At 41.1% G+C, this 131,255-nt stretch overlaps 3 protein-coding genes across 12 annotated transcripts; all 3 read right to left on the reverse strand.

The window, feature by feature from the left end:
• Window positions 1-5,097: 5,097 nt before the first annotated feature.
• Window positions 5,098-75,389, reverse strand: FAM53A (family with sequence similarity 53 member A). 6 transcript variants are annotated; one of them, XM_029960663.1, is made up of 5 exons: window positions 75,303-75,389; window positions 54,148-54,394; window positions 47,335-47,389; window positions 42,385-43,187; window positions 5,098-6,297 (listed from the first exon to the last, which is right to left on the reverse strand). In XM_029960663.1, exons 2-5 carry the CDS (start codon window positions 54,223-54,225, stop codon window positions 5,971-5,973), a joined length of 1,263 nt encoding a protein of 420 aa, XP_029816523.1. In that variant the 5' UTR covers window positions 54,226-54,394; window positions 75,303-75,389; the 3' UTR covers window positions 5,098-5,970. The 6 variants fall into 6 exon arrangements, with proteins under 6 accessions (XP_029816523.1, XP_029816516.1, XP_029816532.1 ...); XM_029960656.1 differs by having other exon boundaries at window positions 75,289-75,381; XM_029960672.1 differs by lacking the exon at window positions 75,303-75,389 and adding an exon at window positions 75,274-75,295.
• Window positions 75,390-109,072: 33,683 nt separating this feature from the next.
• LOC103755081 (histone RNA hairpin-binding protein) lies at window positions 109,073-116,288 on the reverse strand. The gene is given in 9 exon segments (XM_029961390.1): window positions 109,073-109,815; window positions 110,561-110,642; window positions 111,650-111,799; window positions 112,372-112,503; window positions 112,757-112,816; window positions 113,341-113,445; window positions 115,876-116,007; window positions 116,244-116,269; window positions 116,271-116,288. Coding segments are annotated over 9 exon segments (822 nt in total). The 3' UTR covers window positions 109,073-109,698.
• Window positions 116,289-119,611: 3,323 nt separating this feature from the next.
• Window positions 119,612-129,862, reverse strand: LOC108644276. 5 transcript variants are annotated; one of them, XM_018088613.3, is made up of 11 exons: window positions 129,655-129,862; window positions 127,776-127,880; window positions 127,293-127,412; window positions 126,109-126,258; window positions 125,345-125,482; window positions 124,553-124,669; window positions 123,538-123,645; window positions 123,006-123,119; window positions 122,572-122,685; window positions 121,633-121,776; window positions 119,612-120,922 (listed from the first exon to the last, which is right to left on the reverse strand). In XM_018088613.3, the coding sequence occupies exons 2-9, from the start codon at window positions 127,802-127,804 to the stop codon at window positions 122,580-122,582; spliced, it is 882 nt and encodes a 293-aa protein (XP_017944102.1). In that variant the 5' UTR covers window positions 127,805-127,880; window positions 129,655-129,862; the 3' UTR covers window positions 119,612-120,922; window positions 121,633-121,776; window positions 122,572-122,579. The 5 variants fall into 5 exon arrangements, with proteins under 5 accessions (XP_017944102.1, XP_017944095.1, XP_017944107.1 ...); XM_018088606.2 differs by having other exon boundaries at window positions 121,633-121,808; XM_018088618.2 differs by having other exon boundaries at window positions 121,633-121,825; window positions 125,345-125,479; window positions 129,655-129,857.
• Between the last annotated feature and the right edge of the window lie 1,393 nt (window positions 129,863-131,255).

Genomic DNA, 131,255 nt, shown 5'->3' on the forward strand with positions numbered 1-131,255 from the left:
TTCTTTCAGTGGAGGATTTATGGCACAGAAGGTTTTTAGAGCTGTGTGCTAGAGGGAGATGAAAATTGCAAAGTCCCTCAGAATTAGCAAACAGCAGATGCAAGGCTGTCTGCAGACTGACAGCTCGCTCTCATGCACCTTTCTGCGTTATGCAAGATCCTCCATTCATGCAAGGACATGCTCCATCTTCCACAGGAACACATCCCATTCAGTGCATGGGAAGAGCCACTGGAAGGATGACGCAGGGTCACGCAGAAAAATCAGGTTGTTGAATGCTGGACTGAAACCTCATTAGCTGCAAAAAAAGCAAGAGCTGCAGACAGTACACAGCCACCCTCTGCCTCTCTTTTCTAAAATCTCCCTCTTCTTCTGCCTGGGGTTTATAGGAGAATGAATTTTGAGGGATGTCTGCTTCCCTGAGATGTGAGCAGCCCTGTATTTTGATGAGCAACCTCACTGCTACCACACATGTCACAAGCAAGGGCTACAGCACTGGCCTTCCCCTTGCTGTAGCTACCTTGTCATGAACCACAGATCTGACACTTCCAGAATCCTGTTCAGACAGTGTCTCAAAGCCCCACCTGATGCAGAGTAGCCATAAGATGAAGCAAGGAAGAACAAAGAAGTAAAAAATCAGCTGAACATCACCCCAGTCCACAGCTGAGAGCTCTGGGAATATGTCCTCACTCCACGCTGCTGCAGGGAGGAGTTCAGCCAAGTCTGTTTTGGAAAGTGGGACACAAGTTCTGAGTACTCTACAGAATAGCCCTCACTTCCAATTCACATCACTGCTCACATCAGACAAGCTTACCTGAATCAGGAGACCGCAGCTCTTTGTCCAAACTGAGGCATCATGAAACATTTAAACTTATGGTTTGGCTTTTAAAGAGTTTAAGAAGTGAAATGCTGCTCTAAGGAAGTTTTAAACTTGTTTCCATAGAGTTCATGCCATATTTCTCTGGCTCAGATCACTCACAGAACAGATCTCAAAAGCACTTTACGATAGCAAAAAAACCATAAAAGCAGTACTGCTGATGGGTCCAAGAAGCTGCAGATAGTGAAAGCAGCCTCATTTTCCCCTAGTAAATACCCAGCACTTCAGCATGCCAGTGAGTATTGTGATGACCAGATGGTGGTGGGAGCAGTAACTTGGATGATGTTAATTACACACAAACTCCAAAACAACTGATGTCAAAACTCACTTTGAAAACACACCAGAATGGGCTGCTCAGCATATGGCAGCAACGCTCCAGTAAAACTGCATTTTGTGTCCATTAAACAACTAACAAGCTCCACCAAGGGGTCCAAGGACAAGCAGCCACAGCAGCAGGGCCCCAGATCCTGACCTTTTGATGCTCCATCCCTTTAAAATGTTGATGAAAAGGTACAGAGGTGTGGTGGAAGTGGCAGCTCCTGGATCGGGTCCTTTGCAGGGTGAGCACATGCAACACGTGCCACCAGCACGGCTGTGTCACCTCTTTCAATGACAAGACCTCAAAGGAAACATCCCAGGTTATCTGCTGAGCAGCACTGGATCACTCCTAACGAGAGGATGAGCCCTGCTGTGAGAGCCCACTGTGCAAGCACACAGATCTATACTCTGGTACTTTTAAAAACAAACAATGTGTAGTTTGCAAAATAAACACAGTGAACAGATTTAGAAAAAATTATCCTGGCATCTGCCAACCACCAAGAGCTTTCCAACAAATGTGTGTTTGCAGAGGTACTGCAGAGGCCAGCTGTACACCAAGGGGTGAGCAGCATCCTGACCTGTGATTTGAAAATAAAGGTAAATTCACTAAGCACCACCCGCCCCAGAACGGACCTGGATACAGACAAATACATATTTATGTTTTTCTGAGACATGATTTAGCCCAAACTTACACCATAGGGGCCTATATTCTAAGAAATGTCAGCTCTGAGCAGGAGCTACAGATCACAGTTGAACCCTGCACTGGAAGCTCCTACCTCTGCTCTAGAGTGCTCTCCTCGCCACCTCAGCTCCTCTTCCTCCAACAATTATCTACCTTGAAACATTTAGGTTTGCCCATAGATGCAAGGTGCACAGATCCAGAGGAAAATGGGACAGGAAAGGACTGTGGAAATTCAGCCAGCCTTCTCCCCTGCCCCAAAGCAAGCTGAAAAGCAGCTATTGCTCCTGAGAGATGCTTGCTCTTAACAGATCTCCATTTGTGGAACAGTTACTACCAGCTCCCCACGCATCTGTACAGTGACTCCCTATCCTAATTTTTTTTGGTACTTGGCCTTAGAAGAAACTATCACTCATTCTAGCTACAATTTAAGCCCCATCTAGCACATGGTTTCAAGCTCAGTTCTTCCAGTCCATCCTCACAAGTACCTTTTCCCACATATTCAAGGTATCAGTCATGTCCCTGCCTATTGCACTCTCCTGTCCTGTACAGTGTCTCAAGTTCCATATTTACAGGTGCTCCTGTGAAGCACGGGATTACCTTCAGTCTCACCAAACCATTTGTGAACCCCAGACTGAAGCTTTTCTACCACCAGCAGGACAAGCTGCCAGAGCCTTTATCTGAAACAGTGCTCACTAGTTGGCACCCCTCTGAATTTGTACATTTGTTTTCCCCTACCTAAATTTAGTGCCTTGATAAAAAGGATCTTGTCTTTCCCCACCATCTCCTCCCTGCTGCAACCATTTCTGCAAGTTGCCAAGACTATTTTGAATTCTAATGCTATCTTATCTTCCACATCTGTCCAGCTTCCTGTTGACTGCAGATTTAACGTGCATACTACTTTGTTATCCAGGTTGTAATAAAAATGAAAGATAAGTGACCCAGAGCAACTCCCACAGCCCCGTGCAACATGGCCTTCCGTTCTGACACTGGGTGCAAGGTGGAAGGAAACCACTCCCAGAGCAAGAGCTGCTTTCAGCCTCGCTCAGCCCGCTTCCAAACACAATCCAATCTCTGAAACTACGCTTTCCCTTCTTGCAAACCACCTTCTGTATTTGCCCAACAGCCACTACACTATCCTATAAGCAAATGCAAAGGTACCAAACTCATCATCTGTTGTTTTCTTTTAGAGCAGGACTTCAGATCTTGCTGGGGATGCAAAGTCCCATCTGAAGGAAATTTTAACCAACCACTCCTTTTGTCATTGTGGGGGATTACACTGGCATCTGCAGACAAAGTGCACAGATTCCTTCCAGCAGATTTCCTCATTTGCCAGTGTCACTGCACAGCTGCTCAACTGCTTATTTTCTTGTCACTGACTAATACAAGTCTAAACTAGATAATTACTACTTCCTACTGTCATGAAACTTGTTCTTCAGTATCCAAACCCACTCCTTTTGTGTGTTTCCATGAAAGGGCTATTTAGAGTTTTAACAGCTGGCTTAGCAGGAGACTGAGTCCTGTGTAACCATAAGCAAATGTATCTGTACCTTCCCTTGGGAAACCCCTTCCTACCCTAAGGATCTGGGTAGGAATGTGGCTTTGTGCTGACTGAAAACAGCACACCTACTAAAGGTAAGTGTAGAACCTTACCCTTGAGGCTAGAGAAGTCAATTCATTGAGACCACAGCCAGACCATATTTCAGAGCTAGAACAAATATTAGCTGGTTCTCTACTCTTGCCTTTGCTTTATCACTATCTACTTATTTATAACTTCAGCTCTTGTTATTTTTTCACTGACACTGCACATCTCAACCTCCTTCTACTCATGTCCTCTGAGGTGTTTTCTTCTTTTACTTCTTCCAGGAGCTTGCCTTCCTTGGGGGAGGAAGAGCTAAATGGATTGCCACATTAGCTTTCTCATTCCATGCCATTACACTTTTAACTAGTCCTTTCAAATAGGTAAATTAGTTTTTAAGTGATCCCAGTTGTACTATTGGCCTCTGCTACAATCCTGCATTAAAGCTGATTCAATTTTACTTACCTCTATTGCTCAATTAAGAAGAATACACAATGAGAAAGTACTTCTGCAACCAGTAATTGCAGTCCAGAAGTGAGCTGGGTTGTTCCATTGCCCACAGTGTGTGATCATCACACTATTGCACATTTCCCATGTACCCAAGAGGGGAATTGGCTGTACCTCACTTGCTGCTTCTTGAGGAAGTGCCAAGAATAGTGATCCTCTGTCACATAAGGTTATTCCAAATAGCTGTATGGATGTGCACGTGTGCTCTGTGCATCTGTGTGCTCTGTGCTAACCCAGAGCAAGTACCTGTGGGGTGAGACACTGTTAATAGGAGCTTCTGAATTTTTGCTCCAAAATCAACTCCTTTATTAACTCATCTAGAAAAAGGAGAATGATTTTTGTCAACAGTGAGCAGCTTCGCTTCTTCCACAAAATATACAATAACACATCAAGAACCCAACAAGTCTCTGCAGTGTTCTTGCATCTTACTACACAACATATACCAGTATCACACATCACTGCCACTCACAGTTGCATATGCAATAGGAGCTATAAGAGTAAGAAAAAAGTTTAGAGCATCTTACTGACTACCCTGACTTTTAAAATTTTGTATAGATCTTGAGTTATGAACACTGGTTCAGTAACTAAAGGCAGCCCTAATCACAGGGCTGGATCCTGTCCATATCTTGCCACAGCCTTTGGTACATGTTTTAAGATTTTTTTTTCTCATTTTAATCACATTCCATTAGCTGACCTAAAGTAAGTTGCTGTATTTTGGTTTTATGGCACAAGTTACAGTAGGAATTGGCTCACTTAAGCAAACTAACAAAATGCACTCAAATCCCATAATCTAAGCTTCCCCTTTTTTATACAATTTAAAACCATTTCGAGATCCATTTCTCCATTGTTGAGGAAACTCCTTGTTGCAGCTGAACTAACAAAATAAGTGTGTGTTGCAATAGTCTGCAATGAATGCAGTATTACATTTGAAATTATTCCAGTGTATGTAATCACTGAGACACTTTTGGGATCCAGCATGAGTTGTTCCCCATCTCTCCAGACAAACCTGATGTCACTTTTGTTTCAGACGACCAGAAATCTGCCTTTCCACTCCACCCAATCCTACACATAAGAACCACATCACAGAATCTGCCACAGACTACACATTTCCCACTAGTAAAAGTCATAAGCAGACACAAGTGCAAAGCAAAATGTCATTTTATTTAATTCAAGGACTATTTTCCTTCTAGTATTGCTGAAGGGATCACCTCCTGGGGAATTGATCATTACAAAGTCCCTGTCTAAAAGTTCAAGTGCTCTTGTTGTACATTCTTTTGAACCACAGAAAACATAATGACCAAGTAGGTGGGCAGCTACTTGCAAGTTTTAGCCCACCTAAATTAGCATTGCTTCAGGCTAGAAAACAATTCAAGTAGTAAAATAATGGAAAATGTTAACCTTTAAGGTCACTACCATATTTTGATCAAAAAGTCCTGAATGTATGAAAAAAACACTTGTACATGTTATGAAGTTGTTTTTTAACCAGACACTGTCAAAGATGGCAGTTAAGTATTTTGGACCAGTTGTCAACCAGATATTTAAGAGTTCTATCTGAAGGTTTATTACCAATTTCATTATGCAATTCACTTTTCACATTAAGCTCTTTAACAAAAGCAACATAGACCCGCACCAGAATCACTGTAGACAGATTTAGTTTTATAGAATGCCCTTCTGAAAATTCGTTTCAAAATAGAGATGCTTTTTCTCCAGAACTGTAAAAGCCATAAAAATGCAAAATATCTGTTAGGAAATTTTTAATCAAAATTATTCCTTAATGTTCAAAATAACATTTAACCTCCTACTTTTTTTACTTTGTTGTCATCCACGTATTGACCAATAGACTAAACAGGTAACAATGGTTCACGTTTTTCCCCCACACCTGAAACATTTCTTCTAACACAGCCCAAGATAGGCAATACAGAGATTCAGGGACATGGATTATGCATGGCAAAGGTAATCCTCTATCACTTTAATTTAGAACAATTCTGATTCTAGCACACAACTTGGGAGTCCTCAGTTGTTTTCAATCTGCTCTAGGTCCAGGTCCCCACAGTCTAGAGGAAAGATTCCTTCTTCGGTGCTCTCACAATCACTCGTGTCCTCGTCGCTTTCACACACTGCGGCTGCTTTCTTATAATCCCTCGTTTTGAAGCCACCTTGGCATGACCCGTGATGCCTGACTTCATCCAGCTGCTGTTCTTTCATCGGGCTGGAGCCAGGGGTGATGATGTTCATAAGATCATTTGAGTCACATGGCGATGACACAATTGTCTTCATTTGTGTGTCATCATCGTCATCTTCATAGTCAAGGGAGCAAAGACTTTTGGAATTTTTTAAAGTCTGCAATAAAAAAAAAAGAAAAAAGAGAAGCAATGAATATATTAACCACGACTGTACAGGAGGAGCAGAATAAATTCCTTAAATTCCTGAATGGTTTGAGAGTATGTACTCAAGAGTGTCATGTGTTCAAAGTAATCCTGGAAACGAGAGGCATGAAGAAAAAGGAAGAATAGTGTTAACTTACTACAGTCTGGTTTTGCACAGATATTTTGCCCATGTAGTTTCCCATTTGTGAGAAAAACAGTCCCTTTTTTTTATGCAGAAATATCCCAAAACCTAACTTTGGTCAACTACCACGAGGAAGTGCACACGCCCAACCAGCTCGCTGTATTAGGTTTCTGGCAAATCCAGAGCAGAGCATTTGGTAACATCAGCATTTGGGTCAGACAGCTGCACTGCAGCCTGGTCAACAATTAATTTCTCATGCAGACAATGAGCCCTTAGGCGTCACCTCAGCCACAGTCGGCAAAGCAACTGGCACATTTGGGTAAACTCTAAACAGAAGGAACCCAAGCTTTTACTGGGAACATCTTGCTCCAGAGTCAGCTTAGCTTGTCTTTTCAGTTGGGTACTGTCTGAACAAGAGCTCAGGAACTGGAGCAATTCTTTTTAAATTCAAAGTATATTAAAAACCAGAGAGGTACTCGCCTTTATTTAGACAAAAGAAAGAAGAAAAGAAACCCCTAGTAAATGTGCTACCTCTGTCCCACAGATAAAAGAATAAAATGCCTAAGTTCCTTATGTAACTGTAAGGGAACTTTGACTAATCCAGAAGCAGCATTTAAGAACCAACAGAAATATACAGACAGCAGAACTTAGATTTTAACAAGTGGGAAACTTCTAAATTCTGCCTCATACAAGCACACAGTGAGAGGAAGGTGAAAGAGCCAGGGGTGTTTCAGAGGTGGTGTGAGACAGGAGAATGACATTATACTAATTTTCAGTATCTTACTGGTTAAGTGACTCCAGTCTCACACACGGCAGTCATTTTATTACAAGTAGATCCGCAGGGAAAAAGACCAACTTTCACACCCATTTCCAGCTTCCTCCCCCAATTTGTCATTTCTTAAGTATTTTATATTTGTTTATTTGAAATAGGGAACATTGCAACATTCCTTGTATGTTGTATTCCAGATGCTCTTCCAGAGCACTGAGTAATGTTCCCGTTTCACCATAACACATCAGCACCCACTTAAGCATCTTACCAGTATCTCCGGGTACTTTTTAAACAAATCTTAACAAATTCAGAAGAAATTTGATTTAGTCAGCCTTGCTTGTATACAACTGCATAAAAGAGAAAACCTCACTATGGTGAAGTTTTGGTATAATATACATTCCTGTTTTCAAAACACTTCTATATATCTCATTTATCGCTTATTCAAATACAAACATTTAAGAACATTTGAGTTTCTTTCTATGACTAAGAGGTATGAATTTCTCTCATAAAGCAAACCAGTATATTTTTAGAATTAAAATATACTGTGACATTTTTTACTTTAAGTCTATCTCATTGCTTTTAAAAAGAACACATCCTATTGTGTATCTCCATACAGGGGACAATATTTTCAGTTCTTTAAATCTTATAGCAGGCACTGGGAAGGAAAGGGGCCAAATAAAGAAAAGCTTTGAAAATTCTGCTTTCAATGTTTCAGAAAGGAATTCCCGAGTCCCCCTTCAAAATATCTTTTATTCAATTTACTGCTAGAAATTAATCCAACCACACAGCTGTCTTTCTAGAAGGTTTGTGTACATAAATGGAAAATTGCCTGTTAGCTGTACTGTGCTGAAACCACTTGAATGGGAACTTTTAGCCGGTTTCAACACAACAGCAAGTGCATTCAACTGGTTCTTTGTTCACCCACTTGTCACAACCTCACCCAACTAAAAATAGGTGGATTTATTATCTCGCAGCACAATCCCGCTCCTTTCACAAAGCAAAAGGTAGAAATTGCAATGCATTCAGGGCCTCTGAACTGCAGCTTTCCATGTTACACTGGTACAGTACCACACCTTTCAAGCACAATTGTGCTCAGTGGGGAGCCTGCGAGTACTTGCTCAATGGTCCTCATTTTATAAAGGATGCTGGACTGGCAAGACAAAAGAGTCCACAGTTGGCAATGGATAGAACTCAATCAGCTAAAAGTATTCTTTTGTGTGACGGAAAAAAGAAAAAAAAAAAAGAACCTCAGAGTTTTAAAAGAAGTGAGGCGATAAAATGTCTGAATATTAAGAAAAAACCCCAACTTTGTACCAAAAACAATGGTGGGGAAGGAAATAAAAGAAATCTCTCTAGACCCTTGCCATACAAAGCAAACAAGAAAGGCCCAGAGCAGCCTGAAAGGAAGCTAATGTCTGTACTCTTTACTAAACCTTCACTTCAGAAACCCGTAATACATCACTTTCCAAATATAAGAAGCAATATAAAGGTTGTTTTTGTTTTACTAACAAAACTAGAGCATTTGCTACAGTAGTCAAAGGGAAAAAAAATAAGACAGTTATGTGCATGAAAACCTAGTGTGTAATGGGAGCAGCAGTTCTCATGCTTCTCCCCCATATCCCCATCATACTCCAAGTTCACCCCTCGGGTTTGAGTGGGGGTGGAAGATCCAGCTGCTCTCAGGAGGTGCAGCTGCAGCAGCTGCACATAGTGAGGAGCAGAGGAAGCCTGAAACCACCAGAAGCCCTGAGCCCATCCTACTGATTCTCAGCACCAATTATCATGACAGGATGGGCTACACCCTCAAGTCCACAGGCTTAAGGAAGAGATGGAGTTCACCAAACTGATTAGACTCGTTATCTGGCTTGCCTTCTGTCCCATCCTGAGACTTTTGCCTGTGATGGCACAACACAGGAGATGTTGCTTTAAGATATACTGGCACACAGGATTTCTTCACTGTTAAAGTCTCTCTGCCAGGAACATGAAAAGATGTGAATGGTGCAATGGTCCTCATGACTGGGAGATCCTGGAATTTCCTGGAGTATCAGCATCCAATCCAAGAGTAAAACAAAATGGCAGAGCCCAAGCATGGAGCAATATGTGGCTTTTTTTGTTGCTTCCCTGTACCCAGCCAGTCGGAGATGGAGCAAGTCAGATGGGCTGCACTTCTCCCTTCAAGGGCTTCACGGTCCTTGCTTCACTTCCTTGACTTACGTTTCCTACAGATTAGTCAGACTGGCTCAAAACCAAATGCCTTTACTGATGGCAACTCAGTTAAGCTTCAGACCAGCAGCACCACAAACAGCACGACACATTCACGTCTCAGGCACTGGCCTGCCCGCAAAGAGGTCACAGTTAAGTCTCAGCAACAACAAAGTCCAACCAGGGTATAAATTCATTATTTGAGGAGGCTTCATTGAATGAAACTAAGAGGGAGGCTTAAGGGAGGACTCCAAATTATAAGAACTGTCACAAAAGACAGTTGTGTTGAGAACTGCCCTTGAACAAGTCATCCCCAGACATCACATCTGACCACAAATAGATGTGAAGAGTCCCTCCCTGTAAACTGAATTTTCACTTCATGTATCTAATTACTCACATTAGTATCTTCACCTGTGAAAACTCAAGCTGGAGATATGTACAGTGTTTACTGTAAATTATTAGAAATGTCAGCTAGTTGTATAGATTAAAAAAAAAAAATCCCATCACAGTCCCTAATCCTGGAATCTTCTACTATGCAGGAAGTGAGAAATAGTAATAAAAATGCTGTGTTGATGTAACAAACTATTAATCTTCTGTAGAGTAAATCTCTTAACATTTGACTCTGACTTTTCTGTCTTGAATTGCACTGAGCATTTTGTGAACACTTCAGTGTTCCCAGATAACCTTCGCTTTCAAGACACTTGCAGCTGAGAAGAAATACTGCTTCATGGGTACAAAGGGGTGCTGACAGGAGGAAAACAACATAGTATTCTCCATAATGTTATATGCTTGAGGCTTACTAATGCACTAAAAGTTAAAAATCAAAGGTTAAGTGGGAAAGAATTTCTCCCCGTTCAAATGAGAAATTAAAGGTGTAGGAATACATTAAGGTTTTTTTTTTAATTCAAGTGCCTAAGAAAATACGTCAGGTCAAAAACCATTGCAGATTTTTAAGCTATGCATTTGAAGTAAATCAAAAGAAAAGTAATTATTTTTCTTGCACTGAGTTTGAAAAGTACTGAACAAAACCATTTCTATTTATGTATTATGTAGAAACACAATCAAATCCCTAGAAAAACCTTCATGGGCAAAATTGAATCTCTGATCAAAATCATTTGGGAACCAAACGTGGTGTTCACGTTTTGTCGCTCTGCAGTTATCCCTCGTTTTCCTGGAAATTTGAAATGTACTTCTATACATTAAAAATGCAATGTTATTTCATCATCTATAGCTGGAAAGAAGAAAAAATTACAGAATACTGGATATGAATGAGAGAGAGCAAACAACCTCCAGCATTCTGCCACGTAATTAGACACTGAACTAGAATAACCATTCCTTCCCCCAGAGAAAGAATTACTGCTGCAGTTCCTCTAGTCAAATAAGGTAAATCCTGTTTGGAATGCCAAAGACCCAGTTAAAAATCAATACAAGCTGACACACAGCAATATGGTTACGACTTGAAATGAAAATTGTTCAGTGCTTTGTCTCTGCTGTATCTTCAAAGATTATTTTAATTTTTTAGATGTAGGTGCCCAGGAAGGGAAGGAAACTGCCATCAACTCATTTCACATCAGATGCTAAACAACATCATGATGTAACAGACTTTCATCTCCCACTAGCCAGACTGTTCTAGATTTAAGCATGCAAGTTTTCTGGCGTAGTCTACCATGAAAGTTGATCTATTTATTGGCCTAGATATTTATGCTTATATTCTAAATTCTGCCACAGTATTCTTACAAGTTTTGTTTATAAGCTGCAAGAACCTGTGATTTAATTTGGCTTTTTATTTAGTACTATTAGTTGAAAAAATACTATGACTTAATGAAATAGAAGTATTTAAGTGAAATGCAGAATTTGTCTAATTATACTCAGATATGCGAGTTTACAAGGCCGCTCATTGTATGAATAACAGATAAACTACCAGAATAGTTAAAGTCTGTAAGTGAGAAAAACAAAGTGCACAAAGACTTGGGGGGATTTGAGGTCCAGTTCTCTGACTGAGCACCACTGCAGTCCACACATGGCCACCTGCACTGGTCAGGAGATTTCAGGAGTTCATGCACTGAAGTCTTCAGACCTGTAAAGCAGCCTACTCATTTAGCTAGGAAACTTCTAGGACCCAGCTAACATCATTGCTATCACATCAAATTCCAAACAGCCACGTGCAAAGTCGGAGGCGGATCCCAAATACATCAGGAATTACAACCACCATGGATTAAGTTCAACTGGAATGCCTCTTTCCTCCTTGCCCCAAACTCAGACATAAAACTTACACGTGGTAGGCACTCCACATATGATATTAAATTACCCAAGCTAAATATCTTTTCCTTTCAGTGGTTTTTGCAAAGATCTTCTAAACAACTGAGAACATACTCAGCCCCTCAGAACTATCAGCTCACCTCTTTATGTGCTTGCAGTGCACATGCACTCAATGAAGTTCCAACGTCAAGTAAAATAAACTAAGGAATTTAGGCAGATTAAAGAAAAGTCTGTCAGTCTAAAAGTGTTGGAACTGAAATTAAGCAGCCAAACCACTACTGACATTTTGTATTTATTCCTTTGTAAATTAAATTTTGATAGGGGCAGTTTAGTGTGGGGAAACTCAGGTGCTGGGGTTTAGCAGTTTCTAAAATCCAGGACCATTCATCACAGGGGTTAACTTTTGTTTGCTTTTAAAGATAAATTGGAGGCTGAGTTAATACAGTACTTAATGTAATGCAGTCAACAATATGATTCAACACTAACACTAACATGAAGAGGGTGACCATATACAGCAATTTTCTCCTTTTATAAAATCCAGACCAACATTAAACTGCATTTTAAAAAGTTTACAATATTGAATTTTTAATTAAGATGATGGTCTCTCAGATTTTCTAATTCAGTGGATTTGTGAACTGCAACCTTTTACCTTCCCTGTTTGAGCAAGTATAAATCATGCAAGCTTTTATTGTAAGAATGTGGAATTACACTCTACAAACATCAGGGCCTACCTATTTCACCTGCATGTAATTAAGCAGAAAAACGTTTCAGCTATTCTTAGTACCAAGTCCAGCACAAATACCTACAGATGCTATGAATTATGCCATTAACTAAAACAGAGGAGGCTCACACAGTGGATTTAACTCTCCTGAAGGGGCTCCTAATCAATACAGTGTCAAAGTGGAACACAGTGACAGTGCTTTGTTCAGCTGCATAATAACAGTGCAAGACTTGGGCCAGGGAGAAGGAAGATTAAGCCAAACAAGACAATTACTAGATAAGAGCAGCAGTGTTCATCTCAAACGCACTGATGCATTAATACAGAGCTTTCCACAAGAAAGGACCACAGAAAAAAGGACTCAAAAGGGCACTGAAAGAGCAAGAAGAGTGGTCTGGGACATGGTTCTTGCTCTGTTCTTGCTTCAGCAGCAGTTGCAGTCTGGGGTCTCTGCAGCACCAAAGAAATTTCTCTGCCTTAAGGGAAACAAACACCTTTGTCTAGATATTTTCCTACTCCCTACTAGACCCTATGCACATCTCTAATATGGATAGTGAATTTATTTACTTTATGGACAGACTGAAGGGCTGGACAATGTGGAATTGGGCCACTACTGTGCTTGAGCTGCACAAGCTCGAGAGGCTTCAGTCTGGCAAACCCAATCAGCCAACAGCACTAATGAGCAATGGTGTGATGAACAAACAGCTGCACCGTTTGTGTGCATACAGGGATGACAAACATCTGGTTTTGTAGTAGAAGGACACAGAGGGAAACAATGTAAGCACATGCTCTCTCCCAACAAAAGTGATTCATGTTTTGCCAGAGTTGTTTCCTCTTTTCCGACTCAAGAACTATTACCTTTCCTTTCAGAAAACGAACACAGGCTCTGGAAGCAAGAAACAACTCAAAATGCATATTACCCTCTTAGTAATATGACAAAATTATCTCTTAAAGACTTAATTTAAATCATACCTAATTCATACAGATGAAAGATATATGTAGTTTTCTGCATTTTAAACTGGGAAATAAGAAAGCACGCACGCGTCGTTAGCATGAGCTACACACACATCCCTGCACGTAAACATATGCTCAAAAGGAGCAGTGCAAGAAAACTGCTTAACAAGACTATGACTGCTTGCAGCACCATCTCCCAGTGTTCAGCATTCAGGATCCAAAAACAAAGACCACCCTGGGTAGTCAAAGCCTTCTGATGTATTATTCTTCTGACAGAGGAATTAACAATCAGCTCTGAAATAACAAACAAAGAAGTTACCTCCAACCCCAGGAGTTTTACTAGGTTTCTCAATTTCTAACTAGATACATTTAAACAAGAAGAGAAAAAGCTGTAGCTGTGTTTCCACAAAATTCCCAATAATCAGTGACATTTCAAAGTTTGCTTTAACATGCCAAACTCTGTTCTCAAGTAACAGGGTTTAAGTTGACTGATTATGCACCAGAGTAACACAGGACAGGATTTGACCCTTATGGCTTCAAAACATGACCATATTGGCTTCATTTCCTGCCATTTATGTGTCATCTATTTTTATAGAGAACTTCTATTCCTGAGCAGTTTAGCCAAGGTCTCATTCCTTCATGACTTTGCTATGAGCTGCAAACAATTACTTTCATAACTGAATCACATATGCACAGACTGTTAGAATGCATCCATGTAACCAACTTCTCTTAAAATTCTTGCATGTTTGGTTATTTTATCCTCAGGTCCAATATTATTAAGTTGATATGATGGGTCAAATTTAGGAGAAATTAGAGAAGTAAACTCCAAATCCTGATTCTAAGGCTGCCCTCATTAGTTACTGACAGATGTCAGCCTCACCTATATTATTGGGTTATGCTGGAACTCCATCATAACTAGCATTTTAAGGGATTCTATAATTGGGCCATAAAGTTCCCTTCTGCCAGGGAAGGGGGATGGGAGAGAAAGGGAAACAACCTCATCAGCTTGGGAACAGTTCCCCCCTTCTTCAGACCAATTTTCCACTGCAGAAATGCTTGTCCAAAACAAAGCCTTAAGATCTTGTTATACAAGTGCACACAGGCACGCATGGGTTGTACACACACACAGACAAAACACCAGTGCTGTTACAGATCTCTTGCTCAACTCAATGCAAATCCCACAATTTAACAGTAAATTCTTCCAGGAGCATTTAATTCAAACTGTAGGTGGACCCTTGCCACTAATTATTTCCAGGGACAAGTTGCACAACACATTTGCTTAGAAAGAACAGAATCAGTTTTGGAGACTGAGGGTGTACAGTGCATGCTACTGCATTTTTCTAGCTTGGTACTTGATTTTGGACCATTCTGAACATTTCTGAAACGACGGGGCTTGGGAGATGTTCCTGACATCAAGGGGCAAGACTGCTGCATATTTTTAATACCAAGTCAACTTGTGCTAAAGTTTCTGTTTGATAAATACAATTCAGACAAGTTGGTTTATTGGATCAAATACCAAAGCTGACAATGTGTCAGCAGTTGATGCTCAGTATGTTTTTTTAAAAAAGTCAGGAAACCATATATGTGGTCCTTTATCCTTCAGTTGCACATTGTACCAAATCAGAAGAGAAGTATACACAAGTCATGTGTAAGACAGTCAACCTTCAAATGCCTAAAACACACACTGAGGTAACACTAAAACTGAGCCCAACTTCTCACTGTATGGCTTTGGTTTTCATCTATTTTATAATAAAATCAGAGTTTGCCCAAAAAAGTTGCAACATTTAAAAAGCTGTATATTCAACTATTACATATACTTTGTTTTAAACTCTGATTTGTTTATGTTACCCCAGCTTGCAAGCCTCCTAGCATACCATCAAAGCCTTTTGAGTTTTAGTCATATGGTTACTGCAATAATGAAAACTGAAATCTGGAAACTCGTCAGAAGTCTCATTTATTCAAAATTCCAGTTCTGGTAATACCTAAGTTTTATTGCAAAGCACGTGTCATTGTCAGCATATAAAGAATTGAGTACTTCCAAGTATAGGAACAGGTGAGATGTTTGATTATCTGCAGCTCACCTTAACACTGAACCATGCCCTCCCAGATCACTTACCTCCTTATTGACTGGACTCAACTAAAAGTTGCATCTAACAGCAACTTAAAAAAAAAACCCAACAACAAACCAAAATGAAGACAAATTTCTCTTCAGTTTGTATATACTTGAAAAAGTATGTAAACAAGTCAATATTTCCCATTCTAATGGAAGAATTGACATCACTAAGTGATGTAGAGAAATTCCAATCGGTTCATTTTCACAGGCTTGCGACACATATTCTGCCTTTATCCCACTTATGCACCAGTATTTACATGCAGCAGGAACTGATGTATGTAATGCAAGACTAACAAAAGACAAAGTGACAGTTAAACTTAGGACTTTTCAAAGTGGTTTTTTAATAAACCTCTCTGCAGAGAAAAGCCTCTGGTGAATCAGTTCGGTTTAGGTCTCTTTTAGAAAATGATGCAGCAAGTCAGAAAGTGACTGTCAAAAAGCAAGGGAACTTTCACAACAGACAATATTCAGAGTATGGAAGACCAAAGTCTAATTTCAGAGTTAAGAGTCGTTGCATTCAGGTGCCATAAAAATGCCTTAATCTATTAATTTTATTAGCATGTTATTACAAGAATAGCAAATATTTAAAGCACACTCTCCCAAAATTACCCTGAGTTAAATTCAAACAGGTATAACTCATTTTTCTAATATATTTTAAAAGATTACATTGGGATTTCCTTTTTTGCCAAGAAATCTGGAAAAAGTTCCCATATCAATGATGAAACACTACTCAACACTTCTGCTAGCCACCATCTCTTACAACTTAGAGCAGGGGAAAAAAAAAATAACTTAATCTCCTGCCACCTGCCAAAACCCAGATGGTAAAACCCGAGAAAAGTGCTCTCACCTCTCTTTAAACCCTCTGGTGCAGCTTAGGCACGTTAACTGTAAGTACCCTATATATAACACTGAACCATAGCTCTTAACTCAATATTGTATTGTATTGCAAACAACATCACCAATAATTTTAGCATAATCCAATTTTCTGACAGGATAAGTAATAATTAAAATAGAAAATATCCACAGCTGGCTGAAAACTGGCTTATAAGTCCATAGATGGCCCCTTTCTTTTCTCATAATGTCAAATGCAGCTGGTCTGGTACTCATTAGCTCTTTCAGCAATGAATACTTATTGTACATACAGGAACTTGCCAGAAAGGAAAAGCAACTCTGCTGCAGATATTAAGCTGCCTCCTCCTCGTATTAGCACATTGCTTACAGAAAAGTACAGCAGACATACCAAGCCAACTCCAGGTATGGCAAAGGAACAGTGCTGAACAGCTCTGGAAAGCTCTGGGTATCTGCAAGACATTTGTTACAGAATCCATTTACAAAAGAGGGGGGGAACCTCCATCCCTAATGAGATTTCTTTTCCTTCACTCTCCTCAAGGCTTACACTGCCTTGCTGTCAGAGCACAGGGAACCTCCAAGCACAAGGGCTCACTTCATTAAATGCCCTTTCGGGCCTGATTTCACATTGTGCTCCGCTCTGCCGACGCAAAGAAAGCAAAACGCCAGATGCTCCCTGCGCCTGCCACCTCAGCAGTGTTCCATTCACCAGCCCAAAAAACTTCCAGGCATCCATTCAAAACCAAGTACCCCCAGCCTGGTCTGTCCTGTCACAGGACAAAGTGCTGGCTTGTCTTCAGCTCACTTTTGATGCTTGCCCATCATCTCCCAGCCCGGCCTACTCCTACCTCCTTTCCTTCTTCCCAAGCCTGCTGGAATTTGAACTTTAAATGGATGCCCTCCATGGCAACAATAGATAAAAAAGGAGCCTTTGATTGTTCATGCATTGCAGGAAAGAAAGGAGGAGATTCATCCTGGCTGCGACCTAGCAGGAACTCATCAAGCACGGCTCCCCTTCCATTGCAGTGGGATGCCTTTGCCTGTGGCTACTCATTCAAGCTCCCTGCATCTATGTTTCCATTCAAAGAGGATGAATTCTTCAGGTTTCCCCTGTTAAGGAATTAAATGTTGATCCTATGAATGAAGGGCAACACCAAGCTTGGAAAGCTGCCAAAAGGGTTCCGTAACACTCAGCAGTTTGGAGTTAATTCAATACTTATTGATACCTAGCAGGATTTATAGCTGCATTATTTATAAGGCGGGGGGGGGAAAAATCACAGAGCCATATTTAGACCCTAGTAATAAATTATTTTTAGCACCATCTGTTTTTCTAGTTTGTTCCCTTGCTTAGGCAAGAGTATACTTTTACCCAGTTCCCTCTTCCTTGCCCATTTAAAAGAATGCACAGAGCCTAAACTGAAGCACAAGATTAGGATCACACGGAATATTTATTGTGCAGCAATCCTCCTAATCACATTCTGGAAATCAAACCTGCTGACTAAGGACAGTCTTGGGCTGATGTAACACTATATGTTGTCTTCACAGAACTGAGCAGATTTTTTTAACACGAGGGGCAATGTGCTTCACACAAAGGAGGTTACTATCTGGAAAGAAACAAGTGATCATTAACTGCATGAAGCCATCTGAAAAGTGTTCACACTCCTGGCAGTGCTTTTCTGGGCCATAGTTGCCAAGTTTCACCCTCATTAAACCCATAGATATTTTGTCACCAGTACATTCTGCCAGGCCAGGCTGCTGTTAAGAGGGGGAGACACAAATCATAAGCAGCTGCTGCAGGCACCTTGCCTCAGAGATGAGGAGTTTCAAGCTGCAGCTGCCACCCACTCAAAAGCTCCCCCAAACCTCAAATTACCTCTTCAAGCTTGCATTAATATTCTGCTTTTAGTATGTGACACAACACTGGTGGCCTCTGCAGCGTGACAAGAGGGACTGAGTGAAGGGGTTGCCAGTTCCTTGAACTCCAAGGGAAGCAAGGCTTTGGATACTTGCATGCTGATTAAGTTCTCAGAAACACACTTGATAGCAGCAATATATTCATCTTATCCTCCTGGCTCACAGAAGTTTCCTTTTTACCCAAAATAGTAGCACAAATATTCAAAAGCTTTACTGTTAACTGTGTCAGATTAAGAAATTTTACTTTGAGCAAGGCAGGAAATTCATCCAAAATATGAGCTTGTGGAGTTCTTACTCGTTGCAAAGGGCAGCAGCAATAAGGGTTGCAAACTGGTTTACTAGACCTTGCAGCACAAGTCAAGCATTCCTGGGAAGTAGACTGCATGCAGCAAAAAAACCAAAATAAATCCCAGCATGTAGCACATAGATCAAAGTTAAATTCTGCAAATACACAACAGACAAACATACAGCCATTAGAATGGGTTCTAACAGAGTCCTGAGGGCTTTGAAACTATCAAGCAATCTATATTATTGATTAATGTAACATTCATTTGGCACTGGTATTATGCAACAATAATTTCAGACTGTGAAGGAAATACAACAGTGATGCCCATCCAGCAGTCCTCAGGATGTTTCCTTCCAGCTCACCACTTCTTTTGGTGGAGGAAAGAGGGAACAGCACTTCTAACAGCAAGTACAACAAACTGCCAGGTAGATGGAAGGGCTCCTTGGCAGCATGGTACAGAGCCAGGCCATTCCCAGGATCAGAGCCAGGATGCTCAAAGTCTGCTCCTGGTGAGAACCATCTCCACACGTCCCAGCAGCAATCATTGCACCCCATCTGCCCAAGGCTCAGGACCTGCTTCCAACTGATGTGCCAAGTGGTCTGTCCCTCTCAAGGGAAAAAAAAAAAGCTCCAAACCTGTGCTGCTTTGACAGGACACCTTTCAAAGGACAATCTTGACTCAACTGAGGGTTGAATAAAAGCTGTTCAAAGGAGAGAATCGGTCTGCAGTACTTTCAGTGGCCACATAAAGCACATGGACAAAAGCCAACATATACAGTAACTGTCGCAATAAATTTAGGAGTTACTGCCAAGTATGTTTAAGAGTAAAAACTAAGCTTACAACTTGTACTTCAATTCCCTAAGGCTGTTGCATAACCTGAAAATACATTACAACATGAGAACAAACTAATACTGGTGATTAACCAGGAACATAATCACAGGATCTGGAAGTCTTCAAAAATGTGGTTTGTTGCAAGCCTTGTACCAAAGCATCCAACTTTCCTGTAGGCAAGCATCTCACTTGTCTGCACGTAGTATCAGTCTTGCACATAGCCATGCACTTTTATGTAGATTTGGAAGGTGTAACCTACCTGACTCCTTTTGTAAAGCTGCCACTTTATTAGCTAGCACATATGCATACTTACTATGATTATGCATTAAGACAGGACTATGGGGACAGATGAATTACAGTCTCAGAAAACAACTGACTGGAGAAGATGGCAAAAAGAGCCAGGATAAGGCTTGCCCATCCACCCTTCTCTTACACACCAGATGGCCATGAAAAAACAACAGTTATCTGTCCTCAAAAATCAGTGATCACAAAGAAAGGACTTTGTGATTAACTCTCAAGTCTATACCCATTTGAGAGATGGCTGGGTGCCAGTGAAAGGAACTGTGGCAAGTCAGAAGAGTCTGTACAAGCTCCATTTATATCCTAATCCTTTCAGAGATCTCTCTCCTCCAGCCCAGTGTCTGAAAGGGGTCTAAGCAATTGTGATCCACAACTTCAACACTGAAACCTTCTCAGTCAGTATTCTTACATAGCAAGCCTGTGTTAAAAGTGATCTACAACTGTTTCTAACTGTACCAAATCATATATTGGCAAAAATCAGGAACCACTAGGAGATTTGCAATTTATCCTAGTTAAGTAGCTAATAATCCATAAGTGAAGTCTGAGTTTATCCTGAACCTCCAATTTTAAAATTAATGCTCCAAAAGCATCGGGGTAGTTTGAACAAAGAATGTGACTTTAAAAGAAAAGGGTCATACAACAGAAGTATTTGTTTAACCTCAATAAGGTTGTTACCACTACTTAGCACTTTGAGCAGTATTACTTCAGTCCTCATGATGATCATTATTCAGAAACGTGTTTCCATGGCAAGGCCTCCAGTCTCCAGAAGCAGAGCACAGGGAACAAGGTACAGAAAACTCTTTATATAAATATATATATAAATTGTATATGTGCTCTTTAAGCAGCCACAAACAAATCCCTGTCTCCTGATGCTAGTTAGAATAAACACAGTGATACTAGCCTACATGAACACTTACATTAACTTACTCAGTGTCGACTCCTCTGATTTGGAGTGGTATCACCCGTGCTCCTAACACAAGGATTTTATTATGACACGTACACAGATTTCCTTGGCCATTTCCAATAGTTCACCATTTTCTACAACTGCTGTATTTTCACAAGCACATGCTGGCTTACATCCACTACAAATGTCTGGAGGCCATTTGAACGAGTCTGTATTATACTTTACTCAAGCTAAAAGTGAGGATGCAAGTATTTAGCTGACAAGATTTAAGAAGTAGATGCATACTTCAGGTATTGCAAGTATGCATTCACAAAAGGATTCCTCCTACCTTCATTAAACAGTGAAGAACAACACACTAGACTTAAATGTATCCTAAAGTTTAATCAAATTGGTTTTGTATCAGACTGTATCACTGCAAGATGCAGCAAAAACATTACCCTTGACATCCAGGTGCCCTGTTGACTTGAAGAGCTCATTTTTACCTTAAAACTGAATTCTTTCTGCTGTCCACTCTTCCAGGGAAAGGACACCTCCTGCAGAGCTCAACCACCACAGAAAAGAGGTAAGGTAACCTGAATTTAGAACAAGTTTTTTTCCACGAGATAAGGTACCAACCAGACAGTTTGGATCTCAATGAAGAATGCAACAGCTGCTCAAAAGATGGGAATCAATTAAGTTCTTTCCAGTATACTGAAGCCACTTAAGATCATTTATCACTACTAAGGACCTATGCTTTCTACAGTTGAAGTAGCTTAGGCTCAGTACCAGAGAAGAGAGAAAATTCTTACTTCTTCATATGGTTATTTGAACTTTCTAGGAGGTATGTCCTCTCCCTAGGAGAAGGAACAACAGGAGGAATTCAGTTATTTTAGAACATGAATAGCAGAAAATAGTATTTTTCAACATAGAGTATATATATTCTTTAGTTACAAATCTGAGGTGAGTCTGGAAATTAAACACTGCAAAGTTAAGTATTTCTGTTCATTTTACATTATTCCATTCCTACTCACCTGACCACATACTTCAATTTAACAAGCTTAAGAGCCATTTACCAGCCCAACTGCACACTTGCATGCCCTGAGAACACACCTTATTGTGCCAACTATGAGAGTTTCACAAAATTTTTAAAAGCAAGTTTTTTGCTCTGGGACATGCAATTTTAACAAGCTTTGGAAATTCAACTTAAAGGAATTTTTGGTTCTATAGTAATGCATGCTCAAGTTACAAGGGCTACCTGATCCAAATAACATTAAATGTTAAACACAATGGCCACTGTGCATGGAGCACTTCAGGAGCATACCATCACCTGGTAACACTGAAGTCCATATTTTGATTCGGGTAAGTATCCTTTAAACAAGTATGATGAATAACATTCTTAAAAAAACCCCTGCAAGGCAAGCTATTATGCAAAAGTAAACAATTTAAAAGCTGAAAAGAGAGAAGGGGAAAACCAACACACTATGTTTACATTTTAAGGATTTAGAGCACATCAGGAGTCTCGGCCTCTGGATCAGTTTTATTATTGTGCACTAAGGAAGAATTTCACAGAGGCTCTGTGTTGACTGTGCTTCAAGCACATCTGATTTCTGCCACTCTAAGCACACACTACAGCAGTTAAAGTAACCTTGAAGCTCTACAAAATAGGACATGACAGTTAAGCCACAAGCACCTGTCACATGCATTTTAAGATCCTATTTAAGATCTTTCATGTTACTTGTACATCACAACACTACTTCATATCATTTATTTTAACCTACAATTGCAGTCTAAATACCCTTATAACATTTATATTTTAAAAAGGACAAGTTATAAACTAGCTGAAATAAGGTTGCCCAGCATTAGCTGAAGTTCAGAAAATTTTTACTCCTACTGAGCAATTTATACCACAGTATTCTTGTCTGAATGCTGCAAAGACCACCAAGTTCTCCTGCTCCTTACTCTGCATTTATAAAACCTATAAGTGTAATTGGTGGCCCAAGCAATCATAAATGGAATTTCTGAGTTGTGACAAACTTGTCTACCTCTTGCATGAGAAAAGGGACCACATGGGCTATGTGACTTCTACTTTTACTGTTCAGGCTAGGCTGAGGGAAGGGAGTTTCTTTAGCAGGAGGACAGAAATATTACTAAGTGTGGTATTGCAGCCTCCTGCTACATGCATCCCTCCTGGGTAAGGACAAGGTGGAAGGAGAAGAGGCTCAAGACCCACCCAGGCACCAGTGACCCCAGTGAAGCACTAGTGCATCCAGAAGGGGCACACTGAGCCAGGTTCTGATGCAACTTGAGTGTCTACCCAAGTGTGAAATCTACCATTCCTCATCCCCCTTACACCAATGTGCACAGTGTGTTCTCTTCCTACTGCACTGAAGCATTATGTCCTTTCAAAAAGGAAATAAAAGCTACCTCATTTTACACTTATATATAGTTACATACAAAAAATTCTGCACGTAAAATTTCAACACTTTGATATTTCTGATCAAGGCAGAGTGTATAGTGATGCCAGTGGTCCTGGAATGCTAGGCTACTGAAAATGCAAATACTGAAAGTTAAACATGAGGTCCCCATTTATGCAAACCCCAAGATGCCAAAACATCCCCCTTCTCCCTTTTTAGAGGAAAACAGACATAATTAAAGGCTTGCACTTACAGAGAAAGAACTGGAAAGAGGCACTAAGACAAAAGTGCCTGCATTTAGCTGTTCTACAATAGTCACTGTCCTACAAAGCTCACACCCTTCTCACTTGATAACTGTGCTACATAGACAAGCCTCAACTCACTCATACATACTTGGGGCCTTGCTACAACTTATCCACTCAAAATAACAAGTTGACAAACCAGCAGTCTGATTGGGGGGGGGGGAAATAAAATTCTTAAATTCCAGGCTTCCTTTGGCAATTCATGTCAAAGAATGTTTGTGCTGTGTTCAAATTAAAACCAGAGGGTGCTTCCCTACTACAGGAGAAACATGTTTGACAATCTAAAGATATCCATTGTCAAATCATCCTGTATACCTTGCATTAATTAAGCAGAATTCAATTAAACACAAATTCAGTTCAGATGAGTTCACTGACTTTCATGCAGCTGGAAGCAATGCTCCAAGGTTGAACAAAGAAGTTTATTCAAACAGCTGCAAAAAAGTTAAATCCTCTCTCCTATCCCAGTTTCCAAAGCATTCTGCATTTTTGCTTCCCCTGTGATCCTTCTTTATAATGACCAGAAGACAGGATTTTTGCACCAAAAAAAAAAAAAAAACTGCCAAGATTAGCTCCAAAATGTTTTAGTTACACTTAAAATAGTTGTTGAAATTATGTTTTAGTTTACATCAGTTTATCATTTTTTGTATCATTTGAGCACTTGAGTGCTTAGTCACTTGGTTGAAGTTTACAAGGTTGCCACATAAATAATGGAGTTATCAGCACACAGAACCCCTGTGCTGGCTGCTCAGCACACAGTGAGAGCAAGCAGGAACAGTTCCACTTAAGAAATGAGGATACATTTGCTATTTTCTCAGAGCTATATGAAGACAGTTAAAAAAATCAAAGTACTATTAAGCAAACATTTAGATCAATGGAACAGTCATTTCACAGAGCTCTGAATGAACCAAGTTCATTTTTTTAATTACTGCAAGTTCAAGACTCCTACAAAAGGCTAAATAGGTGGATAAAGTGTGTCATATCAGTATTGCAACTTAAAAAAAAAAAACCCAAACAATAAATGGAAAGCCACCAGGGCTTCTGCTTCACACAGGGTGCTGCAGCTGAGACAAGCTCTTCACATTTTTTGCAGTTTTACTGTTAAAAAGCCAAAGTACCAGTTTAGCCATTACAGGTTTATCAAAAACACACTGTCAGCAAGACACATGCTTTGACAGCAAAATTAAGTTTAACACAGAGAGACCTATCTATTACTTATCCTGTTGATGACTTGTACTATAAATTGTATTTCATCTCTGACTACCTTCTACTGCACTTCAGAGTTAAGAACTCCTGTTCAGGAGCTGCATTTTGTTCTCCATCACTTCATTATTACAACAGACCTAATCTCCAAGGTACCACCTTATTTGCTAGCTAATGCTAATATTTACTTGAACTATTTAATTGCATATTTAAACCAGACAGGTGATGCCTGATCAAAGTATTTTCCTTAAAGTCAGATACACAACACTGCAGATGTGTTCACATGGCAAAGGAATCTCAAAAATCTATGGTGGGATCTCCAACACGGGGAACAGTGCAGAGAAGCTATAACCATGACAACAGTGAGTCGCCAAGAAAAAGAGACTTCGACACCTCCTGGTATCAAAACAACAAGTCTTAACTTCATCCTGTGTTGCCCAAATACAAACAGTATTTTTCACTCCAAACTGACACTTTCAATCTTGATCACTGAAGAGCAAATTTGAAACCAGCTCCTTCTGCTACACATACGTAAAAATGACTCAGATTAGAAAATTATTCAAGAACTAAGAAAACCAAAGACTCCAAGACCCAAAGAAAAGCATGTTAAAATAATTATTTCTTTTGGTCTCTGCTTGCACAGAAAGGTGGACAACTCCAAACATCTAGATACGAAGAAAGTAGTAAGATCTGAAAGAACTTTAGTCTCATTTACTCCTCATTTTCTTTAAACAGGCTTTCCTGAAAGTGGCCATATTAATTTCTGCCATAGACAACTTTTTTCATTTAACAAAAAATTCTTTAATCCTTTGCTTCAAAATGCACAGTAAAAAACTCATTCATCTGATCACTGAATCCTGGTAAAGTCCCACATGGATTCCAGAAACAGTCAACATCCAAACCAACGTACTGCCCATCAGCACTGGGTGTCCTTCCTGCTCTTCTCTCCCTTCCACAATAAAGTCCCCAGACTGGAGAGGTTTCTTGACACTGTCGATTCCCAGATAACTCTTCTAAAATAGGGAAGATTCCTCTTGCTTTTTGCAAACTTAAATCATTCCCATTTCAAAACAGAAATTCCCCTCTACACATATACACAAGTCTTCACCCTTGTAATTTTTACGACAAAAGCTCATTTCATCTCAGGATTGCAGCTGCATTTGCTATAAGCCAATTTTATTCCTTCACCCAAAATCCCCAGCAGTCATCATACTAAAAGTATTCTTATGGATACAAGTTTGAAGCAAGTTATTTTCTCTAATATGTATATATACCACACTGAATTCAAAAAGTCTTTCTGAACATCAGAAACCCCACAAAAGATGAGTTTTCTGCATTAATCCAGCTTAAACCTGGTACCTCCTTATCTTCTTCCTGTGTGTACTGATCTCACAGGAAGTTTCTTGGGTGGAGACTTGAGAAAGTTTTAAAGATCCTCTGAACTGTATCTGAATTACTAGTTTGGTTCTCTTTCACATGCCCATTTTTACTGTCCAAAGAAACAGCCCTAAACCAGACTATAGTTCCAGAGAAAAACCTCAGCCCTGGCACACCTTCATCTCCTTAGAGCTGGAGAGTTCACACACCTCACTTAGCACAGCAATTAATTGCAACTCCTAACATACTCTACTTACCCTTATTGACATAATCAAACCAAGTTAAAAGACTCCCATAACTGAGATAGGCAAGGCGGCTGAGTGACCAGACTCCAGTCCAAGGGGGCCAATAACAGCAGCATGACACAACTAGTCTTGGAAGTTACTCCTTATCCCAAAAGGAAAAGGGTTAGTTATTTAAAACCACACTATGACATAGTGGCTTGGCACAAAAAGTCAAGATATAGTCTGCATTAAAAGCCCTCATAGCAACGAACTTGCACTGTCTACAAAAAATAAACTAAGCGCTGAACCTCGAGTCCTCACTCCAATGAAGAATGCAGAAAAACAAGTCCAGAAGAGAATAATTGTTTCTTAAATAGTCTCCTGAACATCCACCCAGTGATCATCGTGATCAAACATTTTCTCAGAACTATATCTCTTCTAGTTTCATGTACTTAACAGCACTGGCATGTCTACTTCAAGTGTGGCACACAAACCTGATCCCAGCTCTGATGCTATCTACCTCCAGCCACATCATCATTTTTGAGTTCTGCCAGACTCAGTGCATCAATATTGAGACCCTCATATAGAGAAGAGACCTAATCAATACAAAACAACTGCACAAAGATGGAGCTGGCCATCTACAGGCAATGCATCTGAGAACTGGTGAAAAGGAAGGGAAAATATGCCCAAAAGAGTACATGATATTAACACACTTCACTAGTTGAGGCTGAGTGGCATGAGCCACATAAGGGAAGGCTGGAATATTCATGAACTTGATTGAAATGATATCATGGGCACATTTATAGAAAAGCACAAGGTCACACTATCAAACTGCATCACGAGGAACTCATCAGTTGGAAGGGTCAGAGCAGGACAAGAAAAACAAGTGACTGCAGTCACCAACACAATACAGCCATAAAAGGAGAGAGAATAAAAGCAAAGAGAAAAAAATAATGTAGTGTATTAAGAAAAGAGTTGGAGGTAGGAAAGGTTCAGCTGGTTTATTTAGCATAGGGAAAAGGACAGTCAGCAATACCTTTCTCTAAATGTGCACACTGTAGAGGGGTCAACTGGAAGGAAGAGCTAAAGAACCAGCTCCAGAGAACACACAATTTGGACAAGTGATATAATCAGCCTGAATAAGTTTAAGAAATCACTCACAACCTTATTCTTCACGGCAGTTTTCTGACATAAACCAACCATTTTGGGAATGAATAATAAAATCCAGTTCCAATTAAAACCCACATTAACTGGTGCTCACATATTAATCTTAACAGAAACCAAAACACATTAATTCTGTTTTATTCATTTGCCTTCTGCAGTAGATTGAAGCCTGGGAACCTATGCAATCTCTTTTAACAAGAGACTTCAGCTTGGCTATACATCTGACAGCTATCACTTCTTGGAAATTGATGTTTCTACAGTATTTAAGTCTAACCAAGAAGGCTGAGGAATAGAAACTAGTAGGGTGGGGAGCGTTGCACAAGAACAAACTTGTCAAAAATCTCAGAACATATTTAAATAGATCACACAAAAAATATTTTGACCACAAGCTGGTCAGTGAAGGGTGAAAGCAGCCTTACTCTGTGTACACAAAGCCTTTTCTGATGGAGAAAAAAAAAATCAAAGTAGGTATGAGTCACATTAAGGAACTGAAATATGACTGATCTGGAATTGACATGTGGAAGGGGAAGGAGCTTAAATGCAGAGGGAGTTAACAGCAGTGCTCATAGTTCACTAACAGTTCCACTGAGGTTTGTTCTTACAGATTAGAGGTTATTACAAATACGACTGTTCACTGAAAATGCGTTTCAACATCCTGCCCCTCCTCTTCATTTCCTTCTCTGTAATCCCTTGGTTTACAGTTTCCAAGCATGAACTTCAAGGACCAAGTTATTTCTGCTGTAACCCAAAGGTAAGACTACTAATATGCATTTCAAACTATATGATCATTACAAAACTGGACTTGACCCTCACCCTGAATGACTATAAATCAAATGATCCCCCATAGAAAGAACGATTCAGTCCATTTCACAACAAAGGAAGGACTTCACCACTACAGAAGGGAAGAAAAAACAACAAAAACACCCCAGTATGACAGCAGCTAAAGCAGCCAAGCAGTACTGCTTGCCATACCTCCTGTAAGATATCAAAGCAAAAAAAAAAGGTTGCATTGGGTTTGGTTGGGTTTTTTTTTTTAGATAAACAGAGAAGAAATTCAAAGTGTCCCAAACCTGTCACTTGTTACACTCTGCAGACAATATGTTGTAGCACTAGTCTGGATCTCTTTCCTATTTAGGTCACAGTTCCCGCTACTCCCACAAGTTACTGCAGGACAGAAAAACACCTCACATTGCCACTATTAGTTGCAATGAACGCAGCAGGATATTGATTTTTGTTTTGTATGACTGGCAGCTGGTTTCGTCACTATTTAGAACAAGAGTCTGAACTGAAGTTATTTCACAGGTGCATGAGAAACTCCCAAAGTAGAAGATCCAGCATGTATCAACAGACTCACACCTGAAGAAAAAAACCAGCATTTATGCCTAAAAAGATATTTGAAACCAAAGGCCATCTCAAGAACATCAACCTTACAAACAGTGCTGCTCAGGGAAATAATAATTGGAAGAGACAGGCATTGAGAGCTATTCATAGACCTAGAGCATACACTAAAAAGGTTGCAGAGGACATTCCCTCCTTCCCCCTCCAATGCTGGCACCCCCTCCTGAAGTACAATAGCATGCTTTTTTTAACCCATAGCTTTAAGGCACTAACTTCCAGACTATCAAACTGCTGACAGTGGTAAAGGAAGAAAAGAAATAGCCCTAAATTCTGCTTGGGAATAGACCTCTTGGGCAGTTTTTACCCTTTTTGTCACCATCATCTACCTGCTGACTGTGCCACACACCCTACTTGTGAGACTTGTCTCATGGCTCCTCAGAGGTCTTCATATTTTTCACAATATGTACTAAGACAGAAAAAGCCAGAACCATGCTAAGTGGATTAAAATTTAACACAGTAACATTAAACTCTCAGAACCACAGTCTGCAGAAACAGACTCACTAGAAAAATACAAGTACAAGCCATAACAAGTGCTGCTTCAGTAAGTGCTGATCCCGTTTCAGTCAAGAAGATCCCATTTGAGCCAGTTTGGGTAGTGGAATGGTCCTTTTTGTTACAACAGTGGTGACCGGGAGCAAATAGTGGGCAGGGAGATGTTGAGGGAGTTCACATGAGAACACAGATGCTGGATACTCTCAGGCCTGGCCCTCAAACATGCTATGGCTACAACTGAGCCATCCAGCAAATGTCAGGGTCACTAGATCCACTGGAACTTTCTGGTGGAAGGCAGAGAATATTTCTCACTGCCACAGTGAAAACAGAGCAGGACTTACCCACGCTCAGCACCAGAAAGGTTTTCTGGACAGTTAATTCTCTACAAGGGAATTTAAACAGGATTTTGACACCAGACCAAAGAACTTGAAAAATCCCCAAACGGAAAGCAGCAAATCAAGGAGAGCAAAGAGAACTCAGAGCAAAGCCAAAAGGGACTCACAGAACAGTAACATACATCAAATGGAACGTGAAGAGTGGCAAGCTGCGTAAACTACTTAATTCTGCACATGTCCTGGTCTCACACAGTAATATAAAAAGAATTACTCCTGCTTCCAACATTCCATTCTGTTGTCCTCCCTCCAAAAGAACGAGAGCTTACAGCAGCAAATAATAGCCCATAACATCCTTATAAAACACAAGCACAGGCAGGCACACACAGACCCAGTAAAACAGGGAAAGAAGCTGGCAACACTTAGGAGGAAAAAAGTTTTTAGACCATGTGGAACTAGTCAGCAGACATCATACCAGCTTGCCAATTCCCAGTGAACACAGACATGCATTTTGTAAGGATGCTTAACTGCCATTTGACTCCCAGTTGAACAGTTCCATACTTTAGGTTTGTACCAAGTAAGATTCATCCTGGAAGAAAAAGCCTTATGTGCCGACAGTAAGATTTCCTTTCTCAAGGCCTGTTACTGAAGGAGCTTTTCAAGCTCGAGTACCTTTTTTTTTTTTTTTTTAAAGAACACAGATGGGCAGAAGAGCATCCAAATTCAACAGTAACAGAGACCAGAGGTTCTTCAAACCCTTTGTCAAGCCATCAGAATAACCCCTTCAGGCAACAAAATTCACGGTAAGAAAAACAGTCATCTGTCTTTGAAAAATAACTAGGTCAAGAAAATGCTCTGTTGTGGTTAGAAAAAAAACCCACAAGGCCACTTCTTAACAAACTTTATGACCTGTACAGCCCTGGTTTGGAACGTAGTTGTCAGTTATGTTTCAGCATGGAAAACTGAAATCTGTTCTTGACAGAGAGATCATTTAAGGAGCAAGATTGGAAAAAAATGTTCCCCTCTAATAGTGCTCAGCCTAAAAAGCTATTTCTAACAAATTAAGGACTCCATTAATTAGCAATTAGAGCTATAAGTACCTTTTTATCATAATGAAAGCGGGAATTACACAATATCTGGATTACCCAAGCTCAGATGCATCTGAAATGGAGTCCCAGATGGACAGCAATTCCCAGCCCCCCTATCCCCCTTTTTTTTAAGCTACCTAAGTAATTCACCTTGTTCATGGCAGGAAGAGGCAAAAGCATTAAATTTAAGACTTGCATTATCTCCAGCAATTTAGCAAACTGCAGATTCATCCTCAGATATTTACACTGACACCACAGTAAAACAAGTCTCAGCTAATTGGGCCTGTTTATTAAAACAGGATTGGAAAAATTAAAACTGAGTTCAAATTCAAACCTGTAGGTAAAGGCTGAAGGTACTGGGACAGGACCATAAGTCTGAGATCACACAAGAAGCTTCAGATGTGCACTAGAGCTCTCAGGAAAAGCTTTCCTGCTCTAAGATACCGATTTTGAAAGGCCTTCCTTCTCATAATGGCTGTTCCTCGGGAAAGTTACAAATGTTAACAGTTCTACTGTCAAAAATCTTCATCAGTAACAGAAGGAATTCCCCTAGTTTTACACCATCCAGAGCTATACATGAACTCCATCAGAAGCACTGAGAGAGCATGGATTTGGAAGACCACTCGGGTTCAGTAGAGACATCAAATGCCACGGGCAGGACTCTCCCACTGAATAGAAACTGAGTTCTGATAATTAAGGACCCCAGGCTACTCTCAAAATAAGCCAAATTACTGGCAACTGGAAACTTCTAGCTTGCTGAAGTCATTATTTGTAGTACTTTGAACTAAGGTAAAGTAACATAATCTTTGATATATCAAGGATCCTTCTTCTGCTCATCTAAATCAATGTGAAGCTAGTGCTACATGCACACCAATATGGGCAAAACATATCTCATCTCCCCAACTATAATAATTATTTTTAATAGATTAAAGTTTAATCTCTGCTGTCCCAGAATATACTTACAAGAACTAAGTGAATAAAATAAAAAGCCCAACATGTAACCCTGTGAGAGCAATTCATGCTGCTTTTGTACCACGATATAAAAAGTTGGCATTTAAAGGTTTCGTGTGTTAGATCAAATTATAAACTGAGTAGAAAATGTTTCTCTAAACCATCCCACTAAGAAGAAAAATACCTGCCAGATGCTAAAGCTTAGCAGGAGCAGGACACTAATTATCCATGATTCATTAGCCATCCCACAAGTCTGTTATTGCTTCCTCATATGGAAAGTTCTTAAGGCCTGTCATATTCTGAAGCCTGGCAGTCAGATGACTCACTTTGAGACAAAACATTATTACCAAAATATAATGCCTGTTCCATACAGACATTGTAATCACCATTGTATTTGAAAGATGAAAACAAGGAAAAGGAATTCAGCTTCCCTTCCTCTGAGTCCTCCTCATACAAAACTCAAACCACAGGGGTGGCAATGGGAGGGGAGTGAGGAAGGGAAAAAACAAACACTAAAGTGGCTTCAACAACCAAACCCTCCATAATTTCAAAGCAGAACATATGCACAACACTAACATGCTGCAGGATGACCACATGAAAGCACAGCTTCAGAGAAGATAATGCATTACCACCAATGCCTTGCACACTGCCATTTGCTTAAGGACACCCTTAAAAAACTGAATATAAGAATTCAAGTATTTGGAGAATCCAAACCTAAAATTACACAAGAGTGGATGTGAAAAGAATGAAGTTTTTCCACAGTTAGCATGTCTTCACCTACATAACAAAAATTAAACACAAAAAAACTAAAGCAAGTGATGAAGGAAGACCTGTAATTCAGAACAAGAAGAGACAGTTTAACAGTTACTTTTTTTCCATTTACAGAGCTTCCTGGAAAAAATTAATTCAAGTTCCCAATAAGCATTTTATTGAATGGGACAGGGGGGAGTCTCAATCTCAATTACATCCCAGATTAAGAAAGAATCAGGAGGAAGTTGACAAGTAGTTGTTTCAACATCCCATTTTGTATTTAATTAAAGATGCCCTCTTCTCCAGCTGTATCCAACTGCAGAATTTCTAGTTCAACTGTAGAACTACCTGAACTGTAAAGTTCAAGAAATTGATACAGCAAACATGAATTGCTATCTGAGGTGCTTCTACTTGAGGAAAAGAAAACCCTCTTTTTTTCAAAGGAAAAGAAGAAACACTGAAAGCCTTGAAATCCAGGCATCCTTCCCAGTTTAATTTGTTGGTATTCAACATCTACCATCAAGCAGAGGATCCAAACTCATCCACTCCAGTCTGCTGCTACACAGTCTCCTACACCTCCCTGTTGCAATAACTGCACTCTACAGCCAGCACTGCTCTGCCAGGAAGCCCTCACAGCTTACACAACCTACTACACGGATTGCAAACAAGGTTTCACACACTGTTCAAAAGGAAAGTTAATTCCACAGGGCAGTGTCTCTGCAATTAAATCCACAGCATTTTTTCCCCCATTTTGAGCTGAGCTACATGTTCCTTATACACACTTGGATAAAGCTCATGAGTTTTACATGGAAAGCCCAGACAAGTCAAGTAGCTACAGACCATAACATCATCTGGGATCTTAAGCCCTATGAGAATCATTGTCAAGTTGAGTTATAACCTGTCCTGCCTTTCTTATAGACAGATGTTGGAAGCTTTATACAGTATTTGCTTCCCTCTGAAAGAATGGTATAATCTATTATCTTTCTTCCATTTCAGGAAACTAAACTGTTCTCACTTCCACAAAAATCCATCACAGCACACTAACAAACTAAAACCCAAGCTTGAGTCTCTGCACCTCTCCATCAGCAGTACAAGCTCCTAATGTTTGCTCTCCCCAAGGCCCTTTAAAGTCACTCATGGCACAAAGGTTGTCCTCAGGCAATGCTGCTACACACATTTTGGTGAAAGACTCAGCTCTTCTTCCAAGAGTACTTCTGATTTCACCTGGTACAGCGTTTGAATTAATTTTAAAAAGTTAAAACGTAATTTGCTACATTGTTTTGCTAGTTATTAAGCATAATACCCAGTTTTAAAAATAAAGATTTTCAAGCACTTCAAATTAAAAAAACCATCTGGGAAGGGATGGAAAATGAACATCAGTTTTGCAACACCACAGTGTTAATATGAACTATGTAATTATAGATAGGTCTTTTAACTGATTTTAACAAAGTCACTCTTGAAACAGAAAAATTTAGAGACCTCCTACGTTACTTTCACACAACAGATGTGAAGTTCATCTATTTAGGTTTAGAAGGATGAAAGAACCATACAACTATGCCTGAAATGACAAAATCCAACTCAAAACTGATTGTCAGATAGTAACATAACGCCCAGTGGAAAATACAGATTTCTGACAAGGTTACAAAGCTGTCTTTAAGCTGAAGTCAACTACTTATCCCACAAATGTATACTCTAAAAATAGTTTCACACCTCCCTGAAAATACTACTGCTATTTAAGCAAGTTCCTGCTCAAACAATGGACACAGTAAGAGACAAGCACTAGATGTTACACATGATTAAGAAATTTAAAAGAATGCTATACTGATTATAACAGTATAAAATAAAGTTGTGCTGGTCTGGGATGGGTTTTTTGTTTGGTTGGTGTTTTTTTAAATGTTTGGAGTTTAAGTCTACTTACAGACTTTATGTTCTGATGCAATACATGTTAAGGAACTTATTTATTTATTTTTTTTTTAGTTTTGAAAACAGCAGTCAATTATTCTTAACATAAGAACTTCAACATAGTAAGCAGCATCTGTATAACAAGAGTAAATAAAGCTTAAGATGATTGAAAAGGTTTATCACTTTCTACAAAATATTCATTTCATTAACCTATTTTATTGGAGTACTTTGAAGAGGTTTAAATTATTCAGAGACCTAACTATTAGGAAAAGGAATAGTCTAAATGTTTGACTGGAAATGGAGATCCATCTGAACACTTCAGCTGGTCCTACTCAAGTCCTCAAAGCTCTGCAAGAAGCTCTAAGTCCTTGACTATTATTTCTTGGAGCAAAAACCTACTGCTCATGTGTAATTCTAACTCATGAAAAAAACCCATTCCAGGCAAAAGCGCACTATCATTAGTAAGTGTTCCACAAAACAGAAAGGTGTAACTGGGTACAGGTTCCTGTGCTCTAGATACCACACTTAATACCTGCTATCCCTCCTCTTGCAAAAGCTGCTTTCAAATAGAGACTAAGAGAGCTCATACATTTTCATTAACTAGAGGACTGGGAAGCTTAAAGTTCTATTTCCACAAAATATGATCATGACAGTAGGAAAGATCCAAAAATACATGACACTATCTTAAGTGAGTCTGAATGAATATTATAGCTTAAGCAAAACTGCCTTTGCTCCCCACAAAAGGCTCTTTATCTGCTAAGGAAACCACATTCCTGGAGGCATTTAAAAGGCTACAGTGGACCAAATACTAGAAAAACATATATTGTGGGAAGTAATCAGGCACTAACAGAGAATGAGACAGGATGATTTAAGACATCTTTCCTCACCCATGATTCCCCCAACTGGTTTTTACAGATTGACAGCACAAACTTTGACTCAAATTGCTGTACATTATTTTTTATTTAATTTAAGGATATGGGAGGTTTAATCATACTACACAGCAGATGCCTATTGCTCAACTTCAGAGAAGCAGATTTAACAAAGAGTTCAAGTCAAAATACTTGGAAATTTCTTAAGACATCTGTTACCCAGAGGCAGGTGCAGAGCTCAGTAATTTCTGAGCTGTTTCACAATCACAGTGGTGCTGGGACTGTCACTGGCCACCACTGAAGTTTGCTCAAGAAGTCTCTCCCTTTTGTAAATGCCACAAGAATAGACATCTCAAGATGTCAAGAACCTACCTGTTCCTCTCCAAAGATAATTTCTTCCAGATCTTAGCAATTCTCTGGCTTCTTAACTGATTTCCAATGAACAAATAAGATAGCTTGACCAACCTCTAGCAAATTGCAGCTGACTTGCACTTCATTATTCAAAATCCTGGAGGCATAGCAGTAGTTTACTTTCACTCTGTTGAAGCTTAGAAAACCTACAAGTATCTTATTGCATTCCTTTCCATTCAGACATCTATCCTAGAAGACATAAGGTTACCCTTGAAGAAAAAAAAAAACACACTTTGGAAATATTGAAGTCTTTAGCCTCTTACATGTAGGGGTACACTGTACAGGCAAACAAACATTTTTCTTGAGGTCCATTGCTAACAGTTTCTTTTCAGCTATAAATTATGTTTATGCCTAGAAGTGGATTTAACCACTGATTTATTTAGTTGGACAATTTATACAATTTTTGATACAATCTTGATATTTAAAATACAAATGATGTTACCGCTTGCTTTCTCATTTTATGATCACTTACAGAAATTATTACCATGGGAAGAAAAGAAGTCCCAGAACTGTTTTTCAAAGCAAAGGTAGGCCAGAATTAGTTCTATTTTTCAAATGTTAAGTTAAAGGTTCCCCTGGGAATAGGTATTAAAACAGGTATTAAAATTTCAAACAAGAACTAAAATTCTGTCCCTGGCTGAACTGCTTCATTCATAGTTGTTCTTTTTGGTTCTTAAGCTAATACAAAGGGAAACTACCAGTGTTGCATATTTATATTTGCTACCATTTTATTGATCCCAATCAAACCCAGCCCAATCCTTCTCCACATATTACTCATCTGTATTGCATTTTCCACAAACCATATTCCAAAAGCCAAGGGCATCAAGGGTGCCCTGCAGCAGAAGATACCCCTACATACAGTGCAAGGACATCTACCATCTATTTTATCAACGCAGCACTGAATTTCAACGTGTCATTCACAGGTAGGAAAAAAAAAAAAATCAGACCTACATTCTGACCAAGAGATGCTGTAGTACACCTTGCAAGTGTACCACAAGAGTTTAAGGGATTAAAACCTGCAATCGCATTAAAGATCTTCCCCAAATCACACTACACTGGCGTGCAGGGCAGAGAACAGCCTTTGCTGACTCCACTGTATCCACAAGCAGAAATTACATCTACCCCAAATAACCTGTTTGTTCCCATTTTGACAGGAGGTTACAAGCTTTACATAAGCATCTCAAGCTATTTAAAGAAACATGGTTACTATTTACAGCACACAATCTGAATGAACTTCATGAGCCAGTACTTATTAACCTGCTTTAGCCAGTGCAGGCCTGACTCACAGGACACTCTGATTGCTTTGTAAGGGACTCTGTACCACTTATCTAGCACATGCTAAAACAGCAGCCTGGGAGAAAGCCTAACATGAGAGAGCAGCTACTTCACTACACTACTTACATGCAGGGAAACTGTCTTTGCCATGTCCATTCTTGGATTCTACTTACAGCAGTAACACTGATTGTGCAGCTCAGGAACATTAATCCACTTTGCTGTAGCATAATCAAAATGAACAAATTTACTGTAACTATGCCTAACAGGGCATACATACCTCAAAATCTTCTGGACAACAAGAATTCTAGGAATCCAAGGAGAATGCTTTAGAGTCTATTGTGCTTAAACTTAGTGAGGTCACGGCATGGTTAATTCATAAACCTGTCCACATACTGACCATTACAGCAACCTCAAGGGGCAAAAAACCCCAGATCAATGCCTGATAGTTCTCAGATTGCAACCATGCATTTCGTTACTCTGGTTTAGATACTTATATGAAATAATTAGTATAACATCTATTCTCATTGGCTTCTGCAAACTGGCCCATGCAAAGGAAAACTCAAGTAAGTGGATGCAGAGATTGGAGAAGAGAGATCAGGAGTTACACCAAGGAAGTCTCTGCAGAAAAAGCAGCACTCATCTGACCCAAGTTCAGTCACAGCACTGCTGATGTGTTCTGCCCTTTATTAAGTACTGCCTCCTCATCAAACCCTTCAGGGAAACATATCCAGCCCAAACATTCCCAACATTTTACAACTGCCATGGAAATCACTATCAACTAGTTCCTATGTTTATTCTCACATGTAAGTGATACTTATTTTGCTGGTTTGGTTGAAGTTCACATCTGACTTATGTGTTCACACTCACTCCTTTAAGAAAATCTCCTTAATATACAGAGACATCATTGCGACCTGCAGCATAAAGTCAATAATCATAAAGCAGAGACAATTTGAGTTCAACTTACTTGAATAATCAAAGTTATACACGTGTTTTGCCTATTCAAGACCTTAAACTTCAAGAAAGATAATAAATCAAGCATTCAGGTATTTGCAGGTGACAATGGCCTGTTTAGAAACATTAAACTCTAGTGTAACACTGTGAAGGTCCAAGACGTGGGGTTAAAAAGAGCAAACTATCAACAGAAAAGAGTTCTATCAGTACCTGTCAGAGTCTGAACCACCAATGTACACTCTGAAGCCCTCAAGATGCACTGTGGCAGCAGCCAGGCCATGCTGGAGGAAGTATCACATTGCACATTCATTGTTCCTGCATCCCTCAAAGCAGCTGTTCTGGTCGGGCAGGGTGCCAGCTACAGCTTCGGCCTGACCTGGTGTGGCACTCAGGATCTGCCTCAGTACCAAGAAAATCCACTACTGTAAAATCCAGATGACTTTAAACTATTTCTAAGAAGAGAAGCCTCCCCGGGCTAGGAAATCACAACTACAGTCTCTGAGTTCCTTCACTGTTTAGAGACCCTTAAAACTTATCACTGTGCTGTCTTACCTAGTCTAATGTTAATTAATGCATGAGATGCCATAATATGGAATAGTTGAAACTATTACTTATGTGGTTAAAGCCAGGTATTTAGTATTAACTATTTAAACAGATCAAAGACCACTTCAGATAACACGTTACTGTAGTTTGGGATTTTCAAGTACGATATCAGGATTATTACTTTTTTGAACCCAATGCCACCACACTGGGGGTGGAGCAGTACAAGAATGTTAAACACCAGGAAGGCTTCAAACTACAGTGTGTTGTTTGATCTGAAACAGAACTAAATCTCACTGTCACAGAAGGACTTGCTTACACACTAAAAAACACGTGCAACCTCTTGGCTGTTCTTTACTTGTCGCACCTCAGGATCAACTGACATAATTCATGAAGCAGAACACTGGAAAAAGCTCAGCACTTTCCACTTCAGTAAAGAAACATTTCTGTCCTTGTACCGCAGTTACCAGTCTAAACACCACCTTTGCTCATTCTGTGGCAGCCTCTAAGATGGAGCATATTAGCAGGGGAGCACAAGCCCAGAGAGGTTATTTGCCACACAATCATCTTCAAATTCCAGGGTGATGGGATTTGCCTGCACTCCTCACTGAAACAGCTTATTTGGGTGTTTTAAAACTCATACAGCTCTTCCTGCTCACATAACCAAATAGAGAAAAGTAATTTTGAGCCCTGAGAGGCTGAAAACAGCTATCATATTTTGTTATCTTTTCCTACAGTCTTTTCTTTGTTTTTACAGCTGTCTTCATGTTCTAGAAGGTCTGATGTTTCACAAGTTTGTATTTTCAGCTTCTAGTCCAGAAAAAGATCCTTCCAGAATTTAGCACTATGTGAGAGCTAAGCAGTGGTGTACAGCAGTCTGCCTGATCATTTCAGTCTATTTCTACCTACATGAATCACTCTCTTTACTGGATATTTGACACAAGAACTGAAGATATGGCATATTCCTTCCCAAGAGGGCATGAAAACCTAAAACAGAGGGGGAATGAAGTGTGAAAGTCTGTGGAAGAATAAAACAAAATGAAAGTACAAAGAAATAAACAGTTTATGGTGCCTGATTTCTTTCCTTCTTTTCAATAAAGGCACAAATTAGAATATTAAAGAGGAAGGAACAAGCCATGAACAAACACAGAAATAAAGGATAGGTAGGGATAGATTAATAATCTGAATTTTCTCACCTATAAATTCTAAGCTTAAAAAGCAATGACAATGGAAACTTTGCTTTCAGAATCAGACTTTTGATTTTCTAGCAATAAAATTTAGCAAATAAGTAGGGACTGAAGCAGATCACCAAGTTCAGAACTCAACTAGCAAAAAAAACTGTTCAATAATGCAAAAAAATCCATAACAAACAATAACCAACACCAAAAAAGAAACAAGAAAATAAAAAACATCAAACCAAAAAACACCTTTCATCCCCTTCTGCCTCTAAAGCTTCATCCAACCACAGCTATTCAAGATCTTCATTTAGATACAACAGCCCTTGCTTCAGGTTAAAGTAAATAAATCATTAATTCTGATAAATATTGATTTGAGAGAATTCCTTACTGAAAAGCCTTAAGCAACTTTGGCAGGTGTTTCAGCATCAACCTCTCAGGACTCCAGAGCAGCAGCAGAAATGTCTGCAGCCCCAAAACTTTGCTCTTCATGCAGTCGTGGCTCCAATATATGACTGCAGTATAAAGAATTCTCCCTTCCCAGCACCTTCAGATCTATCATCAGGCATAGCTGACCCATGTTAAGTTCTCCACAAGCAATGTTATCTAACTGCTGACCTGGTTTCGAGCAACTACTCGATAAGTTGAGCTTTTTAGGAAGATTTGAGAACATCAAAATGTTTTCAGTAAAGCTTAGAACAAAAGTCCTTAAAAGCGCTTGTTTCCAACAGAGGTCTTTCATAAACTGACTTAGAAGTGAATTTGAAATCACAGAAAAAGTATTTTTGGAAACAATAAGGAGCCATCAAGATACATGAAAGAAAGGTCTTACTGAACTTCCCCTAATCTTAGTCCTGATCTTCACTGAGCTGCATGCAGATATAGGACACACCCACTTCTTGTGTGACACTTCAGAACAAGCCTTCTGTAGTATTAGTTCATAATATTTTGCACAGAAGTAATTTTGTTTAACACCACAGTGTAAGTTTCAAAGCATATACATCTACCAGGATTTGGGGTATGGGGAGAAGGTAAGATATGAAGACTTCTAACAATGTATATGGGTAAGCAAACTCATACTGAAAAACCCCAATATTTCTTGTAAGCTTAATACAATTTTTACTTCAAATGTTTTCAGAACTTGCCTAGTTTTTAAACAGATGTTTCCATTAAAGTTTAGCATGTTTGGAAACTGATGTATCTCCAAACTATACTTTGTGCCTTTGATTAAATACACAGTAGTATCTCAATACAAAGATTCTACTGAAATGGCTGGAAAAAACATTCATCAGGCCTTGACAATGTAAAATGAACTTTGTTGCATAAACTACTCAGTTTATCATGAAAACATCATTTCAAAATAGGCCTTACAGGAAAAAGTAGTCAAGACTGGCTGAACATTAGTCTAATGGTAAAATTCTGCAGCAAATCTAAACAGCCAAGAAGCTTCCTATAGACATGGGCTGTTATCAGGTTCTCTCTACATATACCCATGCCATATGGATTACTTAGAAGGTGTAAAATCTGAGCAAATGAAACTGTTCTGCCACTCTGAAATACTGCAAACACCTTCAGAGCCCAAAGAATGCAAGACTAGCAAAAAAAAAAAAAAAAAAAAAGGGCAGGTTCTGAATTTTTACATAAAGAAACCTGCATCATACCACACAGAAAGTTGAAAGGCAAATCCAATAATACTTCTGGTCTAGATTAGCAAACTAATCCCAGCAGTGATTAACACAGAGAAACAGGTAAGATCTGATTAGCTATCTAGTAAACTTGCATCTTAACCAAAACTCTGAACACTGTCTACTCATAGTTAGAGCAATGCTGGTTATCAGCCTTGTCAATAAGCAAATAGATTGTTCTGTATGGCTTGTCAACCCATTACCTACCCCCAGAGTTTCACCAAAAAAGTATTTACATTTAAAGAAAAAAATCCTTTAAGCTATAAGGAAGTTGAACTCACTAAAGTACAAGAGAGGGACAGATGCCATCATACAGACTTTCAGCTAAGAGGATACAAATTAGTTAACATCAGACAGTTCAGCTCCAATTCCTTACCAGTATTTTTCCCACACATTTCTATGTAAAGTCTACTACTAATACCACAAACTGGACATTTTAGCCAGTATCCCATTCTAGTCAGCTTTTCCTTTGCACAGTGCAGGGACACTGGTGCACAACTATGTCCTTTCATTTTTGTTGCTACTTCTGCTAAGAGTAGTGAGGAGGAGGTAGTTTGCAGATCTACTCACACAAACCTTCTAGGTCTGGTTATCTGTTGAAGGCAGTAGGGTTATATTCACAAGTATAAGATCGAATTTTACATGTTAAACTGTAGCACTCAACTCCGTGGACACAGAAGCCTCAAAAAAATGAGCTGTATATATGCATTTGTATTACGTGCAAAGTTATAGCCATAAACTAAGTTTACTAGTTTTTGTATTAGCACTTTTACCCTCATGAGTGAAGCAGAATTTTGAATAACTGGGAGTAAAACACCTCTCCGTTGAGCTGAAGCAGTTGCCATATTAGAACACTATTTCCAACTTGCTTATTAGCAGTTTCTTTAGTTAATCCATTTATAGGGGCTTGCTTGCTCTTATTTAGCCTTATGGAATTACTCAAACTGTAAGGGGAGGCTTAATCAAACAGATTTGAACTAAGATTACTGAGAACTCATTGCATCTGGGAACACAATGACATTAAGTTTTTTGCTACCATGTTCACTCCCTTCATTTTCGAAAAATCAAGCCATTTTTCTTTGGCCTCTGCTTCAAGTATCTTTTCAGAGCTCTCTCCACTCGATATCAAGTAGATTGGACTTCGAGAACTGGGTTTTGCAAGCAACATATAAGTTGCTAGAGGGTATGGCACCCTATAGCAGCCTGCTATCCTGCTGAAGGTGATATCCACCAGCACAAGGACAGAAGCAAATCTGCAACAACTACAAATTAGCACAGTTTATCTAGAAACAGCCTTCCTGCAAGAGTTCCCTTCCCACACTGAGGAAATAAGATCTCACCCGTGTCATTTTAAAAAAGTCTAACGATGGCCTGTTCCATCGTACATCCTCCTCCCGTCTGCGCTTCAGCCGGCTTTTCTTTTCGTTCAGGACGCAAGGCTGAGAGCGGCACCTCAGCAGGCCCTGCCGCCGGCTGAGCTCGGGTGTGGAGGTGGGAGTGCTGTTGGCTGAAGGTAAGAGATTTCCTGTCTCGGTGATGTGCTCCTGGGAGAGGGAGAGGCGGCGCCTTGGGTTAAAGTCACAAGGGCCTCCGGAATTCCAGCGGGTACTCGAGCTCGTGCTGCCCTCGCTGCTGTCCACAAACCCGCTGCTGGCAGAGGAAGGTCTGGGTACTGGTGATGTGTTGAAGCTGGTGATAGTGAAGACGTTGTTTAGGGACAGTATGTTTTGTGGCAGACTGATGCTTGTGCTTCTCTGTAAGGTTGCACTTCCATGACTGTTGCAGCGCTGCAAGGTCGCGCTGCCGCCGCTGTTACAGCGTCTCTTTGACACGGGAGTCCAAACCTTGGAATTGCCAGGCTTCCACGGTGACCGACAGCGAGCCAGCTCGTCTGGCTCCGAGAGGGACCTACAGTGGCGCTTTGTTGGCGGTGCCAAGGGCTGACCCGAGTTTTCATTAAGGTTTAATTCACTTATCCATCCTGACACCATGGATGTGTTGGAAGATTCCTGCTGCCACTGCAGACTACCATTACTGGTAGTGCTGGTGCTGAATGGGCACACTGGGAAAGGGTAAGCTGAATTCCTTGTCGTGTCAGTCTGGATTGGGTAACCCCCATTTAAAGCTTTCCAAGGACTCTCTTCTGAAAACAGAAAAAGATACAGGTGAAAGATGAAAAGGGAAAAAAACTTATTTGTTTTAAACCTAGTTTAATGTAAAACCATCAAAGGCAAGCTTAGAAGGATGAGCCACAAATACACCCAGCTCTTAATCAAAGTTTCACACTACAGTCAAGCATTCACTTTATAAAAACTTAGAAAACTCCAAAAACATGAAGACTGAAGTATTTCAGGAGCCAATCCAAGCATTCCAATGTATGCACCTTGTTAATACTTCTCTCTGTATACTGAATAATTACAGCACCGTGTTTCTCAGAGAACAACAGGGACAGTTTCCTAGTGCATTGCACACACCACAATTAAAACATGTAACAGTGAACAACCTCAGGTACAACCAAAAGGGATTAACAAGTAATGTGAGAACCCATCAGGGAACTTTTATTCTTATTTTTTTAATCCAAGAGCAGGGTAATCTCTTCAAACTGCTGTCCTTTATTTGGTTGTTAAGCTTTTCTATTAAAAACACCTTACTAAAGAATACTTGTGGTGTGAAAAGCTTTAAATTAGAAACAGTATAAAGTTAAATCAGATTGTTGCCTTCCCCCCCACTACACTTTGGATATAAGCAAAAAAAAGTAAAAAAATCTTAATTCAATGCATAAAATTAGTATCTCTTAAGAACCTCCTGCAAGTTTTACTGTGAATGCAGACATAGTGCACAACTTCTCATCTGAAGTGGCAATGCTGGGTTAAAAGCAGTCTGCCAGTGCAGCCTCTCACTCTTTTGTGAAGCGTCTCTTTGAGAACATTCTGCACATTTTACAGCTGTTCCTCCACATTATACAATGAAGTGTAAGAAGAACTACAGAAGACTTTGGATTTGCAAATTGAAAAGCAGCAAAACTGTTGGCCAGCTAACAGTGCTTCATGCTTGGTTAGAAAATTTGCTAATTTAAACCAATTAGCCAAGTAAGTTTCACTTATCCTAGCTTTAAAGAAAGAATATTTAAAATAGCAGGTTTTTCCCATACGCCTATTTTAAGAACCTAGATACAGCCTAAACATTAAATACTAGTATATTCTTATGGTTGACTGTCTAAACTAAGTTTTAGGGTAGTTAACAGATAAAAGATTTGCTGAGTAGCTTTAAAAGTTGCAAGCTCAAATAGTTGTACATGTTCCATGCCCAAAGTATGTCATGGATTATCCCGTTTATTTGGATCTTATTTAAAGAACACCCTATTGTCTCAAAATCATTTAACTGTGCAGACAGCTGGCCTATTCAAACATGTTTTATTAGAATTCCTCTGTCCTTCCTCCTCTATTCTTTCAGATGGGTACAACCACATACTGTGCTTTGCCTTAAGCATGTAAGCTCTTCAAGGCAGGGACCATCCATAATTCAATGCAAGTAAAACAGCCAACACAATGGGATCCAGCTAATGTTTGAAACTCCTAGCATCTACTGTAGGACAATTTCCTAGCTTGGACTGGCCTGATCTTTAAAAATACTTAGGAAGCTTTCTCCCAGGCCAGGAGGCTGGTTTAAAGTTTACTGTAAAAAAAAAAAAAAAAAAGTCAAGAGATGCACCTGTGTTTTAATTGTTTATGTGGTAGAAACACCTAATCATTTAGACTAGAAAAGATCTAAGATCAGAGTAAAACCACTAACCTCACACCACCAAGTCCACCACTAAATCATGTCCCCAAGCACCACACCTACACATCTTTGAAGTACCTCCAGGGATAGTCACTCCATCACTGCCCTGGGCAGCCTGTTCCAATGCTTGAAAACCCTTTTAGTGAAGAAGTTTTTCATAATATCCAATCTAAACCCCACTGGCGCAACTTGAGGCCATTTCCTCTTGTCCTATCCCTCGTTACCTGGGAGAAGAGGCTGACCCCCACTTGGCTACAACCTCCCATCAGGGAGTTGTAGAGACAAATGAGGTCTCCCCTAAGCCTCCTTTTCTCCGGCCCCAGCTCCCTCAGCTGCTCCTCATAGGATTTGTTCTCCAGAGCATAAACTTGTGCCCTCAATCCCCTCATCCAGATAACTGATAAAGATACTAAACAGAACCAGCCACTGTGCCCTCGGAGATACCAGTGGTGACTGGCCACCAGCTGGATGTAATTCCATTCCCCACCACAGTGCACCCATCCAAGCCATGGGCAGCCAGTTTCTCCAGAAAAATGCTGTGGGAAACTGTGTCAAATGCTTTACTAAGGTCCAGGTGGACAACATCAACAGCCCTTCCCTCATCCACTACACAGGTCACCTTGTTATACAAGGAGACCAGGTTGTTCAAACAGGCCCTGCCTCTCATAAAGCCATGGTGGCTGGGCTTGTAGTTCCCCAGATCCTCCTTCAGGCCATTCATGCAGATGGGTGTCATATTTGCCAACCTCCAGTCACCTGGAACCCTTCCAGTGAGTCAGGATTGCTGTTAAGTGATGGAAAGCTGCTCAGTGAGCACTTCCACCAGATCCCTCAGTACTCCCGGGGGGATCCCACCCAGCCCCATAGATTTATGTGTGTCTCAGTGGTGTAGCACATCAACCATTTCCCCTTGGATTGTGGGGGCTTCATTCTGTTCCCCATCCTCTCTTCCAGCTAAAGGGACAGGGTACCCAGAGAGCTGCTCTTACTATTAAAGACTGTAGCAAAGAGGGTATTAAGCATCTCAGCCTTGTCCTCCTCCTTTGTTCCCATATTTCTCCCTGCATCCAGTAAAGGATAGAGACTCTTGTCAGCCTTCCTTTTGTTGCTGATGCATTTATAGAAACAATTTTTAATTGGGCTTTTTGGCAGTAGCCAGATTAAGTTCTTTTTGGATGCTGGCCCTTCTAATTTTCTCCCTGCATAACCTCACAACATCCTTGTAAGTCCTCCTGAGTTGCCTCCCCCTTCCTCCAAATGTCAGTTCTCTTATTTAACTCAAGCTTCAGCCAGAGCTCTGTTCAACCTGACCAATCTTCTTCCCCACTGGCTCATCTTTCAGCACATGGGGACAGCCTGCTCCTGTACCTTTAGAATTTCCTTCTTAAAGCACATCCAGCCTTCCTGGACTCCTCTGTCCTTCAGGACTGCTTCCCAAAGGACCCTGTCAACCAGCCACCTAAACAGGCCAAAGTCAGCCCTCCAGAACTTCAAGGCAGCAGTTCTCCTGATCCTCTTCCTCACTTCTCCAAGCATCAAACCCCCTAATTGCTATGTCCAAGGCAGCCTCTGAGCACATCACCCACCAGTCCTTCTCTGTTCACAAACAGCACGTGCAGCAGGGCACCTCCCCTGGCTGGCTCACTCACCAGCTGTGTCAGGAAGTTCTCTTCCACACACCCCCAGAACCTCCTAGACTGTTTCCTCTCTGCTGTATTGTATTCCCAGCAGACATCTGGTAAGTTGAAGTCCCCCATGACAGCAAGAGCTAGTGATTGTGAGACTTCTCCCAGCTGCTTGGAGAGTATTTTGTCTGCCTCTTCATCCTGGTTGGGTGGTCTGTAACAGGCTCCCACCAGGATACCTGCCTAGTTGGCAATGCTATTTAAGACAAAACACCATTTGCCTTTGAAACTCCACACGAACCAAGATTCACATTTTATGAGGAGTCCCACTGAGCAAATAAAAATCCTCCATGCTTAAGGAAAACAGGATATGCAAAATTTCAAGTCCATCTCTTAAAGCAGTACCAACTTTACATATCAATAAGTAAAATTTTTGGTTTTGCTAGATAAAACTTACTCTTATTCTAATAGGACCCAGGGGGAATAAAAGGAAATGACACTTGTATAAGGGTACTGGGCTTCAACTTGTATTTTGCATCATGCTGGATATTCTATGTGGCAAAGACTGTAAGAAGGTACATAAAGACTTTTACTAGCTGAGGAACCCGAAGAGATGTTTAACATGAAAAACAGCATTACTGTGCTTCTGTACACCAGAGCAGATATTGAACAAAAAAGAAGTGTTACAAGGGCTTTTTACTATGCAAAGCAGATCACAAGTACAAAACTAACAACCAGCTATTCCCAGTATTGTTCAAAGACCAGCTTAAACCAGCAGGCTCTACAGCAGCATGCTCCATCCCCCTCACCTGATTTACAAAAGAAAGGCTGCTTGCTATACCAATTACCTCAGTAAAACACAGCTAAGGTTTCTGAAGAACTTACCATTGATTTCGAAAGGGAACAAGCTGCCACTTTTGTTCAGCTTCTCAGATGAGTACTGAAATCAGAGAAAAAAAAGTTTTAAATGTGGAAAGAGTCAGCATTCATTTCAAGGAAACTGCATGCAGTTTTCAGTTTCCCTATATGTGCACTTAATGCCTTTAAAAGAATGGGGGTTTGCAGCATATCTTGAAGAAATTCCCAAACAGCTGATTTTTATAAATAAAGTCTCTGGTATGTAATTATTTGTAATGTTTTCTGATATATTGCTAAGTATCGAACTGTTTCAAGAGTTGCAACATTAGCTCATGTGAATAAACTGGAAAATTAAGAGCGATAATTCATCCTTAATGAAAAAGCTTTGATCCAATTCTCATTTCAGTGGAGAGGAAATTACAATCTGGCAGTTGGGTTTCCATTTTCAATCTTAAGGCTAGAAGGCAAAAAACACTTCATCTTCAACTAAGAGACAAGAATAGCTTTATTTAAATTAAATACATACAAGCTCTTGAGGTTCACCACCATGAACACTGTTCCAATCAGGTTTTGCTAGTATTTTACATTTTTTTATAATCTATGTAGCAAAGTGTTCTCTTATTTCTTTGAGGTAGTAAAGCCACTGGAAAAAAATCTTTCCCATCCTCAAAAACATTTCTTTGCACAGTAAGACAAATTAAGTTTGTATGCAGAATGTTTTCCATTTTCTTCACTAATTCTACCTAGAAAATATTGCTACAAAGGCATTCTTAATGGTCTAGATTTCTCAGACAAAGCATAGAGCTTGCCAGCCAGCCTCCTATAAAGGAGCTATAAATAAATGGCTCATGGCTCCATCAGCCCAAGGGTCATTATTCACTCCCCCCCACCACCTCAGGATGGAGAGGAAGATTGCTCTAAAAAAGAGCAACACGCTTTATGTGAACATTGTTCCTTGTGTATAGCCAAAGAAGATAGCATTGTACATACACTTCCTTTCCAGATACAAAGTCAATTTTTAAACAAACATCCTTGGGCTACAAAGCTTTTTTTTTTTTTTATTTTGCTGTACAGCAGCACACAGTGCTAGTGACAACTTTATATCCTTGAGCCCCACACAAGAGAAACGCTAAGTTGTGGTAATATTCCCTTGGTGTTATTGTTTTAGAGGTAGGAAACAATGGGAAACAGATGAAAGGACAGGAGAGCAATCAGATCTTTATTCTGATTTTTTATCAGTGTCTGCATATGAGACAAGCCATTTCATTTTTACTTGACATTTGCCTCTGTAGATGCATTTATAACTTTTTTTTAAAGAAGCTACTTTAAGTAAACAGTAGAACTCCAAGTTTGAATGTCCATTGGATTTGCTGATAATTAGACCTATTCAAACCATTTGGAGTCTGCAACCTCTCAGTTATACAGTATCCACATTTAAAAAAAATCAGTATCAATTGTTTACTCTAATCAGCTACCAAGGCTTCACATGGAACACAGGAGTAACAGCAGTAGTAACATTTCAGCTGTCCCTAAAGGGGAAGCACACAAATTAAGCGACTTTATGTTTTTCAGCCAATTCCTCCCCTTTGGCTTTCCCCAAACGGAGGGCAATACCAACCTATTCAACTATCAGATGGTAGCTAAGGAAAAGATGTTTTTGGAACAAAATTCTGTGTCAAAAAGTTTTATAGCTAATTTATCTTGAACCACATGGAAAATGGCAGTAAGATGACTTAACATTAGCATAATAATTAGGGATGTTTAAGAGATTATTTATGTACACAGGCCAAGATACTCAATGCTCAGAAGGAACAGAACCTCAAGGACAATCCTGCATGGCAACTATTAGATTGATATTTAGTTTTCACAAATAGTTTTCAGTCAAATGCATCTTTAACAAGGTTCTCTTCACCAATGTCCAAGTTGTTTGACTCCCTGCACTTTAACCACCTTAAAAAGTCTTCTCCATCAGTTTAGAGACTAAACTGCTGTATCTTTGACAGCTGTGAAGCACTGAAAGCATTTTTCGAGGGGAACATGGAAAAAGTGGGATCACACACAGAGACTATCTGTACTCCAGAGAACTGCAATGTTCTCTAACACAGACAGCAACCACACCCTTGGAGCTATTTCTGATCAGCTTTTACTGAAGTCAGTGCTCAGGTCTATGACAGACCAGATGCATTTCCTCTGCAACTTGTCTCGTAAGTGATGACTTACACAGAATCTTGCTAAGTTACCAAAAAGCTCTTTGCTGGAGATTCAGACCAAAAACCTTAAGAATGTCACATGTGACATCACATGCTGAAAAAGGAAAACAAGATGCACCATTTCCAGTAAAAGCCCAAGGCACTGAAATAAAGGGTGAGTGACTAAGGGCATAATAAGTAACAAACCTACTTTACAATATATACTTGGCTTTCTATAACTGAAACTAAAATACTTGGAAACACTGTCTGCTGGTGTATTTTAATGATGTCTGGAAGTCCAAACTTGAGTAGACTATCAGGCTGTAAATTCTTTATGGGAGGGAGGATCTTTTTATCTATACAGCACATGGCACAAGTCCCACTAGATATTACTGTAACAGGGCACTGAACCAGTTTATCAGCTCTCCTGGGCTGGCCATGCTCTACCCTCCCCCATTCATTCCCTCTGTGTTATGATCTACCTGAAACTTCCTCAATGAAAGGCTTTTTTTTATGACTATGATTGAAAAGAGACGGCAGTTGCTGAGAACCTTGACAGGGAAGTCTGCTGCCCTCTTTGTGAAGGAAATCTTCCTTAGAATAAGGCCAAATTATTCAAGAAGGTCAGTTTCCTGAAGAGGAAACACATTCATCTTCCAACTACTGCTTTTTGAATAGATATTAAAACACCCACCAAGATCTCCTGCCTCTTGTGAATTTCCTAGGGCAAAAAAGACAGATTTTAAGATAGACACACAAAACAATAAAGCTACAATTTTCACCTGAGGTTGGAATTATTCGCTTCATGATAAAAAGTGCATCTATTTTGAAATGTTTGTTCACAAATAGAACCTTTTTTGTGCAGATGGAGAGACTATGCTCAAAAGGAAAGGAAATGTGTGGTATAACATTTAGGACAGTGCTGCAAGTTTCAGTTGGTTTACTGAGTCTTAGCAGCTGTTCTTTCGTTAAAATATTCACTCCAAAAGACACCTAGTCTGAACTGAGTAAGTGGTAGAGCCATGCAAGTGAGGCTGACAACGAATTATAATTTCCATCACTAATTTAAAAAGTGTTCTTTGCTCGCGGAAGCCAACTGCAACAAAAATAATTCTGGCTATTCTTCTACACTCCAATCTACTACATTAACAACTTCACAGCCTGTGCTATCCTCCTCATTATTCTCAGAATGATGACTTCATAATTTTAAAATTAATGGCTTTAATTTCAAGACAGTTTTTTCAAGTTTACAAGTGTATCTGAGTTATTCCAATTTATCAGCACTCTTTCCAAACCACAGGAAAGTCAGTGTTTATCACTCAAGTACTAATTTAACCACCACCACACAGATGGGACTTGGTTTAAATAGGCCATGCCAGACCTCCATCTCTCTACCAAATATCCTTCAAAGACAACTACCTAGGGAGGAGTGAGGAGGAACATTTGGCCCTTTCTCAGGACATGAAGAAGTGATTAAGTCAAGTCTTTGGGCCAGTGGCTTTCCATCCAAGGAATTCAGCCCAATTCTAAGTCTTTCAACACAAGTAAGATTCAAAAATTGAAAACGATAACCAGCATGTACTAAAGGTTTTTACAGTAGAAACTCTTCCTTTCACAAATGCTTGTCTGGAGATCTTCACATTTCCTTCTTAATACCACACCCTGAAGTGTTACAGCTCACATGCTGTTACTTCACAAACCAACTCAAATACCAAAAGGCACAAGTTTAGTCAGAATGTACAGAAAAATCCTCAAGACTTTTGATTTAAGAGATCTGTGTTCAGGGGAATAGAAACCAACTATTTGATTTAATCCTGCTGTCAACCCACGAAAGCCACAATGTGCTTGCAGAACTTCTCACTGTTGCAAGGTAGAGTTGAGCAACCAGGGACATGACTTTACTTTGTGAGCTACAGTACTCACTTGAGATAAAAGCTTGGGACAGCCTTCCTCCTTCTACAGCAGGACACTCAATCATTTGGGGTTTTTTTCTGAAGGTAGGTGCAGGACAAGGCTACACAACATAACTGAGCATGAACTGGCTAAATTACATGAGTTATACCACCTTGGAAAATTAGCATGTCATTTAACAGAGCAGTAAAAAGCTACAGCCAGTATTTTACAACATAAAAGAAAGGTACTTTGTCATCATAGAGCTTATACAAATGAAAAAAGTGTACTATGGCCTATACATGTTGTCTTTATGCCCAGCTTGGCTGCATAGCAAACAGCTTTGAAAGCACTATTCTTTTTTCCTTTTATAACCCTCATTCATGAGCTGTATTACAGAATAGCTTTTCCCCAGCTATTTTATCTCCCTGTGCCAAGACGGCACCTTGTGCAGATGCACTGCAAAAGGTATCAGGAAACTGATAAGGGTTAACAACATTAACCCAGGCAAGAAAAGTTAGTCTTAATCCTCGACCAGCTCACAATGTTTGTTCACCACATGATGCCACAAAACTTTGTGCCAGCACAAGGAACAGAAGGTGCAGCAAGATCATTTCAGAATTGCTCTGAATTGCTGCTGCTATTAGAAGAAACTACAGCATTGACCTGAACTTCTTGCCAAAAAGACTAAATATGCTAGCACTGATACTAGACCCCCACTAGTAGTCATTTTCTGTTATTAAAATGTAGCAATTGTCTTTACCAGTGATACTTTTTACCCTCTTAGGTTTGCATTTTAGTCAGGAAGCCATCATTTGCTCCCAGGAATTCTTTTTGGTAGGGAGCAACCTAGTTGCACACTTTAATTCACAGTTGCTTCGCTATTCCCACACCTCACCACGCAATTTCCACACTTTTTCAGGGTGTCATTGTGTACAAACAGAACCTGTTCCTGGCCCCAGAACCCATTTTCTCTAAGAACTAAAGCACTTACAAAACCAATTACTTGACAGATAAAAGGAGGAGAGGAGCAGGAGAAGGGTGAGGGGGAAACAACTGATGAGACATCATGTGCCATTTTCCGCTCCACTTGTTCTTTTTCATGCTTTATTGTAAGTACAGATAAGGACAGGAATAAAACACAACCAACCTACAACAGAACATACTCCTGGTACAGACTCCACACAGTGCAAAAGCAGTAATACATTCTTCTCTACTCTTAGAGGTCTCTGGTCCAAAACCTACAGTGACTATCAGCAAAAAGACAGTTCAGTTTCCAAATTTATGCAAACTTTAAGACCTCAAAAATTAGAAATTACAGGATGCCACTAGATGTTTAGTTACAAACACTGCTACTGGTTACAAGTCATCATTGGCTCACACTTAGGCCCTGAGTTTAATTACAAATGATGACTTTGCCAGTTCACAGATACAGCAGATCCTTCTACAGATCCCAAATGCTTCATCAAACCAGACAAAATAACTGCCAGTTGAGTGAGTAAGCACTTCTGAGAGGTAACATCCTTCCAAGACCTTAAATCTGCCTTTCAAGAATAGCACGTATTTAAGACGAAGAAAAAATTAAAAGCAATTATTAGAGGAACTCGGAATGGACCTGTTACAGTTTTGAAAATAAAACCACTTGACTGAGGTCTACTATTAGATATCCTTACTGGACAAAGTATTGGATATGAGAATTGCAGGTGTTTGTGCACAAACTCCACCTCATTCAAGATATGCTTCACCTGCTTTGTGCTCATGAAATAAGGAAGAAGAGTTCACTTGTTTAAATACAAGTTACAACAGAGGCAGAATCTTACTGTAAAAGTAACTGACATGCTTCAGGTCCGATGTCTGCATTATTATTTTAAAAAGTAACAGAACTAGAGTTGAACAATACTTTGACTTTTAGTCAAATTATTTTTTTGTGCCCCGTTGGAACCTTCAGGTTTGACCTGGAGAAGGGTGCCACTGCAATTGCAGTCAGTAAAACAAAGCTATTCTGCATTACATATAGAATATGGTCTCAGGGTTCTCAGGCAGGCACCTAAAATTGATAAGAGACTGTTCTGCACTGCATACTCAGGAGTAGATAGTATTTCACTCACAAGGGAATAGATTCCTTAGTGCCTGAATAACATGCTTGAACCACATCACGGGTCCAGAGACTAAACCAGCAAAAAATAACACTATAAACATTACAGAATGTTTCAGAGCACCAGGCCTCTGAGACACTGATAAAGCACTGATCTGCTCTATTAGCATCAAAGAACAGTCTGACAGTGGCCTGACTTTTAATTGAACTGTTTTTATTTGATGACCTGTTCTCCTTTTTCCCAGTGCTGATAGTTAACTATGTGGCAGTCAGGGATTTTTGTAAATACTGTTGTCAGATACAAAGATATCAAGCACTTGGTTATATGAAGTGAAGAAAACTTCAACCCATACAAGTACTTGGTTTTTTGTAAAAAAGAAATCCTAAGATCTGATAATTCTTTTCAGTCATTAGAACACTATTTCATTAAGAGAACCATCTTTTCACTATTTGAATTGAAGCAGTAAGGTTAAAAAGGTCATTAAAATAAGAAAGTATCACTTCAAGAAGGGACCATACACTTAAATTTTACTTTTCCCCCCTGCTTACAACTCTCACCCCACTTTGCAAACCAGCCCTAACTTAAATAGCTGAATTCTGGCTGATCTACATTCTTGAATTCATTTTGTAGTTCTGAGTGACATGTTTTTTTTAGTAGATCCTTACCAGATTAATATTGTATGTTTTACAGGTCAGATCATCCAAGCTCTGGTTCTGCAGCTTTTCAGTTATTAGTGTTACCATGGTAGTTGTTCCTTTTCCACTGCTCACACAGAAGTGTTGGAGGCTCTTCAGTATCTTCTTTCAATACTCATGAGCCATTTCTGTTTTGGTCTAAAGGCTTGAGATTTATGCTTCCATCTTACTGCCAAAGTTTATTTCCAAATGCTGTCAGTGTATCATGTCTGATTTCCTGTAAAATTGGAGTAGAAAAAGGAAAAAGTCAGAAAAATTCTTGTGTACATTGTAGTTAATATTGCAATAAAACAACTCTTATTTGGACCATGCCTTCATGTAAATATATCCCTCTGTGACCAGTGCCAACACCTGGCAATTCAGATTACATGTCTCCACTCATGAAAGAATACTCCTATTGAGGTTTCAATGATTACAACTTCAGAAAGGAGATGAGATTCATACATAGTAAAGATCAGGGTATTATTTTGCTGTTTCCTACTATTAAAACTGATTCTACCCAGGATTTTGATCCAAGGCAGAAGGAAGACTTCAGCTTTCCCTCATTTAAACTAGCCAGGTATTCTGGAACAGCATATGAAACACACACATACCCACCACGCTGTTCTACACCTTTAACCATTTCAAGACATTCTACCACATTGTTTCATCACTCCTTAAAAAGAAAAGTGGAGCAGTGGGTAGCTCCAACACAATAACTGCTTCCCAAACCCTCAGCTATTTTTAATGTATTCCTCTCTGATTTTTCTTTTTTTTTTTTAAGGTTACATAATTGTTACCTGTCAGCAAACACCAGATCTTACATTGATAAGCAGGACAGATTCCCATGCACATAAAAGTATCACAGACAACAACTTAGATATCTTTATTCTGTGAGCAGTCATCTAAATCAAAAGCATTTGGTTCACCAGCTGCCTCTTTTTATCCTAAACATCCCCCACATATTTTCTTCCCCTCTCTCTAGTGAACTGCATTAACCATTCTTGCTTATGATTTAATTTGGTCAAGCATATTCAGTGACCACTTACGGAATAAAAAGAGGGAAGAGATCCACGTAGAGGTATTTCCAAATTTAAACAAAGCAACATGAGGCTTGGGGAAGGAACACTGATGCTGCTAGGACCTTAAATTTTACTTCCATTTGCTAGTTTTTAATGTCTACAGTAAAAAACAATAGCAGAAAATAATAATTTTCAATTAATGTTTCCGTAAAATATTGCCTCTTCCACACTGCTACTTACCAGCTATTTAAATAACCAGCAGTAGCAAGGAAAAAAGCCACTTGAGGGCATGAGCCAAGTTAAACCCATTCAAAACTAAGATATTAATAGTATTAATGGTGATGTTAGATTATCTTTTAAACCTGTTTCCTCTGAGTACATCCTCAAATATGATTTTCATATGCTAACCATACACTATTTCACCTTCACAGCAGTCTACCACATACTAGCCCCCCTTAGCCTGAAAGCTGCCCCACAAACACAACTTCTGCCCATCTTTTGGCCTCATTCTGGTATCTACTTATTTTGTGTGTGCTATAAGATAGGACGCTTAGAAGTGCTTTTTTCACCACAAATGATGCCACCCAGATAGCTGAAACTTCGACTGGTCTGTTTTTACTGGATGTGTCCTGTCTTTCAGGGAAGCACACAACTTGAAATATTTACCACATCTTCTGAAATTACATCAAGTCAAATATTAAAAACCATCAGAGTTGCATATACACTGTTCCATGTGAGCATCTGTCAAAGCCAAGTGTGGTTCATGAAGTGCTAAGCAAGTTTAAGGGCAAGCATGGGAACACAGCAGTATCTAGAGCAGCACAATCTAACACTGCTGTGTCCCTTTTACACCTGGTGAAGCTTAAACTATATCTAGAAATCCAGAATAGAAGTCAAAATAAAGGCTGAGTGGGGGTTAGAAATTGTCCCTATACAGACTGAAAACATACTGAAGCTGAAGACCTTAGTAACTGGCACCAAGACTTTCAGTTCCATGTTAAGGATGAGTATTTCCACAAGTAAGAGGCTACTAATAAGAACAAGATGAGCAGAATGTTTAAATTACTTCTGTTTGGATGGGCCATAGAAGAATTTGTGTGAGAGGTTTTTTCCCCTCAAGAAAAAAAACAAATTAAATAAAACTACCGCAGGTGGGAGAAAAAGGTTTTGATCTGTAATCAGTTAACTATAATGTTACGTTAATATTTTGCTTAGTACTTCCAATCTTCAAATATTTCTCTGAAATTTTAAGTCAGCTTAATACAAGCTACAATAAGGAGAGACTAGACAGAATGATATTAGATTTTAGTTAAGGAACCAATTGAATGAAAGGATAAAGGGAAACCAAATGAGATCACTGAAGCGTGGCACTTTCAGAATCATGCTGAATTGTACAGTTACCCACGTTTGTAAATCCTACCACCTACTGAAAGTTAATACTTGGGAGCTGCAGCCACTCGGGCTCTTTCTGACATCATGAAACCCAGTAAGTTCTGAAACACAATCAATGTGGAAATTCCCCCCCAAAAAGTTTCATTTCAGCAGCTCACGCTTACCAGCAATACTTTTTCAAATGGAGACATGCTCCATTGAGAAAGATATTTTTTTAAGTTCACAGGGGTGAAAAGGTGCTGTCAGCCAGACAAGCCTTCATCTACCTGCTCCCACTTTCTACTGCTCTCCTCAGGAGTAAATTCCATTTCTCAGTAGGAAGCACAACACTAAGAGTGAGTAGGGCTTTTAGCTCAGATCAGAAGCTGGCTTTGCAAGAGAATTCCATCCTCATCTTCCTCGAATGTGCTTGGTATTAACTGTTTCACACTAACAATCTGTTCCTACTGGGCAGCCCTTGTTAATGATGACACAATGAATGTTTAAGGGGACAAAATGTCACCAACATGCTCCTACCAACAAAAGCCATTCTAGGCTGCAGTCTGATACACCTCAGCTGCCACCACAACTGCCAACATATTTCCTTCCCTGGTTATTTGTGGCCCACAGCAGTGTGCCAGCACAAGTGTTTCTGCTCATCACAGAGAACTAGATCAAGGAATTTTTATAGCTGGATAAAACCAAAGCACTTCCTTTTGTTTCTGGGAAAGGTTGCTTTCCAGCTGGATCAGTTCCCCAGTCTGGTTTGCCATGAACTGGACACAAATGCTTGTGTGGGCACATTGTGGGATGCTGACACTGCTTGTCCAAGTACCTGTCCAACTACAGCGTCAGAAAAAAAAAAAGAAATAAGCCACACAAGAAAGCCAGTTGACATCAGCATTTCCTACACTGAGCCAGGCAGATTCTCCTATAATTAGGAATTAGACATCTCCTCCTGAAGCATGGTTTGAACATGTTTTGCTCCCATTTTCCTTTTACAATTCATATTCCTTTGACTAGTTAAACTTAACAGCTCAAAGTGATCCAAAAATCACCTCTGCAGCCTCAGCATCTCAACTCAGTGACCAACATCCTGGTTCACTCTAGTTGAAATATTTGTACTGCACCAGGAATTGCTTCCCTCATCTTTGCTAATTAATACTGGCTGCCAGGAGACAAGAGATGCTTAAGAGTTGTTAAGCATTCTTAGCTTCACTCAGCTGTTATAATCTTAAAACTTTATTAATATGTATTTTCAAGCACTTTGTCCCTTATTACCTTCTAGTAGAAGGAAGTTCCTCATTGTATTTTCATCTGTTTGGGGGGTTTTGTTTATTTCAAGACTCTCTGCTGTGCTATGTATTTAATGTACCCAGAGAGAGAGCAAACTGTTTGCTTTATGTACTTTTTCCACCATACTGTTTTTCCAGAGCTGATTAAAGGCAGCCAACTTCGTTTTTCAGTCTCTCCTTTTCATGCACTTTATGCTTATCAGGCTGAATCTGCTCAAACTGCTTGGCACTTCAAACTAATTGGATTTTCAGTAACACGAACCATTTGACCATCCCTGTTAGGGCACCATGGATCCTGCTGAATTATCATTTGTTTCAGCTGGCTCATGGCACAGACCTCGTGCTCCAACATCCAAGTGCTGCTGGAGTGCTCGTGCTCCAGTTCTGCCTTACTGTCCATGCAACCTGCAGGCACACACCTCTGTGTCACCAAGTCCCTGCAGGCAGCAGCAGAGCCAGGCATGCAAGTTCAAACACTGATATCCTCCAAGCCTTGAGGTAACAACAATAGCCCTTGGAGCTCCAAGTTGGATGAAGTCCTACAAGATTATGGCCAGCTTTCCCTTAACACTATTCCCTTAGGTAGAACAGTGAGAAAGCTGAGACCTCCAAGATAAACATACACAACAAAAGATGTTAGTCAGTCTCTGTCCTGGGAGAGACTTAATCTTCCTAGGATCTTCTTAAGCTGGGGGGCAGAGGTGAGGCAGGGGGAAGAAGCTATTTTTATTGTTGAAAGGTAGACTAATGAAATGGAATAAATGGAATATAAAAATCAAACTCTAAATGCAAGCCAAAGCTAACATTCCTCACAGTTGGAGAATGAGCTGTGATAGAATCAGTATCACCATTGTCTCTGATTTAAAAGTTCTGTTCTATTCATTCTGAAGGTTGAGAAAAGTAAAGATTCATTATTCTATCTCTATAGTACTATTAAAGAAGAGAGGTTTTATTTCTTTAAAAGTTTAGCCACAAGTAGTAATGACTTGTAAAATCTCTGCCAAAATTAACAGTGGAGATAGAAAAGAAGTGCTCATGTCACGAATTCTGTATCTTCTCAGTGACATCACTGGTGTCTTTTTTGGGAAGACTACTAAAAATATGGATTACCCAACCTCCCAGTCAATTAAAGGATGTCAGAGGCTCATTCAATTTGACAACCTACTTTCAAAGAGATGAAGAGTCCTGATGAAGAACACAAAAGCCAATACAAAAATCTCTTCTTGGCTCTAAGAAAGTAAGGCAGCCAGACTCATTTCCAACCCACTCCTCCTCCTCCTTGCATCCTGCAGGACAAAATGTTCCAGCAACAGCTCATCTCGATGGGAAAATTTACATTTGTTTGAAATGCTTCTAACAATTTCTTCTCTGTTTCTGGAAGTTCCATCTTGGATAAAGAAGAGATCACAAGATTTTCAGATGATTTCCCCATAACACAAATGTAGGTGTTTCTTGACGGTCGCAACCCCATCTTTTTCTGCCTATGGTACTAAAATTACCTGTGAGAACACAGAAGGTTGTTCCCTCTTTTCTGTTACTTCACACTATCTCCTATCTTTGCTCTGAGCACTTCATGGGACCCTTATTACCAACAGCCCCATACAGACACACTTAGCCTGCTCCCAGCAGAAGAAAAGGATTAACTAGAGTCAAAATTCCAATTCGGATAAGTAGGCCCTTTAAAATATTATCTCTGCTTCAGCAAGCCAAAGTAGCTAATCACTCCAGCAGTACTAACTCCAGATCTAGATGATTTTGCTACTAGACTCTAGATGAAAGACAATGTGATTTTTTGCCTCCTGGCACTTTCTGCAGCATCCAAGGAGCATTTCAAAATTGAAACATCACACAAAACTGATCAAGATTTAACAGAGCATTGTCTGTCCCATCCCAGTTATGCTTGAAGCAACACAAAGTTGGAAGACCAGCTTTACAGAAACTGCCAAGCTAATGCCTTATGCCATCTGAAAAAAAGCTACAGAATGTCTAGTTTCTTGCAATGCAAAATTCCAGCTTCCAAAAGGAAAGAGAACATTCTACTTCTAAAAATACATATTTACTACAGTGCTAAGAAGTTCACAGGGAGGCTAAGCATTCCTTACAACATAAGTCTATTATTAACTTTTAGCCCAGAAAGGTTCTCGATAGCAGGCATTTAAAGAGAATTATTTGGACTCTATCCTTTTCAGCATTAATTTGCAGTGTGGCTATTCTGCAAACCTTCCCAAATTCCACATAATGTAAAAAAAAAAAAAAAGTTTTAATTGCAAAGTTTCCTGCAGCTATGAAATTACGCATCAGTGTTTTGGGAGATAGGTATTAGAGGGGGACACTTCAGTTTCCAGCATGTTATACTTTAGAGATCCTCTCTATTGCAATTAACTACCACCCCTTTATTTTCTGAGGTTCTCTATAAAAAGTTTCAAAACAGTGTATTAGAATAACAATTTCTGGCCAAGAGAGACAAAGAGTATAGTCTGTATTCTGTAGAAACCATCTAGCAAATTATGTTTAAATCGTAATTCTTTTCCCTGAAGAGTTCAGATGTGACAAAATAAGGTAAGGCTCAACACCCCACTCTACACATGCTAGAACTCTGAACAAAGCCAAAGAAGCCAGTTCCTACATTTGCAATTTAGAGTTTCTTTAAAAGGACCAAAGAGATATTTCTTCAGCTGCAGAACCTCTTTGCTTTCTCCACGCAGTGCTTTCATAAGCCAGATTTTATTAGAAGGAAGCTTCAATATTTTGAGGTGTTCAAGCTTGGATTAAGACTGACACAACTCCAGCACAAAACTGCAAAAAGGAACAAGAAAAATAGGCTAGAAGGCATCCTTTACATTAACAGATAACCACTGGAGTCAAGTTTCTCAGATATTCTACAGGCTCTGGAAGTACAAGCAATACCAAGAGCTCAAAGCTGTCTACTGAAGAACATACCTCACTTACTGTGCAAGGCAGGACTATAATTCACCATTCTAAGGTCACAAACTGGGATTTGGGTTGTTAATACCTCCAGAGGTAGGTAAGAATAAATATTAAGTCCACCTGCCTGAAATGCAGAAAACCACTACTGAGCCCAGAATTTCACTGTTTTGACCCTAAAGCATCATCACTAACACCAACTGGTCACTGAGTCAGCTGTGACAAAATATAAACTGCTTGTAAAATAAGGCTGCATCCTACACACTCATTTCTACTCCATCTCCCACGCTTCAGATACAAGAACTCGTAGGAGAAGGAAGGAAGGAAAGCCTCAACTATCCCATACAGCCTTCGGACCTCAGTTTACTTAAAACACAACACATTTCAGCAAATCCCTCCAACTCAAAGGGGAAAAGCAGCACTCAGTTTTCCAACCAAAGAAACAGACTTTTTTCAAAGCCTTCTGTGTGAGATGAAGAAAATCTGCAAGTAGAGGCACCAGAAGCAAACTAAAGAGAATATAATGGTCTCAGTTGTTGGCTTCCAGTTTGCAAATTCAGATGGATGATGTGCTGAAAACGGGTTAAAGGTAATTGGTATTGCCTTGGATTGTATTGTTTCTCACTCTTCAGATGCAAAATTCACCCAGCTTGGGTGAGAAACACATACAAAATAAAGATTATTTAATAAACTTGGAATTCAAAAAAAATTTTTTTTACTCTATTACATGATGAACTGTTTAAATATACTACCCTTTACTTTGCAAGTTACTATCAGTGGTTTGGGGTTTTATTTAAACAAAGAGAAGAATCTGCTTCCAGAAAGGAGAAAAAAGGGTTGAGACAGGGAATGTTAAACCTTTGTCACAGTTTATAAGGTACATTTCTCAAAGCAACAGAAGTGGTGAAGTAAGCTCAAGGGACTTTTTCCAGGTCATACCTAATTAAAGCAAGTAATGTATCACTACAGAAAACTAGGGCTAAGAACTCAACCCAGCCAGAGGTTAGAGCATTTATTATTGCCAACTCATATCAGTAAGAAAGTCTCCCAGGCTTAAACCTGTCTTTCAGACCTGAAGACCACCTAATATTCACACCACAGACAAGTCATCCTGCACTTTCTAAAGCATCTTTGCCAGACAGGACAAGAGCCTGCCTGTGCCTTGTGTCTGATGCTGTACAAAGATCCTGTTCCAAGATGCTTAAGTTACTTACGTTCTCTTTCCTAAAATAATCTACACAACAACGACAGGCAAGGATTTCATTAATTTTGCTCAAGAATATTTACATCTACTCTGTTTGGAGTTCCATTTGCATTAGCCATCAGCATTGGCCTGTGACCAGTTATCTCTCTGCAATGTACCATTCTGGACTCTTCCTCCACCTCAGCATTACTGCAGAAAGCCCAAGGCTACAACATACAGTGCTGAGGAACAGAAAATCTGGTCTACTGAGGCTTTTACACATGAACACCAAGCCCTTGGCTTTTGCCATAACTATGAACTAAATGAGCTAATGGTCATTATTTCAAGAATATGATACACAAACCAAGAGTTATTGTCTGTTTGAGCAGTTCAGAATAAAACCTGGTGGGTGATCACCACTTGAGAGTATTACTGCAACTTCCAGTCTATGGTATTACTGAAAGCTTGGAGCTCAGGTTCTACACAAATTATTTTCACCTCCACATACTGTTTTTATAAATATGCCATTTAAAAATCAATGGAAGTATTTATATAGTATACAAAGCCTCCAGTAAAATACAAAATTCAGACTCAAATAATAATTTACACTGTTACTGTTTGAGTATAATATATTAGTGTTTGGAGAAATGTACCTACCATCAGTCTAAACCTTGTACACTCCTACTAAAGCAAGTGATCCAGAGTATACAAGACCCATGAGATTTTATTTTACTCCAAGGCTTGGGGAATAAAAAAACAGATCAAGATTAACTGGCCCTACTACTGAGATATTTCCTTCACTCCATCAGTTAGAGAAGTCAGAGGGAAAAAGTAAAGAAGTAGTATCACCTACTTTATCTCAGTATTTGTTGTTAAAAAACAAGAAGTATAACAGGCACATATCCATGCTTTAAAAATACCCAGGCCTGAAAAAAACACAGCACTGAGACCATTAACTTGTATGGCAGTGACAACAATGATTACCCCACACACATCCTGCTTCCCTATAATAGAATGGAATAATATCAGCACTGAAGTCCTGTTCTGTTACCAAGGCCTATGGGCTTGGAGCTGAGGGATTATACAAATCTCTTCCATACATCCTGCTCCCAAAACACACACAGCTAATAAACCTCCTCCTGTTTGCCTCCAGGTTCATTCTGAAGTGTTTCAGACATCTGGTTGGCTTGTTTAAAATAAAAAGCCCAGCTAGTACATTTGTTTTTATGATCCCGAGTGTGAAATGTTCTTGCTGGAGGCCTCAGGCCAGGTGAAAAACACTTATGTTAAGATGCTCCTTCATGGCATTTCAGGGATCTAATGAGCTATATAATCTGCACCCAGGGAAGTCTCCCTACATTAGCTTGTGTACAACTATGGAAATTAAAAATGAGGAACCTATGGCAGTCCAAATATTTTTCAGTAAATAGTACAGCTGGTGAACTGCAGATAGTACTAAATTTAGAACTCAAGTGCTGAGCAGTATTCTGTAAATATTCATACATCTCAATGCCTACAGCAACTCCAAGCCTTACTGTCTTAATTCTTCATGCTATAAGTAATATTTCCCTCTCAGGACAAAGTACTACACTGAATTTAGCAGTGTAAGATAAGTTTGTCTTCACCTCAAAATTGTAACTCTCCAGAAGATCATTGTGCAACTGTACTGAATGAGCACATGTATGTTGTGTATCCTCCTTTTATGACAGTGTATGACAAATACACTGCTTACATATTTTCACATAAACCCCAAGAGTATAAAGAAGGTGAATTACAAAGAAGAGTTCATACAAGAGTAAAATTCTAAGCAAGCTTGCATTAAGTAGTTAAAGCTTGGTGCTACATTATCTGTGTTGAAAGAACATGGAAATGCATTGAACAGATATGAAATATGCTGTGTAACTGACAACCAAGTTCCATCTCATGGCCCAAACTTGTTCTCTATCATGGTTGACCATCTGTAATTTGTTACTGAAGAAACCTGAGTACATCTGGCAGGAGACACCACCTTGAGAGCTGACACACTGAAAGACCTCAAGTTTTACCACTCCCATCTAGTTACCAAATCCATTAGAATTCAGAAAACAAAGCTTAAAACACTATACAGCTTTCAAGTAGCAAAAATTTTCTTTAAGATAAAGAGGTCTCAGCTATCACACCACAAATTCCAAAACTGAATGGTACTTTGAAGAATTTCTTGTTGTTGCTCCTTACTTTGCTAAAGCTACAGTCTCTATCAACTTAATTATTTGTTGGTGTCCAACTTCTGTTTCTCACATACCATGAGATTTTGAATGGTGAAGTTTCTGAAGAGACCTGTACTACACAGAAACTGCTTTAACTACATGAGCCCTCAGTACCAGTCCACAAACGCCCCAAAGTATGAGCAGACCACAATTAAAGTCCATCAAAATAACCGAAGGAAATTTCAAAGACAAAAGCAGTGCACACATGTCAGTACTGTATGTGCTTTCAGATATTATTTTAAGTGTCACCAGGGACATCCCTCTTGCCAGGTATATTAAGGTACTTCAATAAAAATTAGTTCAGTTGAGCTATGCACCTCTTACTAGTTCACCAGACCGTTCCAAAAGCAAAACAGCTACTTTCTCACTATGCATTCAGCTGTCAGCAGCACACTGAACAGCTGGATGCAGGACAGGCTGTGCTACAAGTCAAGACACAAACTAAGGGGTACACGTTGCAGTAGGTATTTAGAAAAAGTATTTGTAACAATTACATCAACTAAAAGAAATCACACGAGGCAAACAAAGTTACGCCATGTAAGAGAAGACAACTGTGTTCGGTCAGAAAAAAACCCAACAGTGAACTGTTCCACCTACATTAGTATGATTTTTTTTCTTTAAATACTGAAAGACAACCTTCTGCATGATGGAAAAGCTCGGTATTTTCTCTGTGCGCTACCTCAGCGCTATCAGACGTTTAACAAATGACTTATTAATTCTACAAGCAAGTTCTGAAGAAAGATTCACTTGCCAAAGTAGCTTCATAGAAGTTACTAGAACTCCAAATCACAGAGGAGTTTACTCACGGAGGACAGGCTACAAAGCCTTAATGCAAAACCATTCCCTTGTATGGCAGGTAACCAGGCACAAGGTGCCAATTAGTACACAAGTACTGTGGACCACATTTCAGTCAGTATAAGGCAAAATAACTATTTTATTAGAGCACAAAAATGCCAGGTGAAAAATGAGTGCTGAGGAAGGCCTTTAGTTTTAATCTTCACTGACTGGGACAGAAATTTAGCAGCTTTAAATGCTGTCAGGTAAGTCACTTGGCAAGCTCAGCATGCAACATCCACAGACAGCAACAGTGCAAAAGAGGACAGGATCATGACTGTTTGGAAGGGAAATCCATGTCCCCCCACTTGGGCAGCTACCTTTGCAGATGACAGCATTCTGACAAGATCAGCTTTGGTAACCAGGCTGAAGGACAAAACAGTTAAGATCTGATGAAGTCAACAGTAAGATATTCAAGTGTGTCCTTTCAGCTCTTCACCTGAAAACTCAAGTCTTTCAAATGATCTTTCAGTGCTGACAAAAAGGGTACTTTTATCTAAATTTCCTTTAAAATAAGCTTCTGAAATTACATCTGGGTTCCTGGCATCTTCACACGTGCAAACGTTAAGCACACTACAGTCTGCATGAAGCAGTAACATCTTTTCTGCTGAAGATCTGAAACAAACCACTGCAGCAGGGGAAGTCACTGGCTGAGCACCTGGACCCAAGAAGTACTGAAGTGATAAACAAGCTTTTGACAGCTGCAGCCTTTTCTGCAGGTGCTACAGGCATTTCCTTCATTTCGGTTTGGCAGTTCAACACTTAGTTCAATAACTAGTTTAGAATTCAGAAATAGGTTAGGTTTTGTTTGATCAGCTTGTGCTCAAGTGAGAAAAGGGTGAAAGGAAGGTGTCCCCCCCCCCAAACTAGTTCCAAAGGTTAAGGCTGTATTTAACAGGACTATAAAGTTTAGTCTCAAGGACATGCAGCATTTTGCAAACGACTATATTACTAAAAATTGAGTATCACACTTAATACAGAAAAACATGTCACAACCAAGTATTAACCCACTCCCAAAAGAGCTTTTCCTAACACAGCTCCCCCTTAATACTTAAAAACAAGTTTTAACATCCTAAAGTACACTCAATACACATTTCACCATCCACACTGCCTGTCACTTCTCAACGCCAGGTGATGCTGCCTTACTTTTCTGGCAACATATTGTGGGTTCCAAGTGATCACTGAGGTAATCCCAGCTAGCAAACATTCAACATCTTTAGAGAAGGATTATCAGACTTTCTAAACTTCTGCTCAATTTAACACTGCAGCATGATTTCAAAGGACAGATGTCCATCTCCTCAAAGCACACAGTGGAATGGATGGTTACAAGGTTAACTATTCCATCTTGTAGCCAGGCACAACAGAACTTTTACTACACTCAAATACACCTGTGTGATGAGAATAAACTGCTACATATTCAGAAACCACATATAAGGCACAAGATTAGAGTAAGTCTGAGGAAATTACTGAATGGTGGAGATGCAAAGTAGCTTGACAGTGTACAGGGAGAGGTGCTGGAGAAGCAACAACAAATAGTATTTACAAAACTGTGTCAAACAACCCCAACGGAGACAGGGCTTGGAGAAATCCATTTCCATGCAGCACAAGATTCATTATGTGAATCGAGTTCAGCAGGGGAGATGATATGAGAACTAAGATTTCAAAGAGAGAAAAGTGCACCTGGAGAGATGTCAACAAATACTTACAAACACAAATCCAAGAAAAATACCCTAAAGAAAAGTTGTTCCAAGTGGCAGAGCTTATCCTTCAACATATAGCTTGCAATGCAAGAGCAATTTCATCTCAAGAATGGAGAGCTTAAAAGAACCCTAGCCACAGATGACTTCAGTCACTCTAACACCTGAAATTATTGGCAAAGTACTAGATTTGGAGTGTTATGTGATATATTTTAATACAGACAGGAAAAGGACGTGCTTTTTTTCAAAAAGAAAAGTCTGGATATCAGTTTCTGAGGTTAGGCCTGCCTTCATTCCATGCCTGCCTTCAGAAAAAGGTCAAAATTCATGTGACTGGTCTCCAATTCTCCACATTCCACAGAATCTCTGGGGAGGGTAGGAATCTTCTGTGAGCACTGAAAAGCAACAAGGAGGTGCTCAGCACCCACCTGGTTCACTTGGACATCAGAGTAACGGGGTTTAGAGACAGGAGAGAACATGTGAGATCATATACCCAAGGTTTACAGACTTCTGCTGTTGGGGGGTAAGCAAAGGCTCTACAGTGAATGGAATACCTGGGGGACAACCATACCCAGAGAGCAGTTACCACTCGTGAGTGGGAGAACACACCACACAGGAACCCAGCTCAGTTCCATTTCTGTGCTTCCCACGATCTGCTGCTGGCAGAGCAGGCTTGTTACAAGTAGGGGAAAGGCAGGAAGAACTGCAAGACAGCCTTAAAATTCTATATAAAACTCTAACAAGTTGAAAAACTGTTCTGCAAGTAACAGGATACAACTGAGTTCTGAGAGGTGTGCTCAGGCAGGATTAAATGAACAAACAGGAAGGCAAATTCTTCAGAAGAAAGCTGTGAGCTCGATTGGATCAACAGACTGACCTTGAAACAAGTGTTAAGCTGCTGTAAGAAAGTCAAATGTATGGGGATGCATAAACAGGAATATCAGCTCCAGGGCACATGAAGCAGTCTTTTTACTCCACTCAGCTCAGGAAAGCCTCAGCTGTAGTACAAACTTGGGCTTTAAGCACCATGCTCAAAGCCTGATGTGAACTAACCTGAGAGAAGGAAACAAATTATTAGAGTTGAAAATCATGAACTCTCAGGAGGACCTGAATACACTAGTTTTATTTAGGCCAAAAGTATCACAAGGCTGCAGGGTGGAGGGCAAGACACAAGGCAAGGAAACAGGAACATGGCAAAGGACAGTTAAAATATTTTTAAAAGATTACTTACTACAGGGGAAAGAATAGCTGTCCCTTATGCCCAGGGAATTAGGTAATGAGCCTGACCTGCAGTAAGGAAGATGTCTGGTTCCATACTCAGAACAAGTTTTAATGCTGAGGACAGCAAAGCACTGGACTGAGCAGAAAGAAGAGCTGCTCAAGCCTCTGTTATGAATCACATTAAATGTGCAATACCAGCATGGGGCAGGGGCCTCACACCCAGCCTAGATGGTTTGCAGTCCTACTTTTTTTTTTTATTTAAATTACTAACTCAATTTCAAGCCACTACAATGTTTTTGCTTATCCTCCTAAGGTGTGTGTTTAGTTTCAACAAGCTAGAGGTTACTTTTCTGATTTTTCAAATTAAAACATCAGGATTTGCACATCCAGCTTATTTTACTATGCCAAAAAAAAAAAAAGTCAACACCTTCCTCATACTTTCTTCACAGAGAAATAAATCCACTCCAATCATTTCCCGTGGCAGTATGCAAGTTCCAACAATATTGCAGTATCCTGCTGTATTTTTCTTCTGACCAGAGCCGAGCGTGCTTTGCCTCCTAACAACCCAGCAGGGTGATGTAATGGCTTTCACCGCTGTGGTGTCAAGGCACTGTCACACAAACATATGCACACACCTTTTGCTTTTACAACCATTGCCTTAGGCTTGGTTAGGACTTCCTGAGGATGTGAAGTGCTGCATGCAAACCAAATAATCCAAAACAAAAACTAAAACATGCAGGATTTTACAGACAGGGAGTTGAAGCAGAGAGTGTTAGTTACAGACAGAGAATCTGTTCCGTGTACACATTTAAACTGCAAAAGCTAAAGTCACTAAAGCACAGAAGAATTAACTCCTAAGAGTTCAGGCATAAATAGGCCACTTAAGAAGCGTAAACCAAAGACAAAATACTACCCTTTTTCATCCTCTGCAATAGTTTGGTACTGCAGGTATTTATCCAGGTCCTGGTCTGCTTTATTAAATGACATTCTTCTGATTTGTGAAACATGAAAAGAGCAGCAACAGTCCACCTCACCCTGCAGGAGCTCAGCAATTTCTTATCCAAATATTGAACCAGAAAGGTCTGGTCAGGATGGAGTGCTAATGGAAGAAAATGATGAAGTCAGCAAGCATATATGCAGCCAAGCTCAAGGAGACCACCATACATCCTGGGAAGTGAACAGGCCAAGTGACAGGCTGCCACTGGGACATGCTGGCACATGTTCCAGTGCCAGCACAATTTCCTCAGCACCGACACTGCTGTTGTGTCTTAACCTTTGGTAGCCCCTTACAGCAGGCAACAGCCCTTCAGTTTAGCCTCCAAGTTACTCACACTTCTCAAATTCATCAAGGTGCAACTTGGTTGTTTCATTTCATCGCTTCTAAGATATGAAAAGATGAAGTGCCAGGTACTTGCTCCTTTCCCCTTTCCCACTAGAAGAAACACACACTGTATTTTAGCCAATTCAAGGAAGTAGTTCTTGAATGCTGTTTTCATTACTCCTCTCTTCTCTCACTTACTAAATACTGCATCGAATTAGGCTCTGAAGCACAGCAGTAGTCTTGGGGCATGCTACACACCACTACCCCCATTCCAAATAGGACTTAATGAATTATTATTTGTCACTACTATCACATTGGGACAACTGAACAAAGAGGTTCCTTTTTTTTTTTAACTAAGATCGAAATTGTAACTGTCAGTTAATCCAAAACACTCCACAGACATACCAATAGATCCTACGTATCTAAATAGAGACCAGCAGTTAAAAACAAATAAATCACACCCTCAAAACTGTCCATAGATCAGAAGTCTCTTATGTTATGAAAACAAGGCTGGTTCATAACATGATAGAAAAATCACCTGCAATCTCAGTGGCCACCTACATGTTGATTTAGAAATGCTGAGCTGCAAGAGGCAAAACCCCACAGATCCAGACCCATCCTGCCTCAACTGTATTTCCATAGTTCTGCTGATTCATAATCTACATCACACACATGAGCCTCCAAACTTTAACCTTTTCCATATTTTGCATGCTACTTTTGGACAGTGGAAGTTGATAAAGCAATAAGGTTTTTACAGATCCTAATGACACACAGCTCGTCGCTTGCACCCTTCCTTAAATATGATAAACCTCCCTCTAAAACCAAAAGAGGTCAGATCAACAGAAAGCTTGAAGGAAGACAGAAAGTGCATCTTTCATTGGGAAAGCACAGAAAGTTAGAGAAAACAGTACCCTTAAGACAAGAATTTTCACTATACACGAACTTTGGAGGGCAGAATAAAGAACAAAAATATCACATACTATCCAACAGTAACTGTATGAAATAGAGGAATACTTTACTAAGACAAAAATCTAAAGCTACAATTAAGAAGGTGAAACATAACATATGTGCACAGCACTGAAGGAATGATTTAGGGCCACTGACATCAACAAGAGCTGCACAGAGCAAAAATTAAACACGCTGCAATAATAATATGAACTGCCCAATTAGGTTAAAAAATACATTTACCCTACAAATTAAAAAACCTCCCAAAGGCATTAATGCTGTTCACAATGTTATTTGAGATGCAAATTAGGGACCTAAAGTTAATATAACACCAACAGAAGTTCCTATTATTCCCATTCATGGCTCAAGGGGAGGCAACAGTAGAAGCCAAGCCTCAGCCCTGCTGTATGAGGTCTTATGAGGACAGTAAAGGTTTTCCTTCGTTTTTAACATTAACTCGCCTTAACTTAAATGTAGAAATTGACAAATTAAAAATGTGATCTTTCATAACCCAAGAAAAGTGAAGTGAATTAAAAAAAAAAAAAAAGTAAGCCAGCTGTCAAGGTTAGCTGGATGAGGGGAGTGTTAAGGAAAAACAAGTACTCTTTAGAAAAAAAGGAATTCAGATCCTATCTTCCAGCATCCCAGAGTTGAGGCTAAAGCACAGAAGTAAAGGTATAGACAGTGGTGCTGCAGTTATTTCTTCAACTATTTCCTGTACCAGCTGGGTTCCAATTTTAAAGCTCAGCAAATGCAGGAACAGCTTTTTTCCATCTCAGATGCCTTTCCCGCTATGACATGTAGGTCTTGGTATATTGAGTCAGTTTTGCAAATGACACTTGTAATACGACAGCCCTAAGCAAAAATACTGTTTGATTTCACACTCTTATCTCTGTCTGTACAGACAGACACACACACACTGAAGAGCAGCTTCCATCACTGGCCCTGGATGTCCAAAGTTCTGGGCCTGCACTTTGATATATTTGATATATCATTGATAGAATTTTTCCCAACATTTTCCTACAGTTTAATTTTCACAGGAACTTAAAACAATGTTGTCACATCAAATTCAGAGCAGCAATGCTAACATTAGGTAATCAGAAGCCTTGATCTTACTGTTAATATCCAACAAGCAAAATGTGACAGCAAGAATTTCACTAAAATACAATCAAGTTCAGACAGCAGAAAGCAAATTATATTAGTTTTGGTTTTATAACTCAGTAAATTTCCTAATTGAAACAGTTTATATTATCTAAAGCACGATATTCAACTGCTTAAAAAAAAATATAGTGCTGTCAGTAAACTGAGAGCCATAACCCAGATAATGCATTTAGTAACAACCCTGCCTACTTCCTCCCCTTAACCTAAAAATTAGCAGAAACACGGCCTTCAGAAGTTATTTACGCCCACTGCAAAGCACTAGCAGTTAGCCCAGCAGCCTCTTGCCAGCTTGTTGATGACACTATTCCCCAAACTGACCAAACAAATAAGCCACAACAGCACAAAATGTAGAAATGGCTATATTAAAGAGCTGACAGTTACCTTGATTTTTCTATACTCAACAGTACCACAATACCCAGCTGGATTACAGAAAAATTTGTAGAGCAGCCTAGAAAGGAATTAAAATTATGCCACTCCCTCCCCTTTATTTTTACAGACCTCCTCTTGAGGGACAAGAAAACCCTTAAAGAAAACCATTTTTCAGAAAATATGACTGTCTCAATCCCCTAACAGAGTGTTTACAGTTCAGAGAAACCAACAAAGTGAAGATTTTTTTTATACAGACTCTGTATCTATCACTGGACTGCAATACTTCAGTGCTAAGACCTTAAGGACACAAACTTTATAATATACAAAAAAACACACTGTCAACACAAATAGCTCCCTTGCAGGTGTACAGAGTCAAGAGATTGAAACTTACCTACCAAGAAGGTATCAGATACTGCCCTGATTTCAAGTACCTGTTTTCCTAGCCATGAATTTCTTCCTTAGAATTAATGAACAGGGCTTGCTTCTGCTCATTAACCCCTCCTTCAAGAGTGCTCATAAAGCCCTTCACAGGTTTCTGTGAGTAGTTCCACCCTCCCCAGTAAAAGATTATGTTAGTTACAATATCTACAACAAAAGTTGCAGGTACTCTATTTCAAAATTTAAGTTTATATGTAGATTGTGTAAGACCAAAGACAAAGTCCTATGAACGTTTACCTGCAAGATCATTCTTACATAACAATCAGATCTCAAGAATGTACTAATCTAAAAATAGTCCAAGAAGTTTGTTTCATAAAAATAAAAATGAAAGTTTAAAGCAAACAAAGTTTTGTCTAAAAAGAAAGCGCAAAACCTGTGAGCTTGCAGGGGAGAGAGAAACTCATTGTTGCCAAAAGGCAAAATTTCTGTTTGTAACTATGACCATAAACATACACAAAAAGAAATGTAAATCATAACATAAATATTAAGATTTTCCACTAAAGGTTTAACCAGACTTCTTGCTAGCATTTAAGAAAACTCAAAGCAGAACCAGAGAGGACAAATTCTTAGAACAGAACTCAAAGCCAGCACCAAAAAGTGGAGGAGCGAGGAAAGAATTGTGTTTGGAAAGTTTTAAGTACACCATGTTTCTAAAGGGAATAATCTATCAAACCACAGGAGGTGACTAGAACTGCCATCATCACTGTTAACACAAAGGAATGTAGATTGGGGGGAGGCAACAGAGGAAGGGGGAGAAAGAACAGAGAAGGGAAAAGAAGGAACTTAAAAAAGGGAGCCACAGTAATGGCTACCAGACTCTCAAGGAATTCCTAAAGGAAAGAATAAATCCTTCAAGGTTTTGTTTTAAATAAAGCAATCCATGCAATAAATTGCAGTCTTCTCAGTGCAGTTAGGCTTCCAGTTTATCTGTCCACCATATTTTCATAAATACAGTTTTATACCTCTACTACCAAAGTTTAACACAATGGTTGCAAATATAAATAATTCTCCTTTCAGCCTCCTCATTCTTCTGAATCATAGTACCCTGCAGAAAAATAGCTTTTCAAATGGAAGTAGGGAAATTTAACTTCCCCAAATTTAAAATATCCCTTTACAATTACTGAATCAACTTTAATTCTCCAGTTAAAGAAACAATAACTACAGGCTACGCACTGGCAGGTAAAGGCCACTAGAGGACTGCCAGATTACCACAGGAACATCCCAAAAGGATATCATATCATTAGGGGGATGATCTTGGAGATCAGTATTTCAAGTCTGTCTAACAGGCAGCATGTACTTCCATACGATGAAGAATAACATCTTGCTACTGATGCAAAAAATAGGGATAATTAAAAATAGCAGACATATTAATACCAACAGTATTTCCCAGAAATTCAAAATGAATGAGCAGTAAACACATTTTCTAGTTAGGAGTTCCACCAGCTTATTAAGATCTACTTGAAATGTATGATTTAGCCTTCTGACTCTGAGTGCAACTCTTCTAGGCATTTTCAGAAGCTCACAAGCTCTTTGGGCTTGAACACGTACCCTGCACCTCCAATAAAACCAGATCAAGTCACATGCTTCATCAGGAAAGTTTGTGCTATTCAGCAAACATTGTACTCCGGGTTTCATAAGCCAGACTCGAAGCAAGCAGGCTCTTCACAATTAAAACACATCCAGGGATGTTTCAGCTTGCCACTAAGATACACAAACTCACTGGTTCTTGCCAGTAACGGTTTTGACAAAAATATTTCCTATCAGTCAGGCATATGAACAGGAGCCAGTGGAACAGTAAAGGCTGCAAAAGAACTGTTCTCAGGAGCTAATTTTAATGTAAGCACAGCGAACCAGAAAATGGATTTGACCAGCTGGCTCAACTGATCCCAAGGCCTAGGATTGGGTATGCACATTACAATTCAGGGACTTCTTGGTTCTGAACCACCCAGCCCCTCCCAGCCCTGCAACCCCAAAGCTAAGGTGCTGCTCCAAAGACCAGTTTCTGGTTTCTGAACCCTGTGGTGGAGATGTCATTTCTCCAAAGGGGAAAACACCCGAACTTGCCGATCCCGATCCCAGCAGTTCAGATCCCTGACTCGAGGCCAACCCTGAGGATCCTCCACAAGACCTAACGCGACCTCCCGAAAGAGCACCCAGAATCTCAAGACCACGTTTCTATCCAGCCTTCTTGCAGGCCAGAAAACATTTAATAAGCCAAATAACCAGAACAAAGCCACGTTACTGCCCTTAGAAAAGCTGGAATGACACAATGAGCCCATTCACTCGCTCACCGAGCCCAACTGGTCCTTACACTTCGGGGGCCATAAACTAGAATCAACTTTCCTACTGCTTGAGGGGCGGGGGGAAGGAAGAAAATAACCTCCGCTCCCATCCAAGAACCACTAGGGAAGGCGGCTATTGTGGGAAAACACGCACCTAGTCGGAGGTAACTCTATCCTTGAGCCAGAGAGGGGGGGGAATCGCCTCAAAATCGCGGGGGGACGTGCCTGCAGACATGTGAGTGCAGGGCAGCGGCACAAAGGAATGTCCGAGCCCCGCCGGGTACGGAGATCGCACCATCCCTTCCCATGCCATCCCTTCCCTTCCCCGCACGGCCGGGGCAGGCCGGGCCCTGGGACACACGGCCGTGTGTCCCACCCGTGTGCCCGGATCCCGCCCCGAGCGGCACCATTAAACCTGATAAGTTGGGGGTATTCTTGGATTTTTTTTAGGGGGTGGGGTGGGGGGGGTTGTTGGGGTTTCTCCCTCCTGGCGGGGCCGCCGCCGCCTCCAGCTGCCTGGCAGCAGCCCGGCCGTGCGGGCCGGACGCGCGGCCCGCGCCGAGCGCCGACAACAACAACAGAATATCCAACATCCACGCCGCTTTACCGGTGCAGGCGTAAGGACGGGCGGCCCGCAGCCCCGCAGCCCCGGGGGTGACACCCCCGCCCCGCAGGGTCCCCCCGGGCCGCCGCTCGCCGCCCTGCCCGCCCGGAGCTGCGCGGTGCCCACGGGGGCTCTGCGAGCGGGTCCGGGGCCGGCTGGGCCGCCTCCCCTCCGCCCGTACTGCCGCCCTGGCTGGCTGGTACCTGCGGGGCTGTTACCTGTTAATTGTTACCTGTTACCCGTCCGGCTGTTGCCGACACGGCTGTTACCCCGTCACTCGGGTGGCTGTCGCGCACGCACCGGCCGCGCTCGCTGAACTCACCCCCCCCGCCCCGTGCCCCATACCCGCCCTCCCGCGGCACCGGCGGTACCTGCGGCGGCCGCGCCGCCTCCCCGCGCGTTTATGGCCCGGGCGGCTCAATGGCAACCGAACAAACACCGCGGCCACGCCCCCCTCCACCGCCCGCCCTCGCCTATTGCCGCGCCGCCCGCCGCCGAACCCTGACCCGCCCCGCATTGGCGGCGGGCCCGTCTGGCCCCGCCCACAAAGGGCGGGGGCGGGCGCTGCCCCGGTCGCGGCGAGGACGCGCAGCTGCGGGCGGGGCGGGGCGGGACTACAGCCCCCAGGAGGCTTTGCGGCGGCGCGCCCCCTCTCATTGGCTAGGCCGGGCGCGTGCGGAAGGGCAGAGGGTGCTGGGGCGATGACGTCATCTCGTGCCCGGATAGAGCCGCGGGGGGTACGCGCACCGTCCTCTTGCTCTTCGCAGCCCTCCTCTTCCTCCTCCTTCCTTATCCTGCTCTTCCAATTCCTCTTCCTCCTCTTCTTCCTCCTCCTTCTCCTAATTCTTCTTCTTTTCCTCCTGGCTCGTGGAACACTCTCTGTTTCTGCTCGCTTTGCTCCTGGTCTTGAACTGCGAATTCTAGTGCATGTAATGGGAAATTATGGTTCATCTGCTTCCATGATCCTTGTCAGTACCGTTGGCAAGGGGTTTGGCTCCATCCTGTATAATCACTTTTTTTGCACGCAGAATTCCCCATTGAGAAAACAACTTATCATCCCTGAAGCATCTCACTACTAAACCCTTACCCAAACTTAGAGTTAGTTCTGTTGGTTTGGGGGTTTTTTTAGAACGAAGGCGTGATGTAAATCTACCTTTCACAGCCAGGCCCGGTGCGGAGGGACCGGGAATGACCCCCGGGAATGACCACCAGGAACACCCCCCCACCGCCCTGTGCAGCTCCCAGTGCTCGTGTTCCTTTCCCGGGTATTCCCGGCGCTGCGTCCATGTGGTTACACTGCCCTCTGCTTGCCTGCTCCATGCTTCCCTCCGCCGGCCGCTGCCAGGCAGATCCCCTGGAAAAACACCTCACCTCCATCACCCCCGCTACGCGGGTACCCAGAGGGATGCTGCTGCCCTTCCCTCGCCCCTCAAAATGGAGGCCAGGAAAAAATCACCCACGTCTGCTTCTTACTCCACAAGAAGATGTTCCTCCGGGAGTTTCTCAGAAGCAGCTCTGAGTCAGCCGTGGCGAGGAAGTGGGATGTGTTTGGACAACAATTGCACCGTGCACTTGTCGGGGCAGAGGCTGCTTTGTGTGGGTGCCTAATCCTTCACGTCATGAGAAACCAAACCCCGGTTTTACTGTTGCCCACAGGCCCAACATTACCGGGGTACAGGTATTTCTGATTCATGGTAACTGTTAGAGAAGCTCTTCTCATCCCTTTGACAACCAGCTGTTGTTCCAGCCTTCTGCAACCTGTTCCTCTGTGTTTGCACGGGGAATTGTGTTTCACTCACCTTTCCTTTGACCCACAAGTGTTTCAGGTGAATTTACCTCTTTACCCTGTGAGGTTTTGCTGAATTACAAGACAGTATGCTGCAATAGATACCCGAGCTAACATTGCAACATGGAGTCCAAGCTGAAATGGTGTTCCTGGGAAATGCTTACTTTGGCTTGCTTACTTATCTAGGCTGTCAAATTTTATCATTAAAATTAAACCCACTTTTATTTCAAACAGCATTAGTAGGTTTTGCTTCTGGTCTTCATCACTGTCCTCTCAGCTTTTGCACTCTATACAACCCTGTAGTGCTTTTCTCAAATAGTATTCCAAGATTCCTTACCCTGATTATACAATGAATATTTAAATTAGTGTTCTATTTCTCAGAAAGATCAACACATACCTCTCTTCAGAAAGATCTCAGAAGCGATTACAGGTACACAGAGGAAAGTACACAGCTTTCTCCCATCACTCAGTCCTGGCTCTTGAAATACTTTCTGGTTGTGCTCATTTTGCTCCTGGCCTTATTGTGAATTCTAGTGCATGGGAAATTGTAGTTCATCTGCTTCCATGATCCTGTCCATATCCTTGGCAGGGATTTGGCTCCATCCTGTAATCAGTTTTGTATGCAGAGTTCCCCACTGAAAACAAGTTATCCCTGAAGCATTTAATTGCTAAATCCTTGTCCAAACTTAGAATTGATAATTTTGTTTTTTAGAAAAATGAAGTCATGATATAATTTTACCTTTCACAACCACCCTGTCTAAGGATTCTGCTGGAGCAGAGCAGCTCAGGCATGAGATTTTGATGCAAAACTGGTTTTCCTTTACCTTCGAGTTCAACCATTTCCAGAGTTTTGAAACAATAATATTTCCCACAGTTAAGCCTCAATATTTTCCTCCAGCATCCTGCACTGTCTCTGCTTCAAGGAGGGTAAAACCAGAGGGAACTTTTTGTTTCTGGAGCTGATATTTCTTGATTGCAACAGTTTAGTTACAGCCGTGGCTGCAGTGATGGGGGAGGCACATGAAAAAGGCACAGCCACACTCCCCCAGCAGCCAGTGCTGCTACTCCCAGCTTCCATAGGCTGGATATTTCCATCTAGGGCAAAACTTTGCAGTAATTAAATTATCTTGCAGATTAGATAACTCTTAGATCTTTTTTTCTCTTTTTCTGCAATGCTCCCCTGTAATTTCTCCCTTGATTTATCACTTTCCATTCTTTTCTCAAACTTTATGAGCTTCTTTTTCCCCATTGTGACAATGGCTGATACTTCTCTTGGGGCGGAGCTGCTTTTACCAGTCTGTGGTCCAAAAACAGGTGGAAAGCTGAGCCCTAAACTATTGGTGTTACAGAGGTGGCACATCCTATGATCAGCTGGTTGCATCCTAAAACTCAACACATGGGCAAACCATATAGAGTGGCCAACAAAAACCAAGGGACAGGGTGGGAGACAGGAGTGAGTGGTCATGTCTGAGACAGGGCAGGTGGCAGCTTTAATCAATGTCGTTCAGTATTCAACCAGAGTCTTCTCTCATTTTATACCCAAGAGTAAAAGCCCTGGCGGGGATCCAGTTTATAATTCAGATCTTGGTAAACACAGACCTAAATTTCCCTCATGACAAGGTTCGATAGTAATTGTCTAGCACTTTAAATATCTAATTACAAACATGCTACCACATGGTAAAGTGGTCGGTGTCTGTTCACTCAACTGTGTGTCTTCAGGAAGGGCCATCTGTTTCCAACAAACAGTGAGACATGAATGTAGGCAGGTTTCTAAATTAAAAAAAAAAAAAAGAAGAAGAAGACGAGAGAGAGAGGAAAAAAAACCCAGAAGTACAGACACAAAGCTGTATTTACAGTAAAGAACAGGCTGAAATAGGTTCAATCAGAATGAAACTCAGGAGACAGTTTTCAATTAGTGGAACTGAGAGATGGCATGGCTGCTCTGAGATGTCCTTCTGGGCGTTATCTTATGCACCTAAACTACTGCATTAAGATGACAGAAGCCTTCACTACGTGTTCAGTTTGGCCCATCTCGACCCCCGTGTTCCATAAAGGAGTTGCAGTTGCTCTTACCTCCTGTCTCCACACCTAGGTCACACATCCAGTTATTCAAGAAAGGGAATGTTTTCCCCTCCTTAGTCAGAACATGGTAGATGGGCATGAGTGACACTCTGGCTTTGCCTCTCAGGCAAAAACAACAGAGAGACCTTAACGCTACGTGCGTGTGTGTGTGTGTGTTACTACTAAGCTGCTGCCACTCTAGTCAAATTACCACCTGAGATACAGAAGGGAAGCAGAGGAGACTATGCAACTCAATTCTTTTTTTGCTGTTATTTTCATACTGTTTGTAGATAAGGAGCCCAGCAGCTATTTGATGTACAGACATGAAGTGCAAAAATAGTTCAGACACTCTGTAACGTGCACAGCGGCTCGTAAGGTTCATACAAGCATTTCCAACAGTATTTCAAACTGATTTTTCGAAAGTATTTTGCTGTGTACATTGATTAACTCAACATCAGTAAAGCCAAAAGTTAGTGTATTTACTACATAGTGTTCTTACAGTGAGTTATAGAAGCAAGACAAGTGGGTTGAGATAGCAGGTCTCAGCTGGGATAGCAAGTCTCAGGTAAATTTATCCCAAATCATGGTATTTCTCTTCTTGTAGCAATCACTGTTAGCCATTCATCTGCTTCCCCATAAAATACATATAATGGCAAAGGGGCCTCTTTTTTAAAAGACAAATTTATGAAGGCCTGTCAGAAGGAGTCCAGATCCAATAAAATCCTTCACTGATCCCGTTTCCCTCAGGTTCACTTTGCATTCACCCTTGGGAGCAAGAGAGCAATGTGGATTCCATCTCCCAGCCCAGGGAGTCCCCACACAAGGGGGTGAAGAAAGAAACTGGACTGACTCTGGAGACTGACACAGAGCAGGTACAGGAGACACTGCTTGGGTATTGAGGGGTGCTGATATCCTTCCTGTTTTGAGGGGATGTTTGAGCATGACTGAGCCCCATCAAAGCTGCTTTTCACACTTCTGCATTCTCTTTGTTGACCAGTTTCACAGGTTCTGGGCACAAGAAGAAGTTCTGCCACTGATTACATGTATCAGTTGGTGGGTTTAATGTAAACCTTGCTCAGACTGCTCAAACAGGTGACGTTTCTGTATAATGTACTTTTCCTCACTTACGTTCAAGGGCTTATAAATGAGATAAGGCAATAAGAATGATAAACAAATAAGCCAGAATTGAGAAGCAAAGCTATGTTCAGCATCAAAATCTGAAACAAGTAGAGGGCTCACATCCTGGAATATTAGAGTCGGGGGTGTCTCGTATACCACTATGAGCTGGCTAGACATTATGTTCTTTCTGAACTCTTAAAAGGATTTTGAAAATGTTGAGTTAATCATGAGCAGATCAGGTTTTATTGAATTTCATGGAAGAGTGACTCCATCCTGTGCCCCCTGTACACAGCTGACTTTCCCTACTCCCAGCCTTTCACCTCCATTACCTGCTATTCCAGCTACACAGTTGCCTGTTTCTTCTTAAATTGAGCCATCTGGCCAGGATAGAATTCATTTTTCAGGGTATGAATTAGCCACTGGATTTTAAAAAGGGCAAATCAAGCTCCAAGTGCTGAGCCATTGCAGCATTGTTCAGTTTTCCATTGCAGTCCCCGAGGAACAGCCCCAATCCTGAGAACTCTAAATCACTAAGAGTTCAGCCAAAGCATCTTCTGCCTACTCAAGTTTCTAGTCCTTCCTACATACGTTTCCAAGTGCCTTGTTCTTTTTGCAATATACAGCACTTCCTTCTTAGACCTTTCCAACATTTGTCTGCTTTTCATGGCTTGTTCACCTCCTGACTGAGCCTTTTCTCAGCCCAGAACTTTTCCCCAGCTCGTGTCTCCTTGAAAAAGCCAGGGGCAGCACAGGTGCAGCAGGTTCTCAAGTCTGCAGTTTTTTCTGCCAGGACAAGGCTTATGGAGCTCCTGCAAACTCCTCTAGTGATTTCCAACACCAGGCATAGGGAAGACAGATCATTAACAAGTGAATTTGATTAATAAGCCCTGTTACTTAAAGCACGCTCTGCCCAATGTATCACACTTGTTATGGTTCACCATCCTTAATATAGAATTTCTATATGAGCCATTTCATCTGCTTCTCATTTTTTATGAGTTGAGTTTGGGGTTTTTTGTTTTGTTTCGGGTTTGGTTGGTTTTGTTTCATTTTGGTTTGCTTTTTTTTTTTTGTTTTAAGGAGATGCTGGTTAGTACTGTTCTGGTTCATTTCTGCTTTTACTTTCCCAGAAATCTGAGACAGTAATTAGCAAACTGATTTTCCTTTGTAAACACACTGGATAAATATTATCATTGTGTAAGAATTGTTTATACCTGCATAGATATTATTTTCTTTTATTCTACCTCAAAATCTGCTGTAAAGTGGTAGAAGATGTGCAGTGGGCAGTGTCATGGTGTCAGGCCTTAATATCTTTTACCATTTTCCAGGAAACAAAGGTCTTCCAAACACGAAACTTTACTGGAAAACAAAGCCAGTAATATCTGTGTGTCACTCCATCTCATTCCTAAATGGACTGTGGTTGGACAAAGCAGGAACTATTTTAATCATCAAATCAAACCAGGGATTTAGGGATGCATTTTCATTGTGTTTCAGCTGAACAGAGTGATACATACCCAAGATTTTAACCATGAATTCTTCACAAAGATTTGTGCATATTAATAATCAGGTATAGTCAAGTATTAGGGTTGTCTTCTACATCTTATATTTCTGGATAATTTCCCCTGCAGAAGGCAATTCAAACGCCACATTTTTCCTCATGCTCCCAGCCCTGCCTCCTCTGCTCCAGCTAAAATTTCATCCTGTCAGAAATCCTGTCCCAGACATGTCACTGGCAGATCGAGCCCACTGTGACTCAAACAGAACTTTTCATTTTCTCTCCCTTTCCTCCCCCACTAATCCAATCTCATCCCATTCATACCCCTTCACTCTGCTCTGCAATGTCCTTTAGCCACACGAGCCTCCTCCTCCTAACTCTCCACTGGCTCTATTTTTGTTGTATCAACACACACTCCTCATCTTTCCATTCAAAGCCCTTCGCAGCCTGTTCTGCCACTGCCTACCTTTCACTCAAGCAAAGGATGTTCTGCCTCTTGAGCCTCCCAGACACTACAAACTGCACTGTAAGATCACCCACTGTGGCCTTGACTTACCTCAGGCCCTTACATTTCACAGAGATACTCATATATTAAGCCCAAAGTTTTCAATTAAACTAAAGCATTTTTATTCTCAGGAGAGTAACCTGTGTTTCACAAGCAGAAAACAAGAGTGATCACCATGGCCTGAGGCTTTTATGATGGCCTGGATGATTCAGGAGGTCAGTCAGGCTGTTGGCTGCAGAGGAAGGGGATAAAAAAAGACTAATGAATCTTCATGTCCTTGCTTCCCTGACTGGGAGGGAAATGTATTCCTGACCCCCAATCAACCCTGTGCAAGAGAGCAAGAGACATCCATCAGTCCTGTAGAAAGAGGGGTTTCCTCATCACTTCAAAGCATCCATTTAAACTGTTCTGTGTTTTGAGCTATGAGACATCTTGGATGTTTCTGAAGAAGGGAGGAGATAATATTGGAACTAATAAATTTTAAAATCTGTTTTAATGAAACTTGGTGTCTTTTGGATGTGTTTCGAGGCTGACTGACTAAGATGCAAGTCCTGACTGAATCTTTTTTTGCACTTGTAGGGGGGTAGGAGAAAACTTCACACATTTAGGGTTTCTTTTCTGTGTTTTCTGCAGTCTGAGAGTGCAGGAGCTGATTAAGCGGCTTTGTCTTCAGTGGGAGCATTTGAAGGGTGTCTTCTGTGCATTTGGCTACTTCCATGAATTGTGTGCAACCTCCAAAAGGTCTCTAAACCTTTACCAAATTCAGCTGAAGTTGCCCAACTGGTTTTAAATCTGTTACACTGTGTACAGGTATGCACAGACAGGCAGAGATGACACGCAACAGTGGCTACGTGTTATCATGGAAGCACAGAGTGGTTTGGGCTGGAAGGGACCTCTAAAAGTCATCTAGTCCAACCCCCCTGCAATGAACAGGGACGTCTTCAACTAAATCAGGTTGCTCAGAGCCCTGTCCAACCCGACCTTGGATGTTTCCAGGAATGGGACACCTACCACCTTTCTGGGCCGCCTGCGCCAGTGCTTCACCACGGTCATCATAAAAAATTTCTTCCTTATGTCTCTTCTAAATCTTTTTTTTCTCCCTCATCTCCAACACTATTGGTTAAAGACAGGAGATTTGATAATAGCCATTATTTGAATACTGAACTGGAGTTGTTACAAGTCAGTTGAAGGCTGTGCACAAAGCCTTACTCCCAGAAAAGAGCTGAGCAGGAAGAGTTATGATACAGGTACTGGGCTCAGAAAGCAGCACTGGTGCTCCAGTGCTCCAAACCTGGCACCCATAGGGTGAGACTCCCTGGCTTCTTCTGGAAGCTAATGAAGCACCTCATGGCTTAGTTTAAGTCAAAGAAAAGCACAGTGCATTGCCATGTAAGCAGCAACACACATTTACAATCACAAAAAAATGCCTGTGATTTCAAACTGCAATATATCAACACAATGAGGACCACCAGAATCATAACAAAGATCAGCCATGGAACCTCTGTCTTCTTAAGAAGCTACCAAAGGACACTTCTTGGCTTTTCTTGTCTCTTGGCAAGGATTATATACTTATTCTGTGCTGGTGCACTGCCCAGCATAACAGGGACCTGGACCACCACAAGAGTTCCTGGATACTTTGGGTAGATAAATAATAACGGTAATCTGCAAGCAAGAAATTGCTTTGAGGGTTCAGGGCAGTGGAGTGTTTTCTGTGAACCAAAAATGTAGCTCGTCCTCCCAAACAAATCAGTTAAAATACTCTGCATACAGATCTGCAGGTCCCAAATGCAGGGAGGCCACTGTAAACAGCTAAAAGAATTTCTCTCTCCCCTCCCCGAGAGCTATCATCAAATATGTTTTTTAGAGGAAGAAATGCAATCTTCAAGTGTATTTTTTCTGTTTCAGTTCTTTTTTAATGTTCCAAAGACAGTACTTATTTAAAACAAGCACCTCAAACTTTGTCGTTAAGATAGCTGTTCTAATTTTTTTACAAGTGGTGCATTTTTAAACTCATTATGCCTGTATGCTGAGGCCTTCTGTGAATAAAATTAAAGGCAAGCTTCGTGAGAGCAATGTATTTTTTTCCTGGTTACCAACCTTGTACAAATTAAAAGCACATTAACCACTTTGAAAATAAATCCGACTGCAGTTCAACCTCTTTGGAGTTTTAGTTTGAAGATAGCGGTGGCATTCCACTGGCTAAGCCACTTGAGTGAATTTCCTGATTTTGCTTGGTTGCTTAATTTCCTGTTGGGCTCACATTTTGCCTAATTCAAGACAAAAAGACCCCTATAAATGGGATGAATGATTGAAATTGCAGAGCTGGACATAGTAATTTGATTGCAGTTCAGCATATGCCTCTCTGAACAGAGGTAGAATTTCCAAGACAGGCATGTAAGTAACTCTAAAAATGTCTTCAATTCATTTTTAATTCATTGCTTTAAAGTATTTTCTCCCCTTATTGAATTACCCATCTATGTATCCAAATATCTGTTATCAAAGGTCTTCTCCTTGTGTTCAGGGTTTAATGTGTGTCCATGACAAGTTTCCCCCTGTTATGACATCACTCCCGAGTCTCTAAAACAGCACAAAATGTAAAACAATAGGAAGTGCTATGGTCTGTTATTCATAAAAGCTCTCTAGCAGTAATTAGGACTACATTTAAAGCAGATCTCCTTCTCTGCCTCATTTTTGCAGGGATAGGCTTAACATTCAACTTTTTAATACTCAGGATTGCGAATGGGACTAAATAATGCTTTAGTCAGAGCCTATAAATAATGGATATATAATATATAGAATTGCAGTCTCTAACCTGATTGTTCCACATATCTTTCCTTTAAGTGTTGTCAATCACACTGTGCAAAATTACTGGGCTATAAAAGCTTAGAGTAAAACTGTTGGGTTTTTCCAATGTCCCTTCCTCAGTGGACACTGCCTGTGCGGGTTTACTTATCAGTTAGATCAGGGGGAGACTTTGTGAATTAAAAGATGCACTTTGCAGCTTTATCTGAACATCATCATCCTGGGCTCAGCTGGATCTTTTCTGGGAAGGATTTCCAGGCAGCTCTGTCTGAGAATACAGTCCTTCCACAGCATTAGCCATGGGAGCTAATGTCCAGGAGCTCCCAGAATGTCACCTGTATGGGGCTGGAAGCTTTAGGGATTTGAACTCTGTACAGACCAAGGCTAAAATAAAACCAATACAACATCCTGTTACAAGGTCAGTTTCTGCAATGTCTGTTGTTCAAGGACCTTTTCTGTCAAAAACTTGGTGGTGGAATGAGTACCGAATAATGAATAAAGGTGAACTGAACCTCTGTATTTGTTAAACTAAAATGTTAGCTTGGCTTTGGATGCTCTGGCCTGATGATTCTGAAAGGGCTGTTGTGAACCACATTTCCAGCAGCTTGATTTGCTTCAAATGTGACAGACGGATCCTGCAGGAAATGAAAGTGCTGTGTCTTCTTTTCTGAAAAATATTATTATTGTTATTATTATTAAGCACATACTCTTGTATGTGTCTTTTTTTATCAGATGGTCTTTTAGTGGCAGGGATCTTCTCACTAGGTTGTACATCTGGTTAATGGCCTAGAACTTCATCACTGTTAAAAGATATTCCTAACAGGAACTGAGATCAAAGATCAAGCTAATGGAAGAAAAAACAATAAAAGATGAGAGCCAGTCCTCTGTTAGGAGGGTCTAGATTCTGTCCTTGCAGAACTTTATCTGGTAAGTATTTTTCCATCTTGACTTCCACCTCCATGATGACTATAAGCCAGATCCTGTGATCTTTATATTGACCAGCGTTGTACTTAAAACTACATCAATTAGACTGCATTTGATCTGGGCACATTTTTAACCCACCATCTTTTAACTTCTTGAAAAATCCATTTTACCTACCAAGAGCTATATAATACTGCCTCTAAAAATACTGTGCCTGGGCATCCTCACACCCATGAACTGAGAGTACTAGCTTTTCCATGGTTGTGGAATTGGTCTGAAGTTCTGGGTTCTTGCAAATAGAAGAATGTAGGTCGAGACAGGGAAAATAATTTTTCAGAAGAGCCAAGTATACATGGATCCAACAGCCTCTTGAAACTTTACAAACTAGGTAGCTCTGAGAGTGGGCTTCAGGTTTCCATCTGTATAGCAGCAAATTTAACAGTATGTATGTAGCATAAACATGACCAGGATACCATCACTGATTCGGGTGGCTCTATTTTTATGTTATTTTATTTTTAAGCTAGGTAGGAGTAGCCATGCTTTAAATTAAACCCATCACTTCCACACAATTGAAGAGGTATTTACAGAAGATGCAGACACTTTTCATGCCAAATGTTGTGCATGTACAGAGAACCAACAATCACAGTTAATTTCTGAGCCTGTACTCTGTACCCAGGAAGCAGCAACGTGCCTCCTTATCACCACAAATGCATGGGGGAAGGGATTCTATAGAGGGGGTTATGCTTTTTTTTTTTTCCCCCAATGCTGGAAGTTGTGAAATGCCTCGGATTTCTTTTTGCCTGCGTGTGTCCAGGCTGGCAGGAAGGTGCTCTGTCTAGCAAGGTCTGCAGGCTGCTACAGCAAAGGGCCTGAGAGCTTTAACTGCAAGTCATGGCAGACAAAAGCAGCGCCTGTTGCATTCCACCTGTTATCTCTGGGAGTCAGCAGCGCTGCCTTCCCCCTCCAGCTGCCGGCAAGTCCTGGCAGTGCCGAGATAACATTTGGTTCAAGATCTGCTCGTGCCAGGTTATCGATAAAGTGAGGAAAACGAATACCTGGAGGGAGGAAGGCTTGGTTTTCAGCTCGCTTAATTTATGGGCCAAGTCTAGCCTGGTGCGATGGAAGTCCAGCTGTCAGCGTTCATGTCACTCAGCTTTTAGAGGATGTCATTTTGCTACGGCAGGACATGAAAGGGGGTTTGAAGAACACTTTGCAGTGCTGGTGGCTGAATGCTGCATTTCTGGTTACAATTAACAGCACATTCTCACCAACTCTCCCCGATTCTGCTTGTTCACAGGCCCGGGGCAACCGGAATATCTTTCTTTTGTCCCACACTCCTTCATCACCATGGCAACAAATGGGCAAATATCATAGGGATTTTTTTTTCTTTTTTTAATTTGCAAGTAGACTGGTGAGTTTTCAAGACCACACACACACGCAGAGTAGACGTAGTTCAAACTCGGGGATTAGCACGTTAAAACCAGTGGGTTTAAGCAGTAACTTGGGCTGTGGCCTGGCTCCAAGCCAGTGCCCACTGGAAAACATCCTCACCAAGTCACACAGCGCAGTGGTGACAACACAAGTGTGTGGGCCACGTTCAAGGCCAGCCTGTGGCTGTTGTCACCAGCAATTACAGGGAGGTTGAGGTCCTCCCCAGGACCACCCTGAGCCCATCGTAAGTGTGTCACTGGTGGAAACAAAGGTCAGCTCTTGTGCAGGGGTTTAAAAACTGAACTTGCTCTCCCTGTAGCCCTGGGCCCGCAGGGACACCGCACTCACTAATCATTGTGGGCTGGGAATGAAAGTCACCATCTGCCTCACTAAGCGCTGGCCCCAAATGGAAGGGCAAAAGGACTAACACCAGTAGCTCATCATACACTGGGAATTAAGGGAGAGGATTCACCTCTGCCTTTGTGCATGTTGAAACCCTTGTTTCACCGAGAACCCCACCAGGCAATGCCCTTCCATGCAGCAGTTAATTACAGGATTGGGGCTATAGGCAAATGTGGACTTCCGATTTCTGGTTTGGAGTCTGGGAAAGGGTCCTTGCCAGCGGCAGCTGCTGCAAGGTACTGTGTCTTTAGCTCATTAGGCTGATAGATCACCTGGCATGAGATCCCAGGGAGCTTGGAGGCTCTCATCTGCAGCCTCTGGATCCAGAAGGTAGCCAGAAGCTCTGAGTTTTTCCCTAACCTGCGGTTCCTTAAGCACCCTGCAACATCTGTGTGACTTGGGTATTTCATGGGAAAGTTTTCTTTTTGTTGGTTACGTGTTGCTGCTTGCACAGGTTTTTTTTCCCCCTGTATCTAGACCATCTATTCTTTTCAAGTGACAGATACTAAAAGTAGTAAGCTGTAAAAACATGTACCACTGGAGTTACAAAGAAAATCTCTTGGGAGATGGTAAAACAAACCCAGTCCCAAACACCCTCCCCTTGCCCACATTGCCAAACCACCTCCTTTTCTACCATCCTGCCAACAACTCAATTCTTCCACAATACCTACAGGGAGGGAGGTGGCAGCAGATTAAAAAGCCAGGTTCCTCCCTCGCCGAGGTTTCCCAGCACGTATTGCCGGCCCGGGGAATACGGGGGAAGGGCAGAGGAAAGGCTGGCCCTGCCCTTAGTAGGGCCAAGCAAGTTTTCTGGCTGTATAAAATATATTAAGTCCCAATCTCGCTGGAGCCGGTGTTGAAAGATTTCAGCAAGGCCAACACTTGACCTTTCTCAGACAATAGCCCCGGCCCTAATTGGCAACTGCTCATTGTGCGGTTTCAGCTGTGCTGAACAGGCGGGTTTCATGCTCGTTCCCCCGTGGGCTCAGGTCTGGGGCTGCGGGCGGGAAGCGGCGAAGGTTTGGTGATTCCTGATTGTTCTATAATGCCACCTGCTGACTCGAGGGCGACGGTAGCCAGTGTATCAAAAGTCCTTTCACGGAGCCCTGCTTTTAACTTCAGTGCTATTTATATTAATGGGATCATTCAATGCACTTCACTCATGTCCTGATTTAGAGTCCGAGGACAGCCCCGAGTTACAAATCCTGAGTGAGCACCGCAAGATATATTGGACGCTAACTATACTGGCTTATTGTGCTTCTGTTGGGTTGTGACTACGAAATATAATGAGGAGGTGATTGAAAAGGTCTTGAAACTCAAAATATTAACATGTCTGTTTATAACACACTATGCTTGTTCATGACTGATGCAAGCAGCAAACATCTGTGTGCCAGCACTACAATGCATCTTCACCGAGTGACCAAGATGATAAAAGGGGCGAGACATAAGTGGCTACTTTACTTCCAAGGGAGGCCGGGATCTTACTCCTGCTACAAGCATCCATAGCAATTCATGCAAAGATACATAGAGTAATAAAGAGGCTCCCATCCAGAAGAGGCTCCCTATCACCTACTTTGCAAAGCCTGGGAAAGTGCAAACACCGATCTGGAGTGAATGCCACACCGCTAATTTAATCTTTTTACAAATTGAAAAATCATGGCCCTTTTATCTAACAAAATCTGCACTTCCTGAACTCATCCCATTATGCTAGTTGGTCCTTGTTCTTCATCACTTCCCTGTCTTGACCAAAATCCTATTTTCACCTCCATCTCTGGCTGAACCCTTTTGTTGAGGTATCACCTCCCTTGCAGGGCGTACATGCTCCCAGCACACCTCAGCTACTCCTGCTGCTCTGCCTGTGCTCTGCTGGTCCACTCACATCCTTTCAGCTTCTCTTTCCCTTAGCTTTTGCTCCTGGCACCGATCTTATTTATCAGCTCCATAAACAACTGTTCATCCAGGCCTCTCTCTACCAGCACCTGCAGCAAATCTTTGTGTCTCACTTACGAGCTCCAGGTTGATGTTCAGGGTACATTTTTCAGAGGGCTCCTGACATGGGCAGCTTGACGCTCTCCAGCGCAGCAGAGTCAGGCACTGCAACGCCTTTGCACCACTCTGCTCCTTCTGGCACCTTAATGAGGTCTAATTTTTTGTGCTGGCCTCCCACACACTTAATAAAAGACGCACATTCAAGCAGGCTTTGTGCCCAGAACGCAATTAAGCATCCAACTGTCCGATCTGTGTGGCCAAATCCTCGGCGTTCCCGGGGGTTCTCAGGTGCAGGTTCACACTGGTTCATCAGGTTTCCATAGGGGGGAGGAAATGTAATTTAGCTCTTTCAGTCTTAGTCATTGAAAATAAAAGGGGAGTAAGTGAAGCTTGTCTTTGGCTATAGGAATGGCAAACAAACCAGGCATGATTCTTTATCTTAAAAGTGAAATTTGCAAGTGAACAAGGCATTATAATTGATGCAGATTTAAAGATATGAGGTGAGGCTATTCCGTGTTGCAGTTTGAATGACAAACCTTATCTCGCTTTTCCCATCCCCTCCCTTTTTCTTCCCTTGCACAGCAAAATGCTCAGCAATAATTTCTTCAGGCCCAGTCCTCAGAACTGCCATTCCCTACAACTCCAGCAGTTTTTTTGAGCAGCTGGAGATATTTAGCAACCCTGAAGAAATCTCCCCATCGAACCTCTCTTTCATCACAAGCTGACACCAGAAATGTCACAGTACCTGTGATGAGCGGTTTCACTATGTGCTCTGGGTCAGTCTGTGCCACTAACAAAAATATTATGTGTGATAAAAACAAGTCAAAGCCACAGCACAGAAAATAACTTGTGCATCAGCCCACATGAACATGTGGAGTGACACAGTCTACCTGACTGATACAAAGAGATCTATCTATCTATCTATCTATCTATCTATCTATCTATCTATCTATCTATCTATCTATCCTGGAGATAGATCAGGTGTGTTTAATTCCAGAACTGAATCAAACTCAAGCTCTGGACTATTAGCTGTGCACTCTGCCAAACTGGAAGTGCCTTTCATCATAGAGCTGTGGCCTCTGCCCGTCAGCACCTTCCCAGGAAATGCCTGGCATGGCAGTGTGGACAGTTCAGAGCCAGCTCTGGCTCCACCCATGGTCCTTCAGCACCATCTCAGCAAACTTTGCATCCTCAGGGATGTCTGGCTCCTCCTCATGCTGCACACTAGGGTTCACCAAAAATATACACCTGCAGTTTCATTCTATAAAAAACCATCTTGATGGGATACAGCACAGCCCTGGCATTTATTTGGGCACTTTGAACCTCAACTATGATGTCTTAGGGCCCAGAGGAAACCACAGCACCATAGACATACTTTTGTAGCCAGACTGTGCCAGAAATCAACATCTGCTCCATTCTATTTAGCAACATAGATGTCACCAAGGAAAGGAATATTTTCACCTCCTAGGACTTACCAGGAGGCATAATTGCCCCTTAAATAAGGTCTTATCCTGTAAATTCTATTACAAGTTCAACCCTGGCTCTGAAACACTGAAAAACATAGTGGAAGATTTGATCTCTTCTGTTTCTTAAGGCAGTGAGAACATGGGGGTTAGAAGGCAACAAGAAATGACTGATACCAGAAAAACAGTCCAGGATGAATGGAAAAGTAAAGAAAAATTATTTTATAACGGTGGTACTAAATGACAGAGAGCCATTAGCATACTAATGTGTTGTGTAATTACTCTGTGAAGGAGGTTCTTCATCCATCTAGAGATGGATCCATCTAGAGATGGATTGTAACATTTATCTCTCTCACAGCAGCTTACTTTGCACTTAGTTGGGCATTGTGTTGATTTTATCCCTCAGGTGTAACTAGGTAAGGACAGATAAAGTGTGCAAAGGAGTAAAAGCTGCAAAAACACTCAGACTTCAATCAAACCCAGAGACCACGGGAGCTTTAGGTCCTCCCATTTTGATTTGCATTTTCCAGCTCTTCCAGAGGAAAATGAGATACCATCTGACTGACGGAAATGCTGTCCACTGGAATATTTGACTGCAGAGAGAGGTGGATGAGCCTTTCATGGATCAGCTCAGGTTTGAAAGAGGTGCACAAAGAAGGAAACAACACATTGGAGAACAAGTGTAAGCTATGCACACCTTGGAATTCTGAGCTCCAGGACTGGGTTGTTTTGTTTTTTTTTTGCTTAAACTAGGAATTGTTGAAATTGCTGCAGAATTGTTAAAATTGCTCTGGAAATGTTCTGTTGTATATAATAAAAGGACTACCTCAGTAATTGAGTGGGTCAGCCTTACTATGTTACTTACTTTAAGAGCAAGAACCCAAGTCATGTTGGGATAACAAGATTTAAAACAGGGTATCTAAGAAATGTGTTTATTTTTGGTCAGTGCATTCAGTGAAGAACAGTTGCTGTTGCACAAAAGGACGAGGAGGTGGGAGTGAGAGGCAGTCAGACAATGAGGAAAGCATGTTTCCCATTTTTTAAAAAGCTAGCAGCCTCTGCAAGGATGCCCAGGAGTTGCACCCAGCACCACACTTCTCCAGCTTGCACTTTTCCAAATGACTGTCACTTTCCTCCTTGCTCCGCTGTCCATGGCTGTTGGAAGCCCATTCTGTCTCATTTTTCTACTCTCTTAAATATTCCTGCTGCCCTGCCCTTTCATTTTTCCCAGAAATATCATCAACAGGTCTTTTCTTCACTCCTCTACATCATTAATGCTGTCAAATAAACCAAATAAACCAACTGCAGCATCCTCACTGTTGGAAGATATGAAACACCAGGCTTGGGAGTCTGAAGTGTTACAGGGCAATCACATCACAGAAACAAAAAAATAATTAACAGACTGTGAAGATTTTAAGTAATTCCTAAGTAAAACCTTGAATTTTTAAACTCTTTCAAACACTTTTGTACAGCTATTTAGTATTAATGGTTAATCTGAGTGATACATAATACAAAGGTAAATCTTTAGCGGGCAGATCTGAGCGAAGCAGGAGGTTGTAGGTTTAATGAAGAGTCAGTTTTTAATTATATTTTCTATTTTATTTGTTATATATTAATTATGTTTTCAGTGCTTGAAATGAGAGTGAAAGAGAATGTGAGAAAAACTTGTTCTGGGTATTTACTCTGAAGAACCAAATCTGAAAACACACTTTGAAATTACAGATGCAGAAATTCAGCCCAGTCTTTTTCCTGCTAAGATTATTGATGCAAATTGAAGCAATACTGACATTTTCATTCCAGTTTGGAAGTAAAGGGTGGACAACAAGTCCTATCAGAGACCAAAATTAGCCACCTACTATTTGCAGGGAACACTAGATGGGATAGTTTTCAGAGAAAAGGGAAAGCACCAGCACAGGACAGCCTGCTGGCTTGTCTGGTTCAGAGCAATCTCAAGCCTTTGTATCTTGTAATCTTCCCAACCCAACTCCAGATGTTAAGGCTGGCGGGCTGGAGGGAGGAAAGGAAGACATGGAGAATAAAATGCACCAGATATCCAAGATTAGAAGTTATGAAGTCTCAGGCATTCATAAAAGATGGGAGCTTGCCAGCTCTTCCACATATGGGATGGAGATTTCGAAGTGGAAAACAGCTGCTGTTGTCCTGTGCTGCCTTCCAGGCCATGGAAGTCATGCCACTGGCCCACCAGAGCTAGAGATGGTGAAAGACCCTCAACAGAGAACCCCAGATGATGGAGTTAGAGGTGACAGAGGACAATGTCATCATCTCATCCATGACTATCATTCCTGACCACAAGACTACAGCTGACCTGTGATAATGTTACACCAACATCCTTCACCTGGGGCTGACGTTAACCACCACAGATATGTAAAACCCGTGTGTGACTGTCACATGCACTTTCTCTGTACAACAAAGAGTTCCCTGAATCCCTCCATATGACTGATTAGATTTTAGGTTTTCCCAAATATCTCCATAGTGAACGTGAGCCTTTGTCCAGCTGCAGTCCCATATCCCAGCTCATTTCACAGGCAGCTCCAGCTGCTACTGTCTGCTACCCTGGGATGCTGAAATCTTGCACAACACACTGCCCTTTGATGTGGCATTGGCACAAGGAGGATGCTCCCCTCCAGCAATGCACAGTGAAACCATGCAGTGAAATGCTGAGTCCAGGCAGGGTCAGGATGGATTCCACGGCTCCTGTGCTGCCTCCTCTTCACTTTTCCCTTCCTGTAGCAATTATTGCTCATCAGCACAGATTAACAGTTGCACAAGCAAACCCATGGAACAAATGAATTCAAGGCTGAGGGCCAGCCTTAGTCAGTGGAGCTGTGCCACTGACTTTACATGGGATTGGGATTTAGCCCTGCAGCCTTTCCCTGTGTTTCCTCTTTACACCCATTCATGTGCTGCACATGTGTAGCTCTCTGGCAGCTCCCCCGGCTTTTGGGATGAGGCACTCACAGGTACAAGCTCCAAAAGTTGCACCCATAACCTTCTGGCGTTCTTCTCCACCCACTCCCTGGCCCTGGCTTTCTGCTGAGAGTTATTCCAGCCATTTTATGATTCCTTTTAAAAGCCAGGAGAATAAAGACAAAAATAGATCTCAATCCATTCATATGGGTTTCTGTTGGGCTGTGAATAATTTAGAGGTCCTCTCACCTCACCTCTTGTTTATCTCGTAGCCTCAGGCCTCATCTACATGAAAGAGTTGCACCCATTCAACTGGATGTTAATTTAAACCAATTCATTAAACTAATACAAACCCCGGAGCCAGCAGAGGGATGGATACTCCTGCACCATATTAAAACCAGGCTTCTACCGGTTTGCTTTAATCTGGTGAGAAACTAAAACAAAGTAAGGAGTGCCTGTGGACAGGTTTGCTCTGGTTTTACTGAACTCATGGAACAGAGTCATGCAAATCACGGCGGGGAGCTCTCCCTCGGCAGAGCTCTGCTGCTCCCTCCCTGCGGAGACCGAGTCACCACCTGAAACCAACACCTTCCACTCCGCCCCGGTGTCTCTGGTGCAAGACCTCCCTCTCCTGCGGAAGAGAAGCAATCTGTCTCCACCCTAACGCTTTAGAGGGGATTCTTCGGATAAACCCCCTCAGCAGGCACGCTCCAGCAGATCCAGAGGCACAGCTGGAAGTGCCGCTGCTCCGCAGCTGCCAGGGAGCAGGCGGGGTGGGGGGACACAGATCCCGGGCTGCTCAGGGCACTGCCAAGGACGGGGAGGGGACAGAGGCAGCAGGTTTTGCAGGTTGGCTGGAAAGCCAGCGCACAGCCCTTGCTGGATGTGTCGTGACCTTCCACACCACAGGAAGGGAAAAGGAGTAGAAGCTCCTTGTCCCTCCTCCAGCAAAATTCACCAGAGTGGATTGGTCTGTGCCCTCGATCCTGGCCCCTGACTTTGAGGAGAGATCTGGAACCACGAAAAAACATGGCCATGAGCCTTCAACACACAACCAGGGCTGTAAATCTCTCTCTTGCCCTGGGCTGTGTTCCAGAGGTCTCACCCCTCCTACCAACCCAGGGGCTCTGCTGCAAGTCTTTATTTAATGTGTCTTTTATTTTGTGTCCCTGCAGGTGGTAATAAAGCCATAATGGTGTTTTCATACCACAGTAACAGGGGCTATATAAGAAGCCAGGCACAGTGAAGGTCACCTGAAAAAACTGCCACGTCAGTGGGAGCCAAAAAAAAAAGGAAAGAAGTGCAAGGAACACCACCCTGAAGTGGCACAGAAAGTCGCTATTCAATGAAAACAAACCAAAAAGGAGAGAGGGGAGGGATGGGACCAAAGCACTTTTGCTTCACAGCTCTGCCCTCTTTTCAGGGAATAGAAAGGACTACATCACCTGTTGTCAATATTGAATGAGGATTATGGAGAGCATGAAGCCAGACTCCTCTCCCATGTGCCTAATGGGAGGATGAGAGGTGATAGATCCAAGCTGCATCAATGAAATTCCAATGGATATTAAGCAAAATTACTTCATCATGAGAATGCTTAAACAGGGGGCCAGAGAGATGGTGGCGTCTCCATCCACAGAGAGAATCAAAACTAAACCAGACAAATCCCTGAGCAACTGATCTAATGTTAAAGCTAGCTGTCTTCTGAGTGAGGTGGAGGTTTGATCTGATGGCTTTAAGTCCCTGTTAACCTAAATCATTCAGTTTTATTCAAGTAAAATAAGGCAGGAATTTCTTCTCTGAAGCCAGCTTCCCATTTAGGCTGGGGAAGTTACTAAGATATTTGTTGGTGGTGATAATATCAGTTGGCTTTCCCCTGTGTTGGTAAACACTGGGAGCTGGGATGTAGGTGGCTGCTGGATGGTTCTGGCACCCCAAAGCCACACCAGTAGCCCTACACCATGGTACCTACACTTCTAGCAGTAGCCACAGCTCCTAAATTTCCATCATTGTGAGAGCTCAAGGCAGGAAGAGAAATGGAGTCACTGTTAATATGGGCAAAACCCCTTAGGCTGTGTGGGGGCAGCATAAATATAACAAGATTCCCATTATTTAAGAGGAAGAAGAGTAAAACAGAGGAATGGTTTTGCAAAAGATATATGGATTTTACCAACAGTTGAATATTTTTTGATTTATTTTCATTTATATATACATGTATATATAAAAGTAGGAAAAACATTGTTTTGTTTACATGAATTTTTCATCATGTTGGAGGAATCCTAGTGTTTTCCTGCAAGATCTCTTTCTATATCACTATGGTTCCTTTCGTCCAAGGATCTTTTATCAATTATCATACTGAAGCTTTCATGAATTCAAAGACATGAAAAATGAATTTCCAAAGGGAGGGCATGCCAAGGGCCACAGAACACAAAAGCATGATGTCTAACTCAGGAAGCCTTTAAGCCAGGGATAGCTGGGAGCTGGGATAGTGTACCAGAGAAATCTCAGCATGTACTGCTGTCCTTGTCTTCTGTTCTAGCACCCAGCAGACGGGACACTGACTACATAATGTCTTCATATTCTTAACCAGCTCCTTGCACCTCTTGTCCAAGTGATGGTGGTGTTCCCTCGTTTTCACTGATCTGCTCTCCTTGGGGATAGATTCCTGGGCTTTGTCCACACTGCAGCACTTTCCCCTCACACAGACTGAGGGTACAGCCTTTCCTTTCTCCCCACTCCTCCCTCACACGGACCCTTCCCTGTGTTCATTCAGATCCCTTCAAGATGCAAACACTCCTATTCCCAGTGTGCTTTTCTGCCTGTTTAGCCAGGTGATTCCACGTGTACCAGAGCTGGCCCAAGGGAAAGCACAGCTGGAAGCAGAAGGAAGAAGAGCAATGTCTTCCCTTACCATGACCTGCTGTTCAGTTTGCTTTTGCCATAACAGAACTTCTGCCCTCGGGCACAGCTCCCCCCAACCTGAAGATCTTTGGTGCATCTCCAGTGCTTTCCCTCAGCCTCCTGCTCCTCCTTTTTTGCACAGGCTGTGGCTCTTTTTGTGACCTTCACTGAGCTAAATCAACTGGCTGATGCACCAGTTATTTGGCTTACAAAGGGGTCTGACAACTACAAGAGATGGTACAAAATAAGTAGCAGGACTATGTGGTTGTCTTGAGTCTCTTCCAGCTTTAAATGATGTTGGGCATTACCTAGACCTTGTTTCAGCTGTTGAATTTGACTCACCTCTTCCACAAAACAGATGTGGCTATAAATTATCGCCAGATTAGAAGGATCAGTGGAGATCATAAGCATCTAAGAGCAACTAACAGATTTGGAACTCTTTTGGGTTGTGACTTATGTAAACAGTTTTCAAGTGGCTCTGACCTTCAGCACAACAGAGTCCTCACTGGCTGTGCAACGTGGACAGGAGTTTGCTCTGCTGCACTTCTTTGACAATACAAGATGACTGTGAAGGATGAGGAGCAAGTGTCCAGAGATCTCACAGAGCTCCCCAAAAGTCCACTGATAATTGCTGTGAGGTGCCCTACAGGCATCCTCACCTTGCCCCTAGATGTTCACGGGAGATGCTAAAGTCAATCAAATTACGATTGTAGATGCAAGAATTCAAATCCCTCCACCCAGGTGGGTGCTGGTGAAGCCCTGTGTTCAGAAACAATATTCAGCAAGGCCAGCAGAAAAGCAGCCCAGTACAATTAACACATTTAGAATGAGGAATCAGACAGAGGCAGAAAACCTGGTGTAACATAACTTGAGTCACTTCTCTGTCACAGGTGGTGTTTGTGGCCTTCCCAAACACCTAATCTGGGAGCCATGTGAAGTCAGTGGGAGGTTTCCATTTACTGCAGCAGATCTCACATCAGACAAGTTATCTGTAAAGCACTGAGATACAAGTATCTTTCAGACCTTGAAGTCTATAGAATTTGCCACCTGGTCAAATTTGTACGTGTGCTGAAGTTAATTTCTAGTATGAGGTCTAGGCATAGTTGAGGGGAGAGGCTGCTTAGAGAAGGAACATTTGTGAAATAAGTTTTAAAAAGTATAAAAGTGATTCGTGATCCTCCTTTTTCCAGGGAAACTTCATGGTTTTTCATACTCCACTAGTCTGAAGACTAGTTTTTATTTTCTGATAAAGTGCTGCAGAAAGTTGACCAGAGGCTTTAAGAAATTATACTGAAATAGGTAGTGTAGTTGTCACTGGGCTTGTCTTTTGTTTGGTTAAAGAGATTAGAACTTGGGCAGTGGTAAGCTTTGCATGGCAAAGAGACACTTTTCTTCAAATTTCTGCACACAAGAGACCTCTCTGTATTTCATGCGTGCTCCATAAAATATACCCACCCTGATACAAGAGATCAAATCCTTGGACACAGAAGATAAAATTTATTTCATTTGTATTTAAGATACGGTGCCGCTATTGCATCCTCACAGCTGTAAAATAAAGAAAATAAGTGAGAATTTTCTTCCAGTCACATGCTGACAGAAGAAACCAGAACCTGTATCTCATCTTGTTTGGACAGCATGGGAAAGATGAGATGGGGCAGCCAGAGCAGCTGCAAATAACTATGTCTGTTTCAAATTCAGAACAAATCATCTTGCTGTAATTCCTGACAAATAATTTTCTTGTCCAAAAATTTTTAGGTCGGTCCCACAGGACTGCTGGGATAATCATCCTGACACTGCAGATAACAGGATTGTGATCATAAATCTTAAGATTCAAGCACATTCACCATGGTTGAGTGACCACCAGAATTTTGAGAGAATGAGAATATTTTTCCCCTGGAAAGACGACGGCACGAAGGGCACATATGCAGAAAGTGAAGCCTCGGCATTACAGAACAATGCATCATTTTTATTTTCAATTTGCCACGCACTCCTTATCATTTCACCCACATTCTGCCCACTAATCGAGGGAAGAGGCTTGGCTGGTGCAACTGGTTCTGGATAGATCTATTTGTGGCTGTTGCCATTGGAGCAAAACTGCCTTTTATATAGAAGAATCTGTCACAGAACATAAGTCACTTATTCTGTGGACAATTATTTTTATCTACAGAGTGAAAGAACCTTTACTCCAGACTGGTTTTGTGTGGGGCTATTCCAGTCATGCACATGTGAGTGATGAAGGGAAACACAGTTCTTCTCGTTATTTGGCCCTGGTTGGTACAATTCTGCCTTTTCCCCATGGAAGAAGAGAAATCAGTTATTTAAGCAATAGTAATATTACAGAACTACGAAGCTATTTTTTTGCCTTTTGAATCTAGTTTGTCTTCTGCAAGCTAAATGAGAAAAAACGCAAAATAGGATCGAGTTGTTTATCAATATAAAACACTCAGCTGATGAGAAGCCCTAATCCACAGCCAAACCCTGATAAAGGCCCAGCTGACTCGTATTTAAGCCACCACCTTACTCCACGGGTTTTAAACGTGAATGCACCCAAATCCTTAACAATACCTACAATTTGAGCCAATTCCACAGTTAACCACAGCCCTGCATATCCAGGGTGATAAAAAAAAAATGCTCACCTTCCAAAATGTAAGGGATTTGACATTAATAAAGGCATGCTGCTCCCTGCTAGGCAATATAGGAACGGAGCAGACATGCCACATTATATCACTTGCAAACCAACAGCATCACAGGGCAAGTGCATTACCTGAGATGTTGCTGTGCAAAGGGGAAGGGGCTGCACGTCTGGATTTACTTTCTTCCCCAAGGACCTCTCCAGCAACCAGTATCTTCTTCTTAAATTGCTGCCCCATGTCGCACACATAATTCTCTTTTACTAGAAACGCCTGATAAGTCTTTTAATTTCTTGTAATTTGCAAAGTGCTCTCCCCTCCTGTGCTCTGCACTCCCACATCGCTGTTCTCCTCAGGCCACACAAGACACCCTCTTTAAAAGAACACAAACAGAGCTAAAACCCAGGAGAGGTGGAAGCAAATGACTGCCCAAAACAAGGCTATAAGCTGTGTTGCAGTCTCAGCCAACAGGGTCTAACAAGTCCCTTTACTTCCACTTCCCCTGGACTGCAGGCAACCTGGTAAAGCAAAGAGACCTCTACAAACAAAGCACCTTTGCTGCACAGGATGCCCAAGCTTTTCTGAGAGAAGTTGGTTAAGCTACCAAGTTAACAGCTTTATTCCAGTTGCAACGGACAGTGATCTGGAAAACAGCGAAAGCCTCTTACCTTCCCTCTTTGCAATTGCAAAGCTCATGCAACAGGACCCTCATACTCTTGCTGGATGGTTTATATATTCCATGTGCATGGGAGTGACTGCTCAGAGATTTGGGAAGGGAGGGGGAAAGGGGGAAGAGTCCAAACAAAAAATTTAAATGTAGTTCCTTTGATGGTGCAGCTGTGAGAGGGCATCCGAGATGATTTTGCTGTGATATTTCAGAAGCTGCATAGTTTTCCTGTCCTTCATTGAACAGAAATAGTGTTTCCACAGGCAGCCTCTCCTGAAGTCATCTCTCCTGCCTGCAGAGCAGACCTTTGTTCTAAATTCCTACACAACACTGACCAATGCTTCATTTTCTAAATTCCCACACAACACCAACTGATGTTATGTTTTACCCCCTTCTTGTGAGTCCCTCTGTCTCCCACCTTCTCTCCCAAACATGGCATACAAGAGGCATTTCAGTACAAATGAAACAGTATAAATGAAACAGTACAAATGAGCCCTATTTTCTTTGCAAGAGAACTCCAAATGAGAATGTAAGTCGGCAACTGGCCTCCTGGTTCATTCCCAATTCGCTTCTGTGCTTGGACACTCCTTTACATGGTGCTATGTGTGCACCACTGAATCCTGGTCTCCATGGCACCAGGAGCACAGAGCAGGTACCCCAGCTGAGGGTGATCCAGCAGCACCAGGAGTTGTGGCAGTGCAGCTGGAGAATGCAGCCGTGCTGCTTTTGATCCACACAGCTCCTCCAAGTGCAGGTCACTGCCCACTTCAACATGTCTACAGCACAGATAAGGTATGTCCCAACCTGCTCTATCAAACAGGATAAAACACCTGCCCTGTCAGACAGGAGTGATGGTGCTAAGAGACTTTACAGGGGATGTTTTCAGAACAAAACCCACTGCAAGGCTGTGCTCCGCCTGTGCCCCAGAGTTCCCTTACGTGAACCTACAGCCCCCAGAGCTCACAAACCATCCGACCCTTTCCCTCTAATCCTGGTTAAATCAGGAGCCAAGGTGACAAAGTGCTGCTGGTGTCACTGGACTGCAGATAAAGGACCACGGGCAAGGCAAGGAGTACCTTAAAGGTACTGCAGTCAGTACCTGCAGTGCTATATTGTTTTATTGCAGCAAAGGGGGGAGGCACGGGAGGGTTTGCAGTTCTCAGCTTTACCCTCCACATTTAATAACACACATGAATTCAGTCCCTCTTCCAGAATAAATACAACAGTTGAGCCTTTCCCTGGAGGGCTAAACCATTCAGAAAGGCAAAGAAAGGATGAGAGGGTACAGAAGTATCTCCTCAACTGCACACCTCTGACAAGCAGTGGCGTGACAGGCCTGACGCAATTACAGAGCACAATTTAGACACCCTCCTTCCCAAACCATTCATCCTCATCCTCCCAGCCCAGCACCTGGCTCCCTGGCTAAGCTCCCCCACCACCTCTGTTATTTGCATCGTTACTGTCACGTCTGTGAAGACAAGAAACTTGTGTCACAGTCTGGGCTGCATCTCGGAGCATCCAGAAAGGGGGAGGGACAGGGTTACCTAGGAGCTCTGGGATTTTCTCCGATAGACTTGGTTCATTTTCTCTGAAGCTTCTGTGTTTTTCTTTTTTTTCCCCTTTCGCCCCACTTCTCTCAATGGTCTGGTGCCCTCAGAGAGTCCAGGAGCAGACACCAGCTGGCCCTAGCAAAGGCCACATCCCCCACTGCCTGTGTTGTTCTCCCCAGCTCGCCTATATGGATCCCTTAATTGCATGCATGTCTTTCAGGCTATTCTCCATGCATGAGCTGTCAGCAAAACCTTGCTGGAAACACTGGAATTTCACATTTTTCATGGAGATTTTCCATATCAAATGGGCAGTTTCACATTTTCCATGAAATTCCTAATGACTACAAAAAACCCCACATACAGCCCCAGTGTTTGGAAGGGACTTGCTCAGCTTGCCTTCGGGCACCATTTGCCTGTTAAATGCATGTGTGTGAATTTACTTAGCATATCATTTCAGGGATGGGATTGGAATATTTTTTTTTTTTTTTTGTTGGGGATGACAGGAGAGAAGCATGCATTCATCCATTCATTCATAAACTCAACTTGTGGCACGGCACGCCGGGGAAGGGATCTCTCGCATCATTTTTAAAACAGAGAGAGTGCAAAGCCCTGTCAACTGACAATATCCATCCAAGCTGTCATTGCCAATCACTTGAATGGACTGCAGCAGAGAGTATTTTCCACAATGAGATACCAATGGGGGTGACCATTAGGTCAGGAATCTTATTTTCTCAGCTCACCAACCCCTGCAAATAAATTCTCACCAAAAGGAGAGAAAAGCCTCATTGATTTGACAAGCGATCAGACACTGCAGTTGTCATTTTCCCAGCAGTTGCTAGCATATTTTTTTGCCTGGTGTGCAAGATATGAATTTTCTGACTTAACCTATCAAGCTCTTAAAGGGATCATCCTTTTTTCATCTGCATCCTCACGAAAAGCACAACTCGCAGCAGCAAGACTCTGAAAGCAAAATACTGTTCTCAGCTTTAATATGTTATTAGTTGATTTACAACAAAGTTCACACAGGGGCTTTACTTTGTTGTTAATAGTTGACCTTCAAGAATGGGTTTCCTCCCCCCTCCCCCATCAATACTCATTTTAATTTGTGAAAAACTTTTGGTGGGTTTTTTCCCCCCATGAATGCATCACAGCCAAATCAAGAGAGGCTATAAAGGCAAGAAAAACAGTGTTTGTCAATGAAAGAAGTCACAATTTTCAGATCTGTGTCCTTAGGCACATAAGTTTTCATAACTTTTTAACTGCACTAATGTCAAAAAAAACCCAAAATAACTTAATCTTGAATTCCAGCAAAGGGCCTAAATTCTACCTCTGGCTCTAGTCAAACAAATTGGTGCTGGCAGATAAAGTATATCTTACTCTGTGCTACCCAAATCCACTTGACCTCTTTGAATTGGAGCTTGAAAATTCATGTTAGATTTGCTGAGGAGTTTTTTTGAGGGAATACCTTAACATCATCCAGAAGATTTTATTTACTGGTGTAAAAACATAGACTTGGTGACATTTTTACAGGAAGGTTCTTTGGGAATATTTTCTGACCACAAGAGCCTGATCCCCAACTAAGCACAAGTCAGAGCCTGCAGGGAGGTTAAGTCCCAGGTTTAGCTGCTTTCTCCACAACAGGCACAGCAAGGATCTGCATCCAAGTTCCTCAGAGTGACAGCTTTGCTTTTTCTCATTAAAAAAACAGAGCTTTGGTGTACAGAAATTTTTTACAGCATGAGAAGCTTATCCCTGCCCACCTCTAGACACTTTCTGAAGAGCTCACCACCTGTTTGAATACAACTGCTTCAGCCAGCCCAGACTATGATTTGCAAAACCTGCAGTTCCATTCATCCAGCCTTTTAGTTCCCAACAATAAAATAAAACTGCATTGTGTCTCAGTCTATGGAATTATTATTATTATGAGAAATAATGGGATCCACTCATACTGGAAGCACTTCTGTCAACATCTCAGAAGATTTTTAAAAATATTATATATCTACAAAAATATTTTCATCTCAATAATTGATGTATCTATATTTACTATTGGGAGGAGAATATTGCCAAGTCAGAATGTTTCTTTATAAGTATTCTAAAGAATGGTCAGAATTCCATTAAAAATAGATCAAGAATTGGGTGAAGCCTCACCTCTGTGCTTTACACTACGTGCCATACTTGGTCTAGCACCAAGATTGTTCCTGGCAGTTTAGTTTCTCCAGTAAGAATAAAGGGAAGTTTTATGATCAAATGTCAGAAAATAGTAAGTGGTTATTTCATAAATTTACAGGTTTCTAGACTTAGTATCAAATGCTTCTAAGCATCACCAGACCATTCTTTGTTAGTCAGTGCTACGTATTTCTTATCTTTGGAGCACATTGTTACAGAAATTCTAGCTGCATATCGAGGCATTAAGTCTGCTTCCAGATAAGCCTGGCTGGCTTAACTTTTCTCCTTTTTCATTCAAGATAAGTGCTCTAGTGCAGGGGACCAACAAAATGTAATTTTAGTCTTTATATATCTATTAATTTGCCATGTCCTTGCGTACAACATTCCATGAGCAGCCTCTAGATGAGACTGGCTCTCTCTGTATTCCTTTCTCTGACTTTCTTTCCCCTGTGCACCACACATGGTAACCTCACCAATATAATCCTTTCACTTGCTGCTAATTCTCCGCTTTGATTTTCACTTCCAACACTCCAACTACAATGTGTAATTTTAATTCAGACAGCAATGTTACTAGAGCAGTGAGGGTTTAGTAGGTGTAGGACACAAACACATTTTAACACATGTCAAATAATGTGGATTCAATGTTCAGGAATATTGTGAAAGTAGTTAGCTGTGGATAAAATCCTGAAATTAATTCTCCCTTGGAAATCTCAAATCCTCAGGAAAAAAAATAGTTTTTTCTCAAACAATTTAAAAACACATTTTCAGATATTTCCACTGTAGAGCACTAAGGATTTTAAATACAGGCAGGCCCATACTATCCTGTCAGGAGGACTTTTTCTTCCCCTGAAGTCCATTTTTCCTCTCTCTGCTGTTAAGTTACTATTATCTTCCATTCCTTGTAATAATGGGCTTAAGATCAAGTGAAACTGGAAATGGAAAGAACAGTGAAAGATGACAGACTTGAAGGGGCTTTACTGGGACTATGGCTTGCTCCTGAGGTCAGAATCAGTAAGTATAATTAGATTCCTGGCATTTACAACAAATGTAAAGCAACTCAGAGCTCCCTTTTGTGTGCCTGTAATTAAACATGCACTTTTACTGCCCTCTGCAGTGCTCCAAAGTATCTTTGATTCCAGCACATGAAAGTGGAATGAAAGAGCAGGCACAAATCTTCATCTCTATATTGCACTCATATTTCTGAAAACAAAGTATTTCTCAGCAGAAATGGAACAGCCCCTTTCTAAAGAAACACAAAAGGGAACGTTGTTTTTGTTAATAATTAGAGCCATCCCTGTACCTCCCAGGAACTTTCTCAATAGAAACTTGGATAGACAGAAAGGCCCCAACACAGACAGCTGGGCCCCACTTTAACCCACAAATATAAGCTCCAACTTTTCCACTCAAAATGAAATTATTTCTCGAGCGTTTGAATCAGAACCTTTTGGATAAATTAGTTTTCTCTTGTGCTCAAGCACAATCCAAGAGGTAAGAGACAAGCTCAAAGAATGAATAGGACTGGTAATCCAAAAATACAGTGGGGGCCAGAAGTGGCAGATGTTACATCTTGGTTCCTTGTGTGTTTTGTATTACCCAGATACCACAAAATTAAATACAACACAAGTAGAATAAATTCTGCTCAGCAATACCACTTTCTCTCCTAAATAAAGTATATATACCACATCCTAACTACGCTGTTTTCGTTGAAAATAAAATGGATTTTTGACACTGTCAGAAGTAACTTCAATCTCTTAACTATCTAAATAATATTTTGGCAAAATTTTTCCTAATTGTAAGGAAGCACTCAAACTTAATTTTGAACAGCTAGTAAATATTCTTCCCACATTTTGAGAAACCATATAGAAGAAAACAACACAGAAGAGTAAGAATGTCCAGTAAGGTCAAAGTTCTTTCAAAAGGGCTCTTGTACCAGCCCACTTTTGAAAAACAAGTGCCTCATCCCCCAGTTTTCCTCATAGATCCATACTCAGGAATCTGTAGTTGCTCCACATGTGCTTTGCCTCCACACCAGGGCTTTTATTTACATTAGAAACACAACAAAGCAGATAATCCTGAAAATAACTCCAGTAGATATGTGCATGAACAAAAGGTTGTTTGAATGGTATTTTGGACTCAAAAACAGATTCATGGAACAAAGATGGTTTTAGCTTGTCTTTCTTGGAGGCTTAAGGGGTTGTACTGGCAAATCTCTCCCAAAATCTGTCCTGCCCCCTCTAATTTTTGAATTGTCTGTCAGATACTGAACAGAAAGTTACATATGTTCCTTGAAGCTTTATGTGACAACAGCTAAGTCACGAAGGAAGACCCAATTAATGTCCAAGCGAAGGAAAAGTTGGGACAGCTCAGCTCTTCAGTGTTCTGCCTTGCCACCCCATCCACACACACATACCAACAGCCCACCCAAAACCAGATGGAGCTTTAAATTATCCATAGCCATGACTGCTGTCAGTTAGCCAGGTTTGGCATGAGGATGCTGAAAGAGGATAAGGCTTGGTGTGAAGGGAGTAAGAGAAACATAAACCAGAAGGCACAGGTCTATAAAAAGCAGGGTTGACAGGTTCTGCTGCCCACGGAACAACCTGTTCAGTTTTATTTTTAAAGGAATTTAACCTAATAAGGCTAAAGTTTGACAGCAGCACTTGCCCGTTCTCCATCTGAAGCAAACTCCATTGCATGCATCTATGCACAGCTGAACATATGGATGTCACTTTTCCACGAGATCTGTCACCAGACACTGCCCTAAGTGCATGGGGTTAGCCCACATTTAACCACTAGAGGGCTTTATTCTATCACAAAAAACAAGTTTTCCAATTCAGCGTTCAGTACCTTGGGAAAAACATCCAAACTCGGATAACACAACTGTTCTCTTCAAATGCCAGCCATAAAAACTAAGGTCTCTAAGTAGCTGAGGGCAAAGGGGAATAATTTGTAGGATTAAATACACTACTATGGATGGCCAGCTCCTTCAGGAAAAATTAACAAATCTGAGACTGTTTCATAAACAGCTACTGGACATGGACCAGTTACATTTCCAGGCTGGAAAATGCTCACACATACCTAGTTCCTGGAGGAGTGTGTGTGCTGAATAGCACGGACCTGAAGAGCTGAACAATTTCCCCACATTATACCAATAGCAGAATCTTTTAGTCAGACTCCTGTATTTCCTCCTCCAATACAGATTCCAAAGAACACACATCACAAAATCCTAAGGACTGTCACAGAGAACTTAAATGACTCAAAAAGACCGGGGTTTTGTTTGTTTTAATAGTATTTGTTCATGTATTACCTTCTCACAAAGAACCATAATAGCAGTCTCAGATATCATTCCTAGATAATTTCTGGAATTAATATTTTTGCTGAAGCTATGGATAAGGTTTAGCAATAAAAATTGATTTTCAGAGACATGGAATCTTTCAGATTAGTAGAGTAATAAATTTCTGTACAATAAGCTCTGAAATGTGTGTCTCCTCTAGCTATCTCAGTGGATAATTATTGGTTCAATACAGAATCATAGAATGGTTTGTGTTGGAAGGGAGCTTTAAAGATCATTTTGTTCTAACCCTCCCTGCCATGCACAGGGACACTGTCTACTAGACCAGGTTGCTCAAAGCCCCATCCAACATGTCCTTGAACACTTCCAGGGATGGGGCAGCCACAGCCTCTCTGGGCAACCTGTGCCAGGGCCTCACCATCCTCACACTAAAAAATTAACTTCCAATACCCAGTCTAAACCCCTCCTCTTTCAGTTTAAAACCATTGCCCTTTGTCAAAGGTCCCTCTCCAGCTCTCTTGTAGCCCCTTTAGGTACTGGAAGGTGCTGAAAGGTCTCTCTGGAGCCTTCTCTTCTCCAGGCTGAACACCCCCAGCTCTCCCAGCCTGTCTCCATAGGAGAGATGCTCCGGCCTTCTGAGTATCTTCATGCTCTAAATGGTCCATGTCCTCCCTGTCCTGGGGTTCCCAGAGCAGGATGCAGCACTCCAGGTGGGGTCTCACAAGAGTAGAGGGGCAGAATCCACTCCCTTGCCCTGCTGGCCATGCTGATTTTGGTGCAGCCCAGGACACAGCTGGCTGTTCATCCCTCAGCCTGGATTTGTGCTTGAGAGACTGCCCTCACCCACGTGCTTTCTTATTTCAAACCCAGGTCTAAGTAGCCTTAACCTTATGAAGGCTCTAAACAATCTCCTGAATATTCCACTGATCCAACCTGTTTGGGCAGCTATAATGGGGTAGAAAAACTTATTTTTTAAAAAACAATTCTACTGGCTGTTCTGATACTCAGGTATAGGACTGACACACCACCAGCCCCTGCCTCCCCTTAAAAATCTTAAATAGTTTTTTCTCTACTGTGTCATTTAAATCTCCACTTAAAGGATGAGTTACAATTTACTCCAGGGTTATTTAAGGTTTCCCTATCAAGTCAAGCTACCAGATTTTGAGTGTCTAACATATTAGACAGCTGTAAGCAGTATTACTAGCTAAGATACTTGAGTTGAAGAGTTCAAGTGTCTCCACTGAGCCTGAGTGTTGTAACATCAACACCTAAAAAACTTCATTTTAGAGATAAACCCAAGTGAGGTGACTGTAAAACAGATCCTGTTAGTAAACAAGACTGAAGTGTCCACCCAGCTCTTCCAGCAGTTTTTCCTAGAGAACAGAATTTGTTAACCAGCTAATGGACATTACTAAATTAAAACTGCTTCTAAGGAGTCTGTAAAAGGTCAACAACAGGCCCACTGTAACTCAGACTCAAATTCACTCTGGTGCCCTGCACAGAAAATAAACAGTTTTAAGGTCCTGCTCAAAGTCAGAGGATGGTGCTAACACAAGTATACCCCAGCCTAGCATCAATATCTCAGATGCACAGCTTCCAGTCTTCTCCTGCATTTTGTTATCCACAGAACATTGCCAGTAGGAAATGAAGCTGAAGAGTCATAAGTAAAAGTAAAGGCAATTCCATTTATTTTCCAGCAACATCCCATGTAAAAGCAATAGAAACATTAACTGCTCTCAGCAGAAAATCTGTACAGTTGTTATCATTTACAACAGTTTTACATTTAAAACCAGCAAATTAGAAGAACCAAGAACTTTCCCTAGACGTTGTTTTCTTGACTGTATTAACAAATGACTGATGACTATTTACAAATTTCAAATTCAGGCTAATGCTTAAAAAAAAAAAAGCCATTATTGCATAGGCTTTAGCATATTGACCTCCAATTTCTCGAGAGAATTTAATTTCCAATTGTTTCTGAAATGTTTTTGCAAATAAAGGGGTTTTTTTAGGGTAGGTAGTTAATCTTACAGTAAGTAACTGCAGTAGATGAGTTTACTAGTTACTAATCAGCTACGTGGTTCAGCTGCCACATGCATTACTTCAAGTCAGACTTCTGTAGATGTCATAGCAAAGGAATATACAAAAATATCTCCCTACTTCGCTCTTTATCTGCAGGTGGTGGGCAACTGAAATTACGGACACAGTGGGGGAGGTGGTGCTGGGGAAACTGGTGAGATCTTGCTGTACTATTCATAATTACTTGAGGACAGCACTGCCTTTGGCTAGTTTTTCTACTGAAGAGTTTTATAAAAAAAATCTGATATACATAAATTAAAAGTTAACAAGAAGTCACACAACTTAATCACAATTTTACATAAGTCTGGTCTGGAGAATATGTAGACCAACCATGACTTTAAAAAGAGTCTTCAACTTTGCTTAAGCTTTCTTACTATTAACAGGTTATGAATCAAGCTAACCTCTCAAATTTAAAGGAAACTTTCTCTAAAACAGTTTGCATAAGACTATTTAACTCACAGTATCAAATTCTTTCAGTGGTTCACTCAAACACACTTCCAGGTCAAATTCACCTTCTGCTTGATACTCAACATGTCTGAGTTTCGTGGGAGTGCCAGAACACCTATCCTGGAAGACCAAGGCAGTTAATAATTAGCAGTTAAGTACAGATTTAGTTAGGCAATAACCCAATTAACTTCTGTAATTCAGCTAGACCACCCTATAACAGAGGCTTACAAACACTTTAAAGGCCACACAAAACCCCAAGGCTAGTCTTAAGATTACAGAGATTTAAATGCAGGCTTCTGCCCATTCAACCACATTTGAAGATTTCTTGCAAGTGTTTTAAGGATCTATATACATGAAAATATACAGAGTTAATATTCATCAGAAAAAAAAAGAAATATCCAGTAAGAAAAGCATTCTTAGATCTTTACTGAAGGTTACTGCTCAGCTGTACCAAGTGCCCTGTGGATATAAAAGAAGCCTAATTCTGTGTGCCAAGAAAATCACACCCTATTTTAACATTAGGTATTGCAATCTAAAGCATTATTTGCATTCTATGTTACAATTCACAACTGATTTGCTTTCAACAGATACAATTTTCTTTTGTAGGCTATGAAAAATTAGATATTTGTAATTTGACATGACTTAAAATTCTAACTCTCTAAGTCCAAGACTACAGAGAGATATTGGCTATAGCAGGAAAATATCCAAATTTAAAGATTACTCAGCTTTATAAACAATTCCTAAAACATAACAGATGATGGAATTTGTCAGGTATTCAGGCTACTTGGGATAAAGTTCTAAGTAAGGAAACAATTATTAACAAATTGTTAACAAATATATTTATGCAAATGACAGATATGCTTACATCATTATCTTGACAGCTTGTTTGAGATTCAGAATTGCTTCCAACAGATTCTGTCTCCATCTCACCAAGGTCAACAGGACAGCTGTAAAATCATTTAAAAGAATACAACACAAAACAAATTCATTTTTTAATGTTCAGTTGCACTTTGTGGTGCAGTTCTGAAAACAGTGAGCAAAGGAGAGCAAAGAGACCCAGAGGGATCAGAGGGACAGTGGTGGCAAACTGGGGAAGGCAGATGGAACAGCAGGTCAGCTCCACACAGCCAAAATGAATTAAAGTCTTGAGACTAAATACTGCAACTTGTCAAAGACAAAAATGCTTCAATACAAATGATAACAAGTGTTATGGAAGAGGGAAGAATTTTTTTTCCCCAGACAAGGTTTTCATCAATCTGTTTTGCAAAGAAGGTTTAATATCCACTGTACATAGACCTAGAACCCAGGATCTAAAGATAAGACTATTATTTCCACACCAAAGCTTTGCTTTTAGATCCCATTGCTCCACATTGGTTTTAAAATCAGCACTGTTAGGGAAAACAGCACTTCATTAACACAGAACTGCTTACTGAGGAATTAAGTTAAATCTGTGTCCCCTTCATTCCTTTATTACCACAGTTTTTATTTTGGATGTTCCCTGATCAGCTGTATTGCTTTCTACAGAGGAAAATAAGCAGTTGCAGTACTCTGCATCTTTTAGAGTTTCTGCAGCTTGGACTGTGAACACTTGTAGACATGCTTTGAGTTTAATGGTACCTTAAGATGATTTCACAAGTTCTTCTCTCCTCCTCTCCGCTCAAGAAACAACATTTTTATACCACTGTTCTTGAACTAGCAAGTGAGAAGGATGTGAGGCACGTTCTTGTACACTGTGTTGGTCCAAGCTCAATATTCAGGGGATCTGCCCTTGGTGAGAACTCTCCAGCACTGCTCCTACCACAGATCAATCTGCAAACTGCTCTGAAAGAATCAGCTCACCTCGACAGTGTGGTGTTTTCTTTTGCAGAGCACTGCAGAATGAACTGTTTATTTTTTAGACATGAGACTTGACATATTAGTTTCTGTAAAAGCATCTTGAACGCTCTGTACATACATTTCTTGCAGATCACATCCTCCTTCAGTCGGTGGATCCCAGGAATGCAGTGCAACTTTCCACAGTTTGATCTGCTGGTCCCATGACCTGCGGCTGTACTTCTTGAATTTATTGGGAGTTCTGGGATGGACTCCTGGTACACGATGGCACCTATTAAGATATTAGAAGTGAAAAAGTAGTGGTTTTCACACATACATAACATAGTTTTAAATGCTAAGTCTTACAGCCTGTATTATTTGAGAAGAGACTACTGGGCAACTCCAGCACTCAAGAAAAGGTTTGCCCACTCCATATGAACTTGGTAGTTTCTCTGATTTCAAGTCAAATGAAAAACAAAAAAAAAGGGGTTATCAATCACAGGTGTGGAAACCTCATTCCAGACTCAAGAGCGACTGTAGCCCATTTTGTCTTGTAGTTAACTCATGAGAAACATCGACTGCAAAAAGCAGTTTCATTTCCTCTTGTTGACAAGCACAACTAAAAGAACTTTCATTTCCATTTCTGCAGCACGAGGTATTTCTCACAGACTGCCTAGTTAAAAGAAAACCACACCTCATTTGAGTGTTAGTGTGACACTTCACAGTTAAAAAAGTCTTAAAACTTTTTTTTTTAGATACTTTCTATTTGAATGTGTGTTGGATACCAAGTTTAGTACATTAAACACGCTTACAGAGAACAGGTAGGACTTACAGTTCAGTTTTCCAGGAAGTCAGGCAGCTTACCTAGGAACTTCTTTGACATATCTATCATATGCAATTGTGTTTTTTCCATAATTTATCTGTTTCTGTCTTCTCATTAAAACCACTTCATCTGTCTCAAGTTCTACTGTCGCAGTGGACTCCTTTGAATCAGAACTGAAGGAAAAAAACACAGTAGATTGGGACTGCTGGAGAACAAGCCACATTCAAACAAACTCACTCGTAAAAGGCTACAAACAAACACCTTAAAACTTTTCAAACAGATGCTCTGGATGTTACTAAATTACACTGTAGGAGGAGACTTAAAATGAACTATTTTAAACTGAGCGTTTCAAGAAACAACATGGTGCACGTGAAAATGCAGACTTGTTTTCAAAATTTCCTCAGCTAAGCTAGAAATTTAACCTACCTTCCTGAGGAGGACTTCCTTTCTCTTGAAAATTCATTTATCAGGAGTTTTCTTCTGTATCTGTAAGAGTTCAAATCAGGATTAAGAATATATGTAACACAAAGAGAATATTAAGGCTCAGCCTCACAGTTGATTTTACTTTTCAGCAGTAAAGCAGCAGCACCCCAGACACTGTAAAACACCTTTCCACTATGGAATGGATGTTTCAGTTTTCCCTAATTAAAAAAAAAAAAAGCAACTGAGGACTTTCTTTTTCTACAAAATTCCCCTATTCTTATAGCAATGATATGAAAAAAACCAGCCATTAGTGAGACAGTCCTTAGACATATTTCAATCTAGGAGATTCAGGAAAAGCTTCTTCCAAAAGGGAGATACTTAGTGATACACATCCACTCTCCAGTGAGCATCCCATGACATTCCTGCAGGACTTAAGCCAAAGTTGACCTAAAAGCAGCAGCCAAGAGGCTAAGGTGGGCCTGATTTTACTACAGTGGTGAAGTTAAAAATACAAGTCAGCACAGATTCTACAAGACAACTACCATTTCCCCTCTTTTCCCCACTTGACCCTAAATACCCAGGGGTACCTTGCAATTTCTTTGTTGACATTGGTCCTCATTTCCTCTTCTTCCACTGCAGTTCCCCAGTCTGAACACCGGGAAAGGGGTCCAGGGCCTTCTGGTGTTGTAAAACTAGAATGAAAAGGAAAAAAAAAAAACCCTATGTTAAAGTTTTGTTTTATTGTATTTCCCACCCCCAGCATCTCCTTCAATCACAGTTTGACCCCCATTTAATGTGTTTATTCAGACTACTCACAGTGGCTGTGAAAAATCTTGTGCTGTTCTATTAAAATGTCATCACTGTAAAATTAAGCATCAGTTCAGAGTTCCACCTTGAGGTTGGGTGGTTTGTGTTGGGTATTTTGTCTTAAAAAGTTAATTTAGGTATCTACAGAAACATAGCACTGTAGCATGTAATGCAGCTCACCCTTTCAATAACTTTCAGCTGGTGTCCTTCAGAAAACAGTACATGAAATACCAGCTTTACTCACTCACTTATTTTCACTCCACCAAATGACTTAAGAATTATTTATTCCTTCATGATTGCAGACCCATTAGCTATGTAAGAGACAGAAGTTAGAACACAGAATTAAGATGTAAAGTTAATTAATTAAAATTACACCATAGCACCAGGAGTTTCTCCATGTGAAAATATGCCTCATAGAGAAAGCAAAGGCACAAAAAAAGTCATATTTTAACCAGCAAACCGAGATTTGCTGTGACTTTGCAAACTGGCTTAACAACTTTATTGCAGCCCATTAGCATCACAAGCAGGTTCAGAGTCTTGCAGGGGAATAAGCTCAGACCCCTTCTCAGCCATCTGTAGCTGCCTACATTTAGACTATTCAGTGTTTTCCAGTTTCTGTCCTCCTGATGACCAATTTTCCTTAAGTACAAACTGAAAACTGTATCCTCCAGAGCAGAGCTTTTTCAGAGGATCTTGAAATGCTCTGGACACTTACAAGGATTATGGACAAACATGTCCCCTGAAGTCAGGGAATTAGATCCATCTACACTAAAACCAGCTTCAACTCCCTCCCTGCTCCCAAGTTGTCTAAAATTCTTTTAAAATGAAACCCAGTAACCAACTCAGCAAAATTAAAAATTCAGAGCAAACAGTACAGGTCCCTCTGCAAATATCTGTTCGATCTATATGGATTCTTAGCATTTCCTGATATTGATTTCTAGTTTTGCAGAGAGCACAGGCCACGTTCAATTATTGCTCTCTGGTGCTAGAGAACAAACAGCACAAACCCAGCAGTCCCAACACCTGAGCTTCTTCCTCAACATTGATGTACCTTTACATACTTGTTTGATTCTGCACCTGTGCAGAGAATTAGGGACAACTGGCAGGGCTCTATGGCTTTTTCTTTTCATTAATTTGCTCTGGTGCCAGACATACTGAGCTCAGCCATCTTACTCAAGACCCTCATCCCCATTTCACACCTGGTGAGAGGTTCTGTTGCTGTGCTAGGACTGTAAATGGTGCTCAAACACTGCCACAGGAGCAGAAAAACAAGGCTACAGCTGGCCCCACCTGAGTCTGATGTATGACCCAGCCTCCATCCTGCTCCTCTTTGCTTTTTAGAATTTTAATTTGGCAACGTTGAATTGGCATAAACAAAAAAAAATAGTAAAAAAAAATTTATCACAGGAAGAGAACAATTTCAGTCAGAGCTGAATCGAAACTGAAATGAAAAAAGTATCCCTGCTCCATTTAATACTGGAAGACACACAGAAACACTGCTTATTTAGGTTGAAGCTGATGAAACTATCTTTAGTTTCATTCTTGTAGTCCTATTCAAACATGCCTTCTGAAATCAATTTGAGTTACTTTGCATATTGTAAGTTGAGCCGTTGACCAACATCTTCCCTGCCCACTATCAGGAAAGGAAAATGGGTAGTTACAGGGCACAGCCCACGTCATTTTAGATTTGAAACCTAAATTCAATCTTCTGGGGCTGTGGCCACAACTCCCATCTGCTGATCAAAGTCACTAAAGGGACTTGTGGCATTCATATCTTGGACTGTAAATGTGATACTTCAACTAAAATGAAGTTCAGCTGTGCTGGGCAATGGTAAGGAAGGCAGAAGAGCAGCAGTGTGAACACACTGGGAGACCTCAGAAGTGGATTGCCCCCCACACGTGCTGACACTTCTCAGTGTAGTCTGTACTGCCTCCAAAAACAGGAAGGCAGATGACTTCTAAAAATCCAATTTTTGTCATCTTTTTTAATTTTACCACAGCGGTTTGTACAGTCTATATCTACAGATAAACAAATGTCCTGTACAACTATTACTTTGTGATAAATGGCAATAAGCAACCAGGAAATAGGGCAGAAAATTATCAATACAATTCAAGAGATAAGAACTAAATATTCACTCTTCAGAAGTGACTCCAGGGTAGGAGCACTGCCCGAGATCCTCTTCCCTCCTTTAAGACCAGCTATTTATGGCTGATGAGCGACCGATAGGGCTTGGAAAACTCAGCAGAACAGCCAGTTCACAGCTCCTGGCGAACAAAAAGAGCCGGGAGACGCTCCCGTGGCCAGCCTCGCTCACCTGTCCTGCCGGCTCTCCGCAGGACGGGGCTCGTTTTCCTCAAAAACCGAGGATTCGGGCTCGTTCTGCCTCCGCCGCCTCCCATCGGCGCCGCGTTTCCGCGCCTGGGCCCAGCGCGGGGGGTGCTGCGGGCTGGAAAAAAACCACGGAAAAACACAAGGTGAGCACAAACCAGGCGGGTTTTAGCGCATTAAAACCTCCTTCAGACATCGTAGGTATTTATTTACTCATTTCACTCCCACAAACCCAGCGAGGCGGCTCCACTCGCCCCCTCTGAGTGGGCTCCCCCCCCCGCCCACCACCACAAGCACACCTCAGGCCCGGAGAGCTGGGCCGCGCCACCCCCCGCCTCACCCCGGCGACACTACCTGCTCTTCGTGCTGCCGTGAGGGCTTCCGCTGGCGGAAGGACATGGCGAGGGGTGTCCTCGGCAGGGAGGGCAGAGCGGTAGGGGTGGAGCGGAGCGGGCGCAGAGGAGAGCCGGGCGTGAGGGGGGAGCGAGCGGGCGGTGAGGGGAGCGGAGCGGGCGCTGAGGGAGAGCCGGGCGGTGACGGGGGAGCGGAGCGGCGCTTGACGGGAGGAAGCCGGGCGGTACGGTCGGGAGCGGAGCGGGGCGCTGCGGGGACACAAGGACAGAAGGAGCGCCGCCGCCTTCCCGCTCGGCCCCTTCACATCTCCCGCCGGCGGCTGAGCGGCAGCGGCCCGCCCGCCCCCCGCCGGACGCCTCCAGGGGACAGGTGCGGGAGGGGGAGAAGGGGAAAGCGCAACTCCCCGCCCCGCGCCTTTACACACCGATACACACCCCACACCCCCCCCTCCGGTAGTGTGGTGGTTCAGCCCGCTCCGCCCGGCCCCGCCCCCGGGGCGTGTTGGCGGGAGAATCGGTTTTTGGCGCGCGCCTGAAACAACAGCAAAAAAAAAACAAAAACAAACCAACAACAAAAAAACCCACAAAACCCTAGCCGAAACAAAAGGAAAAAAACCCACAGATCTCCGCGATTTAAATATGAAGGATGGCCGGTCACCGACACAGCTCTTCTGCACCTCTTCAGGGTATTTCAAGGGACGGTTCAAACCCTACGGCAGACGGTTACATTTATGTTGTTTAAAAAGACATGCCGTTAAATAGTATTTCATATCAATAGTGAAGGAAGTTGGGTAATGCCACGAGGTTGCTATGCCTTGGTAAGCAGAGCTTTCAGGTGTTTTTAACAGCACTTGCATGCACAGTGAGATCCTGCTCATCCTGAGAATCCCGCACACACTAACATTTTGCAACAGTAATTTATAAACAATCCGGAGAACTCCTGCAACAGAATACGCACAGCTTTAAACAGAAATACCTTTGCAGCCCCTGTGGCCTGAAGGCTGGTGGACACTTCAGAAAGATGCAGCACACTGAGTTTTCTTCTTCTGGCCTTACAATCACAGGATCATTAAGGCTTGAAAAGACCTTTAAGATCATCAAGTCGATCCATTAACCCAGCACTGCCAAGGCCACCACCAAACTATGTCCCCAAGTGCCACATCTAGTAAAACAGACGTCAGAAGCAGCAAACAGAAATTGTCTGAGGTTTTTTTTTTTTATGTGTGGTTGTTTTTTTTTTTAGTATCAGTTTAAAACACAAAAGCAACTACTGAAGTGCAGCAATGCTTTCGGAGAGACTTTCTGAGCACAGCGACAGGGTGGTGTTTGGTTTTGATTTTTTAAAAATAAAGATATGCTTCAGCCTTGTGATGCACAAAGGATGGTGAGAGGAGGATTTGCATCTCCAGCGTGGAAATGAAGCAGAGTTTCACAAACTACAAATTTCTCATGTAATTATTCACAGAAATGGAAGAGGCCTGGTACTGTGCCTGGTGTTTCCAGCCATCACGTACACAGCTACGTGCCTAGTGCTCCTGACTGAAATCAGTACTGTTTTGAGAACAGGTAAGCAAGAACTGTGTTTACTTTCCACTCATTTTTCCCCTGAAGGTTGTACACAGGTCCTGTACTTTTCTCCTCAGAGCATCTCTGCTGTAGGATGTGTCCAAAACGCCTGGCTCTGGGTGGTAACAGTCAGGCTAGCTCCCACTTAGATCTGAAAATAGTACTATGAAGGGATTTACCTTGAAAATTCCTTTCCTGTTGCCTGGACTTACTGTAATTGTACAAGCTCACATCTTTCTGGGTGGCATCTGCATGGACACCCACACTGCTGCAGTAAAGTCTGCTCTGCCAGCACCTCTCCGTTCCCACACACCACTGTGGAAAACAGAACTGTGTTCCTGAACCAAGGACATGCTTGAAGCACAGCACAGGTTCCAAATATGTAAAAACAAACTCCACTCCCTTCGGCCTGGCTCTGAGATAAGCTGACTGGAACAGCATGTTTACCTGAACACATCCAAGCAAGCCAGACAGGACAGCTCCAGTCTGGAAGCCACACAGTGCTTTTAGCATAACACTACATACAAATTAAATTCAGTTTATCCAGTAGAACTATCTGCTGTGACACAGCTCAGGGACTGCAGCTGCCTTGCATCTTTCTGTCCTTGTCAGCAATAAAAATCCTTCAGAAAAGCAGTTTCACACCACAGTGGGAAATTTAGGGAGGAGATATCCTCAACTGTGATCTCAAAGCAGGAGTTTTACAAACAAAAGGTACACACGAGCTATGGCATTTCAGAACTGCCAGTGAAGGAAGGTTTCCACAGACACAGATAATGTATCATCTGTAAGGAGATCCTCACAATGGAATCATGCCAACACAAAATACTTGCCACTTCCAGGAAGAAATTTAAACCTGGCTGGTGAAGTTCGGGGTGTATTTTGGCTTGATTACAAACTGAGCACAGATTTAGACAAAGGAGATTTAATTAAGTTGGGTAAAATTAAAGGAAGGGTATCAAATACAAACTGGGGGTGGAGTGCCAGACTCCTGCTTCACATACCTCAGTTGTAGACTCTAAAATAACCTTGGGTAGGTAAACAAGTGCATGGACAGGCTGCATTCCAATTTTGGCTGCTCTGTCTGGACTGATGAGGTTACTGTTAATACTTAGAACACATGGTGATCCTACATCCAGTGGCAGCACTGCACAAAATGATTTTAGCAGACCTCAAACCTCACCTGCTCAGCATTCCTTTCCTTGTCCAAGCATATAGAACCTGGATTAGTGAACAGATCTACCCAAAGTTTCACTGCCACAGGCAGGTTAGTTACTCTATTTCTAGTCTAGGTATCTTCAACCAAGAAATATAAGATCTTTTAAGGACTGCTGAAGTACAATTCTTATGGATATGTGTCCATAAATTCACTGCAAGCCCTGTCCATTTTAGGCAAAAGCTTAAGGGCTCTTAATACTCATTAAATACTTAAGCAGAGTTTAAGTATTTCATGACAGCCTATTACTCTCACCTGGCAGTTCCATCTTCTCCAGGAAGACACCTTTCTCACAGCATAACAGCTGCTGGGGCTTCAGCTGCTCCCTCCCACTAGGTTACAACACCCTAAACACAAGTTAAGACACCAAAATACAAACTGAGGGGTTGGACACAACCTGAGCTGTAAACTGCATTCAAGAGTCTGATTTAATATCTGAAGACTCCTCTTTCCCCCTTTTAGCAAGGGCTAATAAACCAAAGACACCACTCAAAATAAACAGAACACCCTAAAACAAATGCAAAAGGACCACATATTCCTTTTATAATCAAACTCTAAAAACATAACAGCAAAAGCCGACTAACAAAGATTTTTAAAGTTAAAGTCTTTAATTCTTCTGCATAAAGGCAAAAAGCCAAAAATGTAACACATTCCCTTATTTACAATCATCATAAATCACATGGAAGCATGCACATTGGAATAACAAGGTTCTAAATATTACTTCTTAAAAAAAGTGCTGTACAGATGTGTCCCTTGCATACACACACTCTGTGCTCCGTGGTGTGTGACTGAGCCACCCTTGTGCTGGGATAAATGCCTGAGCATGCCTGGAAATAACGTTTTGAAACTGGGAGTAGTTTCTGGGGAAGCAGCTTACTTTCAAATCAGCAGCACAATGGGATTTTAGCCCTTGGGTACTGCCAGCCCCACGGCAAGACTGTGGCAAAAAAGCAAAACCAAACTCCTGCAGAGAGACAACTCCCAGCTCTAGCAGACATTGGTATCCCAGGACATGCTACACAAAATGCCACAAGGACTTTAAAGTTCCTGTAACTGGCACATGAATTTTGTATAAACCACTATAGCCACAGCTCTCACTTCAATCTTCTGAGCACACTGCCGGAAGAGTAAAACAAAGGAGAACCTATCCCAACACCATCACATTCCTCAGACTGGACAAGAGCAGCTCCACATCTGCAAATACTGCTTCTCACCCCCAGTTCCTGTAGGAACAGCAGGCACTGAAATCATCCTCTTACACTCTTTAACAGGAGACTGGCTCTTTGGGTCAGGCTGCAAAACATGTAAAAGCAAAATCTGGGTATTTAAGCTGTGCTACTGTTCTAGCAGTCGCTCAGCCCCTTCAAGAAAAGGATCTGATTCTGATAAACTATCCCCCTTTCCTTTTTCTTCTCTCACTTGGCTTAAGGAAATGCTATCTTAATACATCTCAGAGAACAATAAACAGGCCAAATGGATGACCACCCACTCCAAAAGTTCTGAACAGCTTGTCTTTAACAACTGGAGAAAGGTTGAAATTATCTACATTCTTCTGAAGCAGTTCTTCAGGCTGGATGTACAATTCTGGTCCAGTAAAGCAAAGGGACTCCTTGGTTTTAGGGCTGACATTCCTCAGTTTGACTGAATATTGAACCAATTCCCTGGTGTAACATTTAGGAGCAAGATCTCCATATGGAATGGCAGGATCCATCACCTGAAGTAGCCTTTGCAATGTGATGCACATGTCACCTGTGAATGCAGGGACAGCAGAAACTTTCTCACAAAAGCTTTAAGGAACATCCATTGTCACTGTAGCACAGGCTTCATGAAATCTGAAGTTTTACACTTGAGGCACAGCTTGTAGAAAACAATCTATCCTTATAAAGATCTGGAGAAACCTAAACAAAAAAAAACATATAACAGCATTTGATAAATATCTCATATATTCCTGAAGTATTTGTGAAAGAGAAGAGGAAGCACCTGAGCCTACCATTCCCAACCCATCACAAAATTTTCATCTAAATGTCATTATTAATTCATAGAATACATTTTTCCTCTTAATTCTAATTAATGAATTACTGATATATCTTAGGTGTCCTGCTGACTAAGGTTTTCACCTGGAAAGGAACCAGGTACATTTATATTTATGGACATTTAACTGTGTTCCAAAACAGCCACATTTATTTTTCCTGTTTGAGACAGAAATGTTATTTTAACAAAAAGGCAGGTGGTGTGGAATTCCACCATGTAACCCACTGTCTGGTTTTCAAGCAAGATTAACCTTCCACAGATGAAGTTCCTGCCATTTGAGAGTTAGAGCTCATCACACCTAAAAGCCATGGTTAAAGGCCGTGTCGCTCTAAATACTGACCTTTGCATCCCAGGAAACCAATGAGCTGCTCCATAAAGAAGGTTTTTAATTCACTTTGTACATTTTACATCTAACACAGATATTTTTTCTTTGAGAGTGATTACAAACCCCCTGAAAATATACACTCCTTAACTGAGCCTTATTTACAATGCAGACCACTGCAAAACAGCTGAATATCAACTATCTAGAAACCAGAAAGGCTCTGAAGTGTGATGTAGATAGAAATGCTTCTTTTACCTGAATAATTTCACCTTGTGTTGATTGCACGTTTGCTGACTGTAAATCTCTTCCTCTTGCAGTGCAGATCCTACATGACAGCACCAGTTTTCCAAGACTTGATCTGCTGATCTCAGACTACATCCCTATTCTTCAAGTCTTTTTCTGTCACAGGAGAAATTCCTTCTTCAATACTTCTATATACAAAGAGAGACTAGATATTTTCAAATATTGAATTAGCACTTTGGCAAAGTGAATGCATATTAAATCTTACTCATGCTCAAAGAGTTTAAATTAAAAATCAATAAAATCAAAAGAAAAATGCTATCAGCTTTTTTTAAAAGCTCTATCTGCCTTTTCCTCCTATTGCTAGAATGCAAAATCTGAATGTAAAACTGATTTTGTGCCATATTCTTAATGAGTTTTATTGTGCAAAATATTCAAAGACCACTGTTTAACATTTAAATCTTAGTCCACGTTTCCAAGCCTGCACCAAACGTAGATCAAAGACAATCTAATTACACAAAAGATTCCCTGCTAATAAAACCTATTTGACCCAAGATTACTACCCATCCTATTAACGTACCACAGGAATCTACAGTCCAAGAGGAAGTTTTCACTAAAATTTACTGCTGCAAAACTCAAAGTTGTGACTTCATTACAAAAATATGAAGAGATAGAAAAGGTGCTACTGCAATAATTAAAAAAACTGGCACTTTTCATTTGAGTGATAAAACACATTTTCTGCCTGACAGATAAATATTTCAATTTAGCAAGTGTAAATCGTTAAATCTTTTCATTCAGGTGCTGCATTAAATACAAGAGGATGGGATAAAATACTAATATAATAAAGGAATAAAATAAGATCTGCTTGAACTGAACAGTTTGATTGTGTAGAATGATACTGTGGATGGGCTACTAAAACAGAACAGGTTAAATAAGCAGCCAGCACAAACTCACCTTGGTATTTAAATTTTTTTCCTCATTATTGTATCTTCAGCATCTGCACTTCCCCATCCTCTTTCAGGGTATTCTGACCGATGTCCTTCCAAGAAACTGCTACAAAGTTTAAGCCTACAAATAAAAAAAACCAAACAAAACAAACCAAAGACCAAGTGGCTTTATTATGGTAACCCTTTAAATCTTTTTACATTAAATAGGGCTACAACCTATGTATTCTAATAGAGACTGTAACACGAGAACATAAGGACAGAATTTTACCACACAACAAATATTGGCCAACACATCCCTAAGAAGAACAGTAAAAAAAAAATAAATTAAAAATCTATCTTTACAATAAAGGCTTGGATTGAAATACAGCATTATTCAACAAAGCTTCCAAATTAATCTGCAAAACAACCCCCAAACCCTGATTGATGAGCTGCGTTTCATACCTCTCCAGCCTGCAGTCTGTGTCTCTGCAAGTTTTGCTGTCAGGCAGAAAGAAGTTGGATTTCTTCTGTTTCGGATTGTTCAGCCCTGAAGAACAACCCGCTGGAATTGGGTCACTGCATAAAAACAAATAACTATTGTTGATGTCAGCTACAAAACAACCTCTAAGGAGACAGAGAGGAAGCTTCCAGCTCCCAGGCTGAGGAAGTGAGAGGTGAGTAACAACCACAGGGACCAACTCTGCCAACTGCCACTGCTTTTCATAAGACAAAGACCATGAAAGGGGCTCATCTTTTGGCATTACTTAATGGCAGACGCAGCAGAAAGCAACAGATGGAGAGTCAGACTGGAAAAAGCCAAGTAAACTCAAAGAACAAAAATAACAACGAAACATATTACAGGTTGGAGGGAATGTAAGGAAGGAAAAAAAAGTAGCATTAACCAATGAAGGAAAAGATTAAGAAGAAAAGCGAAGGGCACCTTCATAGCATAAGCAATAAACAGAAATACTGTCATAATCTTTGTGGTATTTACCTTGTTATTTCTATACCTTGCTGTACTGTCATTACTTCATCATCTTCACCAAAGGCTTCCCACTCTGAGCAGTTTGAAAAAGCCTCCTGATGTCCTGAGTCAGTAAGGCTGGAAATAAAATGAAAAGGTCTGAATTCATGCACCTTTGTAACACAGTTCCTCTTAATTTTTCTGAAGGGGGAATAAGTACAGAGAACAAAGCCAACCTGTATAAATATTTTTACTAAGGTTAGTGTGGAAAGTCTGGTAAACCCCTGAAAAACTGAAAATGATTGGTCAAGTTTTCTGGTGGTTCTGACAAAACTTTGTACAGTTAAACCATGCTCTCCTCTACACAGGCTATCATTTCTTAGTTGTGGGAAGACTTCTTATGCAGCAGATAAGAAAGGAGAAAAAAGGAAATATGATACCAATAGCTACAGAAGTAGCTTAAATCTCAAACAACTTAGAATAAAGGTGTTGGCCTGAAAAACTCTACCCTTGTATTATCAATTTTTTAACATTAACCTCCCTCTGTCCCAGTCCCAGGCTGTGTGACCCAATTCCTTGTTGTTCCAACCAGCACTTTCTTCCACACCATCTTTCACAAGGCAAGAAAAGGCTTAATCAAAATACACAAAGCTTCTTTTCACATCCCTTAAGGGGTACATTTAATACACATAGTACAGAGAAAATGTAACTTAGTAATAATTAAACAGGTAGAGAGTTTCAGCAGTCCAAGAGAAATTAAGAGCAACATATTAGTGTTGCCTAAATCTACACACAAAAAACCCCTCCCCTCTGTGCTGTGACTTGTGACACTGAAATTTTCTTCATCTTTGCAATGGACCTCTGTAAATATTTGCTATCATACAACACAATTGTTCTGGCATGATTTCCCTTCCTCATTATATTGCACACACATTTACATAAAATTAAAGCTATTAACAAATGGAGGGATAAATACCAGTCATATTCCAAAAGAGTTCATATAATCAATGAATTTCCATATTTGGAAATCAGAGTCATTTCATACCTTTCCAGTGTGTGGTACATCTGCACATAAGGGGCTTTGCTCTCTGAAACCACAGAGGACTCAGAATTATTTCTTTTTCTGCGTTTCCATACTGGAGAAGAATCGGATGAACAAGGACTACAAAAATAAGAAACAGATTTTACACACCTAGCATTTTTCATCTGTGCTGAAATGCTTATCAGAGTTCTGCTAAATAATGGCACATGCTACACAGGATGATTCTTTTTGAGGTATGATTCTTGAGGCACACAGAGGAACACAGAAAAAATGGCTCAAATTTTGGTAACCATGCCATTGTATTATGGAATGTGAACACAACTGCAGAAGCAGCTTGGAAGCAGAACCATTTTGAGCTTCACACACATCCCCCCCCCCGGACAAGATATCTTAGTAAACAGGGAAGTGCATATGGTGCTTCACTGTCAGTCTCCCTGCTGTTCTGCAAACAGGCATAATACTATTAAGGATGGTGACTCCTGCTTCTGAAAAAGTTCTCCTACTTTCAGCACATGCCAGTGGTGGTCAAAGAAACCTGAGTACCCCACTGTGTAAACAGAGAAGCTGAAAAAAACCTGGCTTTTCCTCCTGTTAGTCATGTAATTCTGCAGTGCTGGTAATTTGTCCACATTCAGTGCTCTGTACCACTGATGGATTACATTCAACATCAAGTGTCAAACTCCACAGCTGCATTTTAACTGCTCTTCCACAGAAAACATTTCCTACAAAAACCTGGCAGCATCGACATGCACTGAATCATTTCCCCAAGTTAACCACAAAAGTTTCATCTCATACCTCTCAGGTGTGTAGTCAGTCTGCCTGCATTCGTCTTCACATTCATTTCTCTTCTGCTTTTCGTCAAACACAAAGGAGGCAGAAACATCCTGATCTTTGCAGAACCATTCCTGGGAACTGCCTGAGGGTTCTGTACTACTAAAAACAGGATGGAAAAAAAAAAGGTTTAAAAAACAGCCCATCTGGCTTACTGCTCCAAGCAGACAGCAGTTAAGCTGTGGTAACAATTAACAGTTCATCCCATATGACATCCAAATGGTGTAAAAACTGCAACTTCCACCACAGGTCAAATTACAACAGAGTAAAACTATTTATACAGTGCAGTAACAGAGCCAACAGAATTCCATTCACTCTTTTCCTCCCTAATTTACTATTCTAAATCTTGTAAAGTATGAGCTGGCATCAAAGATGGAAAGGTTATCAAAGTCAAGGAACAGTAATTAAATTTCTGCTTTTGCCTATCTCTTTCTAGAAAAATAATGTGACCTTGTGCTCACCAGTGTAAATACACAGGGGAAGGGAATGTACTAATGGAGACAGACCAAATGCCTCCCTCTCCAGAACACCTGATTAAAGATCAACTCAGACTAAGTAATGGGAATTTCTTGAAGACTAACAGAATTCAAAAGGAAAACAAGGCATTCAAGGAGACTCCCACTTCTGAGCCTGATCTCCTCCCTTGCTCCCAGTCAGGAATGCTCTAAAGGACATACAGAGCCCTCCCTAATTCCTTAATGCCTGGCTTAATTCACCCATTTACACACACTGGCTGCAGATCCCAGGTCTCTTCAGCAGGAGGATCCCAGGCATGCAGTGCTATCTTCCACAGCCTGATCTGCTGGTCCCAGGATCTACGGCTGTACTTCTTAAATTTGTTGGGAGTTCTAGGATGAACTCCTGGTATTCGCTGATTCCTGTAAACACATAGTAACATTTATTATTTCAGACCATTATTTTCATTCTTAAAAAAAAAAATTCTCAGTCCATCAGATCCCACTGGCATCAGTAGTCTAACAAATAAAACATTCCTATTTTTAAATATCTAACTGAAACGTGTCTATTCTAAAACATTGTCAAAAATAGATCACAAAAGCAACAACTAACAATAACACGCTGAGTCAGATTTGAGGTTCATCCAGTCCAGTACTCTGACAGCTGCTAAAAGCAGATTCCTATTGCTCATGGACAAGTATGAAACTGAAGAAGCATAACTCACACCCCTTCATTAGCAGCCTAACCTCCTGCTACTTGCACTCAGTTTTCCTGAATCAGGTGCAGTTTCTTTGTATTCAGTGTTGTACTGAGTCTGGCTGCGATGGAGTTAACTTCCTTCACAGCAATCCCTGTAGTGCTGTGTTTTGGATTTATGTCTAAAACAGTGCCAATAACACACTATTTTCTGGCTGTTGCTGACCAGTGCTTGCACTTCAAGGCCTCCTCTTCACTCCACTCAGCCCTGCCCCATCCCACAGCCATTAAGCTGAGGGAGAACACCAAGTTGAGAACCTACATTGGGGAGACACTGTAACAATGCTGTCACAAAGCAACCCAAGACTCTTTGAAGAAAAAGACATTACTGAAGATGTGACCATGCTACTGTGCTACAGTCCTCATCCAAAGACGACATTTCCTGGTACCAATTAACTTCACACCAGCCTAGCAACACTCCCCAGAATCACAGGGAGCTGATTAATACAGAATTTATTTAAAGTATACTTGCTTCTAACAACAGCAATCCACAAAGGGAACATTTAGCTTTAAATGTTCCCTATCTACATTTGCTCATATGCAGAAAATACCTGACTTCTCTTGAAAACATAAATTGGTTTAAGTTTCCTTCACTTGCTGTTCACAGAATTTAAAGAGAACTAAAGCTCTGTGCTGATCTACGCACATACCAGGAACAAATAAGAATTTATCTGGAAATCTGCAACACAAGGCAACTTACTTTGGAACTTCTTTAATGTATCTATCATATGCAAGGGTATTCTTTCCAAAATTGATCTGTTTTTGTCTTCTCCTCAGAACCACTTCATCTGTTTCCCTTTCAGCTGGATTAGCAGAATCACTTGAAAACAAAAATTACAATTAGGTTGAAAGGAACCTTAAGAGCTTTAAAAGAAGTTATATAAACAAAAACTCTAGAACTTCCTGTATTTTACTCTGATAGGCAGTAAGCACAACCCTTACCTAACTAGTTTACAGAAGAGAAAGTTGTGCTAACCAAACCTGAATCTGAAATGGTTACAGAAGTAGCTTTTGAGATAAAACTCCTCAGTGCTACTCTCTCCTTTGGGCTTCCTTCAGGCTCAATATGAGAGAGCCTGGCTGTGTTTCCAATCTTCTTTTATGCATGTAAAGTAGTCAGAGATCATCAGATGGCTATTGCTAAAACCAATGCAACAATACTTAGTAATCGTTCAATACTTACTTTGTCATTTTTTTATTTGATGTCCTCATTGTTTTGCCTTCTTCAATTCTACCTTCCCAGCTGGGGCAGCTAGAAAGAGACCTAGAATGTTCTGGTGCTGTAGAGCTAGAAAATAAAGGAAATTCAATATGAATGTCTGCTTCTCGTAACATATTTAATGAACAGCAACTTCAACAGTGGATAAAACCAGCTCCACAACCCTAAAACCACGGGCATGGCCCTACTCTATTTCAGTTCAAAGTCACCTTCAGCAGTGATGTAAGATTAGCAGTTTTACTTTGCAAGGAAAGAAAATGGTCTTGAAATGAATCTCCTGTCACAACACCTCACGATCTCTTAAAATACTTTCATCTCAGCTCTCTCTACTACTTGAAGACCTTCTGGACATATCAATTCCATCAGATATCCCAAGTCATGGAATTACTTGAGGTTAAAATTAGTCTAGTTGCTGCTCTCCATTGTCAGCTAAGGTCTTTTTAAAGGACCAGGGAGATGCTTAAGAAATAGAAAAACATCCATCATGTGAGCAGAACTAGTATTTTGTCCGATGATATCATATCCCAATATCATAATTTCAAAATGCAAACTTTGCTGTGTAAAGCCAAAAAAGCAGTCAGGAAGCTCTTAAATCATCAGTTGTATCACTGATGTTCTCCAAGAGATGGAACACTTACCAACTTCCTCATTAACTTAAAAAATTATGGCATTATACAGTTTCCATTTATGTAAGTGTTGAAAACTTCTCCTTTCAGTCCACCCTCTTTTGCCAACATTACTGCCTCAACACTTAAAGTAAGTAATACAGAAGTAGATTGAGCTTATAGTCTTACTTTCCATAGTTTCACATCAACAGATGAAACTACCATCCATGCTGACAGTGTCGTTTTAACACAGGAAGTAAAGATGTCACACTAAAAAGGAACATATCTACTCAGCAAAAGAGAAACACAAAACGCTGCTGGCACATCCACTTAGACCCACACTCAAAACACAGTTAGTATTTTTCATGACAGCATCAAAGACACAGAAAACACTCCTGAATACAAGGGCTTTCCTAAGCTCTTCAAAAAATTAATTTATTAACAAAGCAATATTAAACATGCCATCAGAAATTACAATCACATCCATACAATGTAATACTCAGAGATGTATGAATAAAGTACCCTCAGTAAAATATTTCCTGTAAATAAAGTACCCTCAGTAAAATATTTCCTGTCTTCTAACTTACATTCTGCTCGGTTTTCTGCAAATATCCAAGCACTCACCACTTTTCACCTTGGTGTCAGACATTAATATACCAGTCTCAACCACTTCCCCCACATTAAGACACCACTGCCTCTGTCTTTAGTCTGGAATATCCAAAAGCAAAGCAAAATCTTCCTAGAATTACCTACATATAAACTTTTATCTCATCTCAAATTGTTCTTAGTACTGGACTACGAAAAAAAAAAGCAAAAGTGTTTACTAAAAACTGCAATACAGCTGAACATACCAAGTGCACAGTCAAGTGAAGAGACAAAGATGGTTTGCCCACATTTACATGCATAAATGCATAGGCAAAGCATGAGAGTAACAGCATATGGCTTCAATGGGAATTTTATACTAATACTGAAGACTACAGCAATAAAGAGCTTAGACTACTGCCTCAGTATTTCTCCCTTTCATGTGGAATACTTGCTAATATTATGGCTTGTATTTCAGTCAGACAAAATGGATGGTCGTCTCTTGGCAGGATGCAGGTATTATTTCCTAGCTCCATGCTACTGTATTATTAGAAAACATTTAATCTAATCATGGCCAAGCTTTTCTTGAGTCCTAAAGAAGAATGCAAGAAAGTGAAGATTTAAGGACACATTTAAAGAATACATTTTTTCCTTACCTCTCCAGCCAGTGGTCTGAATGCTCACATTGATATTCCTCAAACACAAAAGAATCTGAATCATTCCAGCTTCTACATTCCTGTTCTTGGTGCCAGCAGTGTGGATGTTGCACAGAACTAGAAAACAAGAATTTTCATCTGAAATCAAGTCCCTGGTAGTCACTGAACATTGCCTATACAAACCAAATATGGACAATATCAGACAAATATCTGATTTGGCAAACAGGTATGTGATTTGCAAGAACTTATTCAGGCAACACTAACTTAACAAAGGTGTTAGACAATGCAATTGCTGAGAAAAGGCCTTTGACTAATGCAATTAGGACATAAGAATTTTCAAATAAACCATTAATATTTAGATAACAAAAAATATTTTCTATTTGCAAACAAAAAGGTGGGGGGAAAAAACCCTAATTGAGGAGTGTCCCCAGGGTTTATGGACCTGTTCTCTGTCAGCAGTGCATTATTTGACACTTAGTGTCCCATTCAGTAGTAAACTAGTGGAATAGGCAAATGCAGACACATCACTTCAACACATGGAAACAAAATGGCTAAGCAGAAGTAGGTCAAATGTTCACGTGGAAACACTTTTACTCAGGAAATCCTTTACCAGACACTGCAGAGCCCTCATAAGGAACAAGGACCTGACTACTACTTTGCAACACACCGGTGGGACAGCCAGAGATTGCTTCAGGGTTAAGAGTTCTCTACATTTTCCTTCTCAGTTCTGGGGGCTTGGACCTCTTAAATGACAGGCTGCTAAACAAAACACCCCCACAGCGTCTGCTGACACCAGACTTGGCTCCTGGGCCAAGGACCACACCTGTAGATCCACCCTCACCACCTGCCTGGGAGAACGACCTGGTACTGCAGGCTCTGCACAGCAAACACACTGTACCTGTGTGCGTGTGAGTAACAGCAAACACGGGGCTCTTTGTGTGCCACGTCCCCGTGGCTTAAGTCAACAAGTGAGAGGAAAGGAAGGTTTCTGATATTTTAATCCTGCATTAACCACCGATGTTTTCCTTCCCTTCCTCCTCCACCCCGGCTGGCTTTGGGAGTTTCCCACTCCCGGAGGGCTCAGAGTTACCACCAGGACATAGCACAGACAGCTCGCTCCGAATCGCGGATCCAGGCAAAAGGACACTGCCAACGCGCTCGGTTTGTGCAAAGGCAGTAGATGGATAAAACCCTCCTCTAACAGCCTTCAACAGCAATTACTCGATTTAAGGACTTGAAAGAAACTGCGGGGAAAAAATGCACCCCAGCTTACGTACAAGACAACACATGCCACTGTTTGAAAATGCAGGAGGAAATGCTAAGCGAAAATGCTGACCTTTTACAAACACTGCAGTGTTTGCCTCGCACTGCCCGCCCACGCCAGCCTGAGGACAATCCCAGTGCCCCCACCGGGCTGGGGCACCGAGTCCGAGCCCACGCCCTGCCCGGGCTGCTGGTCCCTCACTCCTCACCGACAGGGACACCAAGGCAGCCTCTGCACGGGAGGCGAGGGCGCAGGAGAAAAGGGGATGTTTGGCAGAGGATCCCAACCCTCCAGCAGCTCCTCCCGGAGTCGCCCCAGAACAGGCGCCCTGGGACGG

Source organism: Manacus vitellinus, unplaced genomic scaffold (assembly GCF_001715985.3).
Source record: "Manacus vitellinus isolate BGI_N305 unplaced genomic scaffold, ASM171598v3 scaffold_0_pilon, whole genome shotgun sequence".
Classification (NCBI taxonomy): Eukaryota; Metazoa; Chordata; class Aves; order Passeriformes; family Pipridae; genus Manacus; species Manacus vitellinus.

Bases quoted from the DNA above. Each gene is read 5' to 3' on its own strand.
- FAM53A (XM_029960663.1), bottom strand. From the start codon at position 54,225: ATGGTAACACTAATAACTGAAAAGCTGCAGAACCAGAGCTTGGATGAT. The intron at 43,188-47,334 runs GTAAGTTCTTCA...TTCTGTTTTCAG, and splicing joins GTTCCCTTTCGAAATCAATG to AAGAGAGTCCTTGGAAAGCT. The intron at 6,298-42,384 runs GTGAGATCTTAT...TTTTTATTGCAG, and splicing joins ACTTTTTTAAAATGACACGG to ACTTTAAAAAATTCCAAAAG.
- LOC108644276 (XM_018088613.3), bottom strand. From the start codon at position 127,804: ATGAGGACATCAAATAAAAAAATGACAAA. The intron at 126,259-127,292 runs GTAAGTTGCCTT...ATGTGTTTACAG, and splicing joins TACATTAAAGAAGTTCCAAA to GAATCAGCGAATACCAGGAG. The intron at 125,483-126,108 runs GTGTGTAAATGG...TCCTGTTTTTAG, and splicing joins ACCTGGGATCTGCAGCCAGT to TAGTACAGAACCCTCAGGCA.